Source organism: Adiantum capillus-veneris, chromosome 4, assembly GCF_014529385.1.
Source record: "Adiantum capillus-veneris isolate H3 chromosome 4, ASM1452938v2, whole genome shotgun sequence".
In the NCBI taxonomy this organism is placed as follows: domain Eukaryota; kingdom Viridiplantae; phylum Streptophyta; class Polypodiopsida; order Polypodiales; family Pteridaceae; genus Adiantum; species Adiantum capillus-veneris.
In genome coordinates this window covers 165,189,786-165,333,964 of record NC_140934.1, presented here as the reverse complement: position 1 = coordinate 165,333,964, position 144,179 = coordinate 165,189,786, and the positions used below count along the sequence as shown (strand labels likewise).

The following is a 144,179-nucleotide window of genomic DNA, read 5'->3' as shown; positions in this document are numbered from 1 at the left end:
ATGTAGCGAGAACCATGAATAAATTGTCAATCCATGGGATGAATCTGGCTTGACTAGTACATAGAGGCTACAAGAGGTTTTCAATCTCTTGGAAAACAAAAAAAAACTCGCATCTAACTCAGGCTACACTCAAATGACAGAAATCACCAAGAGCCAATCGCTCATTGGCAAACAAATCACATTTGTTATAGTATCAAACGATATCCAAATGTAACAAAACTTCTAGGACATGTATATAAGACCTAAGAACACATGCTTATGGTCTCAAATCTCACTTTAGGTCAAGTGAAAAAATTACGATTATTAACAGCAGCAGTGATTTTTTGACCTAGCCGTTTTCGACCCAGAATGCATCTAAATGCTTAGCAATGATGCCCCAATATCCCGCATGTACTTAGTTGTTTATTTTAAAGCTTAAATCTCTACTTATGATGAATTTAGGCCATGGATCAGCGACGTCAAAAGCTATGAAATATCGTGAAATGCTTATGTCAATATGTAGAGCTCTTACCTACGGTTGCAACGCAATAGACGCGACTGTAATGTGACAACTAGGGAGAGAGTAGGATGCGTGAGAAGGAGAGAAGTGAGCATCATTAGCTCACGCTGCATTTCTATTATCCAGAACTTAATAATAACTTACAAAAATTGGCTTTTATACCTTAGCCAAGGTTTTTGGTGATCAAAACTAATAATGTGGGAGCTCTAAATAATGACAAGTTGATACAATCTGGAAGCTTGTAGCCTCGGCTCATCAATTACAAAGTTTATCCAAAAAATAAAAGTTATAATATTCTCGATTCATCAAAATAATAAATGCTTTTACAATGAGAGCTCCGGAAAATGGTATCCGAGTTAGCTTGCTGCTAATATACTTGAACTTCTCCGACAAGATCAACTTTATGCTAAGCGTAGTAAATGCACCTTCTTCACTGACAAGGTAGATTATTTGGGATTTATTATATCGAAGGATGGTCTTTCTACTAATCCAAATAAGATCTAAGATGTTGTAGCTTGGCCTAGGCAAAAATAGGTAAAGGAAGTATGTGGCTTTCTTGGTTTAACATGATGGTATCGTACATTTATTGAAGGCTACACAAAGATTGCATTTATTGAAGGCTACACAAAGATTGCATCTCCATCGACTAATACACTTAAGAAGGCTAAAGTGTTTACTTGAATGAACGTGCTCAAGATACTTTCAAGAATCTCATAGAAGCTTTGGTGAATGCTCCAATATTACAGCTTCCAAACTTCTCAAAGACATTCATGGTGCTCACTAATGTGAGTGGACAATCAACCGGTGGCGTTCTATCACACAAGAAGGAAGACCAATAGCTTATGAATCTTGTAAGTTATGTACACATGAGTTGAATTATCCTACACATGAATTGGAATTATTAGCCATTGTGCATAAAGTATGGCAACATTATCTTCTTGGAAGGAGATTTGACCTACATACCGATCATAAAAGCCTGAAGTGGATCTACATTCAACCCAACCTTAATATGCGACAAGATGGATGGAGTTATTGTGTGAATATGATTTTGGAATCAAATATAAACCTAGGAAGGAAAACCTTGTGGCCAATGCCCTAAGTAGAAAGAGTATTGTAGCGACTGTCACAACTTCTACTACCTCCGTAATTGACCTCATTCAAGAAGGTATATCTCAAGACCCATATTACATGAAGATCCAGTACTTGATGAACTTAACAAATTGCACGGAGAAGCAATAGACGAAAATCAAAGGCTTCCACGTTGAAGACAAGGATCTTTACTTCAACAACCGTCTTTGTATTCCAAATCAAGGTGGGATCAAATACTACAAGAAGCTCACAATATACCTATAGCAGGACACTTAGGATATATTAAGACTTACACTACTCTAAAGAAGAGTTTCTTTTGGCCAGGACTAAAGTATGATGTGTCGAATTATGTTACACGATGTTAATATTTCAACGTATTAAAGCTAAATAAGTTCGATACCCCAATAAGCTTCAACCTATTGATGCACCACAAATAAAATGGAAATGTTTATCCATGGATTTTATCACAGGACTTCCTACATCTTTAGGATATGACTCTATTTTTGTGGTTGTTGATATACTTACAAAAATGACCCATTTGTTTCAGTCAAGACAATGTTTATGGCTAAGGATATAGCTCAAGTCTTCATGAAAGGTGTCTTCATGTATCATGGTTTACCTTGACAGATAATTTTTCATTGCGATGCAAAGTTCACCTCAAATTGTTGGAAATCTTTATTCTAAGTTACAGGAACCGAGTTGGCCTTTAGTACCACTTATCAACCTCAAGTTGATGGGTAGATAGAGAGGACCAATCAAATCATTAAAGACATGTCAAGAGCTTATTGTATGCATGAGCAAGGTAAATGGACCATATGTTTTTATTTGGTTGAATTTGTGTATAATTCCTCATTCTCACACTCAATTGGGATGTCTCCTTTTCAAGCATTGTATGGAAAAGAGGACAAACCCTCTGTACGGTTTCAAACTTCCAAAGAAATGTTGGATAAAATGCAACTACAAACCGATCTTATGCGGAAAGATATTATGACTGATCAAGATAAACAAAAAATTTATGATGACCCTAAACAATCTATCAGACTTTTTGAAGAGGGCTATGGTATTTTCAAGAGTGAAATACAAACGTAGCTCTTTATCAATGGGTAAATGTAAGAAGATCAGTGCTAGATATTGTAGACCTTTTGTAATCACAAAATGGATTAATGATCAAGCTCATAGACTCTTGTTACCACGGCACATAAAAGTACATGATGTTTTCTACGTCAACTTGCTCAAGAAGTATGTACCTGATCCACAACACATTCTTGATGATTATCTATTGTCTACCTCTACCAATGGAACTTTTGAAGTATATCCCGAAGTGATACTACAATGTAGAACTAAGCCTCTACGTAATCAGACCATTATTGAGCACCTTGTTAAATGGTCGACATATCCTGAGGAAGATTCCACTTGGGAACGTGATGATGTAATGAGACTACGTTACCCAAAATTCATGTCGAGGTGAGGACATCTTGAATTTGCAAGTGTGGGAGGATGTAAGATCCCCAAATTTTGGGTCTCTTTAAAAAATAAGAAAAATAGATTCTAATGTTTGTTTTGTCAGATTTTGGTTTAAGATGCTTATTTCACAGTATTGTAATGTTCAAAAGAAAGCAGCAAGGTCGTTTCCATGTTCTAGTAGGTCAGACAGACGTTTGGTTCAGTTTTGAGAAAATCCGTAATTTTTTAGCTTTTTCATGATTTTAGGTGCTTTTTTGCAAAAATCAGGGACGGATCCTTAACCTACAAGTTTTGAGCAAGCTATGGTTGAATTTTATTAAAAAATTGCTTTTCGAACGCTTTTCACGCTATTATTAGCTTTTCATGATTTTTAGTGCTTTTTAGTGAAAAGCGAGTCCACTTTCTTATTCCAATGAACAAGGGGAACCCGTGGTTCAATTTTAGAAAATATTCTTTTTTTTCCTTTGTACGCTTTGTTTAGCTTTTTGTGCTTTTCGGTGTTTTTGGAAAGCAATTGCTTTTTGGGATGATCTAAACAAAAAATATTAATTTTAGTCTCCATCGGATTTAAAAATGACCCCTTGGAGAAAAACGGGATTAAATGGGATTTTTGTGGGGATTATTTTTATAAAAGCAGTACCGTAAATATGTCAGGGCAGTACGGGAAAGTCATAATTATGTCGGAGCATCACGGTGCGGCATAGTCTAGCCACGGTTTCATTAGTTGGCCAAATACTGCTCAATTAGTCAAATTCATTGTAAAAACTGAATGATAAGTGGGAGAGTTGACTGTCAAAAGTTGTGCCATGTTTTTAGCAAAGTGCCCAAAAGCTTGCAGCTAATCCAAGCAGAAGTGGTAGCGCTCACAGGTGTTGAAGACGCAGAGATGTGGCTACAGGACTACAGCTCAGTGGCCTTTGCAAGTGTTCGCAAAAAAAATCTCTTGAAGAAGTGTCAAGTGATACAAGGATGATCTAGTACGACGGTGTTGAAGACAGCCAAAGTGGTGGAAACAAAGATAGAGCCGCTACTTTCAAGAGTGTTATGGTTGCAAAGAGACAGGGTCATTGCTATGCCTAGAATGCTAGGCAAGAAATATTTGTGTGCATTGGTGTACCAAAACGGGTATGTGCGAGTGATTTTGTGTAAAGTTTGAAGGTGACCTTTAGTGGATTGGGATGATGTGTATATCTTGGTCTATAGAGAGGGGCTTGTTTGTATTTTGGGTGTGTAACCCCTTTCCAACATTGATATGTCAAATGTCTTGTAACGTAATCACGCTTTAATCTTGGCCAAAAGAAAATTCTCTTTACAATAGCGTAAGTTTTTATATAACTTGGATTTCTTGCAATAGGTAAATCGTGAGCTTCCTGAAGTATCTGAAGTTTAATCCCACCATGATTTGGGATACAAAGATGATTGTTGAAATAAAGATCATTTTTTTTTACATGTAAGCCTTTTATCTTTCTTGCTTCCATGTGTGACTATCCAAATTCATTAGATAGGGAATCTTTGTATATATGGATCCCGAGGCATTCCTTCACAAGAATAAGTTCAATTAAAGAGGTGATAGAGGTTGTGATAGCCACTACAGTACTCTTTCTACTTAAATCATCGGCTACTAAGTTTTCCTTTCCAAGTTTATATTCAATCCCAAAATCCTATTCGCATAATAACTGCATCCATCTCCGTTGTCTCATATTAAGATCACATTGGGTGTAAATCCATTTGAAGCTCTTATGATCCGTATGTAATTCAAATCTCCTTCCAAAAAGATAATGATGCCATACTTTAAGAGCATTAAAAACTGCCAACAATTCCAAATCATACGTAGGGTAATTCAACTCATGAGTACATAACCTATGAGATTTGTAAGCTATTGGTATTTCTTCTTTAGATAGAACACCTCTAATTGCTTGTCCACTTGCATCAATAAGCACAGTGAATGTCTTTGAGAAGTCTAAAAGTTGTAATATCGAAGCATTCACCAAGGCTTCTTTGAGTTTCTCAAAGCTATCTTGAGCATGTTCATTCCAAGTAAACAATCTAGTCTTCTTAAGAGTATTATTCAATGAACATGCAATCTTAGCATATCCTTCAATGGAAGTACGCTACCATTCTATTAAGCCAAGAAACCCACATACTTCTTTGACAGCTTTAGGTGTAGGCAAGGCTACGACAGCCTTAATCTTACTTGGATCAATTAAAGCACCATCCCTGGATACAATAAATCCCAAGTATTCCACTTTGTCAATAAAGAATGTTCATTTGCTATGCTTAGCATAAATTTGATTCTAACATAGAAGTTCAAGTTCTCCTCATACATGTTGTTCATGTTCCTCTTTGTTCTTTGGGTAAACTAGAATATCGTCAAAGAAGAAAAAAACAAAATCTTCAATATGTTATCTAAACACATTGGAATAAGCTGGATGTGTTCAAACAGCTATTCCAGGTTGATACTATAACTAAATATGTCAGATTCAGAACATTCACATATCTTTGGAAGACAGAACTAAAACTGGAAAGACAAGACACTCGAACAGAAAGGCAAGACAATAGGATAATATTGGAACTAGAATTGCATTTCAAATATTCAAATTACAATTGGTGAGCATCAGGTATACCAGTACTTGGATTTGGAATTAAAGAAGAAGAGAGAGCGAAAAAAATAATTACAAAGAGTACAAGTTTCTCAAAATATAGACAACTAATGATTCTAGGGAGTCAAAAGTTGTACAAAATGAGTAATGGGTCCTATTTATAGGCCGTCAGATTGGTGTCTGATTGATTGTGCCCTATCAATTATTGTGGTAACTTGCTGGTTATCGCTTCTAGAAGCTTCATCCACTAGCTAGTAATATTAAGGGTAGCTCCCATGTAATGAAAATGGCCTATAAACATTGAGAATAGCAGAATTAAGAGAACTGTAGTGAGCATTTTTATGAGACTACTTTGAGAAGATAGAAGGTGAACTTAATTAGCGATAGCAACATAACCATTATACTTAATTAAATTGGTATAAACAATACTTTTTAAGAGACGGAATTAGACAACTTGAACAACTAAGGATGGGATTTATGTGCAGCCGGTCCCCCCTCCAAAAGGCTCTTGTATTATAATTTATCCCATAACTTGAAGAGAGACTTGGTACAATACAAGCTTTGTGTTCCTTGAGACCTTGATGGTTCAATGAAGATAGAGAGCTTCATGCACCACAATTATGCCCATAACTTAGCTAAATGAAAGCATTAACTTGTCCCCGGCCTCGGTCGCAAGACCTCAAACATTCAAAGGGGGAGAGAGCTAGCAGGGAATGAGGGTAGGGAGGAGGAAGAAGAAACATTCTTATGAGAAACAAATTATAGTTTCTCACTTATCATCACTCTTCTTGCTTAGCATAGCATAATAGCATAGTAATGAAGATAGATAAGATGGAAAGCTTTAGCATTGAAGCATGTCTCTTGGTTGGATTTGCATTACATAGCCAAGAGTGTTGGTGTAGCAACAATCTTGGAGAAGGAGATGAAGCTCTTGAACTTGGCACTTCACACAATGAGAGTGTGTGTGAGTGTGTGTGAGAGAGTATATCTTGCAAGCAAGACCCCTAGTGTCTTGGGTTGACCCCTGATTCTAGCTCATGCCTTGTTCTCATTGGCTCTCTCAAGCCTAGCCAATTGTGAGATCCCCAACCCGCCGATACCAAGATCGGGATAAGATCCTTGACAGGTCTCTAGGTATGATAAAAATCAGAGTCTCTAAACAAGAAAAATCCAAGGAATAGACCTTTATCATTGACAATGGCTTGGATCTATAGCCTGAGAAGAAGACCTAGTCCTGTCTCGCAGCAGAAACGGGACAACGTATTAAAAGTCCCAAAAACTATCTCGGCCCTATAACTTCCACAAATTGGGCTAAGGTATCCTCAACCAACGCTTTTTTCCCCCTAACATATGTGAGGGGACAGCCGCTGGTGGACTCCTCTTCAAAGTGAAGATGTTTTCCAAACGTTTTTAGTGCGCGAGGATGGATAGTTACCTTACTAATCATGTCCACCCGTCCTTGATTGACAACCTTAGTCAATCCCCACTTACCACCCCGCACTCACACATGATGCTTTGTTATGTAATTACTACCACATTCTTGTCACAATGAAAATAATGATTCCTTTTATCCTTCATAACCGGATTTCATTAAAACAACCCTTAAAAAGTATTGAAAACATTCTTTTAATAACCAGGCATCTTTAAACTTAAGACAGGGTACTGTCAATCAAAACATTGTCCATAATAACCATGACTAGTACTCTTCTTGTCTCAAGACCACCCAAGGGTGAAAAAAACGGCACCCATTCCTTATTCACAATCTGGAGTGGATAAACCCCCACCCAAGGTTCTGGGTGCACATACACTAAAGCAGTCGCCCATACAACCGGGCAGCTCCCCTAGGATAAAAACGGTATCCTAACTTATGTAGAAACATCAAGACATGACATGGAGTAGAAACTCATCGTTCATGGGGGTACCGACTTATCCGTATGATGGCTGGAAAGCCATCATTATCATCAATTTATACCAAGGAGTCGGAGGTGTCTTGAGACAAGCTGTCTTAAGGATGATCAATCATATCTTTTCTAATTCAACCAATTTTAACCCAAACAATTCTTTCCTATTCATAAACAAATGCACGTTGATTTCTTGGAAGTTACCTTCCGTTTTTGACAACAATCACCCCAACTTAAGAAATTGAGATGTCCTCATCTCAATCAAATTTGGGGAAATCTTTGAAAAGTGATACATCCTCCTCCCATGTGGCGTCTTCAGTGGGGTAGTCCTCCCATTTACTAAATGCTCGCTGATTACTCTGTTTCGTAGACTTATTTCCCTAGTTAGAGTTACTTGCTAGTCAACTTTGCCCCAAGAACTCTCAGTGTTGAGCTTGTCTTAAAAACAAACCATTTATATCATCTCAAAGACCATATTAAATCCATTCTATAAAAGATCCATTTATCCACCTTGTCAACATGAACACGCTCGGTCTAATTGACCATTCAGAGCAATCAGCATTCGACAAGTATCATGTATTCGATCTTTGCCAATCTGAATGTTCTCGGCATGTTCTTGCCATCTTGAGAAATCTGCATTCGGCACAAGCTTCCACTATTGCACCAGAGGTACCCCCTCTGTGCTCTAACCTGGTTGACCAACAATATGTAAAGGGTTTTAAGAAGTATCATACCAAGAGTTCTTTTCGGCTTCCTATTAGTCTCGTACCTTAATACTTTCTTATCTAGGTCATTTTCCAAGGAAGGCTATCGTGTGCACAAAGAATGTGAGTTGGTTTCTTGATAACTATCTCATTCTCAAGACTCAAATTCTTTTCTTACTATCGAGAACCTTTGCCTCATTTACTAGTTCAACCCTTAATTTTTTTGATTGAATGCTAATTTAACTTTAGACTCCTTAAGTAATTTTGGGAAAGGAAATAATGTATACCATTATAATATATAAGTAACTCAGAGTTTTACATTATCGACTTATAGTGGTTTTCAAAATTGCCTATTATTGTTGAGCTCTAGGATTACTAATTGTAGCCAAGCGAGTGGCTCATTCATCTTCCTCGTTCATTAAGGTTGGTTCTCCCATGATTGCATAAGCTCTCGCTCCTCTTGCTCTTTCTCTACCTCATCCTCCATTCCTACCTCCTCTTAGATTATCTCCTTGATTTTGAGGAATGGCTCTAGCAGTAGTTCGAGCGTTTTGCTCTTCAGGACAGTTATTTCTATAGTGCCTCATTTGATTGCATCCATAGCACCTAATGTTGAGAAGGTCTGCTCCAATTTCACCGCTGCAGCTGCTACTGCACGTTGTTGATATCCTTGGTTGAAATTTTCCCTGGCTCTTCCCCTAAAGTTATTAAATCCATTATAGTTCCTTGTAGAGTTGGTTTCTTCAGCTGCAAGAGGCTTAGCCCTGAGAAGGGCATCCTGTATTGATGTATGCCTCATGGCTTCAATCCATACCTCTGCATCTCGTTCCACGTTGACCTCTTTACCTTTGAAGCTGGGGGGTTGTGCTTGTTTGAGAAGAAGTTTTTTTTTTCCCTGAACCACGATATAAAGAACAGTAGCAGGTACCTACATGATTTCGTAAGATCGATAGACTAACAATTTAAAGACTTACCACAAGGCTAAGATTTAACTTCAGAATAGACACAAGATCAAGATACTCAATTCAAAAGACTTGGTTCTTTATTCATAAGGTGAATATTTACAAGGATAGCCTTACAAAAGAGGCTTAGGGTATCTCATGTAAATTTTTGTGGCCTTTAAAGAATCCGCATACCTGGCTGACTTGGAATATGGTGATACAAACTATGGGTGTTTGTAGTCAGATTTCTACAATCTTCTAACTGATTGGTATAATAGTTCTTATACTCATTGGAAATCGGAAAGTAAATTACAAGATCCAAATTCTTAGGGGTATTCTGAGAAAATGTTCCGATTCTTCGATATGGAATTATCTCCACCACTTTATCCCATACCCATTCGTTCAGAGGTTTCCACGTGCCTCCTGGATAAGTGGGAACAGTGATACTCGAGTTTGTACCCAAGAAGTAGTACAACTGAATCACTCTCATTTCCTCAGCCCAGCGTGGTAAGACATCCCAGATTCCAAGCATTATTATAATAAGTTCCACCTTCTTTGCTCCATTCGAGCTCCCAGCCTTTATCTATCCGAGTCGAATGAGGAGTGTGAGCCTTCATCAGTAGCTCCATCACGCTCCGTCGAAAGAGATAGTTGGAACTTGCGATATTCAACCACAGGATCTTCTTGAATTATCGACGCATAAGCCTTGGATTAGCTAACCAATTTTTCTTGTTTTTAAAATTTTCATACAATAGGAAATTTTTCCAAACTAACTAGGCTCTGAAACCTAGGCTCTGATACCACTTGTGAGATCCCCGACCCGCCGATACCAAGATCATGATGGGATCCTTGACAGGTCTCTAGGTCTGATAAAAATCAGAGTCTCTAAACAAGAAAAATCCAAGGAATAGACATTTACCATTGACAATGACTTTGATCTATAGCCTTAGAAGAAGACCTAGTCCTGTCTCGCAACGAAAACGGGACAACGTATTAAAAGTCCCAAAAACTATTTCGGCCCTATAACTTCCACAAATTGAGCTAAGGTATCCTCAACCAACGCTTTTTTCCCTCTAACATATGTGAGGGCACAGCCGCTGGTGGATTCCTCTTCCAAGTGAAGATGTTTTCCAAATGTTTTTAGTGCGCGGGGATAGATAGTTACCTGACTAATCAGGTCCACCCATCCTTGATTGACAACCTTAGTCAATCCCCACTTACCACCCCGCACTCACACATGATGCTTTGTTATGTAATTACTACCAAATTCTTGTCACAATGAAAATAATGATTTCTTTTATCCTTCATAATCGGATTTCATTAAAACAGCCCTTGAAAAGTATTGAAAACATTCTTTTAACAACCAGACATCTTTAAACTTAAGACAGGGTACTGTCAGTCAAAACATTGTCCATAATAACCATGACCAGTACTCGTGAAAAAAACGGCACCCATTCCTTATTCACAATCCGGAGTGGATAAACCCCCACCCAAGGTTCCGGGTGCCCATACACCAAACCAGTTACCCATATAACCAAGCGGCTCCCTTAGGATAAAAACGATATCCTAACTTATGTAGAAACATCAAGACATGACACGGAGTAGAAACTCATCGTTCATGGGGGTAACCGACTTATCTGTGGACTGGAAAGCCATATTTATCATCAATTTATACCAAGGAGTCGAAGGTGTCTTGAGACAAGCTGTCTTAAGGATGATCAATCATATCTTTCCTAATTCAACCAGTTTTAACCCAAACAATTCTTTCCTACTTCATAAACAAATGCACATTGGTTTCTTAGAAGTTACATTCCGTTTTTTACCAACTATTTCTTTTCTGATTCTTACTCACTCCTTACGTATGCAATGTTAACTTATAAAAGAACTTAAATTATTTTAAAACTTAATTGAATAATGGGAAACCGACCTGGGATTGATCGACCATCTGTTGTTGCGCTGGCGCCTAAAGAATCTCCTCTATAGGCCTACTACTAGGCCCAGCTTCATCGCCGTGCGACACTCTAGTTCTTTTTAGAGCTCTACCCTCATCATCAGATGTAGGATTGGCTCGGGTCCTTTTAGGTGCCAGAACTTCTTATCCTTATAAAAAGGACGTCTAATCATTAGGTAAATGATTCAAAATCTAGATTTAACCTTTGTATTCAACCGTAACCCATCCAAGGTTAAATTTATAGCCTTAAGTGGTATTTTCTTGACCTAGTAATTTCTTATTTGTCTATAAAGACATGATAATTTTTTCCATGGCTTCCCTAAGGGCTTTCTAAGCTCTTCTAGTTTTCTTATAATTTTCTATATCTTTTTCCTAATTTCTTCATCGAATTTTTAAGCTTGGAATCTGCTTATTTTGAGCTTAATATTATTTCTATTTATTTTCTCTTCAAGATTTTCTTTCCTCAACTTTATATCACAGGTTTATATTTACTATAATTTTCCTAAAAACTTTTGACAGCAAAGTCTATTTATTTTAGTTAATCTTTTGCTAAAAATAAGACTTTTGATCAATTATAATTTTCTAAACTCACTAATTAACTATGGTATAATTATCACAAGTAGATAAGGATGTTTTTGACTTTTGGTAATTATCTCTTAATTTTCCAACTCAATTATCTAATTTTCATTCAAAATTAGTATTATTTGACTTAGATAAATATCTATACTAATTTTCTAACCTTAACATAATTATCACAACCTTTTTATCATGTAATCTACCTCTAATAAATGGCATGTAATCATATTATATGATTTACTAATTTCCCCCCTTATTTATTAGCTAGAATTAGTATAATATGACTAAACTAAATATTTATACTAATTTTCTAACCTTGACATAATTATCACGGCCTTTTTATCATGTATTCTAACACTGATAAATAGCATGTAATCATATAACATGATTTACTAATTTCTCCCTTTAATTTTCACTTAAAATTAGTGCTTTTCTATTGAGATAATTAGCTAAACTAATTATCTATAATTAAGATAATTATAATGGATTTTCTAAGATGTATTTTAACTCTGAAAATTATCTCAAAGCTTTTTAGTTTAATTTTCTAATTTCTCCTTTTACTTTTCTCTTGAAAATAGTGTTTTTCTACTAAGATAATTCAATAAGCTAATTATCTGTAGTTAAGATAATTATCATGGGTTTCCTAACAGGTTTTTTACCTTTGATAATTATTTCAAGGTTTTTTAAATTAATTTGCTATTTTTTCCCTTTTATTTTTCCTTTAAAATAATATTTTTGTGTTGAGATAATTAGTTAAACTAATTATTTGAGGCTAAGATAATTATCACAAGTTTTGTAAGATGTATTTTACCTTTGATAATTATTTCAAAGCATTTTGGATTAGTTTGCTATTTTCCCCCTTTTATTTTCCCATTAAAATAGTGTTTTTCTGCTGAGATAATTAGTTAACCTAATTATCTGAGGTTAAGATAATTTTCACGGGTTTCTTAAGGTGTTTTTTACCTTTGAAATATCTCAAAGCTTTTTGGATTAGTTTGTTATTTTTTCCCTTTAATTTTCCCTTAAACACAGAAAACAAAATGAAATGAAATTAAAATGAAATTGAAATAAAATAGAATAAATCATACAAAAGTCAATGACACAAAAAAAGGCAAAAAGACAAAAGACTCCACAGCCCCGTTGAGGAAAGAGAGAAAGAAGACAAGTAGGTCCCCTTTTTTTTTCAAAAAATTATAATGTCTTATTGTAGCTTGTGTTGTGTGTGTGTGTGTAAGGGTGGGTTCACACGTCACAAAGCACAAGAACAGTGCGACGGAAGCGGAAGAAGAAAGAAGAAGAAGATTATTTTAGCGTCGTAGAAAACTATCCCAAGAGACGTAAAGCTCTATCCGATGAGGAAATTCCATGTGCCGAAAGGCACGCTTTGGAACCGAAAAAAAAACGAATTTAGGTTGAAAATTAGCCGAAACGCGTAAAATCATCCGAAAATCCAAAAAAATTATCCGAAAAATATCCAAAAAATTTCATAAATTCTCCACACATAGAGGAATAGTACAACCAAATAAAATTGCCAAAATCACATCAATTCGATTACCAATTAATTTCATCAATAAAATCAAGACTAAGCAATTAAAACCGGCAAAATTACCGACACAACTAGGTCAAAAATTGATGCAATTAGAATGTGTAAATCCCTGTTTTGAACTCAAAAATGCAGCATTTAATCATTACACACATCAATTATGCAATCCAAATATGAATCAATCATGCAAATTAAACACATTTTTAGGCACACACACTAAAAAATTGGCAGTTTTTACCAATCTTTAGGTGCACACACAAAAGGGTTAAATTTGTCGGATTTGCAATGTGACTTCACAAATCATTAGCTGGGCATGAGCACAACACAAATCAATCATCACAATTGAAAAATCATAAAGCACACATTGATTTCTAGGTGCACAAACATGGGCAAAATAGTGCACACACACCTAAAATTAGCATATACACACTCAATTAGAATGCACATACACTTGATTTTAGTGCACACACACTTGAAATTGACCATACAAACATGCAATTAACTCAATTAGGCATCCATTTAGCAACCTACAATCACCAATTAGCAATTGAAACTTGTTAAATCATACGCCACCAATTCCTAAAAATTTCGCCATTACAACGGTGTGAAAACGAAAAATCGCAAAATTTTCAATCCACAATGCATTACATTACATTGCATCAACATAGCATAGCATTACATTGCATCATCATGGTGGGATCTCTACACAATTCTACATATCTCTAGATGCTAGGGAGGTTGAGAATACCTTAATTACCTTTCCATTGAAAATCAATTGAATGGTCGATTGCTCCAATCCTTCATAACACATTAGCGGTCAAATTAGCAAGGGTTTAGTGAGAAATTAGAGTGTGTAAACACACAATTGGCAAGATATGGTAACACATTAGGGAATTATGAACACAATGCTTCATACACACACATTCAAAATCCAAAAAAACATAAACACACAAGTGAAATTAGTGAGGGAACGCATTTGTTTATGCCACAATTAAACTAGCGTAGGCCATCGTCCCCGGCAACGGCGCCAAATATTGGGGTCCCATCATTGCAATAGCTCCAATGACCAACAAAATAATCAATCCGGAGGGATGAGCTACCCGGCTAGGGCATGGAAACACTCACACGATTAGTGCGCTAATCGTGGCAACACAAATGGTTAACTCTACAAGGTGAGCTTCTAGGCCTATGGAGGAGCTAAGCCGCAATGAAGGACAATCTCCATATCCACTTCTCTTCACCTCTAATCAACCCAATCACACACACTAAGATTGCAAGACGCACACAACACCAATCCTATCATGCAACACACTAATCGCAAGCACACACACATAGATCTACCGAGCACCACATTCCAATCAAACCTACATGCACAGACAAGCAAAAAAGAGCAATCACACAAGATTAGAGAGGGATTAACCACTAGTTAGTTAAGATCTAGTTAATCTAAGCATCATAGGCAATCATAAGAAGTAAGAGAGAGGCATAGTGAGAGAGAATGAATCATTGATTAGTGTTAATCAAGTATCATGAGCAAGGAAAATCTCAAGGACTCCATAGCCACACACCTCAAGAGCTCTCACCAAAGAGTGCTCTCAACAAATGACTTGAGAACCCTAATTTCTTTTACACACTGCCTTATATACCTAGGTTAAAAATATGCAATGTCCGACGCCCAAGGCCTTTAGGACTTACCACTTACTGAATCTGTAACCTAGGCACATTAAGTGACCTATTCTTTACAAGTTGGAGCTCCCATTGAGCCCGTAACACATTAAAATATTACAATGGCTTGAAATAAATTGGGAATTTACAATATGTGACCATTTTGGGAAAACGTGGAAAATGTGTAACTCCAATCTTTACTGCTTCTTTGCCTTCATCCTCGATGTGCATTCGTACCTCTTTGGTCTTTAGCAGCTTCTCTTAACTGACGTTGACTGGAGCGATAACGCACATCAATGTGTTACATTCTCGAATGAAACACTGAATTGTTAGCCAAGGCAATAGATACTCTGACTGTCACAATCAAGAACTGGTGTACACTGCTCCAATCTAAGATCTTTCACTAGGCGAGCAAGCCAAATAGATTCTTTGCATGCCTCACTCAATGCAACATACTCTACCTCTGTGGTAGAAATGGATGTACAGTCTTGAAGAACGGATCTCCTGGATTACTCTCCATGACCATAGCATAAATGTCTATCTGTAGTGCCACTCAAGTATCTGAGAATTGACTTGACAGCATCCAATGCTTTTTACCAGGGTTAGACATAAATCTGCTGACAACTCCCACTACATGTGCAATGTCAGATCTTGTAGCCACATGGCATACATGAAACTACCACAAGCTGAAGCATAAGGAACCTTAGCCATTGTAGCTTTTCCTCAGTAGATTTGGGACAGTCGTTCTTGGTAAGTTTCAAATATGCAAGCAATAGAGTACTCAAAGCCTTCCCTTTCAACATGTTGAAATGATCAGGAACCTTCTGCATATACTCTTTTTGAGAAAGGTACAACAGCCTCTTCTTACGGTCACGAGTAACGCGCATACCCAAAATGTAATTGGCTTCACCCAAATTTTTCATGTCAAATTGATTTTTCAACTTGGTTTTCATGGCAGCAATGTCCTTCTAGGAATTACCAGCAATAAGCATGTCATCTACATAAAGAATAAGTATAATAAGTTGTCCATGGGGTTGTCTTTTCACGTAAAGACGTGGATCCTTATTACTGCGTTTATAGCATAGGGAACGCATAAATGCATCAAACTTTTGAAACCATTTGCTGGATGATTGCTTCAAGCCATAGAGACTTTTCAGAAGCTTACAGACCAAATTTTCCTTTCCCTTTAGCACAAACCCTTCAGGTTTCTGCATTTAAATCTCTTCCTCGAGATCACCATGTAAGAAAGTTGTAATGACATCCATTTGATCAAGCTCCATATCTTCAGTGGCAACCAAAGCAAGCAACATTTTTAGTGTGATCATCTTGTCCACTGTAGAAAATATTTCTTGAAAATCGACACCATATTCTTGCTTGAAACCTTTGGCCACTAAACGAGCGTTTAGTTTTCAATCTTCTTCTTGTAAACCCATTTACAAGGAAATGCTTTTCTACCTTTTGGCAATGGAACAAGTTCCCCTATTTTGTTCTTTGCAATACTGGAAATCTCCCTTTTCATAGCATGTTCCGTGAATCTTATCATTGGCTAGCATAGCCTCTTTGTAACAAGAAGGCTCACCACTAATTGTCAACAAAACAAAATCCACGCCTAGAACAAAACGTGCTGGTGGATGTGAGACTCTTTGAGATCTTCGTGGTTAATCAAAACTCGTACTACCATGTGTAGTAAGTGGCTCAAGAGCTGTCTAGATAGGAGGTGATACATCAAAAATGTCACTTTCCGAAATTCAAACTCTTTCACTTGTTGTCTATGCATCTTAGTCTCATAAAAGATAATATCACTGCTATGGATCACTTATCAACTTTTCGGATCCCATAAACGATAGCCAAATTAACCATATACACCATAGCCAATGAAGATGCCTTTCTTGGACTTAGGATTTAGCTTAGCACGCAAATCCTTGGGCACATGTTCATAAGCTTCACAGCCAAATGTGTGGAGTTTTTTATAAGACAATTTATGTCCTGACATAACTCCAAAGGTACACAAAATTGTAATGAAGCATGTGGTGATCTATTGATCAAGTACACGGCTCTGTATAATTTTTCAGCCCAAAACACTTGCGGTAAATTAGCATGTGATAGCATAGACATAATCCTCTCTTGGATGGTCCTATTCATTCATTCCGAAACACCATTTTGTGCAGGGGTATAAGGAGCTGTAAACTCATGCTTAATTCCCCTACTTGAACAAAAGTCTGTAAAATCTTTGGAGATATATTCTCCACCATTTTCTAAGCGCAAAGCTTTCAACTTATGTTCAGACTGAGTTTCAACACTAGATAAGAACTTCTTGAGGCAAGAAAAGGTCTCATCTTTAGACTTCATGGGATAGACCCAAACATGCCATGTTGCATCTTCAATCAATGTAACATAAAAGGATGCACCACCATGGGATTTGAAGGCATAGGTCCACATAAATCACTGTGCACAAGCTCTAAGGGTCTTCTTTCTTTGTTAAAAGAATGTGTACGATGTGTCCGTGTTTGATTTTCATATTGACATTGCTCACAAACGGGAAAATCAAAAAATGACAAAGACGGTAAGTAGCCCAAATGAGAGAGTGTCTCCATTCCCTTCTTTGACATATGTCATAATCGGCTATGCCAAGGCATGATTAGCTCTACCATGCTATCGATGTCAGTGCAATTCAAAACAGAAAGCGGTGCAAGAGGAGGGTCTTAAGTGGATGGTTGAAGGGTTGTTGATGCTGAAGAATCATGTTGGCTAACTCTCTTGAAGAGTACATCTTGGAGCAATTGTGCTCGTTCTTTGATAGTCCTTGGCAAACAACCATCTATTTCTATTGGGTCACTTTGTAGAGAGGTTGGTTGTTGATGTTGTGGTTGTTGAAGCTTTGCTACCCACTTGTAGACCACTTTACTTAGTGTTTTTAACTTTGGTGTAGCTTTAGGTAGCCACTTGTATTCCAACTTGGTTGATTATACTTCCACAAATTGCTTCTTTGGCATCCACACCCTGGACTTGTTTGGTCGGGGTTGTGGAGCTAGTTGTGGTGAATTTTGTTGTTGAATCAACTATTGCTTGGGCACCCAAATCTGTTTAGGGTTGTTTTTTAGCTGAGCTTTTGGTGCCCAAAATTGTATGGCTCCTTGTATGTCGGTGTTTTGAGGATGGATTCTATGCCGAGTGACGGACATTGGTGCCAAACTAACTTTTCTCTCTATCTATCAACTTAGAAGTTCGGAGAATAGCTTTCCATTCTTCTTGTTGTAAGCAAATGGTACTTGCAATTGTATACCCTTAGATGTTAACTCAAAAACTTTGCCATCCCAATCTTGGACATCTTTGTACATCCGCATCCATGGAGATTCGAGTACTATATCCTTATTTAGGAAATGCAAAATATGTGCGCAGGCATAGGAATCCATGTACAAATATATTCAAATTGATCAATCCAATGTTGGAGTGAGGTCTTTACAAAAGGATTTGACTTTATCTTTGCAATACTCCAGTGGTTGGGTGGTCACTTTCTGGTAGGTTGAAAAACTTATTGTGTTTATCCTTGCACTTGTGTCTGTGAGTGCTTTGACTCTAAATCCATCTTTCAGTGTTATCGTTATTCTCGTGTCCAATCCGTCTACCCATACATCATCAATCTCTACTTCATCTTCTCCTAAAGACCAAGTAAAATGTAGAGATTGAATTTGAAGCACATTCATCAACAAAACATCAAGGAGTGGTTGCATAGTGGCTCTCTGTTTTAAGATTCAATTGTGTGCTTCCTCCTAAGCGTCCTCGATAACTTGTTGTCATTTTAGCTTGCCTTGGTTGCATGCATTCTTTGCAAGAGATCATTAGTCAATGGCATATGGTACTTTCTCAATCGACATCCACTAATCCAATTTTCCCATCTAATGTGGCTAGTTGGATTGCCCTACTTGGTGAAACACTCTCGTTTACAAAAGGACCATGTCCTTTTTCCTTGAATTTAGGGATGTGTTGTTTTAGCGAGTAGACTAATACCAGGTCTCCTTGCTTAAAGATTTCTGTCAACAAATGTGAGTCATAGAAGTATTTTTATTTCCTTTTTTGAGCATAGATGTGTGGGATAGCAGCAAGTCTCTGCTTGTCTAATTGTTCCATACTTTTGAGTTGTTTTGATAGTTCATGACCTTGCCATTCTAAGTCGTGTGAAACTCTGAGGGTTGGCAATAAAACTTCCATTGGCAATAATGCATCAAGTCCATAGACCAAGTTGAATGGAGTGATATTCATAGTTGTTTTGAATGGAACCCTGTAAGCCCATAGAACTGAGTAAAGATTCACCTCCCAATCCATTTCTTTTGAGCTTATAATCTTGGTCAACACCGAACTTAGAAATTTGTTTGTATGTTTAGCCTAGGTGTTTGCTTAAGGATGATAGGGCATGGATTTGTTATGCATAACCATAAACTTGTTAAGAAAATTCTCTATCACCTCATTGAGGAAATGTGTCCCTCGATCACTCACAAGCTCAATAGAAATCTCATATCATGTAAATATGAATTCATATAAGAATACGACAATGGTTTGTGCATCATTCTTCCTAGTAGCTCTAGCTTTTGTCCATTGGTCAAATAATTTGTGGCCATAATAATGTATTACACCTCACTTTTGTAAGAAAGTGGTTATGTTGGACCAATAACAGCTATACCCCACTTAGCAATGCTCGTGCTCCCATCATAGGTTGCAATGACATGCTGTCAATTCTAGTTGGAATATTTGCTCTTTGACATGAGTCACATCATCTAGCATATGTGTTTGCATCAGTAAATAAATTTGACCACCATATACAACCATCAGTATTTCTATATCCATGGTTTCATGAGAGAAATGGCCCCGTGTTATACCTACGTGTGCTTGTTTTTGAATAGGAACGTATTCATCTTCATTGGCATAGAACTTAAGCTACTCATCTTTTCCTCGTCTATAGAGCTATCGAGCTGATCATGGTATAATTCACTGCTTTGATTTTTTTTGTTCTCTATCTTCATTTGCTCATGTCTTTTGAAAATTTTTATGCATCAAATACTTTACCAAATATCAACTCCACTTAGGTGTAGCGGATATCAAGAACAAAGTTGCGTATGGAATAGTTGCTCTTTTTTTGCACTAGGAATAGTTTCCCACATAGGAATGAACATCTATTTTCATAGTTGGCTAGTAAACTTGTAACCATGTAAACTTCTAACCATGTAAACTTGTAGCCAACTATTTTCATAGTTGGATAGTAAACTTGTAACCATGTAAACTTCTAACCATGTTAATTGTCACAAACCTTGGTCTTTTGCAAAATGGATTCCTACTACAGCTTTATGAGCTTGATTTAAGTAGTTAGCTTGTTCCTCATGGCTTATGCACAAAAGTGGAATCCTATCTTTGTTTTCTTGATACAGCCTTTTCAACGACCAAGTGATGCATAGTTGATTGCTCGATCAATTGTGGTGTGATTGGAAGTGAGATCTGTGAATCTATTTGAGCTATGGTCATCAAGGAGAAGATCTTTTGACCATGTTGGAATCATTTCAATGGACAACAAATAAGCATGTGGAAAATCATCATCAAATCCTTTGGGAGGTTCTCCTAAAATGATCCTCAAAAGGTGATCCACTCATTCATGTGTGGTGCCTTTCTCGAATATTGCCATAAAATCAAACTTGATAGGATGATAACCCAGCTCACAATCCTACCGATATTGCATGGCTTGTTGACAAGATAGAGTAGGGCTTGGTGGTCCACAAAGAAGACAAACTTATTATCCAATAAGTAATGCATGAATTTATTAAATTCATAGACCATCCCAAGTCCTTCTCTTTTGATTGTGGTGTAATTTTTTTTCCTTGTGTTCAATTTCTTGCTAGCATATGAGATAGGAAAATACATTTTCCCCCCTTCTGGTTGTGCTATTATACTACCAATAGCAAAGTTTGATGCATCCACATGCACATGGAAAATTTTATTCCAGTTCGACGTCTTCAATATTGGTGTTGAAGATAGCTATAGCTTTTTAAAGCTTCAAAATTGACTCTTCACACTCTTTGGTCCATTCAAAGTGAGTGATAAGGCTATAAATGGGTTTACAATGATGGCATACCTGTAGATAAATCTACAATAGTATCCACAATGTCCCATGAATGCCTAAACTTCCTTGACATTCGTTGGTCTAGGCATCTCAATAATTATTGCCACATTTTTCATATCATGCAATTTTATCCTTCAAGACTATATGTTCGAGAATCTTGCCTTGTCTAACCATAAATACACATTTTTCAAGATTTAAACAAATCCTATATAGACGACATTTCTTAAAGATATGCTTAATGGTCTTCTCTTTTTTATGAATGCACACAAAAATCATTCATGTAAACTTCTAAGAAATCTCTCAGATATTCTTTTAATTCATGGCTCCTTAACCTTTGGAATGTTGTTGGTGTATGAGTCAGACGAAAAAGTATGACTCGGTAGGCAAATATTCTCCATTTTGTGGGGCCAAATCCATTTTTTATTGATCTTTTGGATCAATGGCTAGCTAATTGTAATCAAAAGTTTATTTTTGTACTCTAGGTGAACCTAAAGAAAGTTTTTGTAAAATGCTACTGAGCACTAAGTTTTTCCCCTAGTTTAGCTCACCTCTCCCTCGACAATGGTTCCAAAATGTGGGTCTCCCCAATTGCCAAGCCTCGCTATCTTATTATAGTGACAGTGAGAACCATGAACATAAATGTTAGACCATGGGTTTGAGTAGATTTGACTAGTGCATGGAGGCCACAAGAGGTTGTCAATCTCTCAAAAAACACATCAATCCCTATCTACTCAAGAGTACACTCAATTGCATGTCAGAGAGCATTTCTATAAGCAAATATCATCGATTCACTTAGCAAACAAAGTCTAAATGAGACAAAACTTATAAGAGGGATAGGAAAAATCTAAAGACACATGTTCATTCTCTCAAATCCCCCTTTTTATCGCTTTTCAAAATTGCACTTATTATCTACAGGGCAGATTTGACCTAACCGTTTTTAGCCTTGAATGCAACCTAGAGCTTAGCAATGATGTCCCAACACCCCTCCTATGCATAAAATGCAGTTTTGTTTTGTAAATCCTAAGTTATGAGCAAATTAAGGAGAAAGTGAGCTACAACAAAAACAAAGTTTTATTGCAAGAGGTACAATGTTGCAAAGAGGTTTCACTTGTGAACGTGGTGAAGTAGACGACACTTCACAAGGGAGTTACAAGCTTGAAAAAGAAAAAGAAGAGTACATAGTGCTCTATAGAAACTTCCTAGTTTATCATCCAAAAAGACTTCCACTGGGTTTTACCAAAGTTGGCTTTTATACCTTAGCCAAAGGTTTTGGATCAAAAATGGGAATAATCTCTAACTCTTTTACAACCTATAATTTCATTGACACAATCTAGAAGCATTAAGTTAAGGAGGTGGATTGTCTTCTATAACAACAATATAGGTCAAGGTAGAGGATGTGGTGTAGGCCAAGGAGGTTATCATGGTCATGGAAATCAGAATCAAGGCAATCATCATATGTTTGAAAACCAACATATATTTGGCAATCAAAGGTAAAACACAAGTGATAGAGGAAAGTTTTGAGAGGTAGGGGAGTTGAAGAGGTTGAAGAATTTTTTGTAAAAATAGTGCACACAATAAAGGTAGGAAATGTTGGATATGCAGCAATCTTCAAGACCACTTTGAGCATGATTATCAATAGAGAAGATACCAAAACAAGTTTCAAGTCCTAGTAGAGGTATGGATGAGCCAAAGAGATATTCTATTATGTAGCACATGGTGAACACATTGTCTGCAAATGTATCAAAATATGGTAATAGTGTATGGTCTATGGATTTCAGAACATCAAATCACATGACCCACAATGGTGAATGGTTTTGAGACATGCAAACCTTGGACATTCATGGTTATTGTGAAATTGGGAATAATACAATGCATCCTATTACACCTTTGCCCAAGGGTCGGGAGTTCTTATAGATATTGACTCTGCATAGCCTTTGACCTTTGGCTTAAGTATATTGGATATGAAAATGTGCAAAGACCAAATGCTATGAGAGTCAAGAGCTTATGATAAGCTTGCCAAGGTTTAAGGTGGCTAAAATACATAAGGTTTGTAAGGCTTTTTCCAGTTTACAAATAAGGAAATAGCATCGTTTCTTCATGACAAGCGTATAAGCAAAAATGCAATAGAGCTAGTACATTCTAATGTCTAGGGTCATACAAAAACTACGTCTATGGGTGGATGCAAGTTTTATGCTACCTTCATTAATACACAAAAGGTATGGGTGTATTTCATGAAAGGGAAGAGTGAAGTATTTACTCATTTTCAGATTTCAAGGTTCTAGTTGAAAAATAGACAAGAAACCATGTACAATACTTGAGGTCAGATAGAGAGCAATAGTATTTCTTCGATGAGTTTATAAGTTTCTTGAAAAATCATGGAATTTAAAGGCGATTTTCATGCAGGTATACTTTTCTAAAAAATGGTGTTCTTGAGCAAAAAACCAGACACGTTGTAAAAGTTGCAAGTGCAATGATGAATGAGAAAAACCTACCTCATTTTAATTAGGCTAGGGCATTCTTAACAGTTATCTACATTATAAACAAGACTCATAGTGCTATTGTATACAATATGACAAATGAGGAGAAGCTTACTCATAGAGAACTTGAGTTGGGACATCTTGAAGTGTTTGTGTATTGCTTATGGACATGTGCTTAATGATTTTTGAACAAAGTTGGACCCCAAAGCTGAAATATGTGTGTCTATTGGGTATTCCCTTGAGCACAAAGGATGTAAATTTTACAACCCTATCATAGGTCAAGTGATGTTGGTGTAGCCAAAGTTGTTTGGTGCTATAAATAGTGAAAAAAAAGGCTATACAATCTCTCAAGGGCATGCTAGATTGATTAGGTAGCTATGAAGATAAAGAGCAGGCAAGGAGCAACCGTTATGCATGTTATATGTGGTTTCTAGGGCTAGAATGCTCTGCTATGGGCTTGTCAGAGGGGGATAATTGACGTGTTGAAAGTGAAAAAATGAGAGTGACATAGGTGGCCCTTAGGATGGTCTACAAGCTAGTTCAAACGGCTCCTCAAAGGGAGCTACACGATGAAAGATATGTCATTTTAAATTTGAAGTGGTTTGCAGATTCCCAACAGACACGACGGGTGGAGATAGGTAGTCAAAGCTGCTTTCAACAAATAGATGTGAAGTGCTCTTCATATGGTGCATGTCAGTCTTTTTGGATCAATGATGGGAGTCTTCGTTTTTGCCAGTTGAAGTTTCATCGAGGGCCAATTTTGAGTCAATTTGATTGCCTTGGTTGGTGTGCCATCTGAGGTTTTTGGAGCCTTGTCACGGTTTGTATGCAAAGTATGTGGTATGTGAAGGCTATTGAATTTGATGGCATGTTGAACAAAGCCCAGATCCACACGATATCAAAGTTTGACTATGGCAAAAATTGCCCGCGCGCGGGATGGTACCAGGTGATTTTTCTCATCTTGGCAGTCTTGGTTAGAGGGCCTGACAAAGTCTACATGCACCAGGATTTGTGGATATCAAAGCCAAAAAAGGGTGTTATCATTTGAATTCTGCGGCTCGGTGATCAAAGCTTTGAGCACCAAATGGCAAGAATTGAAAGTCAGGGGGGGAAAAAGAATTTTATGGGCTTTTGGTGAAGTTTTTGGAGAGTTTTGAGGTACACTCAAGGTGGACCTACCGCGTGGCACCGGGCCTTGATCCCACATGCACTGCCTTAAAGCAGAGCCTTGGGGTATAAAGCCCAAAACGAGAACCTCATATGAGCATCAAAAGGAGTGTTGAGCTCTTGTGAGCTATGGCCATGGGTGATGTTGCGGGTATAGCTCCTTGTCGTGGGCAGTGATGCCATGGACATTGGCATTGTTGGCCGTAGGTCATGCTACAATGTTGACATGCCAGCTTATGCCTATGGTGTTCCCACACAGCCCTGATGGGTGCAATCCTTTTGTTGAGGAGTTACCACGAGAGGGTTTTCACGGTGCCGTGACATCCCCCACTCTAAGGGATAGCTCACACAAGCCTTGAGCTCCAAAGCAGCCATAAATAAGGAGAAAATGACAGCTCACATGCTTCCAAGCCCAAAATAGGGCATACCCTTGATAAAAAAAATAAAAGAGAGCTTGAATTAGCCAAGAGTGTATAAGAAGCCATTTTTTGCTTTTATTACACAGAAAGCCCTTGTAGAGAGCAAGGAAGGAAAGAAGAAGCACTTGTTGTACTCAAGCTTGGAGAAGATAACAAAGCTCACCCTTCTGGTATATCTTGCTATCAATTCCCCATCCGCCTTCTCTACTTTGCCGTGTTTTGCTCCTTGTCGTGTGGTGTCGGTGTGTGTGCATGTTTCCCCCTGAATCATGGCTTGTGTGGTGTAAAGAGAGAATTTTTTTGTGTGTGGTGGTGCGTGTAATCAAAGCGGATTGCGTACTGCGGTTGAGGATTCTCCAAGATGTTCTTGTGTGTATTGCCGGGTTGTGCCAATCATTGGTGGTTGAAATTGTGAAGGTTTTCAGGTGAAATTGAGAGGGGTGGGATGTTGTCATTTCCCTGGGCTATAGAGAATCATATGTGTGTGTTTTTGGGTGTGTTTCCATTCCCCCTCTCCATATTCTGGTGCCCCCATGGAGGAGCATCTGATTTCTCATCAATTTTGATCAAAGAATCATCTTTTTCATAAAGAAAAGATGGCAGCATGAGGCTACGGTCTGATTCTCACCAAAGAAGAATATCCAAAGGAGTGGATGGCCGATTTTGAGGTCTATATGTGGTTGTTGCATATGAAAAATGAGGATAACAAAATGCATAGGATTCCACTGTTGATGCAAGGGAGAACAAAGACATGGTTTTACGCTTTGGAAGGAGAACAAAGATTTATATGGCCGGCTTTGCGAACTTGCCTTCTGCAGGACTTTTGTAAAGAGGTATCTCCTATCTATTTAGATGCAAGACTAAAGAATTTGAAGCAGGATGTGAACAAGTAATTCGGAGTTTCTCTCAACCATTTTGAAGAATGTTAAAGAGAGTTTGCACTTTCCATGCAATTGGCTAATGGAGGTGAGTACTTTAAATTGGAAAAATTCATGGCATGTTTGCATCCCAATGTTCAAGAAAAGTGGGATTTCAAGATTCCGGAGAACTACAATAGAGCGGTTTCTATCCCACCGGCAAAGAGTAGGAAAATCAAGAAGAAAATCAAGCAAGGTGCACTAGGGTATGAGGCGATGGTCCCTAACCCAGATACAAGTCCTAGAAAAGAAGTTCAAGCAAAAAAGCAAGCAAACCGGGGAATGGCTGCAATTCCTCAACAATGGCTACATATTGTTCAATATTTAATTGAGCAAATGCAAGAGTTTCATCTGTAATCGACAGAAAATAGCCAAGGGCTAGAAGAGGTAGGGCTAGGCAATTGCCTAGCAAGTGTTATCATTGCAGAGAAGAGGGCCACTATGCCCCAGACTGCCCTGATCCACCAAGGAAAAGAGGCGGCATGTACCCCTATTTGGTCAAAGCAAAGGACAAGTGCAAGTCAATGGTCAATTGGCCCTACCAGGTAATGGTGAAGTGCAAAGAGTTAACATTGTTGTGGTTGACAGGTAGGAAGTCGATGTTATGGTCAACAAAAGAGCAAGAGTCGAAAGGGAGACCAAGATGGAACGAGGAGATCGGGGATAGGAAAGGCAAAGAAAAAGTGAACGAGGGTAAGGAGAACCCAAAATCAAGCAAGACATTCATGGTTTCAATGGAGGATGCACAAATAGCCTTTGATAGGGTGAAGGAAATATTATGTCAATTGCCAATAGTATGTCATCCTAACAATGATGATGTTGTTTATGTGGCCATGATGGTGGGCATGATTGCCATTGGTACAGTGTTGATGCAAAAATTGGGTAAGTGCTATAAGCCATACTACTTTGATAGCATGGTGATTATCCCAAGGGAAAGATCATATGTAGAGGTTGAGCAGTGGGTGATGACATTGATTTTTGTCTACCACAAGTTTAAAGTGTATCTGATTCTTTAAAATTTTATATGCTCACCTCTAACGATTTATTGTTTGAAGTGGTGCTTTGTCTCAAGCCAAGAAGGACAATAAGTAAATGGGTGTTCAAGTTGCAGGAGTTTGAATTCTTGTTCAAGATTGATCACACGAGCATGTCATATTTGGCAGACATTTTGGTCAACAAGGAAGTGGACTTGCCATTCTATTCAAGAGTGGTGAAAGAGGGTGTTGCAGGAGCCATACTTAAAGGAAGCTTTCACCATGTGATTTGATGGTGCATATAGAAGGGTAGTGTAGAAGGCAGGAGGAGATGTGATCATCTAGGATCCCCAAGGTATGATAATTTTCTCAAAATCATATGATTTGGAGGGTGTTCACACAAATAATGAAGCAGAGTACTTGACACTTCACTTGGGTCTCAAGCAATGTGTAGAGTTTGACATCTACTGGCTTGTGGTTAAAGGTGATGCTCTCCTAGTTATTTAGCAACTTTTGGGTCAATGGCCCATGTTCATCTGTCAATCTACTACAAATTAACATTTCCAAAGAGAGAAAAATCAAGAAGTAGATTGGTTGGCTTGTAGTCAAGTGCAGACTCAAGTATCAAGTTTGTATGTAGCAGCGGCTACTTACATAGGTATGGAAACTCTAAAGGAGATTGATGATTTTTTTAGCATAGGTCAATGCTCAAAAGGGTTGTCAAAGTTGTAAAAGAGGAGGATTGTTCAAAAGGCACAAAATTTCACTCTAGTGGAAGAAGATTTGATGATGTACGGAAGGGATGGAATGCTGCCAAGAGTTCTTTACAAAGAGGAGATTGGCATGGTATTGGATCAGTGTCATGAGGAGAGTGGTCATCAAGGAAAAGATAAGGTATTGTTTCGCATTTTAAGAGGCGGTTTTTGGTGGCCTTCTATCGTACAAGATGTGCACTATTGGTGCAAGATATTCCATCAATGCCAAACAATGGATGATAGATGACTCGTAGCCGAGCCACAAGGGACTATCATAGCTCATGATGCATTTGAGAAGTGGGGTTTGGATGCCATCGGTCCATTGTCCAAGTCAGCCAGTGATAAGAAAGACATTGTAGTGGCCATTGATTATCTTACCAAGTGGGTTGAAGCAAAAGGGTTGAAGGAGGTAAATGCTCATGCGCTTGCTCAATTTGTATTTTATTGCATATGTTTCCATTTTGGAGTGACTTGAGTGCTCATTTCTAATCAAGGTCTAGGGTTTAGAAGTAAGCTTGTGCAGGCACTAGTGCAGAAGCTGGGTATTCAACACAAGTTTTCATCTCCATATCATCCATAGTGTAATGTTCTAGTTCAAAGTGCAAATGGGCAGATAGCCAAGATGCTCACCAAATACATATACAAGCATGTTGAATGTGCAATTAGGTGCACTAAAAGGTATGTGGCGGATTGATAAAGTCTCACCAAGATGTTTTGTAGGATAAGATTACCAATCTTGAGGCTTTGAAGATGGATCGTGAAGTGGCAATAGATTTCTATGTAAAGTAGTGGGAGAAAAGAGTGGTGAATTTCAACCAACATTTGCCAAAGAAACAGATAGATAAGGGTGATTTGGTAATGAAGTACAAAAGATATTTGGACTTTACCTTCTAGAAGAAGTTCAAGAAAAAGTAGACAAGGCCTTACAAGGTCCATCAGTGTAAGGTCTCTACTTTCGAATTTCACACAAGTTCTATTACGCATTTGAATTTTTTTTAACCATCACTCATTATTTAAGATATTCGAGTTCAAATTATGAATCGTAGGCTGAGAAAACCTAGAATTTAAAAATTTGCGCTACAAAATTCTGACATGTTTAGCTATATGAATCACTAATTAACTTATTGCAAGACTTATTTACTGATTGTAGAATTTTCTTTTACTGCTGTAAAGTTAATATAAGACTATTAAGTTTAACTTAAAAATGTAAAGTAAATTATCATTAAGGAAATAAATAAAATAATTATAAAGACAAAAGAATACACAGGGATGACAAATGAAGGCACATGGACTCACCTGGACTCATATAGGAGGGGACAAAGTGGGACACACTATCACATGAAAAGGAGAGGCTACTCTTAACTAATCTTAATGAGGGGGGGCTGTGTGGTCTTATCTTTTGATGATAATGACAAAGTGGTCAAACTGATGGGTACCACAAGGGTACCAAAAACGCGGGTATGATTTTTAGGGGAAAAAAAAGTTGGACGTTTTCTTTTCTGCTATAAATAGAGCATCCATGCTGACACTTTAGACATAGAGATTGCCTCTATAGCGCTCACGAAGTGCTGCCACTTCTCTTAGAGAGAATGCGTCCACAAACCACTAAGAGAGCAAAAACTCTAGTAGACTAATAAGGTGCGTATTAATTAAGTATTCAATTAACTTTAGGAATGATGTGTGTGTGCTATCTCTTACTCTAATCTCTCTAATAGATTAGTAAGATTCAATTAGTTTTAAGAAGGATATGTGTGTGTGTGTGTTATCTCCTACTCTAATCTCTCTAATAGATAGTAAGATTCAATTAGTTTTAAGAAGGATATGTGTGTATGTGTTCTATCTCTTACTCTAATTTCTCTAATAGATTAGTAAGATTCAATTAGCTATGTGTGTGTGTGTGCTATCTCTTACTCTAATCTCTCTAATAGATTAGTAAGATTCAATTAGTTTTAAGAAGGATATGTGTGTATGTGTGCTATCTCTTACTCTAATTTCTCTAATAGATTAGTAAGATTCAATTAGTTTTAAGAAGGATATGTGTGTGTGTGTGTGTGTGTGTGTGTGTGTGTGTGTGTGTGTGTGTGTGTGTGTGCTATCTCTTACTCTAATCTCTCTAATAGATTGGTGAGATTCAATTAGCTTTAGAAAAGGATGTGTGTGTGTTCTCTTTTACTCTAATCTTTCTAATGGATTAGTAAGATTCAATTAACTTTAGAAAAGATGTGTGTGTATGTTTTCTCTTACTCTAATCTCTCTAAGTATACCTACTCCCTCTAGTTAGTATATCTTCACCATTAACTTATGCATAGTTAATTGAAAGTTAATATATAAGAGAAATCATCATATTCTTATTATACATGATGAAATTCTCATTCACCAATTTTATTGTCAATTAGATTAAGTAGAATTTTGAATAATACTAAAAATTGATTTAGTTGAAGTATAGAAATTGAAGTTAGAATTGGATTAGAAATGTGAAGTATAAAAGTAATGCATTCCTAAACTTTCACTCACAGTTTAGACACTTAATTTTTTATTAATTATGATTAGCAAATATTTGATGTATAGAAATTAGATGTAGAACAACAACACTAAGTTTGAATCCAAGTTGGCGAGGGTTCAAATTACAGACTCTCTTTGGAAACAAGGAGATTACTAGGGAAATTGACCAATTTAAAGTTTTAAGTGTACAATATAAGTGTAGTACAAAAAAATGGCTCCAAAGCGTGCTCGAACCCAAGGCGCTAATGATCATGAAGCTGGTACAAGTAACGGTGGAACTCCTGCCGAACATGTTATGTCTCCACCAATCGGATCAATCGGAGCTATGGTACAGGTTAGTATTGCAGTTTTAAGTTATGCATCATTGCATATGCGAGACCATTAAAAAATATTATTTACCTTATGAAAAGAAAACATGGACTGAAACCACAGGGCTTAACCCCAAGAAATTTGGCATATGTTTGACAATTAGGAAAGAATGGCTGGTTAAACTGGTTGCTATAGGAAAGAATGTTTGTCCAAAATCTTCGGTCTGGTTTCTCTCAAGTCTCTCTACTTATTAGCGCTGGTATTATGTGGCAGTTGCCGAGGCGTGAGATGACGCCCAAGATGGCACCGCTGATGCTGTGGTGGGAGTACACCCAGATTAGCCCAGCTGTGCAGTTTTGTTTTGCCGTGGCGTGAGGATGACGCCCAGATTGGCACCGTTGTTGCTGTGGTGGGAGTACGTCCAGATTAACACAACGAGTACTTGTCGAGCGGTATGGGATGCTCATGAGGACAAGGGTTTTTTTGAATAATGTATATACCGATCGGACATAATAGCGCCAGTAGAGATTCTTGAGTGAACCTAATCCAAGGGTTGTTGGTTTAAAATTGGACGACTTCTTGTTTGACTATTGTTTGTAATACTGTTTGAAGGGCTGTTTTAACGAACCAGTATCATAAATAAAGTAAAGGAACATGTATGTTTAAACAGTGTGGTAGTAATTAGATAACAAAAGAAGGGTGAGTGTGGTGTGGAAAGTGGGAGAATGATACCCCGACGGTATCATTCTATGGACGGGTGGACCCGATGAGTTGGGTAACTTTCCAACGCTAGAAATTGTTTTTTTTTAAGTCATAAATCTTAAAAGAGACAAACCTTGGCGGCTGTGCTTCTAAAAGATGGGGAAAAAAGCGCACAGGTTGGTCACTCTAAGATTTATACTTTAAGGTATAATTGATTATAGATAGTTTTTAGATAGGGTTATGGTGGTCACGCTCCACCATAGCGAGATAGGACCAATCCTTCACTAATGGTTCATACCCGTGGCTACGTAGTAGCTAAGGCAATGTCCGTTGGTTTTTCTTTTTCAGGATTGGAGACCTATCAAAGGTACTCCGCTCCTCTCAAAAAGGGGTAGGGACCTCACACTGATATCAGAGCTTAGGTTAAAGCTTGGGGAGATTTTTAGATTGATGTTTGGATATTGAAGGATGCGAATGTTTGAAATAATAGAAGAACCTAGAAAAAAAAATTTGAGTTTTTATATGGTATTGAAGATTGAACTTTCCTGGTACAGGAAAATGTTCATTCAGCCTACCAGAAATTCCAGGTGTTCACCATCATGTTTGAAAATGCATGCCAATCACCAAATTATCAGTTTTGAAAAAGGGTGATGATGATTTTGGATAGGGTGTTTGCACCACCTATCCCAAGGGTGCATAGAGGATGGGGCATCAACTGGAGTCCATCTAGAGGAATCTATACCATCGATGCTGACAAGATATGGTGCATGGATACCAACCTCAAGAAACTTCGATGGGCAGAGGAGTTAAAAGTCATAGAGGTTTATCTTTTCATTTGTACTAAGAATCCGGATGCTACCATTACCTTGGGAGGAGAAAAGATATCTCAGACTCAATGGGTCTATAACCAAGTTACAAAAGTTATCCATGGTGGTAGGATTCGACCCATATGTGTATCTCGTAGCTTTCAAGGGTCAAAAGAAACTTATTATTTTGATCCTTTAGCCTATCCTTTTGTAGTCATTAAACTCAAAATATAGAGACATTACAATCCTTGTACCTAAAGACTACCAACCTTGGTAGCAAATAATGTGTATATAAATAAAGTTTGGATTAATATTATCTTTTGTTTGTATTATTGTCTGATCAAGTCTTGCCTTAAAGTGTATTAAAGTTCGAGTATCCAATAAAGTTTCACTTAATCTATATTGCACAGAGTGCGGTGTACACATCTCTTCAAGAGAAAAAGCTACTTCTCAAGCAAGCTAAACTTCCCTCTTTCAAAGGGGAAGGAGCCCTAGTTGAGCGCGATGCAGAAGTGTGGCTCGAAGAGATGGAGGATTATTTTGATGCTGCTGGTACTACTCCCGATAACCAAGCAATGTTGGCTATGTTTCGTCTCACGGGGGATGCCAAGCTTTGGTGGAAACAACACTGCAAAGATAACCAAGTAGCTCAAAACACTCAAACTTGGGAAGATATTAAGTATGCTGTCAAAGGACGTTATCTTCCACCTGCACACGAATCCCTTAAGATGAATGAATTCTTCAACTTACGTCAGTTTCATCTTACAGTGGAAGAATACTACTCCAAATTTGTAACTCTTAGGCGCTATGCTCCTCCAATGACCGCAGATCAACAAGTAGCCCGTTTCTGCCAAGGGTTAAATGCTCCTTTAAATACTCGTTTAGAAGCCATGAGGCCTGTAAATTTGCAAGATGCTCTTTTAAGAGCTAAACCCTTAGCTAAAGAGATGTCAAACCCTCAAAGGGTGCGAAATGGAAATATAGGAATTATGGAAGGAGAGGACGGCCTATGATGTGGAACCAAAGGCATGTTCACCCAGTTCACCAAACTCATCCAATAGTTGCAGCTTCAGCAAATGGAGCTCAAAATGCAGATCTTAGATGCTATGAATGCAACGAGCTAGCACATTTCAGGAATGTATGTCCTAGGCGAGTCTCCGCAACAAATACACCTAATCGAGCTAGAGGACGAGGCCAAATAATAAATCATGGAGGAAGAAATGGAGGACGAGGTCGAGGGCGCGGAATGGCTGCCAGAGTCAATGCTATCATAGGAGAACCAACATTGGGAGAAGAACAAGAGGAAAGAGCAACTCTACATGCTACAATTGATAACCCAAGAGCAAGACAACAATATGATGTCATTCAAACACCTGCAAATCACCAAGGTGAAAAATTTGAGCTTCTTATTGATTGTGGTAGTACTCACTCTTTCTTGTCACCTAAATGTTTAAGGAGGTTAGGACTTAATCAACACCCTGCAAGAAAGATGAGAGTTGAATTAGCCAATAAAAAGGAGGTGTTATCTCAGTACACTGTGGGAAAAATAGATTTCAAGTTGGGAGAATACTCTACTTATGCTACTTTTCGAACCTTACCCATAGGAATCTATGACGGAATTCTTGGAATGCAGGATTGGTTAGCCAGTCATAATGCCAATATCCATTGTGCCCAAGAAAGTGTTACTTTTGTGGACAACCAAGGTCAAGAAGTCACTATTCAAGGCCAGAATGGACGACCAAAAGCTTACTTGGTCAAAGCTAATCGTCTTTTGAAAGGGTTACGCAAGGGTCAACAAATTTTTGTAGTCAAGCTAAACAAAGTAGAAAAATCTTCTTCCAACCCTGAACCAATGTGGCTAGAAGAATTTTCGGATGTTTTCCCCGCTGAACTTTTTGAACTACCACCACCTAGGGAGGTAGACCATGAAATCAAAATTTTTCCAAGTAGTGAACCAGTCTCAAGAGCGCCGTACAAGATGTCACTTCCAGAGGCTATAGAACTCAAGGAGCAGCTCAAGCAGTTGATTGAGCAAGGGTTTATCCGACATAGTACATCTCCATGGGGTGCACCTGTTCTCTTTCAAAAGAAAAAGGATGGCTCTCTTCGACTTTGCATAGATTATAGGGGCTTAAATCATGTTACCATCAAGAATAAATATCCAATTCCTCGTATTGATGAGATGCTGGACAGATTACATGGAGCCAAAATATTCACGAAGATTGATCTTTGATCTGGCTATCATCAAATTCGAATCAAAGAGGCTGATATCTCACAAACAGGTTTCAACACTCGTTATGGTCATTACGAATTTACAGTGATGGCTTTTGGACTTATGAATGCTCCTGCAACTTTCAATCGTCTGATGCATGATATCTTTAGAGAATTCTTGGACGGTTTTGTCCTAGTATTCTTTGACGATATCTTAATTTATTCCAAATCACAAGGAAGAGCATGAAGGACATGTTAGGAAAGTGTTAGAGCTTTTACGCCGAAATAAGTTGTATGCAAAGAAAAGCAAATGTACCTTCTTTACCCATAAGGTTTGTTACTTAGGGTTTATCATTTCACCTGAAGGAGTCTTTGTTGACCCTGACAAAGTCAAAGATATTGTGGAATGGCCTCAACCCACTTCACAAACCGAAGTCAGAGGGTTCTTAGGTATCACAGGATGGTACAGGATCTTTGTAAAGGACTATGCTCTTAAAGCTGCACCACTAACCGACTTGCTAAAGAAAGGAGCTACGATACTTTGGGAAGAAAAACATGAATCTTGCTTCAAACACCTTAAGGAGTATCTTGCTTCAGAACCTCTCTTAAAACTTCCAGACTTCACCCAAGAATTCGAGGTGATCACAGATGCTATTAACCTTGCATTAGGAGGAGTCCTTACTCAAGAAGGAAGGCCTGTAGCTTATACTTCTCGGAAGCTTAGGATTCATGAAGTGAATTATGCTACACATGATTTAGAATTGCTAGTAGTTATTCATGCTCTCAAGCTATGGAGACATTATCTATTGGGACGCAAATTCCAATTGTAACAGATCACAAGAGCCTTAAGTGGATTTTTACCCAACCTAACCTTAACATGAGACAGAGGAGATGGATAGAGCTCATGAACGAATATGATTTCGATATTAAATTTAGACCAGATAAGGATAATGTTGTGGCAGATACCCTAAGCCGTAAAGCTTTTCTGGGGGCAATTTCCATGGCTAACAACCCTATTTTAGACAAGGTCTTGGATGTTGCTGTCAGAGATGCAGATTACCAAATGCTTGCTAGTATCCTACGTGAAGAGAGGGTATCATCAAATCAGTCTAAACCTCTACATTACTCCTTAGAAGATGGGAAAATTTACTATAGGAATCGACTATGCATACCTAAGGATTCTACCCTAAGGAATGCTATCCTATATGAAGCACATGATGGCCCAACTTCAGGACGTCCAAGTTATGCCAAAACCATCAATGCAATTCGCAGAAGTTACTATTGGCAAGGTATGAAGGGTGATGTCCTTCGTTATGTCAAGCAGTGTTTGTCTTGTCAAAGGATTAAGGCAGAAAGACTAAAGATGCCAGGTAAATTACATCCTTTAGATATTCCCCAAATGAAATGGGAATGCATTAGCATGGACTTTATCACGGGGTTTCCTTCAGTTCAAGTTGGCTATGATTCAATCATGGTCATAGTCGACTTGCTTACTAAAAGTGGCTCACTTAATCCCAGTCAAGACAACCTTTACAGCTTCAGATATTGCTCGTCTGTTTATGAAGGAGGTTTTTAGAATTGGGAAAAAAAAGTTGGACGTTTTCTTTTCTGCTATAAATAGAGCATCCATGCTGACACTTTAGACATAGAGATTGCCTCTATAGCGCTCACGAAGTGCTGCCACTTCTCTTAGAGAGAATGCGTCCACAAACCACTAAGAGAGCAAAAACTCTAGTGGATTAATAAGGTGCGTATTAATTAAGCATTCAATTAACTTTAGGAATGATGTGTGTGTGCTATCTCTTACTCTAATCTCTCTAATAGATTAGTAAGATTCAATTAGTTTTAAGAAGGATGTGTGTGTGTGTGTGTTATCTCCTACTCTAATCTCTCTAATAGATAGTAAAATTCAATTAGTTTTAAGAAGGATATGTGTGCATTGTGCTATCTCTTATTCTAATTTCTCTAATAGATTAGTAAGATTCAATTAGCTATGTGTGTGTGTGCTATCTCTTACTCTAATCTCTCTAATAGATTAGTAAGATTCAATTAGTTTTAAGAAGGATATGTGTGTATGTGTGCTATCTCTTACTCTAATTTTTCTAATAGATTAGTAAGATTCAATTAGTTTTAAGAAGTATATGTGTGTGTGTGCTATCTCTTACTCTAATCTCTCCAATAGATTGGTGAGATTCAATTAGCTTTAGAAAAGGATGTGTGTGTATTCTCTTTTACTCTAATCTTTCTAATGGATTAGTAAGATTCAATTAACTTTAGAAAAGATGTGTGTGTATGTTTTCTCTTACTCTAATCTCTCTAAGTATACCTACTCTCTCTAGTTAGTATATCTTCACCATTAACTTATGCATAGTTAATTGAAAGTTAATACATAAGAGAAATCATCATATTCTTATTATACATGATGAAATTCTCATTCACCAATTTTATTGTCAATTAGATTAAGTAGAATTTTGAATAATACTAAAAATTGATTTAGTTGAAGTATAGAAATTGTAGTTAGAATTGGATTAGAAATGTGAAGTATAAAAGTAATGCATTCATAAACTTTCACTCACAGTTTACACACTTAATTTTTTATTAATTACGATTAGCAAATATTTGATGTATAGAAATTAGATGTAGAACAACAACACTAAGTGTGAATCCGAGTTGGCGATGGTTCAAATTACACACTCTCTTTGGAAACAAGGAGATTACTAGGAAAATTGACCAATTTAAAGTTCTAAGTGTATAATATAAGTGTAGTACAAAAAAATGGCTCCAAAGCGTGCTCGAACCCAAGGCGCTAATGATCATGAAGCTGGTACAACTAACGGTGGAACTCTTGCCGAACATGTTATGTCTCCACCAATCGGATCAATCGGAGCTATGTTACAGGTTAGTATTGCAGTTTTAAGTTATGCATCATTGCATATGCGAGACCATAAAAATATATTATTTACCTTATGAAAAGAAAACACGGACCGAAACCACGGGGCTTAACCCCAAGAAATTCGGCATATGTTTGACAATTAGGAAAGAATGTCTAGTTAAATTGGTTGCTATAGGAAAGAATGTTTGTCCAAAACCTTAGGTATGGTTCCTCTCAAGTCTCTCTACTTATTAGTGCTGGTATTATGTGGCAGTTTTCGAGGCGTGAGATGACGCCCAGGATGGCACCTCTGATGCTGTGGTGGGAGTACACCCAGATTATCCCAGCTGGATACTGTAGTTATGTTTTTCCGTGGCGTGAGGATGACGCCCAGATTGGCACCGTTGTTGCTATGGGGGGAGTACGTGCAGATTAGCACAACGAGTACTTGTCGAGCGGTATGGGACGCTCATGAGGACAAGGGTTTTTTTGAATAATGTATATACCGATCCGACATAATAGCGCCAGTAGATATTCTTGAGTGAACCTAATCCAAGGGTTGTTGGTTTAAAATTGGACGACTTCTTGTTTGACTATTGTTTGTAATACTGTTTAAAGGGCTGTTTTAACGAACCAGTATCATAAATAAAGTAAAGGAACATGTATGTTTAAACAGTGTGGTAGTAATTAGATAACAAAAGAAGGGTGAGTGTGGTGTGGAAAGTAGGAGAATGATACCCCGACGGTATCATTCTATGGATGGGTGGACCCGATGAGTTGGGTAACTTTCCAACGCTAGAAATTGTTTTTTTTAAAGTCATAAATCTTAAAAGAGACAAACCTTGGCGGCTGTGCTTCTAAAACATGGGGAAAAAGCGCACAGGTTGGTCACTCTAAGATTTATACTTTTAGGTATAATTGATTATAGATAGTTTTTAGATAGGGTTATGGTGGTCACGCTCCGCCATAGCGAGATAGGACCAATCCTTCACTAACGGTTCATGCCCGTGGCTACGTAGTAGCTAAGGCAATGTCCGTTGGTTTTTCTTTTTCAGGATTGGAGACCTATCAAAGGTACTCTGCTCCTCTCAAAAAGGGACAGGGACCTCACAATCAGGTATTTCCCAATGGTACTTATTTGCTGATGAGGATGAAAGAGCATCTTCTCAAGAATAGAGTGAATGGTGTGCGTCTCAAGCCCTATTTTGAAAAGTAGTTGGTGCTAGTAGTGCATCAAGTTTTGGTAGAAAAGGTTGGGCAACTAACCTAAACAAGGTTTATACTTTCCACAAATAAAACTTTGTCTATACAGTAGGGTTTTGGGTTTGCTCACAATGTTTAAAAGTTTTGCAATTTCCGATTTCAATCCTCATGTTTTTGGTTGAACATAAATGTTCAAAAAGAGGGTTGGGTAATGATGGTGTAAGCAAATCTATTCAGTGATATAAAGAGTGCAAAACAGGGTAGTACAAACTCTCAAGGGCATGCTAGAGTGATTAGGTAGCTGTGAAGATAAAGAGCTGGCAAGGAGCAACGGTTATGTATGTTATATGTGGTTTTTAGTGCTACAATGCTATGTTATGGTGCTTGTTAGAGGGGCATGATTGAAGTGTTGAAAGTGCAAAATGATAATTCCATAGGTGTCCCTCAGTACGGTCTACAAATTGGTTTAGATGCCTCCTCAAACAGAGGTACATAATGAAATATATGTCAGTTTAAAGATGAAGTGGTTTGCAGATTCTCGAGAGATAGGATAGGTGGGGACAAATGGTCAAAGCTGGTTTTAGCTGATAGATGTGAAGTGCTCATCATATGGTGCATGTTGGTCTTTTTGGATCAACGGTTGGCATCCTGGTTGCCAAGCTGTTGCTAGTTGAAGTTTTCGAGGGCCAGTTTTAAGTCAATTTTTTCATCTTCATTGGAGCCTTGCTAGGATTTGTATGCAAAGTAAGTGATATGTGAAAATTGTTGGATTTGATAGCATATCAATCAGATCCCGGATTGGCAAGATATCAAAGTTTGAAGATGGCAGCAGTTGCCTATGGGATGGTACCATGTGATTTTTCCCCGTTTGTGCGATATAGGGCCCAACAAAGTCAACATGCGGCGGGATTTGTGGAGATCAAGCTAGAAAAGGGTGTTATCAGTTGGATTTTGCGGCTTGGTGATCATAGCTTTGAGCCCCAAATGGCAAGCATTGAAAGTCATGGGGGGAAAAGAATTTTATGAGTTTTTTGGTGAAGTTTTTGGATAGTTTTGAGGGACACTCAAGGTGGACTTGCCACGTGGCATCAGGCCTTGAGCCCACATGCACTGCATTAAAGCAAAGCCTTGGGGTATAAATCCCAAAACCGGTGCCTCATATCAGCATCAAATGAGTGTTGAGCTCTTGTGAGCTCGCCATCTATGGCCTTGTGTGGTGATTCATGTTGCGAGTGTTGCTCCCTATCATAGACGATGATGTCGTGCGCATTGACGTTGTCCACCGTAGGTCACACTGCAGTGTTGATGTGGTGAATAATGTTAGTGGTGTTCCCACACGGCCACAATGGACGCAAGTCTTTTGTTGAAGAGCTCCCACGGCTGTGTTGTCACGGCATTGTGACATCCCCCCCCCCCCCTCTAAGGGATAGCTCACACAAGCATTGAGCTCCAAGGCAGCCATAAATAAGGAAAAAAGAATGGCTCACACACTGTCGAGGTCAAAATAGGGCGTTCCCTTGATTAAAAAAGAAAAGAGAGCTCAAAATTAGCAACGAGACTATAAGAGGCATTTTTTTGCTTTTATTGCACCGACAACCCTTGTAGAGAGCAAGGAAGGAAGGAAGAAGAAGAAGAAGCACCTATTGTACTCAAGCTTGGAGAAGAGAACAAAGCTCACCCTTTTGGTCTATCTTGTTGTTGGTTCCCCCACCTCCCCTTCTCTACTTTGTCGTGTTTTGCTCCTTGTCGTGCGGTGTGTGTGTGTGTGTCTGTGTGTGGGTGTTTCCCCCCGAACTGTGGTTTGTGTGGTGCAAAGAGAGAGCAAGAAAGATGATTTTTGTGTGTGTGGTGTGTGTAATCAAAGCGGATTGCATACAGGGGTTGGGGATTCTCCAAGACATTTATGTGTGTAATGTCTAACTGTGCCAATCGTTGGTGGTTGAATTTGTGAAGGTTTGAAGGTGAAATTGAGAGGAGTGCGGTATTGTGAGTGCTCTGGGCTATAGAGAGGCATATGCGTGTGTTTTTTAGTATGTTCTCATTCCCCTTGTCCAACGTAGGTAGCAATGTTGTTGTTTATGAGTTGAAGAGTTGGTATGCTAATGTAAAGGATGATTTGGGGCTGATATAAAGGACAGTGTAGCTACAAAAAATGTAGGTGTGCAATCAGAAAGATCTTGAGTGGACCACAAGGGTCACCAAGTTTAAGTAAGTCTAAAACTGATGGAGTGGCAAGTTATGTGAAAGCATAAGTTTTGCAAAAAAAATCAAATGTATAAAAGAAAGGTAATGAGAAAGTTGATGATGCCCCAAGGGGCCAAATTTGAGTAAAAATCATAATGACAATGATTCAAGTGGCTTATAGCAAAGTTGTGATGAGGAGTTTCGTATACCCTGCTACCAAGTATATGATAGTGAGGGTGTGAAATACTCATGACCGTTGTGGCACTTTTTCTCGTCATTGGGAGGTTTTCCCCCCCGTGCTTTGTATATAAGCCCATCACTCTAGGGCTATCTTATACTGTATTTGCACACCAAATAATAAATTCTCCATTGCATTCCTTGAGCTTCTTCTCTATCTCCAAGCTGTGTGTACATTCCTGCAACCCTAACTCCAACAATTGGTATCAAAGCAGGTTGAGTCCTCCCGTGCATCGTCACCAACACCCTAGTCACTTTCTCTAATTTTGGTGAGCTTTGATGAGCCTCAATAGGTCAATTAATACTTTAAGAAAGCTTGTAGAGATATGTGTGCTTAGAATTTTGATTCGAGATTTTTCTACCTCCGTTTCCACTACTATAGATATTGTGCCATCAATTTTTTCCTTTTGTGCAAACATTTTTCCACTACCATTTTTTGTATAGCAGGCCTTCAGCATCCTATTATGGTTTTGTGTTATGTAGCATATACAGTTTCCCTTTTCTACTCAACTTGGACATTTTCTACATCAAGTTTAGTCTTTCATTGTTACTGAGAGCAATGATGTTTTCAAGATATTGTCTATTGATGACAAATTGGATGGAGACAGCTATTATGGTCTTACATGATGTAACAATTTGTGGAGGATGTTGGTACTGTTGTTTTACCTCTGGTTAAACATACTCATTGGGATACTAGAGATGCACAAGCACATACCTTAATTGGAATGTCTTTCAAGCACACCATTACTCCTCACATTAATTTAGCCAAAAAAGAAAAACATGTTTGGGACATTCTAGTTGGATTGTATATAGGTTGCAGTGAGTCAAAATAGCATATCTACACAAACAACTAGAATCAAAGATCATGCATGAGAAAGATGAAATGGAAATTTTTCTTATTGAAATCAAAGATATCAATGAGCAACTTATTGTTGAAAGATCATGCATGAGAAAGATGAAATGGAAATTTTTGTTGTTGAAATCAAAGATATCAATGAGCAACCTATTGTTGCAGTTGAATTCATTATTGACCACGCATGTGCACACTATCTTGGATACATTACCAACTACATATCAGAATTTTGCTTCTATTTTGAGGATTGTTGTGCACGGTACTGATAGTGTTGTTAAGTTTGATTGGTTTTTCACTTTGATGTTTACAAAAGGCTATGTCAAGAAAAAGCAGGACTAACTAATGTGTTGTTGATCAGGACTTTGTTGATGCACAAAGAAGAGCTACTACTTCCAATGTTCCTTCTTAGTAGGTGCAATGCATCTAGTAAATTAGTTGAGAGAGAAAAAAGAAAAAGTTATATTGCAACTACAGAGTTGTTGATGATCTAATAAATCAATGTCCTAAGCTAAGGGCTAAAGAGGCACATAAGAAAGAAAATAAATCTTCTTCAAATGTAGCCATTGCAAAATCTACAAATTCTATTATTGATGCAAAATGGTCTTTTAGTGCACAATATAAATATGACCCTCTGTGCATGATGGGTACATGATTGAGGCTTCAAATTCACATGTGTAATATATTGATGATGGTGCTACAAAGCACATAAAATCTCTTCATGGCTTGTTCACTTCTCTTGATGCTATCCCAATGGGAATACTATCACTTGTGCCAACAATATCTCTAGTTAAGCTCAAGGAGTTGGAAAGGTTGTACTCGCTATGGTAAATGGTAGTTCTTGTGCATTAGGATTTTATGCTTTGGATGTCTCAAGTATACAAGGATGAACCTCGTATGTTTGATGAAGCACAATATTTAGAGAATTGGATTGTTGTTATACAAAATGAATATGATACACTTGTGAAGCACATTACTAGGTCTTTATGTGACTTACCTTCTGGCAAGAAGGCCATTGACACAAAGTGAAGCACATTACTAGGTCTTTATGTGACTTACCTTCTGGCAAGAAGGCCATTGACACAAAGTGGGTATGTAAACATAATCTGGATGTTAATATTGATCGGTAGAAGGCAAGGCTTGTTGCCAAAGGTTATGTTCAACAAAAGGACATTGATTATGAAGAAATTTTTACTCATACTTGTTGTATGACTAGTACTCGTTTCATTTTTGCATTGACAAATTATTTTGGATGGGATGTACATCGATTGGATATTAATTAATGCCACTTTCTTGAATGATGACTTGTATGAGAAAATGTATGTAATGCAACCTCGTGGATTTGTCAAGAAAGGACAAGAAAAGAAAGTGTAAAAAATGTAATATAGTTTAAGGAAATGTTTTTGTACTTGGTATGAGAAAATGGATAATCATCTAATTGCATATGCCTTTTGAAATAGTCCAACTGAGAGCACTTTGTATGTAAAACAAGTGGATGATGTATATCTTATTTTTGTTGTGTATGTGAATGATTTATTGCTCACTAGTCCAAATGAGACACCTATTGTTGAATTTAAGGCTGACTTGAATGTCACATTTGGGGCTTTTGCGTCATTCTTTACGCATTACGTTTAAGTAGTATGATGAAGGTATTGCATTATGTCAAAAAAGTATGTGCAAAATTTTCTACGCAGATTTGAACTTGATGATTGCAAACCAATTGTCACTCCTATGGAGACATGTGTGAAGTTAAGTTTAGATGATACTGGAGATCCTACAGATGTTACACTCTAGCAAAAATCTATTGGGTGTCTCATTTATGTATGAATTACAAGGCTAGATATTAGTTTGCAATTTCACAAGTGAGTAGATTTATCATAGCCTAGGGTCTAAGCATTGGCAAGTAGTTAAGAGGATCTTTTTCCACTTGAGTGACACTATACATCTTTGGTTGTTTTATTCCAAGGGGGATCATTTCCACCATATTACATGCTTTTTCTTTACTCAAATTGAGTTGATTGCTATGAAACATGAGTGTTTTTGTTTCATGCTCGCAGTGATGGGATCCGGGGATCCGTGCAAGACAAGGAAGGAGAGAAGGGGAAGGGGATGGAGAGGCAAACTTGTTTTGGTGGAGCTATGAGAGGGAAAATCCCTCTCACTCCTTATTCCTCATTATAACCAACATTGGCTTTAGGCAGCCACTTGATCTAAACCCTTACAATCTCCTACTTGAAGGCCAACATGTCCCAAGTGGCTAAAGAATGTAGAAACTATTATGTACAATTGTACGAAACGTGAAGGATGACCATAGCTTCACCCTACGCCCATCATCTCTATGCAATGTGCAAACCTCTCTAAGGCTAAGCTATTGGTTAGAGCATCCACTGGATTTTCATCCGTGTGAACTTTGACTAACTCAATGTGTTTGCTACCCAAAATATCACGTACCACATGATAGCTGACCTCTATGTGTTTTGACAGAGTGAAACACGGGGTTCTTTGCTAACACAATTGCACACTGACTGTCACAATGTAGCACTGGATTCTGGTGTATTCCAAAGTCTCCCACTAGACGAAATAACCACACAGCTTCCTTATTGGAACTAGAAACTGCAACATACTCTGCCTCAATGGTGGAAGACGAAGTGCAATTCTGGATACATGATCTCCAAGAAACAACCACTCCAATAAACAAGAAAACGTACCCAACATGGACCGCTTAGTGTCCACACAACCCGCATAATCTGAATCAGTGTATCCAACTATGGATGCATCATTGTTCCCAAAGCATAAGCACTTGCTAGTTGAGCCCTTGATGTATCTAAAGATGTGCTTCACTACTTTCCAATGCTTTTTGTCTGGATTTGCCATAAGTAGGCTGACCACTCCCACTGCATATGCAATGTTTGGATGTGTGCTGACCATGGCGAACATGAGACTGCCAACTACCAAAGAATACGAAACCTTTTTCATCTCTGCCTTTTCAGCATCCGATTTGGGACAATCATGCTTGCTAAGTTTTCTGTATGTTGCCAGTGGGGTACTCAATGCTTCTCCCCTTGCATATCAAAATGTTGCAAGACCTTGTGAATATACTATTCCTACAAAAGTTCAAGTATACCACGTTTGTGATCTCTCTTGATACGCATACCAAGAAAGTGATGTGCATCGCCCAAATCTTTCATAGCAAACTGCTTGCTTAAGGAATTCTTGAAAAGTGAAATCTGATATTTTGACTTTCCGGCTATGAGCATATCATCCACGTACAAAATTAGAATGATGAGAGAACCATCGTTTAACCTCTTTGTATACAAGGAGTGATCCTCTTGGCTCCGTATGTAACCTTGGATTGAATGTACTTATTAAACTTGATGTACCATTGCCTTGAGCCTTGCTTTAATCCATACAAAGCTTTCTTGAGTTTACACACCAGTTCTTCCCGTGTTGACTTCTCAGGCTTTATTGCAAAACCTTTGTCTATTTCATGTAGACATCCTCTTCAAGATCCCCATGAAGAAACATTGTCTTCACCTCCATTTGGACCAATTCCAAGTCCTTGATGGCTACTAGACCAAGCACAAGATGCAATGTAGTCATCTTGACTAGTGGAGAAAAGATTTCATCAAAATCCACGCCTTTCCTTTTTTTGAATCCTTTTGAAACCAATCTTGCCTTATACCTAGGCTCGAGATCATCTGTGATATACTTCTTCTTGTACACCCATTTGCATGGCAATGCCTGTTTACCCACAGGTAACTCTATCAAATCCCAAGTTTCATTTGCTAAGATCAAATTATACTTCGATTGCATAGCCTCCTCCCACTTCACGATATCATCCATTTGAATGGCCTCTTTCTAGCAAGTGGGTTCACCACAATCAGTGCTAGCAAGTAAACCCTCGGTCAAAACGCTCATGTGCACAAGATGTACAAGTAGATCTTCAAAGTGCCTGAATGTTGGATTCCGCTCTCTCTGGATCAACATGTGTGTGTGTGTGTGTGTGTGTGTGTGTGCGCGCGCGCGCGTGTACTAGTGGAAGGTGCATCCCTAGCACGTCCAACATTTTGTGTAACTGCGATGAGGAAACATCCTCAAATTGTACTCTGTGATACTCAATGTCTTTCACCGGCTTTTTATGCATCTTATACTTGTTGACAAATATCGCATGTGAGTTGTGTATGACCTTCTTAGATTCCAAGTGCTAGAGATGATATCTCATCTCTCCGTCCACACCATATCCAATGAAAATGCACTTCTATGATTTGGGGTCCCAACTTTTGTCTAAGCGCTTTTGGCACATGTGAGAATGCCTCACACCCAAATTCATGTAATCTATCATAATTGGTCTCTTTTCCATCCACATCTCCTATGGATGCTTGTACTTTAGGGGTGTACTAGGTGACAAATTAATCAAATAAGCAGCCGGCATAACAGCTTCTCCCCAAAATTCTTGAGGTAAGTTGGTCGTAGACAACATAGAGGTGACCCGTTTCTGAATGGTTCTATTCATTCTTTCAGCCACACCATTTTGGGTGGGTGTGTAAGTCGTGGTAAATTGTCTTCTAATGCCTCTTTTCCTGCAAAAGTCCTTGAACTTGGAGGAGATGTACTCGCCTCCATTGTCATTGCCCGAAGCTTTAAGCTTTCACCCGAATAATTGGTTCTCTATTAATGCTAAGAACTTTTGAAAGACACTAAAGATGTTGCTCTTCTGCTTCAAGAGATAAACCCACACCTTTCTAGTAGAGTCATCTATGAATGTTAGGAATTATAGTTCCCCCCCCATAGAGACTTGACTGGCATAGGTCTGCACAAGTTGCTATGAATGAAATCTAGAGGACTCCCTAACTCCTTGTCCAAAGGTGCTGATGTCAACCTAGTATGGTTGCCATAGATACAATAATCACATAAAGAGAAGTTAGAGTAATCTAACACAAGAATATAACCAGAACGGTACAAGACTTTCATTCCTTTTTTACTCATATTTCCTACCCGGCTATGCCACAACTCTGTAGATGACAGCTTGGCTACACAAATAGAATTTTCTTTCACAGAAGAGACATAAAGGGAGTACAATGAGCCAGACTTCTATCCTTTAAGCATGACCATATTTCTCTTCTTGATAATCCAAGAACCACGAGCAAATATGGTAGTGTAACCCAAATCATCTAGTTGTCCAAACTCTTTGTCAATTTGGATACAGGTCTGACATTATGCAACATAAACTCAGTGCCATTACGCATAGAAAACTTGTTGCGCCCACTCCGCATATATCAAGCTCATAAGAATTGCCTAGCTTCATTGTGCCATGTGTGGTAGTGTATGTAGAAAACCACTCCTTGTGAGGGGTCACTTGAAAGCACCTAAGTCCACAATCCAATTCTGTGCATAACACTTGTCATGAGCTAACAATGCATCAAGACTCAAATTCGATGTGAAAATCAACACATCATTTGAATTTCAAAAACTTTTTCAATGGCTGGAGACTTCACATTAATTTCTTCAATCTTCACGTTGTTTTTAGGTTTTCCAAACTTCGCCTTCTCTTTGACCTTATCATGCTGCAGTTTGTGAGGCAATCTTTCTTCAAGTGTCCTTTTTTATGGCAGTAGTAACACTCTACATTTTGCATGTCTTTGCCGCGACTCTTGCTATGACCTTGCCTACGATCCTGTGAATGACCGCGGCTACGACCACACTACCTTTGCTTATCATGATTGCCACTAGCCAGATATGCATCACCATGCCCACTCGCATCAAGATATTGACGTCGAATCTCCTCAGTGAGCAACACATCAGTAACACTGTTAAGTATGGAGGCTGATTTATCCCTTGTAACTTTTTGTATTAAAAATGCAAATTTGTAAGGCCTCGATTATGAGGAGAAGCCATCGTGCGTGAAGAAAAATCACTCACCGGAAATCAAAATTTTTCACGGCCAGTCTCAAGTTTGCTCGAGACTGGCTTTATGGAAATATTATGGCCGGACGGCAACCGGAAAGTGGTCGAAAAATAGACGATCGTTTGGTCGGTTGGCCGGTGGCCGTTCATGGCCAGTGGCCGGTGGTCGAAAGTAAATGACTGATAGCCAAATTCAATGGCCGGTGGCAGATTGCAAAGGCAAACTTGTCTTCTCAAGGGCGGCCACATTTTGCTTGAGACTGGCTTTGTGGAAATATTATGGCCGGACGGCAGCCGGAAAGTGGTCGAAAAATAGATGATCATTTGGTCGCTTGGCCGGTGGCCATTCATGGCCAGTGACCAGTGGTCGAAAGTAAATGGCCGATAGTCGAATTCAATGGCCGGTGGCAGATTTCAAAGGCGAACTTGTCTTCTCAAGGGCGGCCATACATGGACAGATTGGAGGGTCCAATTTGGACTTGTCAACACAAGGGCGGCTACACACAACTGCCTCTCATGAGAGATGGCAGCCCTTTTGGCCTATAAAAAGAGGCCTCCTCTACACACAAAAACGGATTGTGAAGCATTGCGGTGCATTGTGAATTTGATGTGAGGTGGTGAGAGTGAAGCAAGGTGGGAGCTCCAAAAGGGTATAATCCCTTTGTGATTTATTTCTTGTTTTGAAGTACTAAAGCCATTGAGTAGCTGCTTTCTCGTGGACGTATCCCACATTGAGTGAACCATGGATATTGTGTTCTCTCTCTCTCTCTCTCTCTCTCTCTCTCTCTCTCTCTCTCTCTCTCTCTCTCTCTCTCATTTATAATCTATAATCTCTCACGTGTGAAAATTAATGTCTCCATTAAGTAAACTGCTCAATTATCTACTTAGCTACGTCCTATTTCCTAACAATTGGTACCAGAGCAAGGTTTTCTCGTTAGCTAAGTATCTCAAGGAAAGGATTCCTTGAATTGAGTGAGAGTAATGGCGGGGGAAGGGAAGCTCAAGATCGAGAAGTTCAATGGCAAGAACTACCAACACTGGAAGATGCAGATTGAAGACTATCTCTACCAAAAGGACCTTTATTTGCCACTAGGTGGTCTTGCAAAGAAGCCCACAATGATGGCAGATAAAGCATGGATTGTCCTTGATCCCAAAAGGCACTAGGAACAATCGGGTTAAGCTTGGCTTCAACGGTGGCCTTCAATGTTTCGGAGATGAAGACGACGGTGGACTTGATGAAGTCACTTGACGGCCTCTACAAGAAACCATCGGTATTATCCAATAAGGTATTTCTCACATGAAGCGCTTGCTCAATCTAAAGATGGCAGAGAATGGTTCAGTTGCAGAACACCTAAATGACTTTAACACCAACATAAGTCAACTTCGATCAGTGAAAATAAATTTTGATGACAAAGTGAAAGCTCTCCTTATACTATCTTTTCTACTGGATAGTTGGGACAGCCTTGTGATGGTTTTAAGTAATTTTATCTCTAGCACAAATACTCTTAAGTTTGATGATGTTGTGGGTGTTGAGATAGGAATGGGACATCCCTCTACACCTCATTTGAGTTGATGTTGACACCTTAGCATATTTGCTGTAAACAGAGGAATAAGCCATGTATAGGAATTTGTGCCAGCTGTGTAATATCAAGGCCCTATATAAAGCCTTGTGTTGTCCATATAGTATATGATGTGCAATATGACGCTTTAATATTGTGTGTATCTCTACTTTTCACTTAAGTGGTCAAATACACTGAGATAGGAATGGGACATCCCTCTACACCTCATTTGAGTTGATGTTGACACCTTAGCATATTTGCTGTAAACAGAGGAATAAGCCATGTATAGGCATTTCTGCTAGCCATGTAATATCAAGGCCCTATATAAAGCCTTGTGTTGTCCATATAGTATATGCTATGCAATATGACGCTTTAATATTGTGTGTATCTCTACTTTTCACTTAAGTGGTCGAATACACTTTATTGTGTGTGTAAAGTTCACTGTGTAGCAATGGAACCATTCACTTTCAAGCCTCCTTGACCTCATCTCCCTCCCCGCATCCCCACAATTGGTATCAGAGCCAGTTAGAACTATCGCTAGATTAGCAATCTCACACACATTTTATAGATATCCAATTTGTGCACTCTTTACCAATTACACAATCGATTAGAAGCTGATTAAGATCCAAAAACAGTATTTAATCGATTGAAATCAGCTCACTCGTGCGGAATCGAGTCGATCGGAAGCTTGCGATGTTCTTTTCTCAAAAGGGCACTTCATTTTGCAGCTCCTAAATCAAGCAACGGAGTGTTTTGAGCATCACAACTGAATCGATGGTTTCTGCTTGTTCAACCTTTTGCACACAGTTTTGAAAAACTCTCTCAAATTGAATTCTTAAAGAAGTCGAAGGCTTTTCTTGCAATCGACGGCCCAGATCATCCCGAGGCTCCAACCTCAATTCTCCGCTTCATCTCAATCGGCCTCCACAGATGTATTCACCTGTGCTAGCGCCCTCCATCTGCGGTGCTTGATTGAGCTGCAATACCATTTTGATTTGCCCATCTAGTGGACGGCTTTGCTCGGTTCTGTGCCAACCTCGCCATTTTATGTGTAGCTTTTTATTCACTCTTTGGTTTTGCATTACCCTTTAAAGATTACTTTGGCTTCATTTAAAAACCTCAAAAAAAAGGTGCTCAAGTTGTTCAAATTTTTTAGTCTCGGTGTAAGGTCTCTGACCCCGACCAAAAAAAAAAAAGCACCATTGTACCTTGAAATGATCATAATAGAAAAAGTTACTATTTTTAGCAGTTTTCCGAATTCTGTCAGTGCCATGATGTTTAGAATGTTATAAAGCTTCAAAATGTAAATTAAAATAATTTTTGTGAAAAATTTCTAAAAATAGTAAGTTTTTGGTCACCCGACCCGTCTAGTTTTGACCGTCTCGAAAATCTGCACCCGTACCCCGAATTTGAAAAAAATGCATTTTCGGACCCCGCGGGGGCTGCTAAATATGGCAGGTACTCAGACCCATACGTCTTAGTTAGAGCTTAGTATAGCAATTTACGGCATCAAAATCCGACTCGTATGGCCCGATTTAGCCTAAAATCAATTTTTCACAAAATTGTCCGGGAGGCACCGGGACCCGGGACTGTGTGGGAACAGGTCCCAGGCCACTCCAGATCAGCTTTAGCAGCTAGGGGGCGCCCTCTTGCTTTGTGGGAGTCTTGGGAAAGCTGCCAAGCCTGCAACTCAGTTTCAGAACCAGTTAACCAAGCCAACCTGACACTTGGTGGGCAGAGAACTGGACTTGCCATGCTTAACTGGAGAAGCTCCCAGATGCATTTAGCAACCCAAATCAATTTTCAGCCTGTAGGAGCCTATTTAAAGGCCTACACATACACACACAGACATATATGCTCACACCCACACATTGCATACTCACACACCTACACACTGGGAAGGTGCTGCCGGCACACACACAGCTTTTGAAGGAGAAGCAAGGAGGGACGTGCTGCCGAAATTTCCATCTTGAGGATTCATTGCATCAGAAATTTAAGAGGATTCTCAGCCCCTAATCACGGTAATTATGGTTTAATTACTGCTCTTCTTAATCTCATCATTACCCACTCATAATTCTTGTCAACTATGCCTACTTTTAGCTATAATTCTCTGTAACTGCTCTCTAAGTTTTCATAGCTATACTTCATTACATAATTATCATTCATTTAGTTAATTTATTCAGCCATTCATCATCCTTAATCAAGGATTAATGCATGATTAGGAAAGATTCTCTCTCTAGGCGGTATAGTCAATAAATTGTCAGCTAGTAATAGTGTAGATTTGTCAGAATTCAATCTTTCACTACTCAATAGAGTTGTAATTAAATTATACTTAATCTTCTCCCACATTTAGATGCGATTAAGGCTGAAAATTAATCCGTCATTAGTCCAATAAGAAGAAGGTTTTTCCATCACACATGCCTGCGGTCTCTCTGCACCTTCATATTACTCTAGGAAAATGAATGAGCTTGCTTACTTCATATCTTTCGTGAATCAATTAGAAAAACTCTGAATTTCTTAATCATCTAAGCCAAGTAATTAACCTTAGAGTCGTTTCCCATAGGGTGGATACAGAATTACCCTTAAAATTGCTAGGGCAAAAAGGAAAAAATCTAACCTCGTGCATAAGGAGGAGTCTTTGATAATTATAATCTGCCATTTGGTTGTTATGATGCTCTCAGACTTTAGCTCTTTCTTCAATTTTATCATTTAAAGTAGTGAGTAAAATGGCCCCGTTTAAGAGAACTCGCTTCGGTGGTGCCCACGACCACGAGGCGGGAACGAGCAATACAAATGTAAAAGGAAAAGCTCCCATGGTCGAACAAGCACCGGCCATCTCACGAGCCAATGGAGAAGAAATGGAAGAGGTAGATCACAGTTTTATTCAAGTTGTTTAATTTAACATTGCATACGTTTAGCTCGGAATGAACATATCCCCAAACATGTTGGAGAAATCCGACGGAAACCTCGGCAAATTGTATTCATTTGTATATTAAAGTGTAAAGTAGGAAAGAAATGATTGACGGATATACTGTTTGCAATAGGAAAGAATGTCTGCTAGGGAAAATTTAGCTCGGCATGTTCATTCTATTTCCAATGTTGAATTAGTCATGAACCCCCTCCTGATCACAGGGGGCAGAGTTCCTGGTTAAGGGCTCTTGAATCCACGACTGCTGGTTAAGCGGTGGATACCCACGACTATTGGTTAAGCGGTGGGAACCCACGTCTGCTGGTTAAGCGGTGGGAATGTCCATGTCGTGCTTTCTATGCGGTGGACATACCTAGTTGTATGGGCAGCTAGGCGACAACGGGAGGAGTAAACTCTCGCTGGAGGGGGGATGTTGTACCTCCAGAACATTGGAATTTTAATGAATAAGTTAGAGTAGAATTTTTACTAGAATACTGTCTCGGTGTCGCTTGCAATATTGGTTGAAGGGTTGTCTTAACGAACATTGTGAATCGGAATCTAATCAAGGAACTTTTATGTTGAACAACTTTTGTGGTAGTAATTAGGACACACAAGGAAGTGTGAGTGTGGGGGTGGAAAGTGGGGGCTTGGCTCAGGTTGCCAATGACTATGAGAAGGGTGGTCCCGATTGGTCGGGAACTCTCTGTCCCCATAGTGCTTACTCGATATTGGTATTACTCATTGCCCCTAGAGCGGCGAATCCTCGAGAGTACGTGCCTCTGAAACATGGGGAAAAAGGCACTCGGGGTTTCTCTCCTCTTGGAAGGTGGGTCTTAGGATCGCTAGATAGTTAAGTACGCTTCCCCTGCGAGGTGGAGCTAAATCTCGTTGCTAGTAGGCTCGAACTCGACTCACTTTGTGATGAGAGATCGTCCGCTAGTTGAACCCTGAACCATTTTGTTTGCTTCCGCTATAGATCTAGTGGCCACCAGGTTTACCATCAGATCCGTTGTTTGATATGACGGGGTAGGGACCTCTCAGCTTCGGCTTCCCGGCTCAGCTTCACTCTCAAGCCACACAAGAAATCGGCTTCGTCTTCCTCGCTCGGCTTCCCTCTCAAGCCACACAAAATTTTCACTCAGCTTCGGACTTCGAGCTCATCAAATTCAAGGCTCGACTTCAATTTCTTAAACGACGCCACTCGAAGCATCAAATTTATACGGCAATTTTTCATTGACTTGCAGACCGTTCAAGAGCCCATAGCGGCAGATTAATTTTGTCTACACACGACGGTATTCTTTGTCCTAAGATGTGAGTCAAGGAGAGGAGAGTGAATTTATCCCACATACTGTGGAGCAAGGCTGTAGAGCTACTTAAAGCTCATCTCTTGAATCAATAAACAACAGCTTCATTTACACTCACACACTTGCACCATGTTTCTCTTTCATCCACCCTAGCTAGTTCTATCCAATTCCCAACATTTGGTATCAGAGCCATGGTGTGCTAGCTAGGCTTGCTATTATGCATTGGCATGTTTGTACAATTAGCATTCATTGATCATCATTAGATAGATCCATTAGTCTTGCTCTTTTATTGCATAATGCATACCTAATTAGTATTCCATTGGCTAGCATGAGCATGTTCTTGAGCTAAAGACTCTTGAGCCACTACTCACTGGCTTATTGGAAGCTTAATTAGCTTCAAAGTTAATTAATTTGCCATTAGGAACTTGCATTTTGCATCCAAAATATGCTCCTCATTTTCAACAAAATTGGCATTCACCATTAGTATGTGTGCGTAGCCCCATTCAAATGATTTCCATCAAGCCCACCCATGCCAAAATCGCATTTAATTTGCCTATCCTAAAGCTTGCTTGATTTTGGTCTCATACACACCCTCAATCTCTGGAATATTTTGCAGAACAAAGCCACAGGGGCACTGTGTGTGTGTGTGTGTGCCTAAGAGAGCATTCAATGCTCATCAACTTTTTTCCACACCACCACCCTTCCTTTGTGAGCCCACGTGGTGGGAACCTCCTGTTTTAGGGGCCATTGACCATCTTTTTGAAGGCGGACATACCCAATTTGGGCGCCCACACTGGGCGGACTTCAAATCGGCGCCACTGCATTTTATTTAAGTATTTCGGGTCCGCCACCGGCCGGCTGAATCGAAATCGCCGTCCAGCGGCTCTGGACCCATTGGCGAACGGACGCGCACTTGAATTTATCCGCCGACCGGCGCCCTGCCCGCGCTTGTGCCCGCTACCCGACGCTCCTGCCCGCCTACCCGCTTGTGCCCGACCGTGTCCGTCTTGCCCCTTAGCACTAGCGCCGGTTTCCACGACCCGGTTGCACCGAGTCAAAAGCCCGACCTCTTGGGCCCCCTTTCCCACGCCTGCTGAGGCTTGACCAAGCCACTGCTTGGAACACATTCCCACGCTACTCCCAGCCTCAAGAGCCCCGACCTTTTAAGAGCCTCCTCCCACAAACATAATCAAGAAAGTGTCTCCATAACCTCCAACTCCCTCAAGGGGGAAATCCCACGAACCTGCTCTGCCGCAGGCCGTCGAGACCCTTTAAGGGCTTGCTCCCACAAAGCTGAAGCAAAGCTTTCCAAAGCTTCTACACCGGCATTCAAAGGTGGCTTCTTTGAGCATACAAATCTTTTAAAAAGGGGAGCTCCAAAGGCATCCAAAGAAAACTTCGAAGGTAGATTCCAATCATCAAAGAAGAACTCAAGGCTGTGAAGGGTGACTTCACCTCGAGTGAAGAGGTACTTCACATTTCATTAAGAAGATATTAAAATTTCAAATTTTGCAACCAAGCATAAAACTTTGCAAATAAATTCTTCTATCATCAATTGTGCACCGTGTAAAGAGGCAGACACTGGCTAGGAGAGTCTCCTAAGCTAAGACCCCTCTATTGGCACAAATGAGGGCCAAGGGAATAGAAAAATTCAATGGGGAGGGATTTCACACTTGGAAAATGAAGTTAAGAGGCTACCTTATGAAAAAATGTTTGTGGTCTGTCATTAGCTCTGCATTAGAGCAACAAGCCGAACCCGATGGAGTGCACTCTAGGGCATCTACACTCATAGCAAGTGCACAAAATTTGGCCAAAGACGAACAAGCATTGGGAATTATCATCACTTCCTTGCATGATAACTATGTGCATTTCATAGATGAATGTAAGCATGCACATGAAGCCTGGCATGTCCTAGAAAGTAATTTTGGAGCTAGGGCCAAAAGAAGCAAAGTTAGTCTTAAAAGACAGCTTTACAAAGTTACTATGATTGAAGGGGAGGACATTGCTAGCGTAGTGAACAGGCTTAAGAGCATTGTCACACAGCTCACTTACATCCAAGTTGAAGTACCTGAAGATGACAAAGTGGCCATACTTTTAAGTACACTTCCACCTTCTTATGACCACTTAGTCACAATTCGTAAAGAGAAAGAACCAGCACCACCATTTCAAGATGTCATCAACTCAGTCCAAGCAGAAGAAAGAAAGCAAAGAGGTTCACTTACCCCATGAAGAGGAGTTTTCATCGCAACATCTTCAAGGGGAAGATACTCGCCATCAACATCGACAAACGGACGAAAGTGTTATGAATGTGGAAGAATGGGACACGTAGCAAAAGATTTCTACACAAACAAACCTTGCAACAAATGTGGTAGGAAGGGACACCCTCCTTCTCGGTGCTACTCAAGTGGAGGCAGTAGCAATGGAGAAAGCAGCAGCAGTAGAAGCAACAGCAGAAGCAACGAAGGCAAGAGACCTGACAGAGGATCAGCTCACATAGTAGAAGACAAAAAGGACGAAGACGAAGGCAGAATTTGGGAAGACCCATTTTGAAGATGCAGACTCTCTACTTGTAGGGGAGGACTTTTTCCTGTGTGGATACCAGCTCATCATCCTGTGTGGACATCACCATCCTTCGTGGATCTTTCTTGTGTGGATTTTACCATCCTGTGTGGATATCACCATCCTTTGTGGACTTTATTTTCTTGTGTGGATATCACCATCCTATGTGGATTTTGTTAGCCTGTGTGGATCATGCATCTTCAGTATCTTGTCTTAGTCCAAACCTCAAGGGGAGGATTGTAAAGTGTGAGCTTTGTCCTAAGGTGTGAGTCAAGGAGAGGAGAGTGGATTTATCCCACATACTGTGGAGCAAGGCTGTAGAGCTACTTAAAGCTCATCTCTTGAATCAATAAACAAAAACTTCATTTACACTCACACACTTGCACCATGTTTCTCTTTCATCCACCCTAGCTAGCTCGATCCAATTCCTAACATGTGGCAGGTAAAGTAGAGCAAAATGCTCTAATTCTCTCATTAGACAATGTGTTTAATTCCTGGATAGTAGATTCCAGGGCTTCATTCCATGCGACACAACACAAGCAACATTTCAAAGATTACACCAAAGGTAATTTTTGGCATGTATACTTGGGAGATGATGAAGCTTGTGAAATTGTCGGCAAAGGTACAATTTGTGTCAAAAATGCTAACGGAAATGAATGGAAGCTTAAAGATGTTAGGCATGTTCCTTCTCTTTGCAAGAATTTTATCTCTACATGACAATTGGACGATGAAGGTCACAACATTGCATACGGAAACACACAATGGAAGATCTCAAAGGGATCTTTGGTGGGTGCCAAAGGAGAAAAGGTTGATACACTTTACTTGTGTACTGTCAGCTCGCAATCTTCAGCTTGTGCAACAACTACAGAAGTCAACAGTGCAGTGCGGCACTATCGGCTTGGGCATATGAGTGCCAAAGGAATGCAAATCCTTCTAACAAAGAAGCTTCTACCAGGTTTGAAAGAAGTGGACTTAGAATTCTGTGAAGATTGTGTTTATGGAAAACAAAAGAGGGTACAATTCCAAAAATCAGAAAATAAAAGAAAAATTAATGAACTTAAGTTGGTTCATTCTTATGTTTGGGGTCTTGCAAGTACACCATTACTTGGTGGCTCATTGTACTATGTAACATTCATAGATGATGTGACTAGGAAAACATAGCTTTAGGTAATGAAAAATAAATCCGATGTGTTTTTCATATTTCAAAGGTGGAAGGCCTCATATCCGAAAATGGAGGCGAATATTGCAGCTAAGCTTTTGTGTTAGCAATGGCATTCGAAGTCAAAAGACAACCCCAAGGACACCTCAACAAAATCGGATTTTGAAAAGGATGAACAGGACAATCATGGAGCGAGCACGAAGCATGCAAGTCTACCGCTTGAGCTTTGCGTGGAAGCAGTAAAAGTACATAGGTGTACTTAAATAACCAGTGACCCTCAACGGCATTGGATGGGGGAGTACAAGAGGGGACGTGGACAGGTAAACTGGTGAATTATCATTTCTCAAAGTGTTTGGGTGCAAGGCTTTCATGCACATAGATAGAAGCCTAGGGTCAAAGCTAGATGCAAAGTCCAAAAAGTGTTTCTTCATCGGCTATGAAAAAGGTGACTTTGGGTATCGCCTATGGAATCGTGAAGATGGTAAAATCTTTAATGGTAGGGATGTAATTTTTAACAACAAACAAAATGAAGGAGTACGAGCAGAAGTGCGATGCGAGAGAGAGTGCAAGAAGAAGAGAACGACGATATGGTGAACTCGCTCTACTGTAGTGTGTAGAGCATAGTGAGTTCTTATTAGGTTTTTACAAAAGAACATGTGTACATACCTGGCGGCCCGCCCACTTACCTGGGCGACCACATTGGGTTTTATACCCCAACAACTCCCCACTTAAAGTCCAATGTGGTACTTTAAGTGTGAGAGAAGCTACTATACAAGCTAATATACAAGAGATGTGATGTACTACCCTACACCTAACTTCTTGCGAAAATGCGCAAAGCTCTCTGAGGGAAGTCCTTTTGTAAGTAGATCAGTAGGATTTTCTGTGGTGTGAACTTTGACAAGCTAAAGTTGCTTATCCTCGAGCATTTCCCTGATGAAATGATACTTCACATCCACATGCTTTGTCTTTGAGTGATAAACTGGATTGCGAGCCAATTGTATAGCACTTTGACTATCACAATATAACACTGGCATCTCTTCTTTGATTCCCAAATCTGTTACTAGTCGATTAAGCCAAATTGATTCTTTGCATGCCTCTGATGCTGCAACATATTCAACCTCTGTAGTAGACTGAGTAACACAATCTTGTAATCTAGAACGCCATGATACTGCTCCACCAGTCGATGTAAAGACATACCCTGACGTAGACCTTCGGTTGTCTAAGTCACCTGCATAATCTGAGTCTGTAAAACCCTTTACACTTACATCCTGACTCCCATAGCATATACGCATACTCTTTGTAGCTTTCAGGTATCTCAATATTCCTTTCACTGCCTCCCAATGTTTCTTGCATGCGTTTGACATGTATCGACTTACTACTCCCACTACAAATGCAATGTCTGGGCGAGTAGCGATCATTGCATACATCAAACTACCCACTGCAGACGCATATGGAATCTTATCCATTTCAGCCTGTTCTTCCTCAGACACAGGACAATCTTGTTTGCTAAGTTTCACATATGGTGGCAATGGAACACTCAGTGCCTTTCCCTTCTCCATATTGAAACGTTGCAAAACCTTGTCAATATACTCTGTTTGAGATAACCAAATCAACTTCTTTGATCTGTCTCTCTCAATGCGCATACCAAGTATATGACTTGCCTCACCCATGTCTTTCATGTCAAACGATTTTGCCATCTTTGACTTCAAAGCTGAAATTTCTTCCAAGTGCTTGCCAGCAATCAACATGTCATCCACATACAAAATAAGGATCAGCCAACTACCATCCTTAGCCTTCTTTGTATATAGACAGTGATCGAACTCACTTCGTTTGTAGCCTTGAGAAAGCATAAACTTGTGGAATTTATGGTACCATGCCCTCGGTGATTGTTTTAAGCCATAAAGACTCTTTAACAACTGGCATACCCAATCTTCCTTGCCTTTCTCAACAAACCCTTCTGGCTGCTGCATGTAAATTTCCACATCTAAATCACCATGCAAGAACGATGTCTTGACATCCATTTGGTGCAACACCAAATCTAATATGGCAACCAATGCAAGAAAGCATCTCAATGTAGTCATCTTGACCACCGGAGAGAAGACTTCATCAAAGTCAATGCCTTGTTCTTGCTTAAAGCCCTTGGCAACAAGCCTTGCTTTGTACTTTGGCTGACTATCATGAGCGGTGATCTTATACCTGTAAACCCATTTACAAGGTAGAGCCTTTTTGCCCCGTGGTAATTTAGCTTCCATGTCTTGTTTTTATGCAGAGATGTCATCTCTGACTGCATGGCCAATTGCCAATTCTCGGAGTCCTTCATTTGCACTGCTTCCTTGTAACATGAAGGCTCATTGCAATCAGTCAACATGACATAGTTCATAGATGGAACAAACCTATCAGGAGGTCACGTGACACGTCCAGATCTACGCACAATAGGTGGCTCAGGCTCAGCCACAACCTGTGGTTCCACTCTATCCTGTCCTTGCTCCTCTTGAGCCTTGACATTTCTTGCACGTGCAAGTCCAACTTCTTGGAAGACAACTCTTCTAATCTCCTCAACCCTCTCTGGTTTAGAATGATATTTGGATTCATTAAAGTGAACATCATTGCTGCGGACAACCTTTCTGGATTCGGGATCCCAAAGTCTGTACCCCATCTCACCAGAATTACCATAGCCTAGAAAGATGCACTTTCTACTCTTTGGCTCAAGTTTGTTCCTAAATTCCTTTGGAACGTGAGTATATGCCTCACAGCCAAAGACTCTGAGATGCTTGTATGAGGGCATTTTGCCTGACCATACCATCTCTGGCACTGAATCCTTCTGCAAAACCTTGCTAGGAGATCTATTTACAAGATGAACAGCCGTTGATACAGCTTCAGCCCAAAACCCATTTGGCAGCTGTGCATTAGACAACATACTTCTGACCTTCTCTTGTATGGTCCTATTCATCCTCTCAGCAACACCATTTTGAGGAGGATTTTAAGGAGTAGTAAGTTCACGTTTTATACCTTTTGACTCACAAAAGTCCTAAAAGGCCTTTGAAACATACTCTCCACCATTGTCAGTGCGTAAGCATTTAAGCTTCTTGCCACTCTGATTCTCCACAAGTGTCACAAACGTTTTGAAAACACTAAACGCTTCATCCTTGTGCTTGAGAAAGTAAACCCATACTTTCCTCGAGTAATCATCTATAAATGTCATAAAGTAAGAAGCTCCCCCTAGAGATAGGTTAGGCATAGGTCCACACAAATCACTATGAACAAGTGCCAACTGTGTATCTCTTCTACTGCTTCTATGCTTATGTGGCTGCTGTGTTTGCTTACCATACAGACAATGTTCACAGAATTCAAAATCATTAAATGAAAAGCCAGGCAAATAACCAGAACGAGACAAGATTTCCATTCCCTTCTTGGACATATGTCCTAACCGGCTATGCCACAAAGAAACGTTCGGCTGCTTGGTTACATTGATTACATTTTTAGAGACATTTGATACATAAATCATGTAAAGTCCTCCAGACTTTACTCCATGTGCTACTGTCATAGAACCCTTGGATATCTTCCACATGTTCTGTCCAAAAGTGGTGACGTAGCCAGCATCATCAAGTAAACCTGTGCTGATCAAGCTCTTTGTAATTGCGGGAACATGTCTCACATTCTTCAGCGTGAAAGAAGAGCCATTCTGAAACTTCAATTGAACATCTCCAACACCTAAGATCTCACATGTCTGCCCATTGCCTAGCCGAACATGATCTTTAGTGGTCACATAAGAGGTAAACCACTCCTTGTTTGGAGACACATGAAGTGATGCCCCTGAGTCTATAATCTAGTCACTCGGTGCATTTCCACCTTGAGCTGACAACTGACTGTAGATTGTGTTGAATTCATTCAGATGATTGGACATAGGTGTCCCTTCTTTCATCTTCAAGTCAACAAGCTTCTTAAGCCAGTATACCTGTGAAGCTGCACTCTGCTTCTCATAAAGATCACTCAGCTTTAACCATGCTTGATAAGCCGACATCTCGTCTGCTACATTGAAGTAAACGCTTTCTGCCAAAGTAAGCATAATGGTAGAAAGTGCCAATTCATCCATTTCGCTCCATTCATCTTCGTCCATATCTTCTAGTTTTATCCCCTTGAGCTTTATAGGTTTTATCTGCTTCTTTTGTACCAACACGTGCCAAATCTGCTTCTTCCACAATGGGAAATTGGTTCCATCCAGCTTCTTGATATTGTAAAGAGCAGTGTCCTATGATCCAGCCATAGCTACGCTTCACAGTAGTTTACTTTCCTGGGAAAAATTCGGCAGATTTTCCAATGTAAACTGACCTCTGAACCAATATCAACCTGTCAAATGAGCCAAGAAAGCTTCAGATTCTGCAAAAATTTTGGCAGAGTCTCCTTTGTAAAATGGCTTTGGTGTACTCAAAAAACAGACCAAAAAACAACTCAAAAAACATTGTCTCTCTGACACTGTAAGCTGGGGTAAACCTGTCCTGCACCTGTACTGTCTCTCACTGTCCTATCACTATCCTGTAAGCATAGACTGTGACAATGCCTCAACGGCAGTAAAGCAAAGATGCAATCCCAACTAACTGTCTAAGTCACAGTCAATACATCCTAGCTGCCTATCTAAGGGTGCTCGAGGGATCGCTCCAAGACATGTATCACCGAAAGGATCTCAACATTCGAGAATCCCCCAGCTCAATAAAACCTCACTCGACCCTCAACAAAGGCTACAGTAAATCTGAAAATACATAGACTTCCCACAAAGTCATACATCCACAAATTTCCCACTATATGCGGTAACCGCTGCGGCGGTTGTTTGCTGCGTGACTCACAGCCAGCAAACCCTCAACAAACATACATCATCTCTGACAATACATCCCATGTGGAAGTACCTGCAATGTCAGGATGAAATCTAGAATATCAAGCAGCAAACACAAGCTACCTGATGAACTAGTGGATGTCGCCTACAGTCTGTGTGTAGATGCGCCCGTGTCGTATGTGACACGCCTCCAAGAACTGTGAGCCGTCCTTCGATGTGTAGACAGCCACAAATCAACACTCTGGGAGTGTCGGTATCCTCAGCACCTGCAGTCGTAGGCCGAAAACCCCAAATTTGCAGAGTCGGATCTGCACCCGTCGAGACCACGTATTCGAAAATGGCCTACGCAAACCTTTGTCGAAGCCGAACGGTGGCCGAGATGACCTCAGAATGAAATTCTGACAACACCGAGCCCTTTGGGTTCGCCCACGAGATTTGGGGCCGTGTCTTTGCCTGTCGAATTTCACTCCAATCTGAGCTGGTGACTCTAGCCTCCTGCAGTGCTGCCCCGAGCCTCGATCTGAGCTCTGATACCAGTTGAAGGAGTACGAGCGGAAGTGCGATGCGAGAGAGAGTGCGAGAAGAAGATCATGACGATATGGTGAACTCGCTCTACTATAATGTGTAGAGCATAGTGAGTTCTTATTAGGTTTTTACAAAAGAACATGTGTACATACCTGGCGGCCGGCCCACTTACCTGGGCGACCACATTGGGCTTTATACCCCAACACAAAATATGTACAAAGATTACTTGGAAAGAAAGAAAAAAAAAGAAACAAGTGATGAGTACATGGAGCTTGAGGACGGTGAAGACTCAAGGAGTGCAAACGGTGACAACGTACAACAACGTCAACCAAATGAGGAGCCTCAACCTATTCCCCAAAGATCTACAAGAGCAATTAGACCTCCAAAAAGGTTTATTCCTTCCTTCAAGCATCTCTTGATCTCAGACTCTGGAGAGTCGGAATCATACGAGGAAGCTAATGCAACACGAATCCAAAGAAGAATGGATAAACAGCATGCAAGTGGAGATGGAATTATTACATCGCAACCAAACATGAGAGTTGGTTGAGTTGCCTAAAGGTAAGCGGGCACTTCAAAAGAAATGGGTGTACAAGTTTAAGGAAGAATAAGGTGCGAAGAAAAGGTACAAGTCTACGCTTGTGGTAATGGGGTTTTCTCAAAAGAAAGGTATTGACTTCAATGAAATATTTTCTCATGTTGTAAAAATAAACTCAATTAGACTTGCCTTAAGCCTTGTGGCTGCTCATGATTTAAATCTTGAGCAAATGGATGTAAATATGGCATTCCCTTACGGGCGATGACGTAGAGGAGGAAACTTACATGCTTCAACCAAAAGGGGTATGAAGTAAGGCGTAAGGAGAAAATGGTTTGCAGATTAAAGAAAAGCTTGTATGGTTTAAAGCAAGCATCAAGACAGTGGTACTTGAAGTTTAATCGATGGATGTTGGATCATGGATTCACAAGATGCAACTCAGATCACTGCGTCTATACAAAGAATTTGGGAGATGGAAAGTTCATCATCCTAATATTGTATGTTGATGACATGTTGATTGCAAGGGCTAACGTGCAAGACATCAAACTTAGACCTAAAAGAAGAGCTGTCTAAATCTTTTTCAATGAAAGATTTAGGTGTTGCAAAGAGGATACTTGGTATGAAGATATCAAGGGACAGGACGAAGAAGAAAATAAAGCTGTCTCAAGAGGATTACATCAAGAAGGTACTACAAAGGTTTGCAATTCAAAATGCAAAAATGGTTTCTACACCTTTGGCTGGTTACTTTAAACTAACCAAGGATATGTGTCTAAGGACACAAGAGGAGATAGCCTATATGTTTAAAGTTCCATATGTTGTAGCTGTAAGTTCTCTTATGTATGCTATGGTTTGGACAAGGCCAGACATTGCACATGCAGTGAGAGTTGTAAGCAGGTTCATGGACAACCCAAGTAAAGAGTACTGGCAAGCTGTGAAATGGATGCTTAAGTATCTGAAAGAGACAACAACAAATGCTTTGTATTTTGGAGGAACTGATATTTTTCTTCAAGGGTTATTGATGCAGATTTGGCACGTGACAAAGATACTCAAAGGAGCACTACAAGCTATGTCTTCACGGTTGAAGGCACAGCAGGAAGCTGGGCTTCAAAGCTGCAGAAAGTGGTCTCACTTTCTACCACAAATGTAGAGTATGTAGCAATGACGGAGATAAGCAAAGAAATTATGTGGCTTCAGAGATTCTTAGAAGAGCTTGGAAGAAGAGCTTGGATTCAAACAAGACAATTGTGTCTTGTACAATGTGATAGCCAAAGCGCTATCCATCTTGCAAAGAACTCAACCTTTCATTCAAGGACAAAGCTCATTGAGGTGAGGTATCACTTTATACGCACTGTTTTGGAAGAGGGACAGCTAAAGCTAGGAAAGGTGCATACAAGTGAAAATACTGTAGACATGTTTACAAAGGTGGTCCACAAAGAGAAGTTGAGCTTCTGCTCATCTTCAATCGACATTCAAGGATAAGAAGCCAGGATGGAAATCCATCACAGGTTTGGTGTGAAGATCAGTCTCCAAGTGAAAGATTGTTATGTATGGAGCCTCATTTACCCCTTGTAATATATTGTATTAAAAACGCACATTTGTAAGGCCCTCGTTATGAGGAGAAGCCATCGTGCATGAAGAAAAATCACTCATCAAAAACCAAAATTTTCACGGCCAGTCTCGAGCAAAGCTCAAATTTGGCTTCGCGGGAATATTATGACCAGACGGCAGTCGAAAAGTGGTCAAGAAACGGCCGATCATTTGGTTAGTTGGCCGATAGCCGGTGGCCGGTGATCGAAAGTCAATGGCCGATGGCCAAATTCAATGGCCGGTGGCCGATTTCAAAGGCGGACTTGTCTTCTCAAGGGCGGCCACACATGGACGGATTAGAGGGTCCAATTTGGAGTTGTCAACACAAGGGTGGCTACACACGCCTGCCTCTCATGAGGGATGGCAACCCTTTTGGCCTATAAAAGGAGGCCTCCTCTACACACCAAAACAGATTATGAAGCATTTCCATGCATTGTGAATTTGATGTGAAGTGGTGAGTGTGAAGCAAGGTGGGTCCAAAAGGGTATAATCCCTTTGTAATCTACTTCTTGTTTTGAAGTACTAAAGCCATTGAGTAATGGTGCTTCTCTCACCGTGGTCATTGCTGCAAATTTCCCTTGTTTCCGACTTGTCTAGCACTTGTGTGTGTGCTTGACTCTGCCCATTCGATTTCCTTTGCCTCGATTCTCACCTCCTACTCAATTTTCTCCGATTCTCTAATGTTGTAATGGTTTCTATGCTCAGCACTGCCTCGGTTCTCCTCTTGCTGCACTCGATTGCTCCAAGGTGCCAACCTCCCTTGCTTTTCTAAGCTCTGCACTTGACCTGCTCTTCAGAATCTTTCAAGCTCTCATGCATCCCTCTCTTGGGGTCGTTGCACACACGGAATGTAGCCGAGGCTCTGGGTTTGCCTCATGGCTCTGATACCACTTGATGGATACGGTGATCCATGAAAGAGAGGAAAGGAGAGAAGGGGAAGGGGATGGAGAGGCATACCTGTTTTGGTGGAGCTATGAGAGGGAGAATCCCTCTCACTCCTTATTCCTCATGATAACCAATAATAGATGGGTGGCCGACCATTGGCTTTAGGCGGCCACTTGGCCTAAAACCCTTACAATTAGTTCATTCATATCATGGTTGATCAAGAAGCAATCTACTATGGCTACCTCTAGTTGAGAGGCTAAGTGCATGGAAGCTATCATAGCTATGGTTGAGTGTGTGGCTCATACCCCTTATGGCTGATTTGCGAGTTGGTTGTCACTCTCTCATCTATGCTGACAGTCGATGCACATTTGCAATTGTGAGAAACTCAGTCTTGCATGATCGCTCTATTTTCTCATTATTGGTTTTTGTTTGACAGATGCAGATCACTCCTTGTATCTACAAGCAAGTGAGATGGGTATTGTAATCATCTGCATGTATGTGGATGATTTGATTGTTTGTGGCAATCATGAGGCTGAAGTTAAGCATGTAAAGAGCCTCTTGAAGTAGGATTTTGACTTGAATAATTTGAGAGAGTTGAGTAACTTCTTGGGCATTGAAAATCATACGCATGAAAGAAGATATATGGATGTCACGGAGGCAATATGCATTGGATATGTTATCAAAGTGTGGTATGGCTAATTGTAAGTTGATTTCTATTCCCTTGGATTAGAATTTGAAGGTGATGTTGAAAATAGGATCTCACGGAAACGCACACACCTAGGAGAAGACGAAGGAAGCTCAAGGCACACAGCAGAGAGTAATATTACTTAGTGTGCAATGGAAAGATCATATAGCCCTAGAGTGATCGTCGTATATCTCCTAGTGAGGGGAAAATACCCCGGCGGTCCTAAGTGTATTCACACACATCACTATCACATGTATATGGTAACAAATCCCCCCTGAGAGTGATCCAATGAATGAGAGCTGACACATCTCTAGAGTATAGGGAAGTGCCATGTCCTGAGGACATGAACAGTCCACAAGGGGAGTAAGCCCAAAGCTTTCAACGAGACAATGTCTTTATGAAAAGATCTGTCAGATGGTCTTGTGTTGGCACAGAAGCCAAGCTCATCTCTCCTGCTCAGAGTCTCTCCCTAACATAGTGGTAATGCATTGAGTGAAATTCCATGTACTCAGCCTCACAACTAGAAGTGGCCATAGTATGTTGCTTCTTGCTCAACGATGATATGCATTAACTACCGAGCATGAAACAAAAAACACTCATGGACACTCGCATGTCATAACAACCAGCCCATTTGAGTCTGAAAAAGCATGTAAATCTAGCAAAAATTATCCCCCCTTGGGATAAACAACCCAAGATGTAAAGTACCACTCAAGTAGCAAAACATTCGCTTAATAGAATACCAATTCTTAGACCCTGGGCTATGCATAAATCTACTGACCTGCGAGACTACAAACTGAATATCCGATCTTATGTTGTATACATAAAATAAGGCATCCGACATCAGTTTGGTAAAGAGTGCAATCGGTAGGATCACTAGAATTATGAAGACACAATTTTATACTTGTTTCCATGGGAGTGGCAATAGGTTTGTAATCCTCAAATCTAAATTTACATAGCAATGTCTCTATGTAACTTGTCTAACAGAAGCCAATACCACCATCATACTGCTTAAACTGTATGACCAAGTAATGATGCAATAGGCCCAAATCTTTCATCTTGAAAGCAGCATTCAAATCAGTCTTAAATTCAGTAATATGTGCCTCATTTGGACCAGTGATCAGCAAACCATCCACATATAAAACAACAATGAGAAGTACATCGCCCTCACACTTTACATACAAGGTGCTTTCTGTTGGACTGTTAATATGAAATCCCCATTTCACCAAATGAGTGTCAGCTTTCTCATAACAAGCACAACGAGGCTCCTTCAACCCATACAAAGATTTCTTACATTTGCACAGTCTATCTTCTTGCACTTTAATAACAAAATTGTGAGGTTGCGTTACATAACCTTCCTCAAATATGTCAACCATTCAAAAAAGTAGTAACAATATTTGATTGATGTATATCCCATCCAAAATGGGTTGCCAAGGTACATAGAAAATGCACAGTAGTCATACGACAAGTGGGAGCAAATAATATGTGCCGTTTGGTTGTGCATAACCCTTTGCGACAAGTCAAAGCCTTATAGCAATCAATCTCAGCATCATCGAGCTTAAGTTTCAACTTGTAAATCCACTTTGTACCGATGGCCGTTTTACCAGGAGGCAAATCACATAAAGTCCATTTGTCATTTTGTATAAGTGCGGCATATTTTGATTGGATGGTAGGCATCAAATTTTTTGAATTTTGTGCTTCATCAAAAGAGGGATGTTCGTCAAAATCACATAAGCTAGACGTAGCCAAAGCATAACAATCTGATGCATAGGATGCATGGCGAGAACCTGAACGTGTATGACTAGACAAAGGTGCATCCAATTTACTATCCCGCAAAGTATGCACAAGCCATTTTGGCATACCTCTAGGCTGCTCATTCTCAGCCCTTTCCACATCAAGTACATCGTGTACATCTGCATCATTAATAGGTTGATCTATAACATTTTCAAAAAACCCTATAGGTTGTACATTTTCATCATTCAAATTTGCATTCGAATTTCCAGCACTAAAAAGAGGCAACAAACTATCATAAATGTCTTGTGAGATTACATTATTGTCTCTAGTACATGACACGAAAGGCTGAACAGAATCTTTTACAAACACAAAATCTTGTGAAACCAAGATACGCCTTATTTGCGGATGACAGGAAAGGCTGAACAGAATCGTTTACAAACACAAAATCTTGTGAAACCAAGATACGCCTTATTTGCGGATGGTACAACATGTTACCTTTCCTTTAGCACTATAACCAACAAAAATGCTTTTGACAGCCTTAACATTCAATTTTCAGCATTGCGCTTGTGACACCAAAGCATAAGCCAAACAGCCAAAAACGTGCATGTGATCAATAGATGGCTTTCTATCATGTCATGCTTCATAAGGAGTCATAAACTACAAAGATTTCATAGGACACATGTTAAGTACATAAGTGGCACACATGATAGGCTCAAGCCAAAACAAATGTGGTAAAGCTTGACTCTTGACCATACATCGTGCCATTTTCACAAGCGACTTGTTTTTCCTCTCAGCAATACCATTTTGATGGGGTGTATAGCACTGTACATTGGTGTTTTATCCCACAACTAGTAAAAAATACATTAAATTCATGAGACATATATTCCCCCCCTCAATCGGAACAAAGGGGCCCCATAGTACATTTAGAGAATATTTCAATCATAGCCAGAAATTGCTTGAAGCACATAAACACTTTCAACTTAACCTTAAGCGGATATACCCATGCATGCCTAGACTAATCATCAATGAAAGTCATGAAGTAAAGGTAATTGCCAAAGGACGGAGTTTGCATGGGCCCACAAACATCACTATGCACAAGCTGCAATCTGCATGTAGCCCTAACTAAACCATCCTTAGGAAACTTTGAACGTTGCACCCAGTAACAGCCTTCACAAACATGCTTCACACATGCTTCAAGAGGTGGCAAAGAAGCAACCATATCCAATTTTTGCAAACGTAGCAAATTGGCAAAATTCAAATGCCCAAAGCATACATACCAAAGTTTTGCATCTGAAAAAGCCTTTGACACAATTGCATTTGCAAAATTCTATCCACACTTGCCATACAAAGTGAGCTTATACAACCCACGGCATAAAATAACATGCTAGATACAACAATTTCATCACCAAAACTCAGATCATGAATTGTACATCTGTCATCCACAAATTTGAACACAAGACCAAATCTAGCAAGTGCGGATACAGACAAAAGGTTCTTTTTCATCTCAGGTACATACAGTGCATCATTTGCAGCATTCAGCACAATCTTTCCAACTCCCTTGACTCGCTAGAGGCATTGTTAGCACAAGTGACTGTATTCCTATGAGGGACATCTTCGAGAGAGAGGTAAATAAGTCACAATGATAGGTAATGTGCTTTGTAGCACCACTGTCAATGTACGACACATGAGCATCTGCAGCAACTAACATACATGCATCATGGACAAAAGGATCATAAGTGCACTCAACACTAAAAGGCAATTTTGCATCTACATAAGCATCACAATCTCCTTTCAAAGAAGACTCTACAATAGCTACACTTGTAGTGGAACCAGCCTCTTTCTTCTTAACCTCTTTTGCCTTCAATTTAGAACATTGCTTAATCAAGTGGTCATTAAATTTACAATAATGGCAACACATCTTCTTTTTTCCCTTTCACCAGAATTTCCAAACAAAATGCTATCAACAGAAGCATTAGGAACAAGCAAAAGCATTAGAAACAGGTGCCTTTTCACTCGCAAAAGAACCATGAGAAGTGGCTACATTACTGTTACCACTTTTTCTTAAACTAGCAATAAAGGCATTTTCAACTCTATGCTCTTTAGCCCTGTTTTTTCTAGAAAGTGACCCTTCAACAACAATGTGCATAAAATACATCAAACTTGACAACTTCCGAATTTCCTTCGGTCATAAGTCTCCAAGTACTCAAAAAAGTTTGGTAAGAATCTGGCAAAGCATCAAGAACAATCTGCACAACGGAACTGTCAAAAATGACTTCGCTTGCATAAATAAGTGGCTCATTAATATCCTTGATACTAGCAAGGAAAACGTCCATTTCATCTTCCTCATGCATAATCTTTGACTCCAGATCTTTACGTAGCAATGCAAAATTAGCCTCTATGCGACTTGCATAAAGATCAGCCAGAATATCCCAAGCCTGTTTTGCAAATTTAGTTGAACGAATGTGAGTAGTGATAGTGCGCTTCACAGATAATGCAATCAATAGATGAGCCTGCGCATCTCATACATCCAATAGAGCCTGCTCAACTGTAGGCAAAATAGATCTAGCAAAAGCAATTTTGCCACCAAAACCTACAACATTCTTAACATCACCTATATCCTCAGAACCGGAGCGTACATCAATATCATGCACAACATTCCAAACTCCCTTTCACACAAGAACATGTTGTATCATCATGTAAGCCCACATTGGATAATTATCCCCATCCAATTTATCCTCAGCAACAAACAATTTGAGCACAATTGTGTTGTTGTCAGCCATAGCGAATGCATGCACCTGATGTGAAAACTGCTTGAAACGAGAAGAAATGAAGCAAGACTAATGTGTGCTATATAGCCGAATCAGAAGAAGACTGTAAAAACCTTTTATGCAAAAAATGACAATTTTAGAAATTCTGCACAAAATGGAGAATTTGTCTGCATGTACTGAAAACCGAGGCAGAAATGAGGCTCAATGGAAAATCTAAGCAGACTAAGCTCGACGAGCTGTCTCGAAGTGTTGTCGACTTGGTGACACTTACCAAAACGCACTGAAATCGAAGAAAGTGAACAGGCATGTGTTGGCGATGCTGGTGACTAAGCCCAGAGGACGCAACATGCTCCGATACCAATTGTTGAAAATAGGGTTGCGAAGAAACGCACATAGCTTGGAGAAGACAAAGGAAGCTCAAGGTGCACAACAAAGAGTAGTATTACTTAGTGCGCAATGGAAAGAGAAGATAGCCCTAGAGTGATGGGCGTAAAAACAATGCACAGGGGGGGAAATCCTCCTAGTGAGAGAGACATCTTCACCAAAAACAGAGAAGTTAAGGTGATTTCGTGTTATGCTTGCTTTAAGTACGAGAGATGGCATTGAGTTTGAGGGAGAGTGTTGAGGTATCAAGCTCAACACACAATACACACGGATGACTACTCGCATGCATTTGTCACTCGCACGAGTGATGGACACGAGGATCATCGCGAGTGGAACCACAATTAGATTTCACTGACATGGTCTACCTACTAAGAGTGATGACCACTTATCTTACCAATTCACTCACTCGGGCTTTTAAGAGGGTTGCTCTCATGTAAAGCCTTGTTATGAGGCAAAAAAAACACCCCTAGGATGGTCACGTACATTATATGTTGAGGAATGACAACTTGCAAGGCCTCTCTCTCTCTCTCTCTCTCTCTCTCTCTCTCTCTCTCACCTGCCTCTTGGATGAGACTTGAAATTCCCATGTCCTGTTCATTTTGATACCAAAAAATAAGTAAAATATCTTTCTACTTTTCCTTTCTCCATTTTGAAGTTTACGATGTGCCCTACTAAAATCGTACCCTACTAAAAACCGATCAATTTTTTTATTTTTCACAAGCTTAATATTTTTTTATTTCACAAGCTTTTTCTATTATTATTTGCAACACGCCATTTCTTGAGTTGGAAGTCAAACAGCAAAAGGTGCTGCAAATTATTATAACATTTGGTAACTACGACCATGTTTTGGTACTGCTGAATACATGAATGCAAAGAAGCCATATGCAAACGATCCTCTCTGACCTCACAATATTCTTACTCTCATCCCACTATAGCACGCTCGAACTTCACACTTCGATTGTCTACTCTCGCTCCGTGCTCCCCATCCTAACTCTACCACTTTGCCACCCACATCTCTGTAATACAACTTCGAATATCCATGTATTGAACCAACTATGCTCATCGAGATTGTCAGCATTGAGCGCGTGCAATCATTGTGTCAACGCTTCATTCGTACCTGCATATCAATGTGTGCATACAATATTCACACACACACGAGCTCAGAAGCAGATGTAACTAACCCTCCTTCCCAACAAGTCAAATGGCTCACAAGCAGTCCTTGCTTGTCATGTTGGAAACAGTCAATAAATGCCACGACCAACCCTTCCAACATCACCAGTCTTCGGCGCTGGTTCAGACAAAATGACACGGCCCACACATACCTTCCCAAAGAGGAGACAAATTTACTTTCCACACAAATACATTTCAATATTAGTAATTGCATCAAGGTGAGAGATGCAAAATGCTACCTATAGAATGTCTATACTTTACAAGCCCCACGGCATTCTGCACGACCGTGCATTGTTGGCTCAAACTTCCAACGTGACCAAAAGATATTGATGCAGGACGGAATGTTTGGTTGGATAAGGAAGTCCCACTTACATCGAGGGCTGTACACAGTTCGGAAACACAAACCAGAAGAGGGAAGGAGTAATGATGATTTTTGGTATGCCAAGCCTCTCAAAATGTGGGCCATGGCACGTAACTCTCCTTTAAAGAAACCAGATCACATAGACCTGCTTGAAAGCGTCTGGAATGGAAAGATTGGCCAACTCGCAAACTTTGCTTGGAGTGTGGACGCCAATCGTAAATTGATTTGTGAGATGCCTCATTTGATCGATATCACAAAAATCACTGGAAAAAGGGTGTGCCCAGCCTCAATGCCAAAGAGCATTTACTGACACTACATAATGTAATCACACTTCTTGCAGAGCGATGCTTAAATCTTGAGCCGACTTCCCAATGTCACCACCTCTCCTGTGTACAAACATCATGTCAACAGGACTCACAGAGCTACAACATTAGCAACTAAGTGCCACAAAGACAAATAAATTAAGGCAAAAGACCATGTGAACCTTAGTAAAGGAATCAAGCTTTGAGTAATAACTTGCAATTCCAAGTAGCAAGAATTGCATCTCTCAATTCTGAAATATCAAGTATTTTAGATTGCAGTAGCCCCTCAAAAAAAACAGATTGCAGCAAAAATAGCGAAGATTAGATAGAGCACCTCTCTTCAGCATGGAGATCTACCCCAAATGATGGAGATGCAGTGCGCGTGGTATGGATAACTTGCCCGTAATTCCTTACCAGTACTGAAAGTACCGCCAAGGCAGTACTTAAATATCTAGGTAAGAGACACACGCCCAAAGGTAAATTAGCTGCCTCGAAACTAATCAAAACATAGAACACCCTTAATAGTAATTAAAGCTAATCGACAAACCTGTCAAACGTGCTGCATAGCAATCCATTTAGTAGAGGAAGAAGCAAGGTACATACTTCAAGTGTAAAAGCATCACCCCGATCCACCAAACAACTTAAAACGTCAACAAGCACCTGAAATACAGAACAAATCATGTATAATTTTTGATGCAGAGCAAAACAATCTGTTTGAAACCTGTGATCATAAAAAAAGAATACCCACAGAATGGTCTGACATTTTTGCCATGGCCTCCACTGCACCTTTTAGATCATTTTTTGTCCAAAAGCGTCTTACAACCTGACACCAGAAAAACAAATCAAACCTTAACACAAATAATAACCTATATGAATCCAGGACAATCCCCTTTTCGTCTATATGACAAAAATAAAAGTCATCATAACTCAGGGTAGTCAACCACAGCCAAATCAAAATCTCGACGTAGGTATGCACTTTTACCAACATTAAAAGCAGGAAACCAACAATACCTACTAGTCAAAGCCTAACTAAGAGAGAGAGAGAGAGACATAACATCTGCCATCAACAGTCACACAGTCTCTCTCTCATAAATGACTCAATAATACATCCTCTAAAATTGAGACAAAAAGAGCAGAATTTGCTTAATGTGAATAAATTAGTATGCATCCTTAACGATGAAGGCATCGTGCCAAAACCAGTCCCAATCAATATATCTCAAATAGGACCCAGCATTCTGAGAATACCCAATGCTTTCTAAGAATTTCCACAGCGTTTGATTATGGTAGGAGCAAACATGCACAGAGTTAACGATGGTAGGATTCAAGGTGTTACTTTCCGTCAAGTGTGTGTGAGAAAATCATAAGACAAACCTTAATAATCGAGACTTACACAGAGACCTAGGTCAGCCTGGCTGCTCCAAGGCTTGTAAAATTAGAGGTCTGGCCAGAGTCCCAAACAGTGCGATTGTTAACAGCCACCACGGCTTCTTCACCATTAGGGTACTCTGGCATGTACTACAGCTGGTCTACATCTAGGGCTGGTCCATGCGCAGCAGAGGAATAAGCCTTTCTGAGTTTGTTGATCGAAGAGGGGGGTGCCTTCGCCAGCCATCTGTTTAAGGCACCCTAAATATTCCAAAGCTGACAGGCTGACATGGTAGTCCGTATGGACGATGACGTGGTAAGACAGTACAGATTTTTCGTGTTTTGGGCTGCTGGTGCACATGGCAAGTTGTACGGATTTCCGCAAATTATGCTCGCTGCTTTTGAGAGATCCTAGCGCTAGCTTTTGAGAGTAGATGCTTTTGGGAACAAGTGATTTTGAAGTGATTGCTTTTGGGGCTGCTCTACTTTTGGGCATCCCTGCCTCACGCACCTTCACAAAAGCACTGTCCAGATCCAGAACATACTGATTCTTTAAAAATCTTACCCTTGGTGCTTAGAAAAGGTGGAACCTTCTTAGCACCCTCAATAATCTCAATGGCGCCTTCCACGTAGACGTATGTACTGTTTTGTTGTAGGCGAACTCCACCAAAGGCAAAACTTCTCCCACTGAGCCTTCTAATTAGAGATGTATGACTTTGACAAATCCAAAACCAATGAGTTCACTGTCTCCGATTGCGCATCTGTCAGTGGGTGAAAAGAGGACGAGAATTGTAACCATGTACCAATATTCTCCCAAATTGCCCTCCAAAACAAACTCGTAAAAAGGGGATCTCTATCTGAAACTATAGACTCAGACATATCATGTAGTTGAAATATCAGTGAGACAAAAAGCTTAGTCAAATGGACGGACTTAACTATCTTCTTGACCGGAACAAACTGAGCCTGTTTGCTAAACCTGTCGATGATTGTACAAAAGCCATCATGCCCACTTTGAATCTTGGAAAGATCAAAAATGAAATCCATTGCTATACTTTCCCATGGAGCCTAGGGATAGGTAAAGGTTGTAGAAGACCTAGTGCCTTATGCTTGTCAAATTTGACCTTCTAGCATACCAAGCAAGTGCGAACAAACTTGTCCACATCCTTTTTGAGCCTCGGCCAATAGGTAAACATTCCACACCTTTCAAGGTGGTCTCTATGCCGCAATGATCCGAAAAAGGTGGACAATGGCACTCTGTCAAAACCTTATTCCACAATGCTTATGTAACACACAACAAGTTTCTCCACATCAAATAGCCTTCCTTTAAGGGAATAGCCTACAGCCACTTACCCACTCTGTAATCGGTCAACTATGTCTGCAAAATCTGGATCTATGGCGTATTGATCTACCATATCCTCTAAGCTATGGTGATCAACCACCAAAATAGCCCAAACCAATGGCTTGCGAGACACTGCATCTGCCACCACATTTTTCTGTCCCTCAAAATGGACAATCTGAAAATGGAATTGTGAATAAATGTTTGCCCACCGCGTCTGCTTGTCAAGAAATATCGCAAACTCTGATGATCGGTGAACATTGTGAAATCGACTCCGAGTAAGAAGTGTCGCCATCGAGGAAGAGCATGGATGACTACCAAAAGCTCTTTCTCATTAATCTGTGCAACGCGTTCTGGTCATGAAAACAATTTGCTCTCATAAGCTATAACATGGCCCTCCTAACATTAAGACCGCTCTAGAATTGTGACCACAAGCATCACAATATACCTCAAATGGTTTTTGCAAGTCTGGCAAAACAAACATTGGACTAGTTGTCAACTTTTCTTTGAGAATCTTGAAGGCTGCAATCTCAGCTGGTCCCCATGTGAAAAGAATCCTTTTTTGCGTCAAAACATGTAAAGGAGAAGCAATCTCTGCAAATTTTTGAATAGACCACCGATAGTAAGAACACAACCCCAAAAAGCTTCGAGCTTCGTAACCATTCTTCAAATATGGCCGATCGCGAATGGTCTCAACCTTGGCCGGGTCCATTTTTACACCCTCCGCAGAGACGATGTGTCCCAAAAAGTGGATCTCCAGAAAAAAAAAAACTCACTCTTCTTGTAAGGTGCAGCGGAATGAATGTTTGAAGATGAGTGCTCCGAACTGTGCTCAAGGTTCCTTTTGTTCTTATGGAAGGAAGAGCCTCTTAATGAGAGAGTGCAATGGACACAAAGAAAGTGAATGGACACTATGAATGGAAGTGTATGAGACTGAGAGATAGAGAGAGAAGAGAATACGACACCAGAGACGTTGTAAAACCCTCCTCCAGAGGCCCCGCTCTCGCCATGCACAAATCTCTACAATGCTTTGGACTTGCCGACGATGTCGACGATGATGAGGACGACGACGAGACGGGCTGAAATCTGGAAACTCTAAGGGCTGAAATCTGCAAATCTTCTATCTACTGAATTTTGACTCTATGTTGATGACGATGTCGATGGCAACGATGCGACGACGACGCGCTGAAAACGCAGATGCTGAAATCTGCATTTTCCGGGCTGAAATTGTAAACCTTGCGGAAACTGACCGGGCGGCAACGACTTGCTGTGGGAAGGTGAGATCTGCGAGGTTCGGGGGTTCTACTGCGGAGTCTGATTGCTGAAAACTGAAAACGCTGATGCTACTATGGAGACCATCGCGATAGAACTGCAAAACGCTAGGGGCTGATCTGCAAACCAAAAACGCTAGGGCTGATTTGAAGTCTTCTGCAAAAACGCTAGGCTTCTGCGGTGTCTTGTTGTCGCCGGGTTGGTCTGCAATGCAAAACGCTGGGGCTGATCTGCAAGGAGAAAAACGCTGGCTGTCCTTAGCTGAAAACGCTAAGTCTCCTGCCGAGGGGGATCTTGCTGAGAAGTTGCCTGTTGAGCAAGGTGCTCCTGCTGCCTCTTCTGCCAATTAGTGCTAGTCTAGGTTTGCTTATATACAAACTTACTCAATTTGCCCTAAACGCTCACTGTCCTTGTCACAAGGCGGGCACCACGTGCCAATAGAAAAAAACAAACTGAACAGACTTTTAGCACTTCAATAACAACTGAACTGAAAGGGAGAGAGAGACGACACGCGACATGGAGTGGCGGAATTCCACCCCAGAGAGTATTGGCCCCAAAAATTGGCGCCCCTTTCGGTATTTCTTTAAATTAATGCTGATTCGCAAAGTATAACAGCCGAGGAGCACCTACTCTGCAATCTGCGCGCTAAAAAGTGCCAGAGAGGGCCCCCAAGGCTCATATTTAAAGGCCCAAAGCCTAATAGCATCAAATATGAAAAGCTGACCCCAAAAAATCACTTTCCTAAAGTTACGGGATTTTCCTAAAAATTTGCCGCAAATTCCGGAACGTCGGTACAGGTGCCACATCATCATATTTTGATGTGCAAAGTCTTTTGAGCATGTTCTCCTTTATTTTTAATGCCTTTATGTCACTTGGGGCCCCATCGGACAGGGTCCCCATGAGTTGGTAGGACTTCTTATGTTACTTGTTCTTCTTAGGGTTTCTAGAATTAGGGTTTGCAGGTTTTAGGGTTAGGGTTTCCAAAATTAGGGTTTGCAGGTCTTAGGGTCAAGGTTTCCAAAATTAGGGTTTCAGTAGTAGGGTTTCTGGTAGAAATTAGGGTTAGGGTTTTTGCTCTCGTGCAACCACGTCATCACTTTGTGACACTTCTTCTGTTACTTGTTCTTCTTAGGGTTTAGGCCCCTCGGCCGGTAGCTCCGTTCTTCACTAGGTCGACACGTCAACAGTTTGTTACATCTCCCCTTCTTGAAAGAGAGTAATCGTCCTCGATTACAGCATAACTGTAAAACAACTCAAGTTAGCTCAAAAATTTCCGAGGGACATTCCGAGGGACAATCAGTTTGCTCTTTTGATCAAGGAGTTAGCTTCTCCTTTCGGCTGTTTTGATCAAGGAGTTAGCTTCTCCTTTCGTCCAAATCGGAACTCTTGATATTCCGGCGTAGTAAAATTAGCCATCACACCCAAACCGTACTGATCTTCCATGGGTGTCTTGATGCACTAAAATTACATACTCAGGCATTAGGAATATTCAGTAGTTGGGACATCACAATGCAACACAAATGCTTACATATACATGTTACAAGACATAGAAACATAAAGCCGCCGATGAACACTCCTCCCGCATAACCTAACAAGGTCCGGGCGGGGAGATATTCAACAACTCCCTCATCGCTTCTCCCGCGTAACCTAAAAAGGTCCGGGCCTGGAGATATAGAGGCCTTTTACAACCAAACGCCCCCCAGACAACAGCCTGCGTCGTTTGGAGGTGCTGAGAGTAACCACTGCTCAGACTTCTTAATACTCCTCCCCCATAACCATCCAAGTCCGGGCCAGGAGTCACAACAACAATTATTTTACAAGCATACAACCAAACGCTCCCTAGACATTGGATTGTGTCGTTCGGAGGTTTTCAAACATACAACGAAACGCTCCCCAAGCATCGGCCTGTGTCGTTCCAAGGTTCAAACAATACCAAAACAGTATTTCTCACTTCTCCACCCAGGAGTAAAATCACCAATTATTGAAACCAGTATCAAACCAAAGTCGAACAATTCAAATCGGCACCAAAACAGGTTCAAAACAGATACCATCCATTTCAAACAAATTCCAAACAGGATCACCAAACAAGATCAAACAGAACTCAAACTTAAAAAGCAATCTTGACATCAGTAGAGCTCAAAAAGTCAGACTGACTTTCCATCCTGAAACCTGCACCAAAAATTAGGGTTAGGTTCCTTCCATGAGGTCGTAGCCGAGCATAGCATGGTCCGCCAACTCTTGGACAAACAGTGTTGCTTTGGCGGCGATGGTAGTCCCAAGACAGCAATTCCACTAAACCTCCAAGGTCATCTGCTCGTGAAGAGACATCTACTGAGAGATGTCGAGAAATTTCAAGATATAATCTGCCAAGGTTTCATGGCCAACATTTCAGGCTACCCCACTCTGCCAGAAGTTGCACTCCGGAGGAAGATGTCAGAAACCATATAACTTCGGGCAAAAATTTTCTTGAAAGCTTGCCAAGTACTTAGAGTATGCTGCCTGGTAGCTGTAGACATCAACATCTGCATGGCACTGCTTTTGAGAAAAAGAAACAGTGACTTGAAACAAATTTGATCCTTCTCTTGCAAGTGATCTTAATTGGCTTATGCCCTATAAGACACTGCGGTGAAGACGGAAGCGCGCCCGATGCGCGATGAAGCAAGGGTGGGAGTCGCTAATAAGCCCGGGTTGGAGGGCGAAGATACCTCGAATAAAATTCCAACAACTCTGTCTGCTCTTTTGTAGGACCGGTATGCTTTTAAAAAAGCACACGATTGATGCTCTGATACCACTCTCACAAGGCGGGCACCACGTGCCAATAGAAAAGAACAGACTAAACAGACTTTTAGCACTTCAATAACAATTGAACTGTGAGAGAGAGAGAGAGAGAGAGAGACGACACGCGACACGGAGTGGCGGAATTCCACCCCAGAGAGTATTGGCCCCAAACCTTAGCACCCTTTCGGTATTTCTTTATATTACTGCTAATTCGCAAAGTACAACAGCCGAGGAGCACCTGCTCTGCAATCTGCGCGCTAAAAAGTGTCAGAGAGGGCTCAAGGTTCATATTTAAAGGCCCAAAGCCTAAAAGCATCAAAGATGAAAAGCTGGCCTCAATAACCACTTTCCTAAAATTTCGGGATTTCCCTAAAAATCCGCCGCGAATTCCGGAACGTCCGTACAGGTGCCACATCATCATATTTTGATGTGCAAAGTCTTTTGAGCATGTTCTGCTTTATTTTTAATGCCTTTATGTCACTTGGGGCCCCATCGGACGGGGTCCCCATAAGTTGGTAGGACTTCTTCTGTTACTTGTTCTTCTTAGGGTTTCTAGAATTAGGGTTTGCAGGTTTTAGGGTTAGGGTTTCTAAAATTAGGGTTTGCAAGTTTTAGGGTTAGGGTTTTCAAAATTAGGGTTTTCAACAATTATGGTTTTTGACAGAAATTAGGGTTAGGGTTTTTGCTCTCGAGCAACCACGTCATCACTTTGTTACACTTCTTCTGTTACTTGTTCTTCTTAAGTTTAGGCCCCTCGGCCGGTAGCTCCGTTCTTCAATAGGTCGACACGTCAACAGTTTGTTATAGTCCTTGGCTGAAAACGCTAAGTCTCCTGCCCAGGGGGGGGTTCTTGCTGAGAAGTTGCCTGTTGAGCAAGGTGCTCTTGCTGCCTCTTCTGCCAATTAGTGCTAGTCTAGGTTTGCTTATATACAAACTTACTCAATTTGCCCTACCTACTTTCCAACAGCGTCACCATGAAACGCGTTTCGACAGGTCAGGACAGGTGAAACGTTTTGGGCCTTGAAACGTTTCGCTCACCAAGTGAAACACAAGCCGTTTCACTAACAACAAGTTACCATAGTTTTAGTTTCAAAGTCGCTAAACGCACGTTTCGGTCTCACGTTTCAACGTGCTCTCATTTTGGATTGAAACGTTTCATGGTGAAATGCCACGTTTCAGGGTGAAACGTTTCTCCCTTGAAAAGTTTCGCGGTGTTGCTTTCCAACAAAAGTCACTTAAAAATAATAAGTGAAAAATGTCAAAAATAGGGAATATAGGCTAAATGCACTGGAAAATTTCCCTGAAGGATTCTGATGGATTTTGATGGGAATGCTTATGATCATGTTGTGTGCAGCCAGAGGATATGCATCTACACTAAGTGCCTAGGCATGCACGGTCTGCGAACAGACTCACAAAAGTGCCAGAACACTTCCTATTCTAGCCTGACTGAACCGAACTGACCCTGGTCATGCTATAGCTTGTCCACGGACAAATAGGGTTGGATGTGTCACGTGACACTTCTTCCCATTACCCACCAATCGATGTTGTCGAATGCCTAAAAACTTCTAACAGATGGTGTCGATGCTCTGCCTCATTCTTGGAGAATACAATGATGTCATCGAAAAGGTGCCTACGAATAACCTATACTCTCCAAAAATCTTGTCCATCATCCTATTGAGCGTTGTAGGAGCATTTGTGAGACCAAAAGGCATCACCAAATACTCGTACAATCCAAAGGAAGTCCTAAACGCAGTCTTGTATATATCTCTAGAAGCGATCTCAATCTGATGATAGCCACTTTTCAGGTCGATTCTACTAAAACATGTAGAACCATGTAGCCTGTCCAATATATCATCGATCCTAGGAATTGGAAACATGTTCTTGATGGTGATTCTGGTGAGAGCCCTATAGTCAATGCAAATTCTCCAAGATCCATCTTTCTTTGAAACCAACAACACTGGAGAACAGTAAGGTGATGTATGATTAGTCAACACGCATTGTACGAGTGTTTCATTCGTGATCGTTTCCTGTATTCTAGTCGACGTCTTTATGTGATCCCTTTTCCTAGGCATGACATATTTTAGACGAAGTTGAAGCATCGAAGGAGCCACAGAAGACTTTGTGTGGCTTTCGGCACAGCCCAACGAAGCAAGCGTTGCAGACCTTTAAGAAGTTCAAGTACCGCACGACCCACACATCAGAGTGGGCCAGCGAAGAGTCCCTTCCAAGATTACGGATGCTATTGGCGATCTCCCTTGACGCCATACGGTTCGGTACCAGTACCTCACTTTGAAAAGGAGGGGATGTCACGTGACACATCCAACCCTATGTGTCCGTGGACAAGCTACAACATGACCAAGGTTCAGTCAGTCAAGCTAGTCTAGAATAGGAAGTGATCTCGCACTTTTGTGAGGCTGTTCGCAGACCGTGCATGACCAGTCACTTAGATTAGATGCATATCCTCCGGTTGCACATAGCATGATCATAAGCATTCCCATCAGAATCCATCATGGGAATTTTCCACTGCATTAAACCTATTTTCCCTATTTTTGACATTTTTCACTTATTTATTAAGTGACTTTTGTTGGGAACTAGGTAGGGCAACCAAAGCTAGCACTATCTGGAGAAGAAGAAGAAGAGCATCAGGCACTCAAGTGCAGCAGACCCTCTGGAGAACCTTCTCAGCAAGACGATCCCCCCCACCAACCTAGCAATTTTGGAAGCAACAGAAGGCCAGCACTTTTCAGCATTGCTATCAGCGTTTTCAGCCCTTGCATAGGCGCTTTCCAACAAGCAGATTCAGGGAGAAGCAAAGCCCTGCAGATAGCGTTTTTCAAGCAGTCCAGACCAGCGTTTTTGTAGCAGCCCACAACCAGCCATTAGCGTTTTTGAAACCAGCCACTCCAACGTTTTTGGTGAGCAAGATCAGCGATTTCACATCAGCAAATTCAGCAATTGAAGACCCAGCAAAGACCGCGTTTTTGGCATACAAAGACACAGTAGCAGATCAGCCCCGAATAGAGCAACAATACCGATTCGAAGCATTCAGTTTTCAGCCATAGTCTCGTCCTCGTCGTCATCACCGTCGGCCTCGACATAGTCCCATTAGATTTGCATCAACCATTGCACCAGATTGTGCAATCAATACTAGACCACTCTCGCCATTGAGAGAGGGGCCCTTGGAGGAGGTTTGACAACATCTCCGGTGTCGTATTCTCTTCTCTCTCTATCTCTCAGTCTCAGCACCTTCACGCACAGTGTCCATTCACTTTGTTTGTGTCCATTGCACTCTCTCATTAAGAACGGAAGGCTCTCCGTTCCATAAGTAAAAGGAACCTTGAGCACAGTTCGGAGCACTCATCTTGAGCAAAGTTCAACATTCACTTCCGCTGCACCTTACATTCTGTATAATTCCCCGAAGCATAGATGTTGTCGAATTGTTGTAGTAACTTCAATGCTTTCTTGCGATCTTTCACCCCGGAAAAAGTGAAAAATTTGATTGTCGTGCCGCCGTCTTTGAAGTCTTTGGGTTGGTTAGGCGCATATCCCGGGAATGGATAATAAGGGTATCCATATGGGCTCCAACCATTGTAGCCTGGTGGCGGCGATGGTGGTGGAGGTGGGGGCAATGGCGGTGGCAAAGGCGATTGCACTGGATCACGGTCAGATGGCTGCACCATATTCCTGAAAACTCCCCCGATCGAAGCAGACGGCTGAGAAGGTTGCCGGTTGGACGCTCTCATACTTTCTAATGTCGGAGGAGGAGGACCACCTGGGGCAGTGTTATGTCCCGCTCATAGGAGAGGGAATCTAGCCCAGATGCCGTCGAGATGGGCGTCCGATGTCCGGGCGGACTTAGTGTGAACCCGGCCAGTGTGGCCGGCCATTATTATAAAAGGGAGGCCAAGGCCTCATTTGCAGTTATCGACCTCCACTGGCACAGTGCCAGTGGTTAATCCGCAAGGCTAGGAGTGCGCGAGGTCACCTTGAGGAGGTGAGGCCGGGTGGTATGGGACGCTCGGTCTTACACGTGCACGCCTACGTCCTCGGACGTTGGCCCCAGCAGGGGGGAGCTGTCAGATGGTGGCTATGGTCGGGTGGTTCGTCCGACGCGTGTCTGTAGGCGGTCTGTGTGGTCGGGAGATCCTTTCTCCTCGTTCGTTTCATGGTATCAGAGCCGGCTTGGCTGCACGAAGGACTGTGTGCACACCTACAGACTGATTTAAGTTGGATAATATCTGTTTCATGCAATTTTTGATGAATTGGTTATTTATTACTCGTTTTTCTTCTCATGAGTGTGCGTGCAGGTGAAAATTAATGTTTCTCTACTGTTTTTTGATAAAATTCGACAATTTGACAAGCGGGAATGCTGAAAATCAGGGAGTTCTTTGTTAATTTACTGATTTATGATTAAAATTCAGCATATGTTATGCTTTCAAATCTCTCTATAAATCCCTCTCTCTGTAAGTCTCTCTGGGCGAAGCATAGAGAGAGAGAGAGAGAGAGAGAGAGAGAGAGAGAGAAAGAAAGAGAACTACCTCTCTCTGTGCAGGCCTTGAGTCTGCAGGGGAGGTTGCGTAGTTTTTTTTTCCAACGTGGTGCCCAATTGGCAGCATAGCGTGTGCCAAACCCATGCGAGCGCAAGCTGCCCACATTCACGCGCGTGTGTTCTCTCCCACGCTCCACGCGGCACCTTCTGGCAGATCAATGAACGTTTTTTTTTTAATGCAACGCTGGCTGTTTTCCTTTTCTGTTGCCCGTTGGTTTTTTTTAACGCCAGATGGTGAGTTGTCGTTTTAATTTATCAGGTGGCCTTTTTTTTATAAAAAAACGGCCAGGACTTTTTAAAGTATAGTTTGAAACCTTTGTTTTTAAAAAAAAACTCACTTACAGAGACCTATAAGTTGCAGAGAAATGACTTTTTAGACTCCTGCTTCTCTCCCCAGCCTGCTCTCTCTCATCTGCTCGCACTCCCGCCCTCCTGCCATCACCTGCTCGCGTTCAGATGCTCACGCCGACGCGTAGAGCTCTTCAAACTTCAACTTTTCGCAACCGAAAAGTGCAAAAAAGGCTCAGTTTCGCGTGAATTTTTCAGTTTCTCACGCACTTCGCCATGGATCCCTCCAACTCCGATGGGCAGCGTGACGACGCGCCAGGTAACATCCAAATTCCATTCATGCATGCTCTTTACACATGGATTACAAGCACTTTCCAGAGTTTTGACCAGCGTGTTACCACTCTGGAAAACGCGAATGTTCAGACGAACCTTCGTTTGGCCTCTCTCGAAGGGATCGTACAGGGGATCAGTTCCCAACTTTCTACTCTCGAAAATATAGCTCAGTTGACGACTGCACGTATTTCCGAGGGGGAAACCCATCTCCAACAATTGCGGATGCAGATTGCTGCTTTTGGACGTTCGCAGGGTGGTCCGACTGCCACAATTCCGTACAAAACTACAAATTTCTCAGGTGAAGAGAAGGAGTGTACGGAATTGGCCGTAAATAACTGGCTCCACCAGTGGACCATATATTTTGATCTCATGGAGAGCATGATGAATGGAGGATTCAGACGATTCCTCTCTATCTGCGCAGTAAGGCGCTTACCTGGTGGCGTGACATGACAGAAAAGCCTACGACGTGGGCTGATTTTTGCGTGAAATTCAAGAAGGATTTCGCAAAAATGGACCCTTTGAAAGCTTATGCCAAACTGCAGAGTCTTTCGATGAAAACTCTGTCTTTTGATAAATATATGACAGCTTTCAAAGAGGCGCTCACCTTCTCCAAGGTGGATTCTACGCACAGCGTGCACATGTATCTGCTGGGATTGAGTGAGGACTACCGTTGGGCCTTAATTAAGGATAAAGCCCCGACTGACGTCGAGGATACAATGGCAAAGGCCAAGACGTTCCATTTAATAAATGGAGCGAATTATGAGAAGAAAAGCATTGCAGACCATCAAGCCGGTGAAGGTGCTTCGAGGAAGCGACCCCGATTCCAGCATAAGTCCAAATCACCGCCGATATCTTCTCAGGAGGAGAAAAGCCAGAAATGCTTCAGTTGCTGATGCAGTGAAGAAAGGGGCTTGCTTCGGATGTGGCCAAACGGTCACCAAATTAAGGATTTCCCCAAGAAAGAAGAAGACGCAGAAACCGCAAGGCCGTCCTTCAGTTCAGATTCACGAGATCTCAGGTAACACTGATGTTGTTCAAGTTGAAATCCATCATTTAGCACAAAGTTCATGCACTAATTGTACTTTTAGCACCCAAAGTGTTTGATAAGCACAATCTTCTCCGTTTCCTCGGGAAGATCAATGGTCACGACGTGATCGTACTCCTTGATAATGGAAGCTCACACAATTTTGTGGATACAAAATTGGTGCAGAAACTGAGCCTGCGGATGCGGGACAGTGACCATGAGTATCGCGTGAAGATGGCTCGTGGAGTGGACACGGATGTATGGAATCGGATGGTTCCAGACTTGTCGCTCGAGCTGGTTGATTACAAAGAGAACCTGGATTTCCACATCATGCGCTTGGACAGAGCAGATGTTACTTTAGGAATTCCATGGTTTTATGATAAACAAGACTCATTGTATATAGACTATGTACATCACTCTCTTGTTTTTGTTAAGCAGAACATGCCTCATGTATCTGTGTCGCTTTGTACTCAGAAGTCTGTAAATAATGGTTTTGCAATACCAGTTGTTACTGCTTTGGAAATGCATAAAGAAATAAAGTCTTCTGATGTTATCAATGTGTGGTTTGATTCATTAGTGCTTGGTACTTCTGTCACTGAATTTCGTAAACATGTTTCATGTTCTTCTGTTAAACTTGGGGATTCCGACGCATCCAACCTTATCCGAGAAACCATGACTGATTTCAAGGATGTTTTTCCTCATGATCTACCTCCTGGCTTGTCGCCTTCGAGAGGAGTAGATCATGGCATTGAGTTGGTAGCTGGTAGTCAGCCCTTCTCAAAGCAACCCTATCACTTTAGTAAAACCGAGGAGGACGAGATTCAGCGACAGCTGAAAGATTATCTCGACAGGGGTTTTGTTCGACCAAGCAAATCCCCGTGGGAAGCGCTAGTGCTACTTTCTCGAAAGAAGGATAACACTTTGCGCTTCTGCGTGGATTACAAGGGGTTGAATAAGCTCACAGAACAAGTATCTGCTCCCGCGTAAAGACAACGAAACCGCGAAACGCATTTCGGCTGGCATGAAACGCGAAACGCCCGAAACGTTTCAATCACCAGGTGAAACGCTTTCTGTGAAACGCCTTAAAAAATTTGGGGGTTTTTTTCAAAGGCTGCGGGCACAGGGCAGCGGGCGCTCTGGTTACTGGTTATTTTTCCGCTTGCAGCTGCGAGTGCGAGCCTTAGCCTTTGAAGTTTGAACGCTGACGCATCACGCGAGAGCTCAGAGACAGAGCTATCGGCTGGCAGCTGCAGGCTGCGAGGTAAGTACTAAGGAATTGCTCTCTCTCTCTCTCTCTCTCTCTCTCTCTCTCTCTCTCTCTCTCTCTCTCTCTCTCTCACAACAAACAACAAATAGCAGACAAATTCAATTGTCAATTTGTCTGTTGTCTGTTGTGAGAGAGAGAGAGAGAGTTATCATTTATAAATTGTCACCATTCAGTCGTGACGTGCGTGACGCGTCGTGACTCAGTCAAGACTCACGAGTCACTCATGACTCACGTCCCGACTCCGGTCAATTTTCTCGAAGATTTCTGCGGTCAATTTTTTCACATGTGTTCACTGTTACATGTTTCAAAATTTACAGGGCTGAGGATCTTCGATCATGGTGAGAGGACAAATCAGACAACCAGTAATTGAGAGGGATCCATGGGAGTCTACAGTTTTCATTTCCAAATATCACAAATCTAGCTCTTGCAGGGTTGTATGTAAGTTGTGTGGGGATGTGCTCACAGGAGGTGTGACCCGCTTGAAAGCCCATTACGCTTGGATCAGAAGCAAAGGGAGAGATGCATGCAAATCTGTCTCCGAAGAGTTGTGGATTTCTTTTGGGGGTGAGCGGGCGAAGTACATCAATCTTGTCATGCCTTCTCTCGAGTCCCCAATAGGTGAAGAGGCCCTCCTAAAGAAAGTCCAAGATGAAAAAGGTAAATTGGCTGCTCAAAACCCTCCTTTGCCTATGGTGGGTGCTACTTCTAGTACTCCACGAGCCTCAACTTCAAATATCCCTACTACATCTTGTACTCCACGAGCCTCGACTCCAAATATCTCTTCCACCTGTCGTGCTCCAAATGTTACTGCTAGTGTGGAAGATAGCAATGCACGAGATGCTACAGAAGCTAGCACTCAAGACGTGGATACTAGTCATGCTGCTCCTTCTATTAGCGCTACACAGGTAGCTCCTTCCCAACCCGAAGTGGGACAACTTGGAGTAGGTACGCATAAGAAGAGGGCTCGCACATCTGGGCGCTCTTCTACATTGCATGATGTTTGGGCTCCTAGCTTGAAGAAGGCGACGGAGATTGCCGAGGAGCGTTTTTTTTACCAATGCAACATTGCATTCCATGCTGCACGCATAGGGGCCTACAAAAGATTTGTGAATGCTGTCTCAATGGCTACAGCTGCAGGAGCGCCAATTACTCCTGCCGCATCTGAGGCACTTCGCACTAGCAGATTGACACGTCAAGTAGACATGGTTCATGAGCAATTGCAGGGTCATAGAGATTCTTGGGCAGTATATGGCTGCACTATCATATCGAATGGCTAGAAAGATGTGCGAAAGCGTCACTTACTCAACATCTTCGTCTCTTGTTGTACCGGCACAACATTTTTGAGAGCCATTGATGTGTCAGGAGTTGGCATACGAATCACTGGTATGTTTCTTATCCTTATTTTTTGTCTCTTGGAAATCAAAGTGAAGTGTTTCTTACAAGTTACAACTTACAAGATTCGAATCCCAAATGTGCAGGAGAGCTTATTTTTCAACACATTCGAGATGCTATCGAGGAGGTTGGGCCACAACATGTGGTGCAAGTGGTGACAGGCAATGCAAGCAATTGCAAGCTTATGGGCAAAATGGTCGAAGCTGCATATCCACACATAGTATGGAGTCCGTGTGCAGCACACTCCATTGATCTTATGATGGAAGATATTGGTGCACTACCATGGGTGACTACACTAGTTGATAAACCTCTACAGCTTATCAACTTCGTTCCTCGAAAATCATTTGCTCTAGGGTTGTTCACTGCCCATTGCAAATGGGCTCTCAAGAAGCCGGCAAAGACCCGATTTTGCTACATCTTTATTGTCTTGTGCTGGTGAGCTTCTCAAAGGTTTCCTATTCTTTGAATGCCCATTTTTTAGACTTATGTGAAGCTCAAATATACATTGTTTTATGTACAGCTTGATGAAATGCAAAGATGACTTGCGTCGTATGGTGGTAGATGAAAGGTGGTTAAATTGGCCAAACTCCACCACTCCTGCTGCCGTGGCAATCCTTGATGGGGTGATTTGCAACAACACGTTTTGGAGGGAGATTGATGGCCTTCAAGCAGCTCTTCAGCCGATTGTTAGCGTTTTACGCTTATGTGATAGTGAGGGATCCACCCTCAGTCTCCTCTACGAGTTCATGACAAAGTTGAGGGTAGCCATACGTGATTGCACGTCATTGAGCTCAGATAGGTAAGGTTTTTGAAATATTTATCTTTCTTTCAAGTCTTAACTCTTATGGCATTACACATATCGTAGTTCACACGTGATTATGTGAACTTGTGACATGTAGAGTAAGCATCATGCTTGACATATTTGATGTACTATGGAATTGGTTTCGCCGTCCTATACATTGTGTAGCCCACATGCTACATCCGGCTTGGAGAAGTGAGACTCAGAGATCCGATCGTGTGCTTTTGACCGGATGGAATGAATATGTGGAGAGAATCTATCAAAACAATGGTCATGCACAAAATCGACTAGAAGAGGATCTTTTGGAGTATAGAGGTAAAGATCTCTAAAGTCTATACGTATAAGGTCTTAAAGCACAATCATAAAGAGCATATTCTAAAGTCTTTAGAGCTTGCAAATTGTGTCTTGATTCTTCTGAGAAATTATACATATAGGTGGCAAGGGAAATTTTTCTCGTGCAATTGCCAAAGATGTTGAAAACCAAGCACTTCCAGTTTCATGGTGGGAAAAATTTGGGGGTTTGACACCCATGTTGCAGTCTTTGGCTTTGCGGGTCCTTTCCCAAGAGGTGAGCTCATCCGGTGCGGAGAGGCTATGGAGCATAATGAGGGACATACATGCAAAAGATCGAAATAGGTGAGCTTCTCAATGAGAATTTAGCTTTGGTCATACGTTCATTGCAGTGACTAGTTTATGCATTTTGCCTAACTTGGGGTGTCTAACTTTTTTGTAGGCTCAATACTCCCCAGCTTGATAGGTTGGCATTTGTTAATGCCAATCTTCGTGTATTGGAGAAGGCGGGTGGATTGGATAGTGCCGGCCCTGTCAGTTGGCTACCAAAGCAAGTGGATCATCGACAGATTGTAGTTGAGGCAGCCGACATCTCACATCTCCAGCCACATACACCTGAGAACGATGTGTATGATTTCATCCGTGAGGACATGATGAGGTTCTCACGACACACTCGTTCGCCTACACGTCGCCGGCCTGGGGAGTCCACGGTTGCTACTACTAGTGCTCGTCCTGAGAGAGCTACTCGAGCACGTAGGCCTAGACGCAGTGTTGCAGAGCTTACTTCTACTACTAGGCGACTTACTCCGACTCCTTCAGAGTGTGAGAGTGATGAGGGAAGTCAGTCAAATGGATCTCAGTAGTCTCTTTTTGAGTCTAGAGGAGCGACTCACTAGCGCTCAGATTTACATATTTTGTCATGCTACTCTTATCATTTTGTCATGGGATAGCTTTTTTTGTGTTTGCTGTATGGGCTTTGACACCATCACTCCATTCTTGACTCTTTACAGTCTTGTGCTATGTAGTCTATCGAGTCTCGACAAGATTATGGTTTGGATTTCATCTTATTTACATGGAGAATTGACTTATGTGCTTGACATTCTATGTGCATTGTGTTCAAACTTCGCTATCTAATCCATTGTTTTGTTTAGTTCTACTAGTAATGTTCGATGAATCAGAAATCTTGAGACTTGAATGTGCAAGTAGTTACTAGTTGTAACTTGTAACTTTGTAAGTTGTAATTTCTTGTCGCATTGAGGTTTAAATTTTGCTCACTTTCAGTTTGTTACAATTTAAATTATGCAACGGTCTATATCTTGGAAAGTAGAGGTAATGTAATCGATATTGATCACATTATCATATATGATGATATCTCCCTCTCTCAAGCATCTAGATTCTAGATTTGGCACAAATGTGTGCAAATGTGTATTGCATTGTGCACACCTATTATGTATATATATATTACTATATATACCCAAAATTGGTGTTTCGGTCATACGTTTCATTGAGGCTCCTCTCCAGGGTGAAACGTTTCGGGTCTGAAACGTTTCGCGGTTACGCTGCGTATGGACGATCTGATAGATAGGCTCCATGGAGCGTTGTATTTTACGAAGATAGACCTGCGATCAGGCTATCATCAGATACGGATCAAACTGAAAGATATTCGTAAGACGGGATTCCATACGCGTTATGGTCACTACGAGTTTTTGGTCTTGCCTTTTGGTTTGACCAATGCTTCAACTACGTTCCAGCAGATGATGAATGATCTGTTGAGACCATTTCTAGGCAACTTCGTTGTTGTATTTCTGGATGATATCTTGATCTACAGCCGAAGTTTGTATGAGCACCTAGTGCATATACGCACTGTCCTCGAAGTCCTGAGAACTGAGAAGCTTTACGCTAAGGCTTCTAAGTGTGAATTCTTTAAGAAAGAGCTTCTGTACTTGGGTCACATCATTACTCGCGATGGAATTCGCGTCGACCCTGAAAAGTTGGACAAAGTGCGAAATTGGCCCATTCTGAAGAATGGGCGCCAAGTAAAGTCCTTTTTAGGCTTTACTGGATTCTTTCGCAAGTTTATGAAGGATACTCTACAGTTGTTGCTCCGCTTACGCAACTTTTAAAAGGAGGGGTGAAAGGGCCGAGGAAGGGCCCAAGACTTCGAGTCCTCATCGTAAAGGTAATCCCCCTGTTGTCTGGAATGAGCATCTCGACGAGAGCTTTCGGACACTAAAGCACTTGGTGACTACTGCGCCAATATTACACATTGTGGATCCTAGCAAACCGTTTGTGGTTGAAACGGATGCTAGTGATTATGCTATCGGTGCGGCATTATATCAGGATGGAAGTCCTGTTGCGTTTGAAAGTAAGAAGCTTTCTGCCGCTGAGATGCGTTATCCAACGTATGAGAAGGAGCTTTACGCCGTAGTCCACGCTCTGAGGAAATGGCGGCACTACTTGTATGGCTCTACGTTTGTTGCATGGACAGATCATCATTCCTTGCACTATATCTGTGATCAAGGTGATCTCAGAGGCCGGAAGGCTAGATGGGTTGAGCTTATGCAAGAGTTTGACTTTGAGATCCGTTATAGAAAAGGATCCAACAATCGAGTTGCCGATGCGCTCAGCATGATTCCTGAGGTTAATGCCTTGTCTATGGGTGAAATCTCGACGAATTTCTATCTCTCTCTCCAAGGGCTATGTCGTTCTGATGGCCATTTTGGCAAGATATGGAACAAGGTCGAAGCAGGACATGACTCGCATACAGGCTTGGGTGGTCCGGAGACCCAAGTGAGTCGTGCTGGAGAGACGAGACAACGACAATATTCCATTAGAGGTCGACTATTGTTCAGAAATGGTAAAGTCTGCGTGCCGAAAATCGATGAGATTCGACAAAGGATTTTGTGCGAATGCCACGATGTTCCTAGCGTTGGGCACCTAGGCATCCAGAGAAATTTAGCTTTGGTCAAGCGATATTTCTATTGGCCAAGAATGCGCTCTTACATAGAGAGCTATGTGAAAGAGATGCGCTCAATGTCAGGTCAATAAGGCACAGCGCCTTAGGAAAGCTGGCCTGCTACACCCATTGGAAATCCCAGATGCCAAGTGCAAGAGTATTTCCATGGATTTCATCGTTGGTTTGACAAATACTAGTCGGGGCAATGACGCTATTTGGGTTGTAGTCGATAGACTCACAAAAATGGCGAAGTTTATACCAACGAAGTTGACACTAAAAAGCCATGAGTTGGCGGTTTTATTTGTCGATCAGCTTTATAAGCTGTATGGTCTCCCAGAAGATATCGTCCGTGATCGAGATACTAAGTTCACTGGCCGATTTTGGCGAGATGTGTTTACTCATCTTCAGACGAAGTTGAGTATGTCGTCTTCTAACCATCCTGAGTCCGACGGACAAACTGAGAGGATGAATCAGACGTTAGAGGACATGTTGAGAGCTTATGTCTCTCACAGGCAATCTGATTGGGAAAGGTATCTCCCACAGTTAGAGTTTTCCTATAATAGTAGCAAGCATTCTGCTACTGGATTTAGCCCATTCATGCTGATGTATGGATTCGAGCCTAAATCCCCAATTGCTATTGGCTTAGAGAAAGTCAAGGAACGCCAAGCTCGTGATTTCCTGTATGACATGCAAGAAATGCTCGAATTGGCTAAGGATACTATAAGAACGGCTTGTGACCGAGTCACTACTTATGCTAATCAAAAGAGGTCTCCAAGGACTCTAGATGTGGGACAATGGGTCTATCTGAAGATACCCAAGGATTCCAAGACTATGCGAATAGGAAAGCCTTATAAGCTTTCAGCTGGATATTGTGGTCCGTTCCTGATCACAAAGAAAATTGGCCAAGTTGTCTACAAACTGGCTCTTCCTTTGGATGTTAGTGTACATCCAGTCTTTCATGTCAGCCGCCTTAAAGTGAAATTAGGCGAAGACGACGTTGTTGTGCCTATCGAGGAAAATGTATGGCAAGATATGCAAATTGAGTATATTCCTTGAGAACCAGAAGCAGTTTTAGATCATCGTACCCGTCATTTGCGCCAAAAGGCTTATGACGAGTACTTAATTAAATGGAAGGGTCAATCTGAAAGGTTTGCCACTTGGGAACCTGTTAGAGCTTTGAAGGCTCAGTATCCCCACTCATTGATGAGGACATCAATGGTTCTTAAGGGGGGAAGTATGTTATGTCCCATTCATAAGAGAGGGGATCTAGCCCAGATGCCGTCGGGATGGGTGTCCAGTGTCCGGGCGGACGTAGTGTGAACCCGGCCAGTGTGGCCGGCCATTATTATAAAAGGGAGGCCAAGGCCTCATTTGCAATTATCGACTTCCACTAGAAGAGTGCCAGTGGTTAGCCTGCGAGGCTAGGAGTGCGCGAGGTCACCTCGAAGAGGTGAGGCCGGGTGGTATGGGACGCTCGGTCTTACAGGTGCACGCCTACGTCCTCGGACGCTGGCCCCAGCACGGGGGAGCTGCCGGATGGTGGCTATGGTCGGGTAGTTCGTCCGACGCGTGTCTGTAGGCGGTCTGTGTGGCCGGGAGATCCTTTCTCCTCGTTCGTTTCAGGCAGTTTCTGCTTAAGATGCCGCAAAAGAATGTTGTGAAGCTCGTTGAGCAGAAACTGCAAATATTATGTTGAATCCATGAATTCCTTGTCTTGGGTTCTTTATGGTTGATGCCCTGTAAGACAGAGCGATGAAGTCAAGAGCGCGCTCGATGCGCGATGAAGTAAGGGTGGGAGTGGCTAAGAAGTCCGGGGTCAGAGGCCGAAGATACCTCAAATAAAATTCCAATAGCTCTGTCTACTCTTTTGTAGGACCGTATGCTTTCAAAAAAGCACATGCCTGATGCTTTGATACCATTGTCACAAGATGGGCACCACGCACCAATAGAAAAGAACAAACTGAACATACTTTTAGCACTTCAATAACAACTGAACTAAAAGAGAGAGACGACACACGACACGGAGTGGCGGAATTCCACCCCAGAGAGTATTGGCCCCAAACCTTGGCGCCCCTTTCAGTATTTCTTTATACTGCATCAACACAATACAAGCCAGTACTCCAGACTCTGCACCTTCTCCAGGAAGCATGCCAGAGAATGACCCCATGGCCTCATATTTAAAGGCCCTAGGCCCCAAAAGCAGTTTTACATGAAAAGCCTTCAAACTCAAAAGCTTCTAGTCCAAAAGCAATGCCAAAAAACTGTCGGCATAAATCACAGAATTCCGTACAACAACCAGCGCAAAATACGGAAATCCGTATAGTCAGCCACGTCATCAAGGCAGCGCAATTTCTGGAATTTCCGTACAGCTACCCCGTCATCAATTGCTCCACCAACCTTTTCTGTGTGTGTGTGGGTCCTGCTTTATTTCAATCCTTTATGTCACTTGGGGCCCCATCGAACGGGGTCCCCATAAGTTGGTAGGACTTCTTCTTCTATTAATTGTTCTTCTTAGGGTTTAGGCCCCTCGGCTGGCATCTACAAGTTGGCTCCCTTCTTTAGGGCTTTGATACGTCAACAATTTGTGACATTGAATGAGACCCTTCTCTAAGAGTTGGCGAGTAGTAAGCTGATGTACTGGGTTGAATGAGACCCTTCTCTAAGAGTTCTTTCACTTGGTTCGTAATTTCCTAATTTTACGCTCTGCTTACTCTGTAAGGTGGCCGGTTCGGTGACATACTATCGGGAATCAAATCACTTATATGATCTCCGGGACGCTGAGGAGGTAGCTCTCGTGGTAAGCCTTCAGAGAAACAATCAGCCTAAGCTTGCAAAAAGTCTTGTCATTCTTCCTTAAGGTCGAACACATTTGACATTTCCTTGTCATCTATTTCATGTAAGAAGATCAAGTAAACAAAAAGACTAGACTTCATTAATTTGGAAATGGCCAAAGCCGATACAAGTGGGATGGACTCGCCCTTTAATTTTACATCAAGAACTATATGTCTACCCTTTTCATTCTGCAAAATTGCTTTCCTCGCCCTGTAGTCGACCACATTGTTCTTAACCAAGGGATTGCCAATAGGGCGCACACTCCTCCAAGGGCATGATAGAAAAGTCCTCGTGCACTAAATACCCTCAACAATGCAACCGAAGTTTGACTCTAAAAGATGTAATCGCAACATCCCGTCCCCGTGCCACTAGAACTGCCTCAGTCGGTGGTCCCATTTCATTTGGCTGTAGAAATGAAGTTGGCCTTGACTCCTCTGTCGAAGAAGATGAGAGCTTCTTGATCTCCTACTTTGTCCCACGCTCTACAAAGCTCCGTACTTTCATCCATTCGTTCAGAGTCGATCCCCACAAAATCTGCTACTAGTCTTGCTTTAGTCTTTCCTTTCTTTGCTCGCTCCTCCACTACTTTGGAACTCTCTGGCTTGTCCTCTGACTGTTCTTTAGGCGCTTTGTTAGGGCACCTGGCAATACATGTCCTTGTTCTCCACATCCGTAACATTTACCATCTTTAGAGTATTCGATGCGTTGCTCCGCTGACAAACAAGGGCCTGAAGGCTTCTTTTTTTGTTGTTTTCCCTTCCTCTTGTCATTGTTATTCGAATACATGTCCTTATTCTCCACATCCGTACCATTTACCATCTTTAGAGTATTCAGCGCGTTGCTCCGTTGACAAACAAGAACCTGAAGGCTTCTTTTTCAGTTGTTTTCCCTTCCTCTTGTTATTGTTATTCGATTCTTGTCCGGTCCGAATTGTGACCAACGAGTACGTAAGAGTACCTCCGAGCATACCCTTGCTTTGCATGTCCCATTAGTCGTTGCATGGACTCGGACTTCTGCACCAGACAGTAATCTTATATCTGACCACAGCAAAATCGCTCAATCTGGTACTTGACCGTGATTTTCTAGAAAGAAGAGGCCGATAAGAAAATGTCCCAAAATATCTGACAGTAAGTATCCAGTGTCTTCCTTCGTCATCCTCAGATGATCCCAAGTTGTGATCACATTGCCTTCGTATTCTTGGGTGAGTCATGAAGGAAAAACTCACTTGAATTGAAGCCACTTCGTTGGTGCCTCCCTGCGTACAAGCAAGGTAGACCACCAGGTTTGTGCATTCCCCTTAAGGTAAGATGTCGTCCTCCGGACTTTGGAATGCTCTGAGTGGCGTCCCTCGGAGTAGGCTATATCAAACTGTTGGATAAAAGCGAGGGCCTTGCGGGTATCTTTAAAACCAAAAAAAAAAAGTATTGAACTTTATTGCCTGACCACCCTCCTTGAAATCCTTAAGCTTCTTCTTGCCCTTGTCCTCGAGAAAATCATAATCGTTGACTCTCTAAATGTACTTTCTCTTTGTTGAAAACATTGGCTCATCAGAATCCGCCTCAACCGGTGTTACGTGCACATCTAACCCTCTGTGCATGTGGACAAGCTAACTCCTATTTCTAGGGTTTAGAACAGCCTAGGAAGTGTTTTGGCACCCTTGTGAACTTGTACGCAGGACGTGCATGTCTAGGCACTTTAAATTAGTTGCATACCCTCTGATTGCACATGAGCATAGCCAGTGTCTGCTACAAGTAGGCATTGGGGAGTGTTCCCATACAGTTGCATTCGTATCCAGCCTAGGTATTTATCTACATGTGAATCACCTCTTAGTAGTAGTTAATCAACTTAATAATAAGTGACATTTTTGCATCATTTTTTAGAATCATGGGCTTTTCTAATTGGATTGCCCGACCCAGCTTTTACCCCATATATAAGTGACCCTAGGGGTCACTTCTCAAGCATAAGTCAATACCCTCACTACCAACACGAAGTACTCACAGTACTTTAGCCTATCTAGCATTTTTGCACCAGATCAGCCCATCAGCATTAGAGAGTTATTTGCTTTAGATTGCATAAATGCGTTACAATGGTCCTAGATGCTGAGATGCCGAAGGATACTTCACGTAGCTGCTATTGGATGAATGCTGAAAATGCTAGTGCTCCTGAGCGCTGAAATCTGCAGGTTGCTGGCGGTAAGGCTGAATTCTGACTCCGATGATGGTGCTGAAAACGTCAAGAACAGATTTCCAATTCCTAGGATCGATGATATACTCAACAGATTACAAGGATCCTCGTGTTTTAGCAGGATTGAATTGAAGAGTGGATATCATCATATCATAATCGCGCCGGGAGATGTCTACAAGACAGCCTTTCGGACGACTTTTGGGTTATTTGAGTTTTTGGTGATGCCTTTTGGCTTAACCAATGCTCCTGCGACATTTAACCGGATGATGGATAAGATTTTTCGAGAGTACAGGCTATTTGTTGGCACTTTCTTTGACGATATCATTGTTTTCTCCAATAATGAGGCAGAACATAGAGATCATCTGCTTCAAGTCTTTCAAGCATTACGAGATCACAAGTTAGTGATTAATGCGAAGAAAAGTGCAATTTTTCGTACCAGAGATACACTTTTTGGGACACATTGTGTTAGCAACAGAAGTGCAAATGGATCCGGCCAAGATAGAGACTATCCGTATACGGGATGGAGAGACAGTAGCGGGATATCCCACTCGGGATGGCTACTTGATGAGGAAAACCATGTTGTGCGTCACACAGCCGTTGAAAGAAAAGGTTATGACTGAATACCACTGTCCACCTTTTCCGGGTCATCGCGGCATTGCTACCACCATGAAAGGGATAGAGAGATACATCTTTTGGCCGAGACTCAGAAAGGATGTGGGCGAGTTTGTGCGCAGTTGCTTGGTATGTTAGAAGGTCAAGTTTGACACGCATAAAGCACATGGATTGTTACAGCCTTTGCCCATACCCTCCCCGCCCATGGGAAAGTAATGCAATGGATTTCATTTTTGATCTCCCAAGAACACAGAGCGGTCACGATGGTATCTGGACTGTTATTGACAAATTTAGCAAACAGGCTCATTTCATTCCAGTGAAGAAAACAGTCAAGCCGGATCACTTAGCGAGACTGTTTGTGGCCCAGATTTTCATATTACATGGCATGCCCGAGACGATTGTCTCCGACAGGGATCCCAGATTTACGAGTTTGTTTTGGAAAGCAATTTGGGAGAACATTGGCACGCGGTTGCAGTTCTCGTCATCTTTCCACCCGCAGACTGACGGGCAATCTGAGATTGCCAATTCACTAGTTTTAGATTTGTTGAAGTCTTATATCTCAGATCAGAAGACTCAATGGGAAAAGTATGTACCTTTGGTGGAATTTGCCTACAATAACCCGATACACTCTTTGACGGGGAAGGCGCCATTTGAGATTGTTGAAGGTGCTGCGAAGGTCCCACCCTTCCTAAGCACGAAAGATAAGATTTTTCAAGCTCTCGAGTATACGCGCGACTTAAACACGGCTTTTGCCAAGGTCCGCGAGGCTTTGCAAAAATCTCAAGAACGACAGAGAAAGGCAGCGGATCGCCATCGTCGCGATTTGAAAATTGAAGGGGGATGATTAGGTGCTCTTACGTTTTGAGAAGGCAAGCCTGAGAAAGAAGAAGGGAAAGAAGAGGCTTTTTCCAAAGCTTAGTATCAGATACTATGGACCATTCTAGATTTCTGAAAAGATCAATGATGTCTCCTTCCGACTGAAACTGCCTGACACTTGGAGGATTCACAATGCATTTCATGTGAGTCTCTTCAAACCTTTTAAAGGTGATGTATCTGAAGATGGGAAGCCCAATGAGCAACCCGAAGTGGAGGAAAATGAGGAGATCCTTGTTCCTGAACAGATTTTGGCACATAAGGACACAAAGAATAAGGGTAAAGTAAGAAGGCGTTCTTGGTTAAATTCAAGAACTATCCTGCTTTGGATGCAAAGTGGATGGAGGAGGAGGACCTAGCAGATACTCCTCAGATTGTGAAACTTTACCTTTAAGCTTTTGGTTTATCATAGTCTATTCCAAATGGAACCCAGAATTCAGCTTGGCCGCAGATCTAGTGCAGTGGGATGCACAACAGGAGAGTTGCTCCGCTCCTTTGTCAACAGATGCCTTGATTTGTAGAATACTAGTCACTGATGTCTCTTTGAGCTTCAGGGATACTGAGAGCTGACAGTATTCTGCTATACGACTTTATGAAATGAAATTCCGGATAATGAAACTAATTTGTTTTTGACTTGTTTTTAAGTGCACGAACTGACGAAATGACTTTAACATTTTGGTCTAAATGATCTCGAATAGCATGGTTGCAATAGGGGTTAGTCAATCGGGAATCTATGATGTCCCGACTGGATCTAGATGCGATTGCTAACTGCATTGCCGATGAATCATGGTCTAAAATCCGAATGAATGTTGAATGTCATGTGATGTCCTGTGATGTCTAGTGATGTCATGTGGTGTCGTGTGATGTGACTATCGATTGGTACATGTGCAAGATGTGTGTTCCTAGTGCGTCAGTACTAACAGTCAGTATCTGCTAAGACAGTTTATGGCTGGATTCTGTCTATTTTGCAGGTGTAATCAAGGGCGATTACAATGCTTTCAAGCGGGGGGTATGTCACAAATTGGTGACATGGCCTACCCACTAGACACACACACACACACACACACTTGCTGGAGTTGCTCGCGTGGCTGCAGCCTGCGAGAAGGCTGACGTGGCAATTCCGTACACTGCTTACGTGGGAGCCCACGAATCGCGGCGGAAATTACGGAGACTGTTTCAGCAACAGTTTTTCGCGATGCTTTATTTCCTACGCAAGGAATTAGAGAGAGCTTTACTTTAAAAAGCTTTTCTTTATTTTATGCCAAGTGTAGCTTGAGAGAGAAAAGTAAAGCTTCTGCTTTATTTTAAAAGGGCTTTTGATTTCTAGCTTTTGGGGCTCTGCTTTTAGCAACCCTTGTACTTTTAAATAAGCGAGCTGACCTCTCATTACTCAGAGCATCTGGACGCAGAGTCTGAGTGTGAGCGCTTGCCCGCAATCTTGTACTTTGAACTCAGATTAATACAAAAAGAAATACCGAAAGGGGTGCCAGTCTTTGGGGCCAATAACTCTAGGCACGGAACTCCGCAGGGCCAGTGTCGAATAAATTGTGGACTGTGAACTGTTTTGAAGTGGTTATTTGGTGTTGTCGCGGTAGATTCTTGACTTGGAGTGTCCAAGTCTGTTATAGCTCCCGTTTGTGACAGTGGTATCAGAGCTCGGATTCCTCTCTCTCTCCCCACAAAGGAGGACGATTCCGGGAAGGAATGGGAAGAACCATGACAAGCCACGGAAGGCCGTTGAAGACGAACTTCAAAGTGCAAGCCCAACTCACAGAATTGCAACAACTTATTTCGTTGTCGGCTGTCCAAAAGGCTTTGGACGGAATCAAGAAGCCGCAAGGAACCGATGTCGATGAGCGTCAAGAAAATCTTGCTAATGGAAGTAACCCGCAAGGGGACGGTGCAGAAAGAGGTGCCGAAACGCACAAGGGATCTCCGGATCAAGACAAACGGCCTTACAAGAGCAGGAAAAAGAACTTTCTCTGCTTAACGAAAGCAAGGATGTCTCTACCTCTTCTCCATCATACTCTCCTGACTATACTACCACATCTACTTCTCATACAATATCTAAATCTTCTCCCAAGAAGAAAACTCCTACTACTTCCGTACATACTACTGAAGAGAAACCCCAGTTCAAGAGGGATAACCGCAGATGTCACCGCAAGATGCGGATTTTCAAATCTGGAGACAAGGATGTGAAGTTTGATAACTACACAGGACGGAGAGATATCTCCAAGGAACTGTCTTTCATCAGGCAGTTTAAAGTTGCTTTTGCCAAAAGGAACTTCACTAAAAAATCAAAGTTGCGTCATGTGGGATGCATCTCAATGAGACTGCAAGCAATTGGTGGCTAGCCAAAATTCTGGAAGGTACTCAAGCCAAAGGAACAAGTGAAAGTCACGGCTTATGTTGACAATTCTTCTAAAAGTTACGCCTTTTATGATTCATGAAGATTTCCGACGAGGAAAAGATGCGAAAGTTTGAAGCAGGTCTTCAACCACCGCTTTGGAAGAGCATGAAGGTGTACCCACACGACACCCTTCAACAAATGATGGAGTCAGCAATCATTGCCGAGGATTTACATTCCACTGTTACGATGGAACATAGCACATACCGTGCAAGGCAATGAGCGGTTTATAATGACCATGGCAACCAAGGCAAAAAGCGTTCTTTAGAGGACCCGGATCAGCCTGACAAGCCAGAGTGTACCAAAAAACGGCTTAAGTATCTAACGTCGAACCAAGTACAAACCTTCAAAGAACCGTGGTGAAAAAAGACATATGAAGCCTGACTACCTTGTTCGGCAGCAACGGCAAGAACAAGCATCTTTGACGAAGGAACAATCGAAGAAAGAACCCGCTCGATCTTTAATGTGCAATGGAATACAATAACTGAGAAAGGGAAACGCCAGCTCCTTAAAGGCGCGGGATCTGTGAATAACCAACGCGTGGTGATCCTCTACGACCATGGATCGACAAACAACTTTATCTCACTAGAAACTTGTCACATGCACATCTAACCTTATGTCCATGTGGACAAGCTATCTCAGGTCTAGGGTTCAGGTCAACTTAGAAAGTGTTCTAGCACCTTTGTGAGCATGTGAGCATGTGAGCATGCGGTGCATGTCTAGACACTTAGAGTAGTTGCATATCCTCTGATTCCACACCCAGTACCACCCAACATATGCATAATCCAAGCAGAAGGTCCGATTTCCCGCCAGTTTTGAGACAGTACATTTTCCACGCATTTTTATTATTTAAATTACCAATTTCCAGAGGTCGTGGTTGTAGGAAAACTGCTCGACCCAGTTTTTCACAGCTATATAAGCAGACATAGTGTCACGTGACACATCCAACCCTATGTGTCCGTGGACAAGCTACAGCATGACCAAGGTTCAGTCAGTCAAGTCAATCTAGAATAGGCAGTGATCTGGCACGTTTGTGAGTCTGTTCGCAGACCGTGCATGACCAATCACTTAGATTAGATGCATATCCTCCGGTTGCACACAGCATGATCATAAGCATTCCCATCACAATCCATCAGGAGCAATTTTCTAGTGCATTAAACCTATTTTCCCTATTTTTGACATTTTTCACTTATTTATTAAGTGACTTTTGTTGGGAACTAGGTAGGGCAATTTTGCTAAGATAATATATAAGCAAACTTAAGCTAGCACTATTTGGCAGAAGAGCAAGGAGAACACAGGCCAAGGGCAGCAGGTTCCCCCTCTCTCTCTCAAGCAAGACTCCCCCTCCTTTGTGGCGATTTCCCCCAACAATCCGAGTGTTTTCAACCTGCCTTGGGCAACGTTTTCAGCCTATCTTGGGCAATTCCAACAGCGCTTTTCACAAGGGTATTCAGCCCTGCCCTTGGTGATCCCCGCGGCATGGTTGGCATCAGCAAAGACAACATCAGCCAGCGTTTTTGAAGCAGCCCATCAACGTTTTTGAAGCAGCCTATGATCAGCCCTTAAGTACCATAAAGACAGCGTTTTGCATCAGCAAATTCAGTACATAGAAGCCCAACAGATCCCGTGATTCCAAGCAAGAAAGGACAGCCCGACAAGAAGCATTCAAAGCATTCAGTTTTCAGCCATAGTCTCGTCCTCGTCGTCCACACCGTCGGCCTCGACATAGCCATTAGATTTGCATCAGCATCATTGTATCAGATTGTGCAATCAATAGTAGACCATTCTCGCCATCGAGAGTGGGGCCTTCGGAGGAGGGTTTTACAACGTCTCTGGTGTCGTATTCTCTTCTCTGTCTCTCAGTCTCATGCACTTCCATTCACAGTGTCCATTCATTTTGTTTGTGTCCATTGCACTCTCTCATTAAGAACGGAAGGCTCTCCCTTCCATAAGTAAAAGGAACCTTGAGCACAGTTCGGAGCACTCATTTTGAGCAAAGTTCAACATTCACTTCCGTTGCACCTTACACATAGGGCGCCCAGTTTTAGCAAAAGAGACAGAAGAAGTTCCAACAACTTGCAATGTTCTCTCCTCAGCAAGACCGGCAGAAGACAGCCTAGCGTTTTCAACCAACAGTAACAGATAGCGTTTTGGGGAGCAGTTCCTCTAGCGTTTCTGCTACTGATCAGCCTGGCGTTTTCAATTTGCAGATCAAGCTTAGCGTTTGCACAGATCAGCCACGCACATCATCGTTTTCATTTTTCACTACTTAGCCACAGCAGATCTAGCCTCTAGCCTCGCAAATCTTACCTACCCGTAGCAGATCCTCGTCGTATCGTCGAGTCAGCCAGCGTTTACTGAAACCAACCCGTGGGGCGGTAGGCGTTGGCTTTCCCCCGAAATTCTTTACTTTAGACACACACACAAAGCACTTTGCAAAGATAACCTGCAACGGGAATTAACACTTGAACACACACACGGCTCTGAAGCTAGAAGGCTCCGAGCAGACGCCGACAACCTGTAGGCCCCAAAATTGGCGCCCCTTTCGGTATTTCTTTATTCTTTGAGAGGGTAAAGTACAAAGTAGAGTACTGGCAATCCTTACCTGTATCCCGCTAGATACTACCTGATTTGGCCAAATTTCGACAACATAACAACCCCAAAACTTGCGCGAAACCAATTCCCCTGCTGGAACTCACTTCCATTGGCGTAAACCCTCTGATTCCAGCCCAAAAACAGTAAATTCAGCACGCTGTATTTACTGGTTTTTGCCCTGTTTTCAGCCCCAAACAATCCCCTACTTGTCCTCTACCAGTGGGGCACGATTCCCAAGGGTTCTGGCGTTCGTATGGCTGAAAAACAGTCAATTTTCTGCGCATACACAGTGCTGAATTTGCACCTGTACGGTGGGTTATGACCCTCACCGGTGCCTGCTTTGAAGTAGCAGCTAGCTACCCCTGTTCCTGCTCAAGGAGGCTCTTGCCTCAGCACAAAAGCATGAAACCACACAGCTGTACATCAGTCAAATGAAGGGCCCTCTTGTGAGGCATCACATAATTGCACGTAGGGGAGAGAGAGAGAGCACTGTGTAGTGTGCAGGGCATCACTCCTAGCACCACACTGTACATGGGAGGGAAAGAAAGCGCTCCATAGCTCTTAACCTGTGACAAAATGCATAATGAAGCCTCCCCTCTCTTAAATTTCAGCGCCACTTCTTCTGCATGAGGCAAGTTCACGAAATTCTGCCACTTGAGCATTTTCCCGTTTCGGGTTTGCCGCTTAAAAATCTCCCGACTGGTCGCTCAGTTGACTTCACGGCAGAGTTGTAAAGTGTTCCCCTAGTCATACAAGAGGTAATGACGCGAACACATTTCGTGGCCCAAAATAGCAGTTCCTTAAATTTTAGGAAATGATTCCGTTGGGCTCCCTGTGGTCATCTGACCATCTATCCTCATTGGGACCGCATCCAAAAATGCAATGTGGCCTAACTGTCGGATATTTTCTGCCGATAGTCCCACCTTGACTTTATGCCTTTATTGAGTTCACTTCCTAGTATCCACCAACTTGCTAACTGCGATGGGGGAACCTATATGCTCTGGCTCTTAGCCTAGACATCCTCTTACTATACGAATTCCAATGCCGACCACTTCCCCTCTGCGGGTGAAGCTACCGTTCACATTGGCCATACAATGTCCGACCGTTTGCTACTTCAAGAAGAGGGTCTCAAAAAAAAACAAAACACATTGGAAAGAAACCAACAACTAAAGTTAGCAATTGCCACGTCCTCGTCACATAGTTAACAACTACCACGTCCCCGTGACATTTACAATTTCAACCCGCTGTTTTCAAATTTCAGCATCTACGTTTTCAACGGATCATCCTTGAGTCGTCATCATCACCATCCTCGCTGACACAGTGTCAGAGATCAGCAGTCAACGTTTTGTCTGCGACAGAGACCCCAGATTTATGAGTTTGTTTTGGAAGGCAATTTGGGAGAACATTGGCACGCAGTTGCAGTTCTCGTCATCGTTCCACTTGCAGACTGACAGGCAATCTGAGATTGCCAATTTAGTGGTTTTAGATTTATTGAAGTCTTGTATCTCAGATCAGAAGACTCAATGGGAAAAGAACTTACCTTTGGTATTTCAGCATTTCAGCCCTAGCATTTTCAATTTTCAGCCAATCGTCGTCGTCATTGTCATTGACATCATCGACAAGTCCATTGCATCTAGACCATTGTACCAGATTTGTGCAATCTATAGCATAGACCTCTCTCGCCATAGCCCTTGGAGGAGGGTTTGAGAACCGTCTGGTGTCATTCTCTCTCTCTCTCTCTCTCTCTCTCTCTCTCTCTCTCTCTCTCTCTCTCTCTCTCTCTCTCTCTCTCTCTCTCTCTACACCTTCGTTCACAGTAGCATTCACTTTGATGGTGATAATTGCATTCTCTCTCTAAAGGACGGAAGGCTCTCCCTTCCGTAAGTAAAAGGAACCCTTGAGCACAGTTCGGAGCACTCATCTTGAGCAATATCAACATTCACTTCCGCTGCACCTTACAAAACTGTAGAATGCTAGGGTCTTACACCGGCTCAGCTTGAAACTCCGGTCACTTCCGGATCGGCATTCAAGGGGTTGACCACCCATGCAACTCCCGTGCAAGGACAACTCAATCTTCGGATTGGTGAATACAAGGAGCGCGAATGCTTTTTGATGGCATCCATTGTAGGGATGTGATATCATCTTGGGTATGCCATGGCATTACCATATGCAACAGGTCCTAGAATATGTAGAAAAGACCCTCGCTTTTGAGCATGAGGGCAGGAACATTAAAATTTTTGTTGATGCAGGGAATTCCTTGTGCTACCTTTTCATCTGGAGTAAGCTTAGGTTTAGCAATTGTGTTAGCCTTACCCTTAGATTCATTGGAGGAATTCTTTGATGAGATACTACTAGTAGATTAGTTACAAGAGTTATCATTCTTACCGTTCTGAGGGTTCTGAGAAGTCTGCAAGGTACTTGTGGAAGTCTTGTTCTCCTTAGGTTTTCCCTTGTTGTGCTTCATCTCTTGGGCGAGAGGGATTGCTACCGCCTTGTTGAGGTCCATAGGGTCAAAGACTTCAACATCAAACTTGATGTATTCGTCTAACCCAAAGAGAAAAGCCTCTTTGCGCTCATCATCCGATTTGCGTAATTGAGTAACTAGCTGCAAAACACGGTTAGAAAAAGACATGACTGGCATACCATGTTGCTTGAGATTGCGTCAATCCTCTTTCAATCGTGCGAGATACTGAGGTGGCATAAACCGCCCCTTGAGCTTCTTTTGGAAATCAGCCCAATCGAAGGGAAGGGGCGTGAATCCGTCCGCTGCCTCTAGGTGCGCGGCTAGCTGTGCCTCTTGCCATGCGTGGTACCAATTGATGGCATCACCGGCAAGGTACATAGCTGCCGTCAAAACTTTGCTCTTTCCTGTCTTCTTAGTTGTCGCAAAATAAGCATTAAATTGATGCAACCAAGAATGGATAACTGTGGCATCCATCTTACCGTCATACTTACTGAAAGTCAACTTCTCTGTGACTGGATGGTTGGAATCCGCATCGTGGCTTGCGCCACTTGATGAACTTCCACGATCTTTGGGTGGTTCGGTCTTCGAGGCTAGCACGTGGGAAATAAATTCTTGAGTGCGTAGCTCCCTTTGAGTTTCACGCTCGGTGTCCTTTTCAGCTTTTCGTTCATTTCGTTCATCGCGCTCACGTTCAAAAGCAAGGGGTTGGCTTCTTGTTGTGCCAACGCAACGCGATTCGCTTCTAAAGTGACGCGAGTCGCTTCTTGTTGTGTCAGCATCATGTCCATCATTGACTTGACCATCATGTCAGGAGTTAGAACAACTCGTGGTGAAGGGGGAGGGTCGAAAAAGTCTCCTAGTGGGGAAAAATCTTCGCCGCCTCTCTCATGCTCATCACCTGTATGCGAAGTATCCATTCCGCTTCGGGTAACGACCATGCACTATGATCTTTGGTTCTTAAGTTCACGAGGAACTTGGGTTCTTGAGGGTCTTTGTTCTTGGGTTCTTGGGTTCTTGAGGTTCTTGAGCTGTTCTTTCGCTTGCAAATCGCGTTGGAGAAGGATCTTCTCTTCACCCGAGTTCTACTCTTTTCTGCGGGTGCACCCCTTGGCGGCCTTGCGCTCACACCAAGGTTGCTTTTTCCCACCTCACGTCGATTGGCCGGCCGCTAAGTGCACGGTCCGCTCTCAATGAGTGAAAAGAGACACAAGGGGAGGCTGGATAAGCCCTTCTTTCTTGGGATTCCTGTCACTCTTCAACAAAACACAATTAGGAATCGACACGCCCAAGTAAACTTTGGGTTCCAAAGCTCTGATACCAATGTAAGGTGCAACGGAATGAATGTTGTATTTTCTCAAGATTAGTGATCTTTATTGCTCAAGGTTCCTTTTAGTTCTTAGGGAAGGAGAGAGCCTTCCGTCTTGTGGAGAGTGCTGTGATCACGAACAAAGTGGGTGGATATTATGCTTGAAGTGAATGAGACTGAGAGAAAGAGAGAGAAGAGATACGACACCGAGAGGTTGTAAAACCCTCCTCCGAAGGCCCCACTCTCGTCGGCGAGAATGGTCTACTTTAATTGCACAAAGGTGTACAATGCGTATGCAATGGACTAATGCAACTTGGACTATGCCGATGACGACGACGGTGATGATGACGACGACTTGGTGGCTGAAATCTGTGGTCTTCTAACTGCTGATTTTCGGGACTGTTTCGGTGGCTGAAAATGACTGTTTTGGCTGCGTTTTCTTGGGTCAAAGATGGGGGAACTTCTACAACCAATCTGGGGCTGATCTGCTACTTTGCTAAAGGCTGAAAACCTGCGTTTCGACTGCTGAATTTCTGATCCAAAAACGTTGGGATGGATAATCCCAAAAACGTTGAGATGGCTGAAGTAATGCTGGCGTTTTTGGCTGAAATCGCTATGTATATGCTGAGGTTGAAAACGCTAATGATCTGCAAGAGTTGGCTGGCGTTTTTGGCTGAAAACGCTGAGAATAGCAGAGGCCTAGCTACAAATGAGGAAAACGCCAAGAGTCTGGGAACTTGCCCGACGAGGATGGGGATCCAAAAACGTTGGGGGTGTTGGGGGTTACTGCTGAGAAGTTGCCTGTTGAGCGGGAAGCTCCTGCTGCCTCTTCTGCCAGAAAGTGCTAACTTGGTTTTACTTTTATATTAACTTAGCAAAATTGCCCTGCCTACTTTTGTTGGAAAGTCACTTAAAAATAATAAGTGAAAATAACCAAAAATAGGGAAAATAGGCTAAATGCACTGGAAAATTCCCCTAACTGAATCTGATGGATTCTGAAGGGAATACTGATGATCATGCTGTGTGCAACCACAAGATATGCGTCTACACTAAGTGACTGGGCATGCACGGTCTACGAATAGACTCACAAAAGTGCCAGATCACTGCTAATCTAAACTGATTGAACTGACGGGAACCTTGCTATGGTGTAGCTTGTCCATGGACACATAGGGTTGGGATGTGTCACGTGACACCTATTCCCTATTGTAAGCCATATCTCCATTGAGAAGGAAATAAAGAAGTGCGTTTCTACTTACTTGATTTTCGCACGTGAAAGAGATAAAACTAATGAGAGTTCGCTCTCTAGTTTGGAAATTGAACGTTTTCAATTTCTTGAAAAGTATAAAGATTGTTTCATGGATACTCTACCAGACAAGCTACCTCCGGAACGTCCGAAAGATCATCGCATTGATCTCGTACCAGGTAGCTCTCCCCCAAACCTACCCCCTTATCAGGTTAGTCTTGCTCAGTAAGAGAAAATTTTGAAGCAAGTCAACGAGCTTCTGGAAAAATGTCTAGTACGACCAAGTACCTCGCCTTACTGCTCTCCAGTTCTACTGGTGCAGAAGAAAGACGGCACATTTCGAATGTGCATAGATTATCGATCTCTATACAAGATCACTATCAAGAATTGCTTTTCGATACCCCGGATTGATGATATTCTCAATAAGTTGCAGAGAGCAAGCATCTTTAGTTGCATTGACTTAAAAAGCGGGTATCATCAGATACGCATAGCCCCTGAGGATGTCCATAAGATTGCCTTTCGCACAACTTTTGGACTTTATGAATTTTTAGTAATGCCGTTTGGCTTTACCAATGCTCCTACCACGTTCAATCGAATGATGGATCGAATTTTCAGCCCACACCGAGCTTTCACATTTCTTTAATGACATACTCGTCTTTTCACAAACTGAGGAGGAACATTGGAAGCACTTGGATATAGTGTTTCAGAAATTGTGAAAGCATGAGTTGCATGTAAATGCAAAGAATAGTGAGTTCTTCCTCACTGAGATACACTATCTTGGTCATAGAGTCTCACACAACCAAGTGAAAATGGATCTCGCAAAGATCCAAGTCATGCAAGATTGGCCAACTCCCACTACGGTACATGATGTACGAAGTTTTCTGGGATTGTGTTCCTACTATCGGAGGCTTTGCTCAAGTAGCAGGACCACTTCATGACCTAACAAGGAAAACGATCCCTTTCAGGTGGGGATCGAGACCTATTAAGCCATGGACCTATTTTGATAGTGCCAGACTTAAGGAAACCATTCAAGGTTCACTGCAATGCTTCAGGTGATTGCATCGGTGCAGTGCTTAACCAAGATGTAACAAACTGCTGACGTGTTAAAGCCTAAAGAATGGAGCCAACTTACAGATGATGTGGCTGCCCAAGAGTAGAAACCCTAACCCTAATTTCTGCCAAAAACCCTAATTGCTGAAACCCTAATTCTGGAAACCCTAACCCTAAAACCTGCAAACCCTAATTCTAGAAACCCTAAGAAGAACAAGCAACAGAAGAAGAAGTCCTACCAACTTGTGGGGACCTCGTCCGATGGGGCCCCAAGTGACATTAAAGGCATTAAAAATAAAGCAGAACACACTCAAAAGACTTTGCACATCAAAATATGATGATGTGGCACCTGTACGAACGTCTCGGAATTCACGGAAGAAAAGTGATTTTTTGGGGTCAGCTTTTCATATTTGATGCTTTTAGGCTTTGGGTCTTTAAATATGAGCCTTGGGGGCCCTCTCTGGCACTTTTTAGCGCGCAGATTGCAGGGCAGGTGCTCCCCGGCTGTTGTACTTTGCGAATCAACAATAATATAAAGAAATACCAAAAGGGGCACCAAGGTTTGGGGCCAACACTCTCTGGGGTGGAATTCCGCCACTCCGTGTCGCGTGTCGTCTCTCTCTCTTTCTCAGTTCAATTGTTATTGAAGAGCTAAAAGTCTGTTCAGTCTGTTCTTTTCTATTGGCACGAGGTGCCCCGTCTTGTGACAAAGAAGCCCATGAAGTGGCTTATGAAAGTAGACACGACTTAAGGATACAGAATTGCATGCCTCGATCTACGAGAAGGAACTTATGGCTGTGATCCAAGCCTTGTCTACCTGGAAGCATTATCTTCTAGGAGCAGATTTTGTGATCAAAACCGCTCATCAGAGTTTGCAGTATTTTCTTAGGCAACGGAAATTATCTGAGAAGTAAATGAGATGGGCCATCTTTTTGTCCATGTTTCACTCCCAGATCCTCCATACGGCTGGGAGTAAGAATGTGGCTGCAGACGCGTTGTCTAGACGGCCTACGGTGAATGCAGTTACTTTTGTGTATCATCAAGAACTGGAATCACTTCCAAAGTTGTATCCCAATGACCCAGACTTCTCCTCCATTTGGAATAAGTTACAAAACAGAGAGGATGAATATCCCTATTCTATTCAGGATGGTTACCTCTAGGCTCTATCACCACCAAGCAATTTGCGTGGCAGAACCATTGAGAAAGAAAATCATGGAAGGAGCACATGCTTCACCTTATGCGGGTCATCGAGGAATTCTCCCTACGACCTTAGCATTGGAAAGATATTTCTTTTGGCCAAGCCTTAGAGCCAACCTTGATCAATATGTCAGGGAATGTTTGGTTTGCCAAAAAGTAAAGTATGGTCGGCATAAGACGCCTGGGTTACTTCAACCTTTACATGTTCCTGATCAACCCTGGGAGAGTATTGCCATGGATTTTATTATGGATCTCCCAAAGACTCAAACTGGAAATGATGCGATCTGGACCATTATGGACAAATTTAGCAAGCAAGCTCACTTTATTCCAGTTAAGAAAACAATCAAAGCAGACCATATGGCTAGAAGTTGTCTAGCACGGATCTTTAAGCATCATGGGCTGCCCAAGTCTATTGTGAGTGATCAAGATCCTCGCATGGCAGGCAACTTTTGGCGTGCCTTGTTTGATAACCTTGGCACGAAGTTGAATTTTTCTTCTACATATCATCCTCAAATGGATGGGCAAAGTGAGATCGCTAATTCCACAGTATTGGATATGTTGAGATCTTATGTGTCAAAAAGACAGTCTAACTGGGAGAAGTATTTGCCCCTTGTTGAGTACACGTATAACAATATCGTGCATTCGTTTACGAGGAAAGCACCTTTTGAGATTCTCTATGATAAGCCTTTACTTCCACCGATCCTTGCCACTAAGAATAAGATTTTCGCAACAGATGAGTTTTGTCCGGGATTTAGACACGGCCTACGGGCAAGTTAAGAGAGCAATTTTGCACTCTCAGGAAAACATAAGAAAGCTGCAGACAAGCACAGAAGCAATCTGGACTTGACAGTCGGTCAATTAGTCTTACTCAAGTTTGAGAAGGCAGGACTAAAGAAACAAGCAACTCATAAAGCAAAAGTGGTAAAACTTTCCAATCGCTATTATGGGTCGTTTAAGATAATTGACCAAAGTAAACAATGTGACGTTCCGATTAGACTTACCATCTAATTGGAAGATCCACAATGCTTTCCATGTTAGTTTACTCCGGCCAAATGTAGGACCGCCTCCAAGTCAGACTATTGTTGAGGAACCTCCTGAGATTGAGGAAACAAAAGAAATACTCCAACCGGAGCAGATCATTCATCATCAAGAGCAACCACTTAAGTCCGGGAAGATTACACGGAAGTATTTGGTAAAGTTTAAGAATTATTCTACTCTCGATACTCACTGGATGACCGAGTAGAAATTAGCATCCTATCCCGAGATTCTGGAAGGATAGATACAAGCATACAGTTGAGGACAACTGTTTAGAAGCCAGACGGATGTTGCTAAATGGACTATTTTCTTGATTTCTGAAGTAATTTCTTTTTATCGAAATTAGGATATTTAAATATGCGCACTTGAACCGTAAGGTTAAGAACTGTAGATCTACTCGAATTATTAAAAGCCATCAATAACGGAAAACTCTGATGCGTCATATGATGGGTGACATTAAGCATCGCGAAGGGGTTTTACCGTTAGTTCGGTAGGAGAGACCGGGAAACGAATATTCTTGATGCATCACGTGATGGGGTGACAGGAGCATCGGAAAGGCAATATCTCATTGGTCTGGCAGGAAACCCGAACTGGAAAGAGGAATACGCATAAAGACGCCAACACAAGAATAAAGATGGGTTCTAAGAAGCTTTTCTTAAAAAGCAGAATATTTTAACGAGTTTATCAGGGAAGAGCAGACGCTTTCCCACGAGGAATCTATGTCTGCACTGAATTTGTGCATGTGGTTGCATCCAGGGACGCCTAGGAAGTGCTGTGAAATGCGTTGTTTTTAACTTGTAAGGTTCTATTGAATTTTTGGACAGATTCAAACCAATTTTAAAATATGTAGGCCGCCCACTTAATAAGTGGGCAACCACCTAACAAATAAAGCAACGAAACCAGTCAGCGTTTTCTCTCCCTTTTTTTGGCAGAAGAGCCAAAAAAAAATCGGCCGCAATCTCTACGCGCTCAGCTATTCCTATCGTGTCCAGGGAGCTATAAAAGCATCACACGCCCTCACTCAGAGAAAGGAGTTGCCAGCGCCAACAAGAGGAGACTTTGCCACAAGAAGACACAAGAGATCGCGAGAATACGAAGCACGGATGTCGCTTTTCCCACGCAAGAGCGACATGTATCTATTGTAGATTCGCCATACGAGTTGTTGTCCCATGTTTGTGTGTATTTGCAGGTACTTCATCGCGAAGGAGAAAGCGGGAAGGCTTCGGCCTACGCTTGGGAATTCCGAGAACGTTCTCGAAAATTGTATGCGGAGTCTCGACTTTGTCCTAAGGAAAAAAGGATTGAGAGCTCGTCTCTCGGATTTCCCTCACGGGAAGGAACGACCATCGAGTCTCAGAATTAGAAAGGAGGGGTTTTCTCCGGTTCTTGTGCTTGTAAGAAGATTCGCCCTAATAAAGGATTCTCTCTAGGGGGGGTGGGGAAGACCAACCCATCTTCTGGTCCCAAATACAGAGTCGAACTTCTGCCTCAACTCTGTTTAGTTGAAAGATTATTTATTTTTCATCTTGTTGATTATTCGTGTGCGCTCCCCTTTGTGACACATCGTGAGCATACACCATCGATCACTTCCACTGCACATAACAGTTGGGGGCGCCCAAATTTGAGAGAAAAAAACGTTGATTTGGGGTTGCTTCTCTCTCATTGTGATCATACAATGTATGTGTGAGTAGTGGGTGCAAGTCTTACAGCTTTAATGGAAAGCTTGCCTTCTCCCTTGTTCTATGTAGCTCGATCATTCCGCTCTCATGAACCTCTCTCCCCTTTTGAATACAAAAACGTGATGCCCAGCTCAATGGCTATTCATCTATATGTACAGGTGTGTGGGTTCATGTGTGATTGTCGAGGCAAGAGCCTCTTGCACGGGTATTGGATTAGCTAGCGGCTAATCCCCCGCAGGTACAAGTTGATCCGGAGAAATTTCACGCAAGAAATCTTGTACAAATCATAGGGCAAGTAGCCCTATAGGTGCGGAGGGCTTGCTATGGATGTGACCGCCACGTGAAACGGAGTAGAAAATACAGCCTGCTGTGTATTTTTGCAAGTTTAGGGTTTTGACCCTTTTTGATCCCAAATACCCCCAAGAGCTTCACGGAAGGAACTTCACAAAAAAACCTGTAATTGGAATTTAACACTTCAAACAAACCACGGCTTGGCAGCTAGAGTGCTTCCAAGCAGACAATGACACCGCATTGGCCCCCAAGGTTGGTGCCCCTTTCGATATTTCAGACACTGAATTCTCTGTTTTCGCTCCGATATTACACAAGAACACATATGCACTGATTCCCTGTCGTAAATTCCACGTGAAGTTATTCGAGTAAAGATCGGGTGAAAGCTAAAGGCTACCACCACCCTTTAGCGAGTCTACAAGCCGAGGCTTAGAAATCGAGGCCGAGCTTGCAAGACGAGATACTAGTAAGGTTACACCGCTTATTGGTTTCCTGTCTCTTACTGCACAAGGCTATCATAGCCTAGGTTGACTTCCATATTATGAAGTTGGAAATTTGTGATGCTTTGTTGGCACCCACATGACCAACAATTGCGGGAATAATAAATATGAGGAAAGAATAGCGGAATATAGGGGCCATCAAAAAATCCACAGGTTGCATAAACAGGACAAAACTAGAAAATATTTCTAGGTGCCAAGAACCTAGTAGAGCCTCACATAAGAGATGACCTCCAAAACTCAAACAGGGGCATTCATTTGGGGTACGGTAGGATTTGTACATTGTATTGATTTAGTATGAACGTCCACTTCTACCATACGTCTTTCAGTATGTGCTGAACCTTCAAGACAAGATCAAACTACATTTTTTTCCCAATTCGGCATCAATTTCAGCTTTCTAACTCTAGCCTGAACATCTATTTTTGTACCAGTACGAGATCTTTCTTAAACTACAATTTTGTTTTCCATTTGGGCTGCAGTATCATATTTCTAGCCGTTACTACTAGTTATTAGAGCAGTATGTGATTTATTGGTCATTAGAGTAGTTTGCTGCTGTGCAATAAAGTGGTCTGTCGGTTGTGAGAGTACGTAATTTAAGGATTTTTCGTTTATTATAACAATGTGGTGCTGTGAGTTTTGAAAAAAAAAACATTGTACTGTTATTGGGATGTTTTTAGAGGCCTAGACTGCTTGCAAGTAAGTTATGTCAAACATACATCTTTTGATTAATGTGTATGATAAAATTTACAGTGAATCTAGGTTCTTTGGAATATAATATCAAGTCTCTAGGTCTCTAAATCTTTTGATTAACGTGTATGAAAAATTATACTTCAAAGTGAATCTAGGTTCTTTGGAACATAATATCAAGTTTCTAGGTCTCCAAAGGAGAATATTAGCCGATATGACCTAACCCTCTTATGCAAGGTATAGTCCAGTGTTGTTACGCGTTTGCGGACATATGATGAAATCAACATGCAGCTTAGAATAAGCATGTATGCCCTCAACCTCATGTTGTCTAGGACATGTTCATTGATGTGCTCTCACAAACTGTGCATATTATTGCAGGTACTTTTTTAAGTACACCAAAATTGAATGGAGACCTTACTGTACCAAAGTCTAGGCACTCAGTCAGGTGAAACACAACCTTTCAGTCCCCTGACCCATGTAAGAATAAGTAGAGGAAAATTTATGTGCATGCAATTTCAAGATGACTAGAGAACCTGGCATCATTTGTCCCGAACTTAAGGCCAGAATTGCCAATCAAAAGCTGGCCAATTTATTTTAGAACGACTTTTATGAGATACCTAGTGTAGAACCATTACAACTACCAGGATGACTTTTACCTACAACACACGCAAATGCACAACATTTCCAATCTAACTGCCATTGGAAGCACAAACAACAAAATTTCCAACCATTTTTGCGAGGTAAGATAACAAACACGAGATTATCAGCAAATTCTTTTAGAAATGGAAAGATGGAGAGAAGACTTCCAGGACAGAAAAAAAATGAGAGGGAAGAAAGCTAGCATTGAAAACTGTGGCTAGAAGATTGACAAAAATACATCCAAGACGCAACATTCACCTGCAACTTCGTCAGCCTTGAATGCATGATACTAGCAAACGAGTTGTGTTGTTGCATCAATTGCTCTATTATGTCAGAGTCGTCAATAGTACCAGTTGGGGACCTCTCTCGAATGCCCTGACTCCCTTTCTAAAAGAAGCACATACAAAAGGAGACATTATAAACAGCAACATAGAAATTCAAAAGTTAATATAGCCATAAGACACCTGCCGCACGCACAAAAGAAATTAGGTGCCTCAATATTTGTAGAAACCTTGTGCTACCAAATTAGACACATCATAAGCACAGACCCCAACAAAAAACTACTACTCCTGATAGACGTAATAAAAGCCCCAAGGCCTTAATGTTATGACAAACTAAAAGTATCTCAATATCTAAACTGCTCAAATTTATAGACCCAAGTTGTTGTGAAGACACATAATTCAAATCTGCGTACCAAGATAAATGTGTTGGTATCGAAAACCGATGACCTCATCACATGCCCAGTAGGTATGCCGAACATATCAACGGCCCCTGTTGTTTCCTTCTTATCAAATGCACTAGCCACCGATCTAACACGCCCAGCCTCTACAGGACCTGCATTCAAAAAGTTCACAAACCTGTGTGACCAATAATTTCCCTTTCGAGTTTTGATAAGACGACAACAGCGTACCCAAATAAGAAGCATCTCTTGCACCAGTGTATCGATCTTCACCTCTCACTGCATCCTCCTCTGCAGAAGAAGGCAGGGTGTGTCACTGATCTTTGCAAATGTCAGTGAGCGAAATCGATAATCAATTTGTCCTTACTACAAGAAACTCAAAATCACAGATGACCGATGCAATATATCCCTAAAGTTTCAACATGTTTACATCCATCCATCACAAATACAGTTCTATGGCTCGACTATTCTCCTCCCATGTACGACTTTAAGATCAAATACATGCCTGGGAATGGTGGTTGCATCCCACGAACAATGCTGCCTCTTTGAGCTCCACTAGAAGCAGTTCTCCTGAATTTTCCAGTTCCAATCCACTTAACATGGCCATGTTCGCTGTCACTTGACGCAGGTACTCCTTCACTTGGCGTTTCTGAACAAGGTAAAGGAGCACTCGAAGATACTCTTCCCCTATTTACAGGACTCTTCTGTCCTGAGCCCCCATTCTCTGCAATTGGATCAACCCTTGGGCACTCGTTGCTACCCTTAGAAACCTCCATCTTGCTTGAGTCATGAGTATGAGATGAAACAAGCTGAGTTGAGTTCCTGGTGGAACCATTATCTAGGACTGGTCGAGCAATAACAGAATCAGACCCTTGTGCTGTCCTTGGCACAATCACAGGAATAGTATCAAGCTTATTGTTTGGCTGCACCAATGAGTTTGACTGAACTTTTCCAGCACCAACTCTTCTTGATGCTAGCATATATGCCGAGACAGTGGAGGAGCCCAATGCAGCGACTTTCGTAGATCCAGCACTAGTAACTCTTTGTGGTGTACTTGGAGCACTCTCGGCAGCTGCACAATTCCATCAAACTGTCAGGTTTGCATAACTTACAAATACAAGAGCCTTCAAAGGTCCCAGGAAATTTTCATAATAACCAAAAACTGCACTCCCATGTCAGAACAGAGACTTGAAAAATAACAAGACAAGGCAAAGGCACTTTATTACAGCCTGCAGGTATCATGAAGCTAGCCAGGATAAAATAATACCTACTGGTGGAGTGCTAAGTTTCATCTCCTTCAAGGAGGACTCAACTGCATGAGGTGGTGCATTGCGGACCACGCTGCTACTCTTTAGACTGCCATCTACCATCTGCTGAGAAGGTTGATTGATTGTGACGACCCCATTGGTCCGGCTGTTGTTGCCTGGTGCATAAGGCCCTACACGCTGCAACATTTAACAAGCATGAACGAAAAATAAACTACTCTACTCAGAACGCATCAACAAACCAATCATTTAGCATAACAGGAACTTACTGCTAAATCAACAACCCAGATTCCAACACAACTTTGGTTGTAAGAGCAACCAAGAAGCTTCCCCTCATGGATATTGAGGTCTGCTAGCTTGGACCACCCAACATCAATAACATCATGACATCTCAATGGTTCCCAAGAGAAGACCTATAGAAATTTTGTTCAGTACACGATGGCAGCAACCAAAAGAACTAGTACACACTGTGACATCACCACCTTTAAATTTTCATGCAAACCAGCCAATAATGTCCGTCCATCTGGGTTAAAAATCATGGAGCGCACACCTGTAGTCTGTTAAACCACAGAAAAGGTTCATAAAACCCAAGTAGATGCTAATGAATCAGCTCACATTCTAAGCAACAAAAAATCAACCTCTGGTCCAGCTGATCCAATTAACTCAAAGGTCTCAAGATCCCAAAATTTGACAGTTCTGTCAGCTGACCCTGCATGGCAGATAAGTTCATAGGAAAATCTGAGCAATTCGTCGAATACTAGAGGAGTGTACTGTTAGTGCTTAAACAGGAAACTCCTGCATTTTCACCTGAAATACATGACCAAATCTGACAAAATGCTACTATTAAGTACCCCAGTAACATGCATAACTTCATAGTTGTAAACAACATCCCTTCATTACTGGCTAACCATTTGCACTACCTTCGAGCCCAGATTATGACACCATACAGATGTCTTATTTTTGAACCTCAATGAATCCACTAATTCACTTATGAAGAAGTGAAGGGAAAGATAGGCTGGTTTGGTAGAGGGGCCAAAAGACCCTTTTTATTTTTTCAAAATGCAGAAGACTAAAATTGATGGTACACTTTGATTTAGAGCATCGCAGTGTTGGATAAACCTTCCTATTAGCTTAATTTCCCAGCTATACCAGAACAACAATCCACAGTTGTTGCATAAGGCGGGCTCTCAATTCCTAAATGGCTATTACGATGCTAGTCCACGAGCTGTAAAATCCATTCCAATCTAGAACGAAAAAACATGCTACAAATTGCAGATTGGAGTGGATGCATGTATGTGGGGAAAATCAGGAATACTCAAGACGAAGTGCTTCGATTCTCTCACAAACAAAAAACGCCAGCGACAGGCTCAATGATGCTGCAGTCCTAATAGCATGTGCTCCATACACAAGACATCGAACCTCATGCAGGTGTACAGAATTTCCCTTTCTTCATTGCACAAAGACAACAACTGGACTGGTCAAGACAAGGTGGGTCAAGTCTAGAGACGCAATGCAGCGTGTTTGATGTATATACAAGTACACCTTGAGGCACCCAAAATGCAACTCCATGTGTGCATTCAATTTGATATACACCTCTACAAACCTTGTAACAGGAGGGCACCACGTGTCACAAACTGTTGACGTGTCAAGCCACTGAAGAATGGAGCCAACCTACAGATCCTGGCCAAGGAGCCTTAACGCTAAGTGAAGACGCAGAAGTAGTAGAAGAAGTTTTACCAACTTGCAGAGTCTTGCGAGTGGCCTATTTTTAAGGAAGAGTTCCCACCAATTTCTGGGACCCCGTCCGATGGGGCCCAAGGAACCTAAAGCCCTTAAATAAAAAGGGGACCACACACACACACACTCAATCTCTTGCGAAAAAGGTGATGACGTGGCAACTGTATGGACACCAGTGATTTACGTTGACGACATGGTAGGCTTTACGAACTTCCGTAATTGGGCTGGCAAGTGCTGGCATGGGAGTTGTACGGAATTCCCTGTTTTGTGCTGGCAGCTTTTGGGGAAGAAGTTTTTGGACCAGATGCTTTTGAGTTTGAAGATTTTCATGTAACTGCTTTTCATAGGCCAAGGGCCTTTACATATGTGCCATGGGCTCAGTCTCTGGCACGCTCCCGTGTGGAGGTGTAGAGTTAGGAGTATCGGCGTTGTATTGAGTTCAAGCAATATAAAGAAATACCGAAAGGGGTGCCAAGGTTTGGGGCCAGTACTCTATTGGGGTGGAATAGTACTCTATTGGGGTGGAATTCCGCCACTCTCCATCTCCTGTGTCGTGCATCTCTTTCAGCTAGTTGTTATTGAAGTGCTAAAAGTCTATTCAGTCTGTTCTTCTCCGTTGGCACGTGGACGGGGAGTGGCAAAGTTCCACCCCGAGAAAGCACTAGCCCCAAACCTTGGCGCCCCTTTCAGTAGTTCTTTATATAGCTTGAACTCAATACAAGGGCCTAAGGCTCTTGCTTTGCTTCCGCTCCTGCGAGAATGCTAGAGAAAAGGCCTTCAGGTGATATTTAAGGGCCCTTGGCCTCTCAAAAGCAATTACATGACAAGCTAAAACTCCCAAGAGCAATCTGACCCAAAAGTTGGCGCTGAAAGCAACCAACAAAAAAACCGCATCGTTCATCCATACCTTTCTCATGCCATGAAGCCATAAATAGGAAATCATCCTCGAACTTTACCTACACCTAACCAATTGCAAGTTGACATATAGATGAAGCATTCATCAAATGGTAGTCATTGACCCTGCTAATCAATTCGTTAGAAGACAAACAACAACAATTTGATGCCTTCCAATCAAAGACTTGAGCCCATGACTTGGCAAACAGGCATTGTCCCAACCTCTACACCCCTTGTAGTATGTAATTTATTTAAACTTAGGAACAAAGTGCTAATACAACTCTTCTCTCTGCTCATTCTGCATGCATATGCTACAAAAGACATTTCTTAACTCTCAAACACTCAAAATTTTGCCAACTTCCAAAGCTCCCTCGATCTTCTAAGTTACAAGTGCCCCTTGAGGGGTCTTCGAAACTAGACCATAAGATAGCTCCGAAATGCCCATATGAAAAGCCACTTAAAACACCTTAGCTAGAAACAAGAAAACCACAGAGTCCTTCCTATCTTTGAACTCGTAACTGCCTTTTCTCTCATGTCACATACGCACTCTAATTGTCTACGCTTGTCACCCAAAAGGAACTGCAAACTTGCTTGCTCACAGCCACGCTGCCTTTTGCTGGTCAGAAAATTCTGCAACCTAGCAACAATGCCACATCATCAAATTCTGCATCCACTTCTGCTGCACAGCTGTCATGTCGATCTCTGCCACAGCATCTCATTGCTGTGTGCTTAGGTTGCTGCCACATCAGCTAAATAGCCCACAAGAGAAATCAAGTTGATAAGCTCTAACTTAAGAAACATTGAGACAAACTAGCAAGCGTTCAGAAAATACGAAAACGGAGCCAAAAAAAAACACGTGCATACTACTCCACCAAACCTCACTGTCATACACAAGAAAATCCGTATAGGTATCACCCTTACCAGTTGCCAGTAAGAACTCGTGGGGATGAAAATCCAAGCACATAATCTGTCCTTCGTGACACTTGAAATCATGCATAAGCTTCCCAGCCGTCAGATCCCAAAGCTGGAATTACACAATGTAAAGAAGCTAGCTCAAAAAGAGTAAAAACTAAAAAATGACTTCTTCCTCCCGAACTGCAGTTGGCAATTCATAACAACCTCTAAAAGAATACATGGCGACTAATTTGCAGAATTACAAAGATGTAAAGACAAATGCAATCCATCAGATCGCATCTGCGATACAAAAAAGGCAGGAAAAAAGTAACATACTTTCACAATGTTGTCCTCTCCTCCAGACACCACCCATCGGCCATCAGGACTGAACTTGATCGCATTCACACCACGTGTGTGTCCTTTATAGGTGTGGATGCACCCCTTTCGCCTGATGTCCCATATTTTCAGATTTGTGTCCAATGAACCAGAGGCAAAAAATTCACCAAATGGGTGAAAGTCCACAGCAACACAATTAGATCGATGACCCGTTAGAGTTCTTACAACTGCAAGGACCAAGGGACACTCAGAAGTAAGTACTTCAAGCACTTTGAAGTTTGAAACAGATCACATGGAAAACTTTACTGTCGATTACTTTTTGCTTCTTCAAGGTCCCACAATTTTATTGTTCCACTTGCTGCTCCTGCTGCAACTAAGGCTTCTGCAGTATCAAATGTAACAGATTCCACTGCGCTTGAATGGCCAGACAAGCTCTGAGACATATTGCAATTGGGAGGATGAGCACTACATTTTCTTTCTTTGGATTACATTAAGCTCTTGACATTTCTGAGAAGTTGGTTTACACTAGACACTTACCATGATGGCATTTGGTCTGCCAATAGCCCACATGTTAACTTTGTGGTCTTCACCACCAGTTACAAGCACACGCGACGTCTTCTTCCCAATTTTCAAACAATTGACATTGGTTGCATGAGCAACGAACTCCTCTGAAGTACAAGTGAAGGAATTGCACAGAACCATGCTTGTAGTTTGGGTGCATTTAGACAGAAATATTAACATATTAAAAATATAGCTATACTATGGCACTCCAAGAATTTGGCAACATTGCATATTTAGAGCAACTGTCAATAAGCAGAGTGCATACCCATTAAATAACTTATTGTCATTATCAATAAAGAACAAACTAGCATCATCCTATAATTTGCGCAACTTCCAATAAGCAGAGTTTTTATGCAGTAACACAAGTGCCGAGTTGCTACAATTTGTTGCTGTTTTTTTTAGCATCAAGGTGTGCATATGGCATCATGTTAAATATGCCAACAGCAGATCCGACACGAGGTAAACATAACAGCACATGAGAACAGTGAGAGGAACGAAACAACCACCAAAAATAAGGATACGGAGTTTGTAAGCCCGCTTCATAGTGCTCACTGCTGCAGGCGGCGATGGGGCAGTTTCTCTACGATCGTTGGAGCCAGAAGGAGCCATGCTGCAGCAATTTTATCAAAACGACTGAGCAGGACGAAGCCAGGGAACCCACAACTCCAATGCGAAAGAGGGCAGACCCTGACACGAAGAATCTGCAGAGGAAGCCTGAACGAACGATTGAATGAAGGATCGAGCACTGTCGAAATGCCCGAACCCTAAAGAACCATAGTGACGAAGCAGTAGCAGCTCTGTTGGATTTACAAGAGCGACCGGAGAAAATGCGAAGCTTGGTCCAGAGTAACGGGAAAAATGGCGCAGCGGAGGAAGGAGGGAGGGAGAAAGGGAGAGAATAGAGAGCAGATCTGGGGGGTGCCAGAGAGACGCAACCCAGTCGAATGAGATGGGCGGACAAACAACTTGAATTTCCCGGCTATGTCATACAAATAAAATCTTATTGTGAAATGTTGTTAGCATTTTCTGAGCAAGCTCCATAATTTCATAGCACTGAAAAAGGAAAAAGCGGGTAGCAAAAGTTTCTAGCAGGACTTCCCATAGCACTCAAAAGGTTTTCAGTGTATGTAAGTTGAATGGATGTGTATGTTCAAATGCGGTGCTTGACCTTCAAGCATGCCAAATACTGTGGCATCAAGGTTGGGTTCGCATCGAGGCGGCGGAAAACATGACACTTTATGAGCTCTTTCGGGTAGAAAAGCTTGCAAACGTTCTCTTCCATCGGCCATGTGTTCACATTGCTGGCGGAGGAAAAGGTGAGGCAATGTTTTACCACCGTCTTATGTGAGCGTCGGGCAGCGGCGGAAGAAAGAGGAGGAAGCAAGTGTGGACAAAAGGGTGGGAGGTTTAGTTTAATGTGATTGGTGCCAACATGGCACTTTTTGCCAAGGTGGAGGGTGGAAGAAAGAACTTCCAGGGGGGGAGGGGTCGGACCAAATCCTCTTTTTCTCTTCCATGATGTGGCACTCTCCATCTCACTTTTTCGCCGCCCTATGTAAACAGCAAGGTCCACGTGGCACTTTCTTGTTGGTTTACAAGCTTTTCCAATCCCTTCCGCTGCCCTATGTAAACCCAAACATACACCACAAAGGTGGTTGACAAATTACAATCTAGTGGGACGAGTAAGATATAAGTTAATAACAATCTCGTTTTAAATTGTTTAGCTCCAAATCTCGACAAGTGATTGCAACATAGCTGAAGCCTGGTGGCAAACAAGGTTGCAACCAAGTGACGCAAGCTTCACACACACACACAGCATTACCGTGTGCACAAAGCATGTTAGGTAGCAATTCAAGATGCAATCCTATTGGTGGCAACTCTCATATGCACAGGGCTTCAAATGGCCATATCCCATTTTTGTGGGAACACACGTTGTGAGGGGTGAGAAAAGCAAAAGGCAACACACGATTTCTAAGTGGATATTATGCCACTAATGATAAAGAATAAAAATTCAGCACTAAACATCTCCATCTAGGAGTCTAGGACAATAATATTTGATTAAGTAAATGCCACAACATCCTTGCTACGAGTCCACTTTTGAATATTAACCAACCAATCAAAGGACCCCACATTGGTGGCAATGTGGCACCTTTCTTTGTACCAAAATTAAGTTGAACAGCAAACCAGCAAAATGTACTACCCCAGATTGGATTTTTTTATCCTTTCAAGTTTTGAACTTTGAAAGGATACCCCATTGTTTTAAGTTTAAACCCAAGTACATGTTCCCAACTTTTATTGCTCTAACCATGAAATTTTTTACATCCTCTTGGAGGAGACGAGTGGCGCAGATGTTACAATCAGACCTTAGGTTGGGTTCACACGGAGCGGCAGTAGAGAAAGGGGTAGGTGCGAGCATCCTTGTTGGCGTGTTGAGAGTGGGCAACCAAATCGAAGCTCTTCTTCGGACCCACCCGAAATCAGGCGAAAGGCCCCCTCCCCCCCCCCTCTCCTCTCGGAAGAGTGAGGATGCCGCTTGCTTTTCAACATAAAATGCGGAGGATTGGGGTTGAACTTGATTGAACGCTCTGCCAGCCTCAAGCGTTATCGATGCAATGCTTCCCATTGACTGACCTCTGCTTGCGCTTTTTATTTTACAGGAGTACCACCTCCGTTTTGTGTGAACAAGGAAAGCAGAGGACGAAAAAAACGATAGAGCTGTGGGCGGGCTATTTTGAACCCGCCCTCAGGCTTGGTTAAAGGCTCATGCATGCTCCACACTATTGTAGTTCATGTCGCTTGAGTAATGGACAAACAAAGTACATTGTGTCTTTGTAGCCAAGAGAAGGAGCGCAAGGACAGGTGAGGGGGGGTGGTATAGGTTTAGGCAAGCATTTTCAAAGCACACAAAGAAACACTTGGACTCGCTTTCATCTTGAGCGCCTTTCTTATCCTCTTGGCCACCTCCTCTAAGATTCATGAGGAATTCTCACGCGGATCCCATATGGGAACACTTATACCTCTATTTTCTTCCTCGTTGCTTCCATCTACCTCTATAGAGGTCCGTGCAAGTGTTGTTGTTGCATATCCCATTGGCGTTGCAAACTTGCTTATTTTCACGATGTACCCAGCTTCAAGTAAATACTTGACTTCTTCCTCCGTCAATTTGATCCCTATAGCATATGGTTTGTACAAAAAAGAAGGCCTTGGATCTATAAGGTGATCCACTATGTAGCAATGGATCACATAATCTAAGCAACCCCACTTCATTTGTCATTGAAAGCCATTAAGATACTTGTGGGTAGTCCTCAAAGGAAGTATGTCACTATGACTTTTTGTACCTTCTTTTCCCATTCTCTAACCAACAACATGTTACCTTGGCGTTGCCTGTTGGAGTGCATTGTATCACCCCAAGTGCTTCATTGACTCTTTTCCACCAAAATTCTCAACCACCTATTAAAAAAGAGTGTCAAAAAAGTTAATCTTTGTAGGGATTACTCTAGATTCTAAGTTTTGGGTGTGCACATTGTACTTCGGTTGTTGCCTAGGATCATCCTTAACATCAATAGTTGCATTTTGTTTCCTCTTATGAGAGGTTGACTCATGACCTCCACACAAAGGGGCTTGCCCACGATACATTGGAGTTCCTGCAATGAATGTGTTTATCATTCTCACCACCTTCACTTGAATGTTGTTTGCATTGTTCACAATGGTCTCTAGACTTGGACCCGAGCCAATGTGCTTTTCCAAGGCGTAAGAAGCAACCTTTGTTCTTTGTAGGATTCTATAGAGAGATCTTCCCCCCTGCAAGCCAATTGTCATGTTTAGAGTCCAACAAATTGGTATGTGGACTTCATGTCTCCATCTATTTTTGTAATTGCATTGCCCCAATGAGCTATGCATATCTTTTGTCAACCCATCTATATATCCATTATTGGGATGTCTCAATCTTGAACATATCCATTGTACCCTCATTGTCATATCAATTGGGCTTCTACAATTGTTGCTTCTTTTGTTGGTGTAATTCTTTGCTTTTCACACATTGTCTTGTGCTCTTGTTGTGCATGGGCCAAAACACACTTAGAGCGAAGCTATAAACTATGTTTCCATTGCCTCTCCCATGAGCACTCTCTTCCACTCGTCACATTATGCTTGCTTTTGTCAAGTACTTTTCGAACAACATTCCAATTTGCTTTAGCCTCATCCACCATGAAGCCATGAAAGTCTATTGGCTTTGAGTTGTGCTTGACCATCGCTTCAATCAAGGATTGCAAAAACAAACATTATGTGCCAGCATTCTCCTCTTTCATATTGCACACAACAACACATGAGTTGTTCTTATATGCTCAAAAACATGTGTATTGCTTTCATCACTGGTTTTGTCGAGAAGATTGTGAAGCATATAAAAGTGAAAAGAAAAAAATACAACCTTGGATCATACACATGGCATGCTATTTGTCACCTAATTGCTGCAACTTTTAGTCTTGACATAGATCATCGGTTCCCTATGCACCTCTTTGGTTTTTGGGCTTCAACAAGGCAGCAAAATCATAGCTTTCCTTGGAGCCTCCATCGTGAACTACTATCGAGTTGATGTCACAGATCTTCTAAACCTATTAGCATCAAACAAGATAGTGGCATTTTCAAAGCTAGAAAGGGAGAAGGAAATCCAAGTGCCATGTGAGTTTATGCTTGCACTTTCTCGAATCTATGAGAAGGTGATGCGTCAATTGTGCATGGGAAGAGGAATTTTAGATTTTTTGCAAACACTATGTTAAACAAGGCTTTTTGTTGTCACCAACTCTCTTTGGTCTAAGCATTGATCAATTGGAAGAAATGGTACTTGTATTTATGCAACAAGAAGGCATTAAAGAGGTTACTATTTGCAATGTGGTAATCATGCTTTTGTTGTATCCGGATGATGTAGTGCTTCTATATCACACTTTGGAGGATGGACAAAAGCTTATGGTTGTACTTGAGAACTTTTCTTGCATGGTGGATTGATTGTGAATGAATCCAAAACCAAGGTGATTCTTGTGGAAACCAACCATAAGGAGAAGCCATGCATTGTGTACAACAATGAGACACTTGAAGTTGTTGAGAATTTGAAGTACGTTTGCCTCGAGGTTCTGACCAATCACAAGTGGCGTAATGTGTTTTGCATCATTTGGAAGTTAGGAAGATATCATACTCTACATAAGAACATGTGTAATGTAGGGGATGCCAATTGTTGGGTTCTCAAGAAGTACCTTTTCGACACATTGGTGACACCAGTTCTTCTTTATGGAGTTGAAGTGCGGGGCAGGAGCATCTCAAAGTCTACTTGAAAGAATTTTGAGAATGTCCAAAAGCATTTTCTTACAAACTTTCTCCAAAGTTAAGACACAAACACCGTATATGCTTGTACTTCTTGAGTTGGCATCTCTTCTAATTGAGGTAATGGGCATGAGAAGAGTTATGGAGTACATGATAAAGATGCCTCAAAACCCGTTACATCGACTTCTTGCAATTATGGGATGCATCACACTTGCTACACGATGCCTTGGTAGACTCCAGATGAATGAAGCTTTTCTACAATGCCGATGTATTATAGCTTGGGAAGAATCCGATGGGTCACGCTTCATACATTATACCACCCATATTGCCCCCAACTACAAAACCATGCTCTTTGCAAAACAAGGAAACTATAGTCACCCTTATATGCTTGAGCTTATCCCCTTGTCGCCAATATGCACTACCGCAACCATTCAAATTAGCTCCCACTCCATTCGATGTGAGACATGGTGTTGAGGCAATGGGAAAGGGTCGATTCGACTCTACACATTATGCTCACTATCTACAATTTTGAGAGTCTGTACCTGTTAGGCCTAGGGTAATATTGGCCAGTGCCAAGGGTCAAGACACACATATGGTATAGGGGAGCCTATATTTAGCATGTCAAGGCCCTATATCATGCATGGTTGGGCAGAGAGTTGCACGTGCTAGTCCACAGTCTCTTACACTGGTATCAGAGCTTAGGGGAGAGGGGCAGCCGAGGAGGAGGGGAAGCTGGAAAGTAATTTGGCATGATCTCTCTCTCTCTCTCTCTCTCTCTCTCTCTCAAGCTGCACTGCCATGGTGTCCTCGAAATCAACCCTTGGTTGAGAGGTGAGAATCGATCCTAAAGAGGCCAAACCAAGTCACCCGAGTGACAATCGCCATAAGAAGGCAAGATGGAGCAGTACAAAAGGCCGAAGAGAAGGTATCTCTGAGTTCGTGTCGTTGTGTAGGGTGGAAATTTTTTCATGAGAAAATCCTTTCGATCTCTGGTTTGGACGATGCTGGGGGGTTTCTCTCCCTCCGTAGTGCAACTTTGCCCACCATAGCCAGATTTGTGTTGAGTTTAAATTGGGTGCCCTAAGTTGGGCACCCTCCCCAACTAAGGGCAGTAGCCAACTATATTGGTAATGGGCAAGGTCTCCAAGATTCAGCACCAACTCTTCGAGCCATACAAAGGACCGTGAGGATGCATGCATGGTGCACGACTGTCGAGGGTTGAGGTCAAGAAGATATAGATTTCACAAGCTTCGACTTGGATTGCAAATTGGGCAAGGCCCTCGACAATAGGAAGGAGGAAATCTATTGAAAAACAATAGACTTATTATATATGAACCAAGCAAAGGTATCTGACCAAAAAGCTATTCCCTCAAAGTAGGCCATATGGGCTACAAGATAGGGAAGACTATCCGTATCAAACAAGGTTGTCTATTAGTAAAGACAAGTCCTGCACATGCTGTGGCTTGTAAGGCAATGGTATTTGGCAAGGCCAACCATTTATTGCAATCCAAGAAGTTGACAAGCATCTTTCTCTCTCTAGTTTGAAGTTTTGGATTTTATAGGGCATGGTTCCTATCCAAGTTTCCTTGAACGGGCATGATCAACCCATTGTCGGCAAGCCGAATCTGACGAGTTTTCAAGAGTAATTGGCAACGGTGCATGCAAATCCGTAGCAGGCAATCCTGGTATGCTTTGTTCATAAAATTAAGATAGATATTGATCATTGAAATTTTATGCTTCCAATGTAGCATCCTACTTAGCACGGTCGGGGATCGACAAGCTCAATTTTCTCTAAACTCTGTCTCGACTTTGAGTATGGATGCAAGGTAGCATATGGGCGTATCAACGATGCAAGGGGCATAATTTTGGAGCAAGACTCTGTACAAACAAGGTACATTGATCATGTTTTGACTATGGAGTACGACTCCTTATGAGACTACCCACGAACGAGGCTTGTGTAGATAATTGGAATGTTACCACTTTCACAACATTTGAAGCTTGTGCCTCCAAAAAATTGCAAAGGAACCGGCAAGCCACTAAAATCTATAGAAAAGCAAGGCTTTCAAGAGCACATCTATGTATCTATCTATGCATTGGGTGCACCATCACTCCCAAGCATATACAACATATTGGAAGCACATTGGCATCCACAACTATGAGTTGAATCCAACGTCGGCAACCATATCACAGGATGCTATGACTTTCGATGCTAAGGCTGAAGATTACAAAAAATCAATAAGTACGTTAAATTTAGTTTCAAATTTTGAACATATTCAATCTTTAAAATAAAAAAAACGCTGCCAACTTAACAAGCAAGGGTTGCTTCAGTCAAACGGAGTCTGATAGTTAGATAAAGTTTAATAGCTAAGATTCTTGAGCTATCTTTGTCAATACTGTGCAATTTCATGATTCTCAATAAGCTATATCATTTATGAAAACTCGCCATGGCTTATTGAAAGTATTGACATCGGTTTTCTAGCAAGAACATCTCTTAGCTATGAGCATGGGCTCCCTCTTGGTTGATCTTTTTGATGTATATGTGAAGCAAGGCTTCAATGTTAGGCATATTACATTGACGCTTCCAAAGTTTGGAATATGCTATCCGCACACGAACTTGGAGGACCTTTGCACCATGTGTGACTACTTTTTCACTAGAGGTTAGTATAAACCAGGCCACGAGGGCATGCATGTGTTAACCCTCACGGCTCACGGACACCCCATCACCTACGACGGACGTGTATTACGTATTTGGTAGAGTCAGGTACCGGGCTTGTCGGACCAATAGGAAAAGGGTAAGAGTGATCGCCGATGAGAGGCGCACTCTAACTGGGACATTCAAGGGATTAGTTGGCTAAGCATGGGCGCCCAAGTGTGAATGGCGTGAGCTCGTATAAAAGCCAACTAAACCTAAAATTCACTCATTCTCTCTCATTTGTGCAATAGAAGAGTGCTCTTGCTCCATCTCCATCTCCATCTTCTTCTTTCTTCACCTCCCCGTGTGTGTGTGCATGTGACAGAGAGAGAGAGAGAGGGAGAGTGTGTGTGCGATCGAGCATTACGAAGGCACGACGGCGACGAAGCGGTTGAGCGCGGCACGACTGCAGCTTCTTCTTGATCGCGGCGAGGAATCCTCCACGGCAGGAGCATAGAGCGGTGAGTGACACACCATTGCCCTCTTTTGAGCTTGCTAGATTAGTCTTGTTGTGTGCTGGGAGCCATTTGTGGCTCGCACACGGTGTATCGGCAAGTCCCTTGCTTCGACAGTGCGGCAAGGAGCGCACATTTTTGGCGCCGTTGCCGGGGAAATCGCCCTGCACTAAGCCCAAGAGGCACTTTGTGCTTCTCCTATGAGTTGTTTGTAGTAGGAAAGAAGAGGAAGAGGAATGAGTTGTTTTTCTGTATGTTGTTAATTTTTGTGTTGTCTGCAAGTTCTGTGATTTCTGCATAATGTTGTGTTTTCTGTTTGCACACAATCTCTACACAATTAGTAGTCGTTAGCTTGGTTGCAGTGAATGAATAAGTAGGAAGGCAGTTAGCAATTTCTGGTTGCACACAGTTCTGTACACAGTTTTCTGTCAAGGTTTGGCTGCACACAGTGTTTGCACAGCAGGTAGTGAGAGAGGAAGTAGGTGGATAGTTAGCTCACTGTCAGCAAGCAGTTAACAGATTAGTTAGTAGATTAGTTAGTGGTTAGCAGCACTGTTAGTAAGTAGATAAGGTAGTGAGCTGACTGTGAGCTGTTGACTGGGAGGTTAGGTAGGTGAGAGTGTGTGTGGCTAAGAAAGGGTCACCAAATCCGCGCGCGGTCGTCACCAAAATTATATATATATATATATATATTATATAAAAATTATTTTTAAAAAAATCGAAAATATTTAAGTGTGAGTGACTGGGGGGCTACACTAAAATTTTGATCGGGATCGAGATCATTTCCCCAAGCCCAAGCCCCAGTCCTATGATATATACTATACTCACTCTTATATATATACCCTACTCCCTCAAGAGGGAATGAGAGCATGTGGGGCAAGTCCTCCACTCTCCTCCCTTCTCTTCCCACTTGCACCCTTAGATTTTCTAATTCGGGCCTAGTTCCCTACTAGAAATTGACGGTTTTAGGGATTCCGAGGGCATAAAGTGACCAAACGGAGGGCTGTAAAGCACGGCACGTCCCTCTGACCGAGACGCTCGTTTTGAGCTATCATACGTTCTATTCTATAGCTGGGTCAGAAAAAAAGGACCAAAAAATCAAAAAAATAAGAAAAGACTTGGGTTGCAAAACACCCAAAATTACTAGGTGAGCAGCCTTCACGGGCCCTCATTGACACTTCTAGGGGATCCAAGTCATATGAACCTACGCTTTGGACGAGTGTTAGAGCACGAGCATATTGGTAGTGCCTCCATTTACGTGGGCACCCATTATTCCTCCACCCTAGGTTCTGGACCTTCGGCCGGGACTCAAGGTAGCGCGACCCAAGATCCTCATATCGCGTCTAGTGATTCTTCCTCTGACTACGAAGTCATGGAGGGGTATCCTACACCAAACCTCGATAGTTCAAGTCAAGACATGCATGCCATGGGCCCACGGCCCGGGTCCAGCGTGTTTAGCCGCTTAAAAGAGACCCTTAGTAGAGCTACTCGCTCTGAACATGCGGTTAATGAAATAAATGAAGGGAGTGGGGAAGTAAATTCGTCATTCATGCCTAAAATGGACCCTATGCTTCTTGAGAGTGCGCATGTGAATGTTCCATCCACTGCACCTCCGGATCCTTTAGGACTATCTCCCTCTGAGGTTTTACTACCCGATGGTAGGAGTCTTGCCGAAGTGCAAGAGATCGAACGCTATATGCAAGCAACAAGGGAGAGGGAAATTGAGAACCTACGAGGGCAAGAACAAAGTCGAGCCCTGAAAGCAAAGGCTCCTATGACAACAATCATGCCAGCCGAGGAACCGAGTGCTCCCAAGGTAGCAGTCACGGAGGGGCAAGCTATGGGGAGCAATAATGCTTCCACTTCAAGGGAAACCTCCAGCACGCCAGGCCTAGATGGGATATTCCTAAACGAAAATTGGGAGTATGACCCACAAGTAGAAGCTTTAACTGATCGGTACACAGGGCACACCTATCATGTGGGTTGGTTAGATGTTCTACAATCCACATCGGGTGCCACTAGCATAGATGAGCAACAACAGAAAGTCTGTGATGTCCTCCATAGGATTGTCAAGTTAGAAAGACAGAACACAAGGATCAACATGCCTTCAACAGGCCTAATGAGATTCTTGGATACGGGAAAGGCCAACCAACCAACCCTGTTGATCCTCCATATGTTGTTTCGTCAGGAGCCTCAGTACAATATGAGCCCACAAGTGGCAGCTTTACCTTCCCAGATCTAGCTCCTCTTTCTCTTAATGACACTACGGCTACCATGCATATCCCAATGGTGAGCATGACAAGAAGTACACCATGGAGTTCATTTGTTAACACTGCGCCGATGCCTAGTAGCACAGTGCCCCCAACTATACCTACATGTATGTATCAATCATGTGCACCTGTCGTACCTCAGCCTCGTGTAGCTCCTACACTTCCGATTATTCCAAGAGCTTACAATCCACAATGGAATTATCCAAGCTCTTATACAAGTGGAGCCATGCCATTTAATAATAACATGCCATATCAGGCACCCCCTATGCCTAGGGCCACGCCTGTAAACTTTGGACCACCGTCTGCTACACCACCATACAAAATTTGGGACCCAAGAGCCGCGCGTATGCCAAGGCCAAGGCCAACTCCCATGTCACATGTGGTTCCTGGAGCACATACACCCATTATACCTGCTCAAATAGGAGATTTGGCAGCATTTTCTCAAACTATCGGTCGCTCTATTGCGGAAAACACGCGTAGTGCACCTGATAGAGAGCCTAGGAGCAAGGCGGTTCAAGTAGCTAAGCTCACACAGAAATTCAATGGAGACGGAGATGCTAAAAAGCATATGGAAGTCTTTGAACATGTGTGCGATTCCTTGGAAGAGCACAATGAGCTACATAAGTGTAAGGCTTTGAGTTTGACCCTAAGCGGAAAGGCTGGAGATTGGTATAGAACCTTAAGAGTAGAAGAGAAAACAATCTACTCTACTCTTAGGAGACTGTTCTTAAAAGAATACATACGAGAGGGAGTACTTTGGGGTGTAGCCTCTCAGCTCCAGAAAGCCCAACGAGAAGAAGGTGAGACTTCATTAGTCGCCTAAAGAATTTGAACTCTCGATGCAATCCAAACGAGCGATTCAACAACAACCAATTGCTCGATAGATTCATTAGGGGACTACGACATGAAAGTATTTATAATGGCCTAGTCATTAGAGGTATCACTACTTGGGAAGCAGTCACTATGAATGCAATCCAATTGGAGGATAATTTAATGATTGCAGGAGAAAGAGTGTCCGCCGAGCCGAAGTCTAGTAGCTCGCAAGCATCAGGGCATGAGCCAATGAAGATAAAGCCAATCGTGAAAGAGCAAACGATATCTGAGATGACTTTGGCAGATGTCACAAAGGCCATCCAAGAAAGCCTTAGGGGTAATCGTGCTCCACAAAACACTCATATGTATCCAAGAAGGGAGCAACAATGGTGCTCAATTTGCTTGGGCCCACATACTACGAGTGAATGCCCTACTTTCAGAGTAAAGTTTAACGGGACTTGTAACGCGTGTGGTAGGTATGGCCAGCAAGCGAAGGATTGCCTAATGCTTAAACGCATCATGGAAACTAGACCGCCTATAACTTGGGCAGACTCAGCTCGAGTTCCTGCATTGATGCCTACCCCACCCATGGAGCAATAGTTGCCATTACAGCACATGGTTCCTAGAACCCAAAATGTGGTCCAAACCACACCGTTGCCACCTCCAGTGCTAGGACCGCAACCCCCTCATCCAAGAGTTACACCTATGAACCAAATAGGTTGCGAGTCATCTAGTACTTATGTAGATTGCGAAGAGGACATAGACTCTAGTATCACCTATGGAGTCGACATGCTTGAGGAGTGTCCCATGTACTATATGGAAGACCATTGGGGACAAATCAAACCGGTATATCAAGCTACTGCGCTAGCAGCAAGAGGCCAAAACATTAATAGTTTTACCAAGAGACCACCTCTTCAGTGCTACGAATGTGGTGGACCACATCGAGTAGTTGAGTGCCCCATTAGAATGCAAAAGAATGCCGCACTAAAGCAAACAAGTCAAGGGAGTGCATTGGCAATGCCAATACTCACTTGTAATTGTTGTGGCATAGATCATTTGATTGCACAGTGTCCTAACAATCCAAACGCACCGAAAATCACACCATTGAACATAATAGAGATTGTTGATGGGACACCACCAACTATAAACATAGCACCAGTGAATGCACTCACACGGTCGATGCTCCAAAAGCAAAATTACATCCTCGAAGAGAGAGATGCTGCATCCATTGGCCGAGCGAAAAAGAAGAAAACACGAAGAAAGAAATCCCTTAATGCTTCTAGCTCAAAATCTAGTTCAAAGACTAACATAGGTACAGGAGAGGATCCCGTGTATATGAATGACCCTGAGGATGACTCAGATTCAATAGAGACCACGGAGACCAAAACTGTTACTACAAAGGAAAAAGCCAGTGAGGAGGGTCACGAGAGGGAATTACGACGAACACCCAAAGAGTATTCAAAGTTAAACTACCCAGTTGCGAACCCCCAAGATAAGCCACGAGAGACGAAAAATGAGGATTGCAAGAGAAAGATTGGAACCTATCCAAACCCAACAGTGGAAATTGAACGAGTCCAACAACTGAGGGGTTTGGTGGAAGAAACTCAACGAACATTAGAACTTGAACCCAAACACATCCAGACGTCGGACATAGTGTTTCCCACACAAGTTCAACCTCACAAGAACTCAGGCCGTTAGTTATACCCAGTATCATTCAGGAAGAGAGTGAGGGTAGGACATCTGAAAGTGGACACACACCTTTCCTACTAGAGAGAATGTTTGGTGATAGGAATGCCCGACCCCCTTGAGGAAGTGGAGATTCCATCTTCACCATTCTCTTGTCAGGGTCCTACGTCCCACAAGATGCCATTAAATGTTGCCAAATTGATGGATTTCATGTCTTCAGAAGTCAGAACCACCATCATGTCCAAACTATATAAAGACCCCGAGCTAGTCTCAGCTCTTCGAGCCTTCCTCAATGGAGAATTACAGGCCGGATTACCACAGTGTGCACATATGAACAAACCTGACTCGGTAATGAATGATGAGGAACATTTAGCACCACCATTTGACCTAGCGGGACATGAATCTGTAATTGAAGTACCCGCTAACAAGTTGGGGCAATACTTTGAAGGTGATGACGACCTAAGAGTACATATCAATGGGTCCCCAAGGCCTTACTTCCTTGTTTGTGTGTATGTAAGAGAGAGAGAGAGAGAGAGAGAGAGAGAGAGAGAGAGAGAGAGAGAGAGAGAGAGAGCGCGATCGAGCATTGCGGCGGCACGACGGCGGTGAAGCGGTTGAGCGTGGCGAAGCGGCGGCTCCTTCTTCTTCGTGGCGAGGAATCCTCCATGGCAGGAGCATAGAGCTGTGAGTGACACACCATTGCCCTCTTTTGAGCTTACTAGCTAAGCTAGTTGTGTGCTTGGAGCCGTCTATGGCTCGCACACAGTGTTAGGCAAGGCCCTTGCTTTGACAGTGCGGCAAGGAGCGCACATTTTTGGCGCCGGGGAATCGCCCTGCACTAAGCCCAAAAGGCACTTTGTGCTTCTCCTATGAGTTGTTTGTAGTAGGAAAGAAGAGGAAGAGGAAGAGGAATGAGTTATTTTTCTGCAAGTTGTTAATTTCTGTATTGTCTGCAAGTTCTGTGATTTCTGCATAATGTTGTGTTTTCTGTTTGCACACAGTCTTTGCACAATTAGTAGTCGTTATCTTGCTCGCAGTGAATGAATAAGTAGGAAGGCAGTTAGCAATTTCTGTTTGCACACAGTTTTCTGTCAAGGTTTGCTTGCACACAGTCTTTGCACAGTAAGGTAGTGAGAGAGGAAGTAGGTGGACAGTTAGCCCACTGTCAGTAAGCAGTTAGCAGAGTGGTTAACAGATTAGTTAGTGGTGAGCAGCATTGTTAGTAAGTAGATAAGGTAGTGAGCTGTCTGTGAGCTGTTGATAGAGAGGTTAGGTAGGTGTTGACAGTGTGTGTGGCCAAGAAAGGGTCACCTAAACCGCGTGCGGTCGTCGTCTAAATAAAAAAAATAAAAAAATAAAAAAAAACCAAAAATATTTAAGCGTGAGTGACTGGGGGGCTACACTAAAATTTTGATCGGGATCGTTTCCCCAGGCCCAGGCCCAGGCCCAGGCCCAGGCCCAGGCCCAGGCCTCAGTTCTCAGTCTTATGATATATACTAGACTCACTCTTATATATATACCCTACCCCCTCAAGAGGGAATGAGAGCATATGGGGCAAGTCCTCCCTTCTCTTCCCACTTGCACCCTTAGACTTTCTAATTTGGGCCTAGTTCCCTACTAGAAATTGACGGTTTTAGGGATTCCGAGGGCATAAAGTGACCAAACAGAGGGCTGTAAAGCACGGCACGTCCCTCTGACTGAGACGCTCGTTTTGAGCTATCATACGTTCTATTCTATAGCTGGGTCAGAAAAAAAGGACCAAAAAATCAACAAAAAAAAAAGACTTGGGTTGCAAAACACCCAAAAATACTAGGTGAGCAGCCTTCACGGGCACTCACTGACACTTCTAGGGGATCCAAGTCATATGAACCTACGCTTTGGACGAGTGTTAAAGCACGAGCATATTGGTAGTGCCTCCATTTACGCAGGCACACGTTATTCCTCCACCCTAGGTTCTGGACCTTCGGCAGGGACTCAAGGTAGCGCGACCCAAGATCCTCATATCGCGTCTAGTGATTCTTCCTCTGACTACGAAGTCATGGAAGGGTATCCTACACCAAACCCTGATAGTTCAAGTCAAGACATGCATGCCATGGGCCCACGGCCCGGGTCCAGCGTGTTTAGCCACTTAAAAGAGACCCTTAGTAGAGCTACTCGCTCCTGACATGCGGTTAATGAAATAAATGAAGGGAGTGGGGAAGTAAATTTGTCATTCATGCCTAAAATAGACCCTATGCTTCTTGAGAGTGCGCATATGAATGTTCCATCCACTGCACCTCCTGATCCTTTAGGACTATCTCCCTCTGAGGTTTTACTACCCGATGGTAGGAGTCTTGCCGAAGTACAAGAGATCGAACGCTATATGCAAGCAACAAGGGAGAGGGAAATTGAGAACCTACGAAGGCTGGAACAAAGTCGGGCCCTGAAAGCAAAGGCTCCTATGACAACAATCATGCCAGTCAAGCAACCGAGTGCTCTCAAGGTAGCAGTCACGGAGGGGCAAGCGATGGGGAGCAATAATGCTTCCACTTCGAGGGAAACCTCCAGCACGCCAGGCCTAGATGGGATATTCCTAAACGAAAATTGGGAGTATGACCTACAAGCAGAAGCTTTAAATGATCGGTACACAGGACACACCTATCATGTGGATTGGTTAGATGTTCTACAATCCACATCGGGTGCTACTAGCATAGATGAGCAACAACAGAAAGTCTGTGATGTCCTCCATAGGATTGTTGAGTTAGAAAGACAGAACATAGGGGTCAACATGCCTTCAACAGGCCTAATGAGATTCTTGGATACGGGAAAGGCCAACCAACCAACCCTATCACAAATGGAGACTCCCTCAGTAAGCCCCATTGATCCTCCATATGTTGTTTCGCCAGGAGCCTCAGTACAATCTGAACCCACAAGTGGCAGCTTTACCTTCCCAGATCTATCTCATCTTTCTCTTAATGACACTACGGCTACCATGCATATCCCAGTGGTGAGCATGACAAGAACTACACCATGGAGTTCATTTGTTAACACTGTGCCGATGCCTAGTAGAACAATGCCCCCAACTATACCTACATGTATGTATCAATCATGTGCACCTATCGTACCTCGGCCTCGTGTAGCTCCTACACTTCCGATTATTCCAAGAGATTACAATCCACAATGGAATTATCCAAGCTCTTATACAAGTGGAGCCATGCCATTTAATAATAACATGCCATATCAGGCACCCCCTATGCCTAGGGCCACGCCTGTAAACTTTGGACCACCGTCTGGTACACCACCATACAAAATTTGGGACCCAAGAGCCGCGCGTATGCCAAGGCCAAGGCCAACTCCCATGTCACATGTGGTTCCTGGAGCACATACACCCATTATACCTGCTCAAATAGGAGATTTGGCAGCATTTTCTCAAACTATCGGTCGCTCTATTGCGGAAAACACGCGTAGTGCACCTGATAGAGAGCCTAGGAGCAAGGCGGTTCAAGTAGCTAAGCTCACACAGAAATTCAATGGAGACGGAGATGCTAAAAAGCATATGGAAGTCTTTGAACATGTGTGCGATTCCTTGGAAGAGCACAATGAGCTACATAAGTGTAAGGCTTTGAGTTTGACCCTAAGCGGAAAGGCTGGAGATTGGTATAGAACCTTAAGAGTAGAAGAGAAAACAATCTACTCTACTCTTAGGAGATTGTTCTTAAAAGAATACATACGAGAGGGAGTACTTTGGGGTGTAGCCTCTCAGCTCCAGAAAGCCCAACGAGAAGAAGGTGAGACTTCATTAGTCGCCTAAAGAATTTGAACTCTCGATGCAATCCAAACGAGCGATTCAACAACAACCAATTGCTCGATAGATTCACTAGGGGACTACGACATGAAAGTATTTATAATGGCCTAGTCATTAGAGGTATCACTACTTGGGAAGCAGTCACTATGAATGCAATCCAATTGGAGGATAATTTAATGATTGCAGGAGAAAGAGTGTCCGCCGAGCCGAAGTCTAGTAGCTCGCAAGCATCAGGGCATGAGCCAATGAAGATAAAGCCAATCGTGAAAGAGCAAACGATATCTGAGATGACTTTGGCAGATGTCACAAAGGCCATCCAAGAAAGCCTTAGGGGTAATCGTGCTCCACAAAACACTCATATGTATCCAAGAAGGGAGCAACAATGGTGCTCAATTTGCTTGGGCCCACATACTACGAGTGAATGCCCTACTTTCAGAGTAAAGTTTAACGGGACTTGTAACGCGTGTGGTAGGTATGGCCAGCAAGCGAAGGATTGCCTAATGCTTAAACGCATCATGGAAACTAGACCGCCTATAACTTGGGCAGACTCAGCTCGAGTTCCTGCATTGATGCCTACCCCACCCATGGAGCAATAGTTGCCATTACAGCACATGGTTCCTAGAACCCAAAATGTGGTCCAAACCACACCGTTGCCACCTCCAGTGCTAGGACCGCAACCCCCTCATCCAAGAGTTACACCTATGAACCAAATAGGTTGCGAGTCATCTAGTACTTATGTAGATTGCGAAGAGGACATAGACTCTAGTATCACCTATGGAGTCGACATGCTTGAGGAGTGTCCCATGTACTATATGGAAGACCATTGGGGACAAATCAAACCGGTATATCAAGCTACTGCGCTAGCAGCAAGAGGCCAAAACATTAATAGTTTTACCAAGAGACCACCTCTTCAGTGCTACGAATGTGGTGGACCACATCGAGTAGTTGAGTGCCCCATTAGAATGCAAAAGAATGCTGCACTAAAGCAAACAAGTCAAGGGAGTGCATTGGCAATGCCAATACTCACTTGTAATTGTTGTGGCATAGATCATTTGATTGCACAGTGTCCTAACAATCCAAACGCACCGAAAATCACACCATTGAACATAATAGAGATTGTTGATGGGACACCACCAACTATAAACATAGCACCAGTGAATGCACTCACACGGTCGATGCTCCAAAAGCAAAATTACATCCTCGAAGAGAGAGATGCTGCATCCATTGGCCGAGCGAAAAAGAAGAAAACACGAAGAAAGAAATCCTTTAATGCTTCTAGCTCAAAATCTAGTTCAAAGACTAACATAGGTACAGGAGAGGATCCCGTGTATATGAATGACCCTGAGGATGACTCAGATTCAATAGAGACCACGGAGACCAAAACTGTTACTACAAAGGAAAAAGCCAGTGAGGAGGGTCACGAGAGGGAATTACGACGAACACCCAAAGAGTATTCAAAGTTAAACTACCCAGTTGCGAACCCCCAAGATAAGCCACGAGAGACGAAAAATGAGGATTGCAAGAGAAAGATTGGAACCTATCCAAACCCAACAGTGGAAATTGAACGAGTCCAACAACTGAGGGGTTTGGTGGAAGAAACTCAACGAACATTAGAACTTGAACCCAAACACATCCAGACGTCGGACATAGTGTTTCCCACACAAGTTCAACCTCACAAGAACTCAGGCCGTTAGCTATACCCAGTATCATTCAGGAAGAGAGTGAGGGAAATAGCCCCTATGGAAAAGTACTATACAATGCCTTATTAGATACGGGAGCTAAACACAATTTGTTATCCTATGGAGTTTGGTGTCAATTACGGAAACCGACCCTATCCCCAAGTACGATGCAAGTCAAGGGCATTAATAAAAAGAAAACCTCTATTCTTGGAGTCCTTCAGACCCCTGTTGTCTATGACAATGGAAGCATAGTGCAGAGTTTTCTAGTCATGTCCGCAGGAGCCATGGAAGGCAATGTAAACCTAGGACGCACGTGGATGTTGGCAACCAAATGCACTATTGATTGGGATACTGGTAGTGTCACGACGCGACCACCGACTCTTACCCCTATCATTCAAGCAAAGTCACCTACGTTGCAAACTCTAGCAAAGTTGAAGGATACCCAACATTCACAAGCCAAGGTGGTTAACTCGTCTTTGCCGGCTACCCATGAACCTAGCACTTCAACACTTGTAGTTGCAGCAAGCAGTAATATTGCAAGTACTCAACCTGCACGACCTAAGAGTACATATCAATGGGTCCCCAAGGCCTTACTTCCAACTACCTCAACCCTCCCATCCATTCCAAGAAAAAATTCCCCTGGAAAACCAAGAGTGCGTTCTAGGAGAGTCAAGACCAAATCACGATGGATTCCAAAACGACTATTAGAAGCCCAAGGCTACTATGATGGAAATGAGCAAATCTGGGTACCTAAACGTAAAATGTGTCCTTTCCTATCGACAACAAACCCATATGAGTCAAACAGTGTAACACTAAAGCCAATGGCAGACCGTGGGAAGGGAAAGATCACAGAATGCTACACACCTAGTCTAGAGCTAGTTTGGGCTCCAAGGCAAAACCAATTTATTCCACCTAGCTCAGGAAGGGGGGAGTTCCATGAAGCTTCTAGCTCCTCATGTAATACATCCATAGAGGTAAAAGCTTCTACACAGCCTCCACCTACAATAGTGGACCTCCATGAAGCTACAAAGTAATCCACACCTTCAAGTGTTCAAGAATCACTTGATGAACCACTTCAAGTTCGATCCTGGGAGAGTACCTTACCACCCTTGCAACTTGACGAGGCACCTAAGGTAATAGAAAACTACTCGAAAAAATCCTCACCTATTACCAACTGGAACAATTGGTTTCAAAGGGTGACAAGCTCATTTCAAATTGTATGATCTACCCAAGGAAGGGGGGAGTGTTTGCGGACATCCATCATTCACTTGCTTCCCTCTCAACCTTTCTCCCTGACTTGCACCCTTAGACTTTCTAATTTGGGCCTAGTTCCCTACTAGAAATTGACGGTTTTAGGGATTCCGAGGGCATAAAGTGACCAAACAGAGGGCTGTAAAGCACGGCACGTCCCTCTGACTGAGACGCTTGTTTTGAGCTATCATACGTTCTATTCTATAGCTGGGTCAGAAAAAAAGGACCAAAAAATCAAAAAAAAAAAAAGACTTGGGTTGCAAAACACCCAAAAATACTAGGTGAGCAGCCTTCACGGGCACTCACTGACACTTCTAGGGGATCCAAGTCATATGAACCTACGCTTTGGACGAGTGTTAAAGCACGAGCATATTGGTAGTGCCTCCATTTACGCAGGCACACGTTATTCCTCCACCCTAGGTTCTGGACCTTCGGCAGGGACTCAAGGTAGCGCGACCCAAGATCCTCATATCGCGTCTAGTGATTCTTCCTCTGACTACGAAGTCATGGAAGGGTATCCTACACCAAACCCTGATAGTTCAAGTCAAGACATGCATGCCATGGGCCCACGGCCCGGGTCCAGCGTGTTTAGCCACTTAAAAGAGACCCTTAGTAGAGCTACTCGCTCCTGACATGCGGTTAATGAAATAAATGAAGGGAGTGGGGAAGTAAATTTGTCATTCATGCCTAAAATAGACCCTATGCTTCTTGAGAGTGTGCATATGAATGTTCCATCCACTGCACCTCCTGATCCTTTAGGACTATCTCCCTCTGAGGTTTTACTACCCGATGGTAGGAGTCTTGCCGAAGTACAAGAGATCGAACGCTATATGCAAGCAACAAGGGAGAGGGAAATTGAGAACCTACGAAGGCTGGAACAAAGTCGGGCCCTGAAAGCAAAGGCTCCTATGACAACAATCATGCCAGTCGAGCAACCGAGTGCTCTCAAGGTAGCAGTCACGGAGGGGCAAGCGATGGGGAGCAATAATGCTTCCACTTCGAGGGAAACCTCCAGCACGCCAGGCCTAGATGGGATATTCCTAAACGAAAATTGGGAGTATGACCTACAAGCAGAAGCTTTAAATGATCGGTACACAGGACACACCTATCATGTGGATTGGTTAGATGTTCTACAATCCACATCGGGTGCTACTAGCATAGATGAGCAACAACAGAAAGTCTGTGATGTCCTCCATAGGATTGTTGAGTTAGAAAGACAGAACATAGGGGTCAACATGCCTTCAACAGGCCTAATGAGATTCTTGGATACGGGAAAGGCCAACCAACCAACCCTATCACAAATGGAGACTCCCTCAGTAAGCCCCATTGATCCTCCATATGTTGTTTCGCCAGGAGCCTCAGTACAATCTGAACCCACAAGTGGCAGCTTTACCTTCCCAGATCTATCTCATCTTTCTCTTAATGACACTACGGCTACCATGCATATCCCAGTGGTGAGCATGACAAGAACTACACCATGGAGTTCATTTGTTAACACTGTGCCGATGCCTAGTAGAACAATGCCCCCAACTATACCTACATGTATGTATCAATCATGTGCACCTATCGTACCTCGGCCTCGTGTAGCTCCTACACTTCCGATTATTCCAAGAGATTACAATCCACAATGGAATTATCCAAGCTCTTATACAAGTGGAGCCATGCCATTTAATAATAACATGCCATATCAGGCACCCCCTATGCCTAGGGCCACGCCTGTAAACTTTGGACCACCGTCTGGTACACCACCATACAAAATTTGGGACCCAAGAGCCGCGCGTATGCCAAGGCCAAGGCCAACTCCCATGTCACATGTGGTTCCTGGAGCACATACACCCATTATACCTGCTCAAATAG

The 144,179-nt window shown here is 42.0% G+C and overlaps 1 protein-coding gene and 1 pseudogene across 1 annotated transcript; one reads left to right on the top strand and one right to left on the bottom strand.

Annotated features, from left to right (window-relative positions):
* Positions 1 to 72,265: 72,265 nt before the first annotated feature.
* Positions 72,266 to 123,343, bottom strand: LOC147460304 (katanin p80 WD40 repeat-containing subunit B1 homolog KTN80.4-like). Its single transcript, XM_086511387.1, has 18 exons — positions 122,901 to 123,343; positions 122,356 to 122,486; positions 122,135 to 122,252; positions 121,819 to 122,045; positions 121,510 to 121,612; positions 118,596 to 118,666; positions 118,440 to 118,514; positions 118,227 to 118,370; positions 117,960 to 118,137; positions 117,198 to 117,764; positions 116,924 to 116,983; positions 116,708 to 116,847; positions 116,272 to 116,400; positions 73,524 to 73,598; positions 73,323 to 73,435; positions 73,110 to 73,226; positions 72,958 to 73,026; positions 72,266 to 72,859 (listed from the first exon to the last, which is right to left on the bottom strand). Exons 1-18 carry the CDS (start codon positions 122,986 to 122,988, stop codon positions 72,799 to 72,801), a joined length of 2,466 nt encoding a protein of 821 aa, XP_086367513.1. The 5' UTR covers positions 122,989 to 123,343; the 3' UTR covers positions 72,266 to 72,798.
* Positions 87,636 to 90,332, top strand: LOC147460305 (uncharacterized; annotated as a pseudogene).
* Positions 123,344 to 144,179: the final 20,836 nt, after the last annotated feature.

Bases quoted from the DNA above. Each gene is read 5' to 3' on its own strand.
- LOC147460304 (XM_086511387.1), bottom strand. From the start codon at position 122,988: ATGGCTCCTTCTGGCTCCAACGATCGTAGAGAAACTGCCCCATCGCCG. The intron at 118,515-118,595 runs GTTGATTTTTTG...GTGGTTTAACAG, and splicing joins TTGGATCAGCTGGACCAGAG to ACTACAGGTGTGCGCTCCAT. The intron at 116,848-116,923 runs GTACGCTGTTGT...TTTTGAATGCAG, and splicing joins AAGAGATGCTTCTTATTTGG to GTCCTGTAGAGGCTGGGCGT.